The sequence below is a fragment of the Thermobia domestica genome, chromosome 6 (genome assembly GCF_964235325.1).
Source record: "Thermobia domestica chromosome 6, izTheDome1.hap1.1, whole genome shotgun sequence".
Lineage (NCBI taxonomy): Eukaryota > Metazoa > Arthropoda > Insecta > Zygentoma > Lepismatidae > Thermobia > Thermobia domestica.
The window spans coordinates 132,111,140-132,255,318 of NC_137459.1; positions in this window are offsets into that span (position 1 = coordinate 132,111,140).

A 144,179-nucleotide genomic window follows, 5' to 3' on the forward strand; every position below is an offset into this window, starting at 1 on the left:
CCCCCTACTAAATCCCGGATTTCTTTGCGTGTTTGTTGGTATCACCACACACACTCACACACAAAGAACTTGCAAAAACACCTACGAAAAACTGACAGTCATCAATAAAAGTGTGCAGTGTTGCCATGTATTTGATCTCGTCTCATTTCCCATATTGCTGTTCCGTCCCAAGACGCCTAAAGATTCACAAATACCAGAACTTACTCATCATAACACATAAAGCATTTGAAGGCTTCTTTCGAATCCAATAAGCAAAAACAAAAATCCAATAGTTGGTGCTTTTTTTTAAATCAAACTAGAACTGAGTGTAATAGGATTAGCAGTAAATACCATAGAAGATAGTATCTCATCCTAAATCTTGTTTTCAAAAAATCAGGGACGAGAAACATGCTTACGTGCTTTATTTTGACCACGAGTTTTTGATATAAGAGGAAATGGTTTTATTGTCATCATTTTGCCTAGTTGGACATTTAAAAAATCCGTAATGTGTAGTTGAATTTTATAATTATGGCATTTCAGTCAGCAAAATGGCTTCAGTGAATATTTGTTAATGAATAATATTAATACAAAATGATATAGATGTCATTTTATTACCTTACGGAAATGAACGAATGGAAGTTAGTGGTGTAGATGAATTTTTTCCCTGACTAACACCACTTTTCTGATAAACTAAACAGCTGTTTCGTGTATCACTAGAACTCTCACAGTCATCTTTTACAATGAAACTTCGGGGTACATTTTTTTTGTAACATTGATTTATCTCGACATGTTTTCTTTTCTGGACAACACTTTTTTTAATTGACTTATACCACTTTTAACTTTCATCCGTCCAAATATTACTCCAAGTGCTGATAGTTAATATTTTTATTGAGGTATAATTAGAACTTTAATGCGGTTCTCCTGTTACAAAGTTTAGTATAGGCAGTACAGAAGACAAAGAAATGAGCGGGGGTATATTTGTTGCTTCACTTCTTATTAGACACATTTCTCATTCTACGCTCACTTCAAATCAACTTAGGGGTTCACCCAGCTTTTGTAGAAGCAGTTCTTGGAGAAACATATGAGTAAAGGTGGCCAGAGAGTGGTGTCAAATATATCATCCTTTGTATTGCCAAAATCAAGAAAATGTGGAAATTTACCTCCACATCGTGGGCTACTTCGACCTATTCCAAATGGGAGCACTCTTTACCTTTACCTTATATGGATAAGTTACTGCTTTTAATTATGAATAGCTATTATAGAATAGGAACTCATGTGGTTCAAATCCCAGTTAAGCTGTAGGTCCACATCTCACATAGCCTTGGTGCTGAAATTTCAATTTAACCAACCATTAGCAATTCTTGCGAAAGCGCGCATTATTTTAATTTTATACTCATTTTCAGCTTTTAGGAAACTTGAGTCTATAGTTTTATATCTGCAAATGATTTTTCTTTGAATAGTCATTCCATATTTTAATCAAACATATAATGCCAAAAATATTCCGAAATTTTTATTTTCTAAGATCTGGCGGTATATATACTCTCTACAAAGTTCTGGAGTGCTGCCAAATTACGACTCTTCATAAGCCCGCTACAACACAACTTTATACAAAAAAGTCAGCAATTATCGTTTATATTATTAAGAGATATCAAACAAAACTCGCTTAATTTTCTCTTAAGATAAAGCAGCAAGCAAAATTAAAATTTAGAAACCATAGTGTTCTTAAACCTACAGCACATTGTGAAGTCGGTTGATAATTGTTTGAACACATTACTCCCAGCTTGATTTTGACTTGTTTTGATTTCAGTTTAGTGTCCCTTTTAATAGCGAGGTTATATAAGACGTGAACCTACAGCTTTAACATGGGATACGAATCACATGAGCCCCTACCAGAAATCGAACCCGGGTTTCGCACTCCAAAGACATGACGCTAACCGCTTAAACCTCCACAGATAAGTGAAACGTATTTCAGCCGCAAATAGCATATCAGAAAGTATTATCAAGCTATTTTTATAAAACTATTCGATGTTCTAGGATAGTATATCCTGTACAATTATATTTAGGTTATGTGTCCAGCAATTATTTTGAGAAAAAGGAAGAGTGGTAAATTATACTTTAAATGATTCTTAATTTTAAAATATAGATTTGTGGTTTGTGTTTTATGCTGATATACATTTATTTATTTCTCTCTTTCTTCTACAAAAGTTATCATCCCCAATTCAGGGAGTCCATACATAAAAATATATTATTTTATAAATAAGATAAAATATATAGGAAAGATTAAATTTTACGATGAGTGCAAAGAAAGAAGAAAAACAAGAAAAAACGTTGAAATGTATGCCGGAAAGATTATTTTAGTCAGTTAAAACATACCAAAATACATTTTAATTGTAATATGTGTACATATTTACCTTATTGTGTTTAGTCTAATACTGTGTTTAATATTTTTACATATTTTAGGAACTTCATATTAAATATGTCCAAATGCTGATGCTTCCATACAATTTTATTTTATGTTTCGCATATTCTAAGCAATGGCGAATTTTATCACCATACTGGTTTTGGGATGTTATTTATTAACGGATTTCCATATTTCAAATTATATGAAGCAGCACTGAAACACTTCTTTTCCAGAAAGTTGGATTATCAAAATTTGCAGCGACAATTTTGTTTAGTAAAATTAGCTGCAGTATTTTACGTCTACCTCAACACTACGTAGCGGAATTCTTTTAATATCATCAGAGAGAGAATAAGAGGAATATGACCTATTAATAAGGAAGTGAAATTCCAACCAGTAAGTTGTCAATTAGGCCTTGCATTCTCATTAAGGCTGCACCCTTTAACTGCCACAATATATTAGAAAAACCATATTCCTGGGGCCAAAACGTAATTTTTCTCATTTTATTTTTACCGATTCAGCGTACTGCATGTGTATAATCTTCGAAAAAAAAAAAGTGTGAGGCATCCGTAAGTGCCACGCGGCACAAATTTTTAAAAACAGTGAGGCATAGCGTTGATACCTTATGGCGGTTAAATGGTTAATTGGGATCATCCAAAACAGCTCAAGTTACGAAACTTTAAAAAGCCCATAAGTTCTAAAACCTAAATGTTCCTTATGAAAACTTACGTACCAGTTGTTCTACCAGCTTGTATATACTAACTAAAAGATAGTCATATGTAGACGTCATGACCATAGTCAGAGGATTCAATTGGGCCCACTGACGAGCAGAACTTAAGTTACATGGATGAATATTCTGGTCATTCATAAAGTACAAATATTGCACGATATCTGACAGCTACCCGCTTCTAGTTACTCACTACTTACCAAAATGACCTACCTTGCTCAATCATAGCATATAACATCAAGATGCTACTTTGAATGGCGGCCAAAGATTTTGTTCCTCTTCTTTTCTTTTAGAAAAATAATAGCTGAATATATTATTACAGTTAATTTTAATTAGGGATGCGCACGAGACAAGACTTGAGACTGTCTCGTCTCGAAAATGTGCTGTAAAAGTAGTGTCTCGACTCGAAAAATATATGATTCTCTATTGGAAGAGCTGTGTCTCGACTCGAATTTTGTCAGGAAAATTCTGTCTTGACTCGTCTCGTTCGCATCCCTAATTTTAATGTCAGTATGTTACGATAAAAAAATTATAATTAAATCTTAATAGTTGTGTAAAGGGAATATTCTTTCATTTTTATTTGTATTTTCTCAAATAAGTGATTCGATTGACTGTAGGTATTTACAATTCCTTGACATACTTTCCATAGACAGATCAAAAACTCTAAGGTCAAATACTACATCAACCGGAGAAATGTCATTGTTTTGCAAAAGCCTTGCAAGATAGGCTATTATCAACTATCACCCTATTTTAATATTCCGTGTAGAATGGCAGAACTATTGCAATCTCCTCTCAAACGTTCAAACCAAACCAAACCACTTGGTGTAACAACCCATTTTGTGAGCTTAAGCTTGCACCATCACCATCCGCTAGCGTCGAGCACGTGGTTAGCGCGCTGCGACGCCCTGTCCCTAAAGGCCCATCATGGACTTTCTAGATCTAGTGGTCTTCACGTCTTGTTTTCACGTGACTCCCTAGTTTGCGTCACGGCGCTGGGTGGACGCCGAAAATTGGGAAGCACCTGCCAGGAATTGAACCCACGACCAAGTGGACATGAATCCAACGCTCTAACCACTACACTTCGATATCCTCTCTCCTCTCAAACATGTTATGTGAAAATTAGGTTACACCCCAACACACACAAGAGAAAGATGTATAATGAAATGAACATTCTCAAGGCATCTTCTATACACGATACGATACAGCCGATATGAATGTACTAATAATTTAAGAAAAGTCACATTTACCGTGTAACAATTTACCTTCTTTGGATTGTATGGAAATATAATCACTTACGAGAGCTCCTTCGTGGCTAAGCGGTTACGTACGCGTCATTGGCGTGGGAGATCCGGGTTCGATTCCCGGCGGGAGCTCATGTGGTTCGGATTCCACGTTAATCAGTAGGTCCACGTCTCATATAACCTCGCTGATGAAAGGGACGTTAAACTCAAAATCAATTCAATTCAATAATCACTTACGCCAAAACAGATCAAATTGCTGTAGAAATGATTGTTAACATCACCGCATATGTACGATATACAAAAAGAAATAATGAATGATCACTTTTTTTTTTTTTTTTTTTTTTTACTTCCGAGCGACGATAAAAGAAAACATGCTGATGGTGAAGCAAAATCGAATTCGATATTTCAAACGGATTGACGGTTTCATAACCCCTTCATGCTGATAAAAAGAAAACGATTTTAAGATGTCTGTTCGTTCGTAAGTCCCTCCGCCCGTTCGTCCCGATGTAAGTGTGTTCACTCGCCCAGAGGCCGTGTCGTTCGTGGTAACTACACCAATACTAATCAAAGTTTTTTAAATAAGATTAACTAGGGGCTTTTTTTTAAAATTTTATTCCAACACGAAATTAACTGTAGTTTACTGGAAGGTGAAAATTGAAAATTGCTATTTTCTCAGAAATGGCTCTAACGATTTTGTTTAAATTTAACATCAATATTTCATTATCAATTTTTATCAATATTTCATTAACATCCTTATACTGTGCTGTAAATCATTTCTCTGGTAAAAATCCAGAAGGACTAGTTTACTCTTAAGGGTGAGTTCATTTTCAACAACTTCCTCAAAAACGACTGAGGTGATTTGTTCACATTTCATAAATATACATTTCGTTAGTAACCTTATAATAAGGCATAACTCATTTGTCCTGAAAATATTAACAAACAGTAGTTTACTAATGGAGTGAGTTTTTATCGGTTACTCTTTAAAACGACTAACACGATTTTGTTCATAATTCATAAGTAAATATAATTTTTAATTGATGGGTATCATTCATTTTTATTTTATTTGAACATAATATTACTAATCTGACAATGTGGCATAAATCATTTATCCTAAAAAATTACAAGCGGTAGTTTATTCTTGGAGGTGAGTTTCTTCCTGGCGATTTTCTCGAAAACAACTGGTGTGATTTCGTTTGTATTTCATAAAAAAATATTTCATTAATTATCTGACATTATGGTATGAATAATTTATCTTAAAAGATCCACAACGGATAGTTTACTCATGAAGATGAGTTTCTCTATAGTCATTTTCTCAGAGGCGAGTCAGGCGATTTTGTTTATATTTCACAAATAATTATTTCATTAATAACTTGACAATGTGACATAATTCATTTCTCCTGAAAAATTCCATATATGAGTAGCTTACTATGGGAGTGAGATTTTTCGGGCGATTGTTACAAAACTGGCAGAGAGAATTGTGTTCATATTTCATAAATATTTCATGTATAACCTAACAAAACAAGCTAAGTTATTTCTCATGAAACAATTACCAAGGGGTATTTTACACCTGGAGGTGAGTTTCTTTTTGAACGTTTCTTAGAAACAACTCAGACGATTTTCTTCATATATAATAAATAAATATTTTATTAATAACATATAATGTTGCGTAAATTACTTCTTATGAAATTATCCACAAGAATTAGTATACTTTTGGGTTTGGGTTTTCCTCAGACAAAATTTCACGAAAACGTCTTAAATATATTTTTTCCCTAATTCACTAATAATTGTTTCAGTTATAACTGCATCATAACGTTATTTAGTTTAATAAACTAGAGCGAGAAAATTTAGTGCGGTAGTCCGTACCTTTTAATAATTAATAATTTGGTAGATAAGTAATTTTCTAAATTGTTTAAGGTGGATAGTGTCTAAACTAAGCATCACTTCTGAATATTCTCCCAGTGTTACAACGTAGTGTGCGTGGATGTGTCTAGTACACTTTAATTCATGAGCTATAACACTAAAGTTTCATGTAAAAGTAGAGACATATCAAACAGAAATTATTCTTGTGGTCATAATAACGAGTTCTTGTCCTCACGGCTAACCAAAGTGACAGCTGATTGTCTGCTCAAGTGGAAACATCTTGTATAAAATTATGAAGAAAATTCCTCAAATGAGTGATCAATTTCTATTATATTTTCACTTTGAGGTAAACTGCATTTGCACTAATAAACACACACACACACACACACACACACACACACACACACATATATATATATATATATATATATATATATATACAATAGGTCTACTGTTACCTTTCTTAATTTTTTCGAGAACCTTCAGCAGCGTAACTAAGTTATTTATTGTTTGTTATTTTCAGATCCCCAAATTGATTCATTGAATGACAACAACCAAACTCTTGATGTTCTTGTTGCACATTAGAAAAGGTATTGCTACATAGATTACTATACAGTCTCCCCTATACGATTGTCTTTAGTATCGCTATGTCAAGATCAATAAATTCGTGACATACAACGTATGCAAATTGCTACGTATCGGAAAAAAGGAAAGTGAGAGAAGATCATCTTTTTTTCTGCAATAAAACAAGCAAAATTGCTGAGACCTTGAAGTATGGTTTGTTGGCAACATTGGCCGAAGATCGACAGACGTATCCAGAGACTACAACAGTTGTACACATTGAAACAAAACCTAGCAAAAGATTATATTTGTTAAAAACAAAGAACTTCCCTGACACATTATTTATCTCACGTGCCGGCGAGAAGCATGATTCAGAACAACTGGCAACAGTGCAAGGGTGAGTTGAGAGATAGAAGTGCAAACCGCCCTTCTGCACGCAACGTGGAACTGCGTGATGCCCTTACCCACAGCCCCTACAGGTAGGGAGTGAAAGAAACTTCAATGTTTTAGAGGCGAACATTCGTCATCTTCCACCCTCGCATTCAAACTGAGATTTCACAAAGATACAAGTTCAGAGTTCATTAGTATTGAGCGTGTTGCGCGCACGTGTTCTTCCTAAGCTGGCCGGTATGAGTTTTTTCTGTTTTAAATAAACTCATTTGTTCTTATTGAAGCCAAATTTACTAAGTAGTTTAAAGCTAAAGTCAAACTATCGTGACGCCAAAGCGAAAGTCGTGAATTTTAAATCTAAATTCACGAAAATCAATTTGAGTAAGGTGGTTTGAAAACTTTTAATTTGTTGATTGGTAATAGAACTACTTAATAATGGTCATTAGCATATTTCAGAAGTTTATCTTTAATGCTGATATGTGTTTATCGTTTAGGAATACTTAGAATAATGTATAGAACTAGTAGTATGCTTTCTGATAATGGAAAAAAGATGTTCTTCGTGGACTTTAACAAATCTTTCTTATAAGTAGTACACACCACATTTACTTAAAGGTTAACAGGTTAACATTCAAATTCAAATTAACGTCTAACATGTTTGTTCCATGTATTCTCTCTCAACTCTTCTTATAAATAGCAATTAGTGAACTTTTGCAAAACAATGACAAAATCCGAACCCAAAATTTAATGGCCAATAACTCAGAAGCCAACTTTTGCACTGCAAAACATTTCACATACATGTTAAACAAGATCTTCAATGATAAGTTTGGAAAAGATCGGATCGATTTTGTGAATATCTTACAATAAATTTTATACTGTCAATATTATTATTATTATTATTAGAAAAATCAAATGAATGGCGAAAATAGCAATAACCAAACTTTAACGTAGTCAACATAATGTCAATTATTTAACTCCTAAGTTTTCATATTAAAGATCTTAAGAGAGAATCTTAAATTTATAAGCCCTTCCAGGATATGGTAGCCGACTCCGGAAGCCGAATAACAGCCATTATGTTTTTTTTTTTTTTCTTACTTTGTCATACTATTATTTAAATATCTTTTCTCCATAACGTGTTTTAGATTTTTTTTAAATACATCTTTGTGACAATGATTTACATGACATACCGTAAAGTCTAGAAAATTGGAAAGTCAACATTATCAAACGTAAATTAATAGTCAATATTGTACTTCCACTGTAGTCTGACTTTTCTTAATTTTACTGCATTCTGATGTGTCATGAATATGGCAATCCAAAAGCATAAAAAGCATAACAGCAATTTACACATATGGTTGGTACCTTCAACATGGTTGTGGTTGTCTAAGGATCCAGAAGAAACTAATTTTAAAAGCATAATTTTGGAAAATAAAGCATAAAGCATAATTTTAAAAATATAGCATAATTCTTGGAAAATTCTATTGGAACATTTTTTTTTTTGGAAAATTCTATTGGAACATTTTTTTTTTTTTGGAAAATTCTGTTTAACTGCAAGTTTAACATACTGTATTAATATTTTTTAAAAACCAAGATTTACAGTGCAAAACCTTTGAGAATATAACAATGCAACAGTGAAAAGCTTATTTTTATTTCTGTAAACTTTTCGGTGTAATCCTTTGAAGTGGAGAAAAGAAAAAAAGGAAAAGAAGAAGAAAACTTTTCGCCAACAATGAATAAACACTATGTTTTATTCTAAGTGTAACTGCGCAGCAGTGTTCGTAGTTTGAGGGAAATTTCTCTAATCTAGGGAAATTTCATAGGAAAATTTAGCAAAAAGGGAAAAAGGGAATTTTGTATAAAACGTGAAAAATCCAGAGAAATTCTCAGGCTAACTGACTGACCAATATAAATGCTTAAATTTTTCTTTGTTCTTCAAAAATGAACCAAAACAATAGCAATATTTTGTGTATGTTTTGTATGTCTGCCTGTTCAAAGTATCATAATTTGCACCAGTTGTTAGCTGGGTGTATTTGTATGTATTTTTTGTTTAAAAAGAGTAAAGGTAAAGTAAAAGAAACTAGAAACAAAAAGCAAATAAATAAATAAAACAAATACAGTTGGCACTTCCTTCATTGTAGATAAATTAATCTTATCACATAAGTTCTGCCATATGAATTGGACTCTCAACAAACTAGGGAAAATTTGATAAGAAAAAGGAAATTTTTTGTCAGTGGGGGGAAATTTTTTTAAGAAAAGCTCCTTTTGAATTTGAGCACTTTTGGTGGCAACTTTTATTTTCCCTTTGTGTGTATATGCGCACAAGTGATAAAAAACTGACTCGAGTAAAGCATATCTCCTTACAAGCGCATTAAATAGAAAGTTCATTAAATATGAAAGAAACTGGTTGCATAAAATATTAATTAATATATTTGGTCTAGGAATTAATTCGTGCGGTTGGTACGCACACATTGAAGCTGTAGTACAAACACAAAATACATAAATACCTTAAGAAAAATATTGTCCATTGCTAGCCACCACTTTCGCCCATCTGTCAGGCAATGTACGGATTCCGTGGCGAAAGAAGTCCTCATCCTTGGAAGCGATCCAGTCAGAGACCCATGTTTCGATATCTTCTGAAGAAGTAAACCGCTGTCCAATCAAATCGTTGTTTATGCAATCGAACAAGTAGTAGTCCGAAGGAGCAACGTCTGGTGAATACGGCGGGTGGGGTAAAACTTCCCATCCGACATTTTCTAAATAGGTTTTGACCGGTTTTGCGACATGTGGGCGAGCGTTATCATGTTGAACAATAAGTTTATCATGTCTGTTCTCCCATTCTGGTCGTGTTCTGGCCAGAGCTTGCTTCAAACGCATTAATTGTCGTCGATAACGTTCTCCATTCATAGTTTCACCCGGTTGCAGCAGCTCATAGTACACCACACCTTTTATATCCCACCATATGCACAGCATAACCTTTGCACAGTGAATATCTCGTTTTGGTTGTGATGGACCTGGTTCACCTGGTTTCACCCAGGCCTTTTTTCGTTTAGGGTTTTCGTAATGGATCCACTTCTCATCACCCGTAATAATTCGATGCAGAAACCCCTTTCTGCTCTGTCGTTGAAGCAGCAATTCGCAAATGGTTTTTCGTCTTTCAACGTCTCTGTCTTTCAATTCATGTGGAACCCAATGTGACATCTTTTGAATCATTCCCATGGCTTTCAAGCGTTTGGAGACTGTTGTTTGATCAACGCCTAATGCTGCTGCAAGTTGTTCCTGCGTTTGACACGAATCCTGCTCGAGCAATGCTGTCAATTCTTCGTCTTGAAATTTTTTTGGCTGTCCAGCTCGCTCTTGGACTGCCAAGCCGAAATCACCACTTCTAAACCGTGCAAACCACTTCTGACACGTTCGCTCAGCTAGAGCATGGTCACCATACACTTCCACCAAAATACGATGACTTTCAGTCGCACTTTTCTGCATGTTAAAGTAATGCAGCAGGACACCCCGCAAAAACACTTTATCAGGCACAAATTGCGCCATGTTCACTTAACTACAAACCAGTGTTGCCAACAAGTTGATACAAAAAGTCGCTAAATAGGAGATGAAATGACTCCAATTTTATGTGAAAAATCGCTAAAAAAAATTTTCGTGGAGTTTTGCCTTATATATATATATATATATATATATATATATATATATATATATATATATATATATATATATATATATATATATATATATATATATATGTGTGTGTGTGTGTGTGTGTGTGTGTATAAAATACGTGATAAATTCAAGCCATAGTACTATAGCCTATACGCTAAAAGAACGTATATGAAAATCCCATATACAGAGCCGGATTTAGGGGTGTGGAAAGGTGCACGTGCACCCCCCTTCGTTGTAAATATATATACTAGGAAAAGTGAGAAAGTAGCAGGGAAAATAGCAACACTACAAGAATTTCTGCTGTCATGTTTCCGTTTGGGCTTAAAACAAATGGAAATTTTGCAAAATCGATAGTTTGTCAATTTTCTAAAAGTTGAAAGAAAAGGATTTACCGAGAACAGACACTTAGCATTTCCAGGGCATTTCCTCACTCACACTACAGATGCCTAAAGTCATTTAAAAAATTCCAACTGAATACAAATGTACTGGTAGTTATTGGTGCACTCCCCCTCAGAAAATCCTGGATCCGACCCTGCCCATATATAACTAACAATAATTTTACTTATATATATATATATATATATATATATATATATATATATATATATATATATATATATATATATATATATGATCAATTTTGCTTCAACGATATCAAAAATAAGTTTACAAAAACTAACAAAATTCAAGGTCAAGGAAAAATCTTACTTCTACTCATGCTTCTACAGATAATCTGTTTGCTACCGTTAATGAAATATTTGTGCTTCTAAACGAAAGCTCTGTAATATAGAGATAAATGTTATGTACTTCCCCAGCTCGTCAACATCTGCACTGATTCAAATAAGCAAAAGAAAAGAAACATATCTGAACTGATTTGAGCTAATAGTACTTATTTTATGATAATTTGTTCGCAGTACAAAAGTCACTAGATTTGTAAATAAGTCGCCAAATCGTCATTCCAAAATCACCAAAAAAGTCGCTAATCGGAAAAATTATTTTTCGTCGCTATCCTGGAATGAGAATCCCCTAGATTTAGCGACTTTTCCCCCAAATTGGCAACACTGCTACAAACTGGTGTTGTTGACGCTTTAATCCACTGCCCTATACTACGAACGATACGCGATGACAAGGGTTTGCAACACATGTGTGGATACACGGAACTGTGGGACGCTCCGTTCGTTGCGCCATCTCTTGTCCACCCGCACGAATTAATTCCTAGACCAAATATCAAGATATTTAAAATATTTAATGTATAGTAAATATTATACATTATACACCATTTATGTTAAACAATGATTGAAATAACAGTTAACTAAAAGGTAGCAATGAATAGCCTATGAATTATTAAATAGCCAAGATCCTAAAGTCTAAGAAAAATCATTCCGCCTTATGCAGAGTCGTTTTGACATATGATTAGCGTCATACTAAAGGTCTGACTACTGCAGGAGAGTTATGTTAGTCGAATTCTATAGTATGGCACTAATCACGCTTCAAAACGACTCTGCATAGGGCCCATTGTGTTGTTCCTAGTAATTAAGCTACATTTTAGTACGTATAGGGAAAGTTCTCTAGTTAGCCTCCCCCTTCCCACATAGGTTCTGGCTATACTACTGGTGCTGTCTACACATAGCCTACATAATATTCTGATTGGTCTGTCAGAGGCACTTCTCGGATCAGATGTTGAACTTAGATCAATTTAAATTAATTGTTTAAATTTTACCTTTTTGCGATTTGTATTTCCATGAAGTTGTAGTAGTCAGCAAAGTTAAGTATAATTTTATGAGCAAATTTTATTAAGTATAAAATATTCCACTTTGCATCGAGTATTGTATGGTCTGTACTCAGTTGCTATGTAATGCCGTTTAAGTTAATACGGTTTCTTTAAAAGTTTCATAAATGACTTGAGGTCAATGAATCAATAAGGCAATTCATTTTCAAGAGTTGGGATGACAAAAATTAAAATTCAGATTGTGAAAAAAAAAAAAACTTAAAATGGTAATTCAACGCGATTCTTTTGTATATTTCACAGGAGAAAAGCAAGTAGCTTGTCATTCTAAATTTGAGTTGTATTGATTTCGCTCATTGTTTATTGAAACGATTTCATATGTTCTATTTGCAACAGGAAGTAGATATCAGCTCTATTATACGTAGATATCAGATGCTATGAACACAAGCTTCGTAGTTTCTTAACGCGAATGTTTCACTTAGCGTAGTTTTATGACATTATCTGATCGTTTGGCCATGCATGATATTCTGAACTTACCGCAAACAGGTGCTTTTAATACAACAGCGGAAAGTAGAAGAGGTTAGTTATTAGGGATGAACTATTTGATTAATGACGCTTGCAAATGACTTCATACTCCAAGCCTTAGACGTTATAATTAGAGCACTAATTGTTGAATTTCCACCCCTGCTTCACAACACCTTCCTTCCTTTTACCGCATCTATTTGCTTTGGCGTGTAGAACGTCTCCTGTTACAAATGTCTCACGCGAACTTATCTCACATGCACGCCATGTAGTTCTAACATGTGAAAGCGATCCAAGGTAACGTGCCAGAGAAATCCATATCTATTATTTGTGATAATGACTGATTAATTGTTAAGGCAATTGTTTCGATTATCAAACAGCATGTTAAACAATAGGACCAATAGTATAATACAATGTTAAGTATTAGTTAATTTTCCCCTTCCATTAAGGATTGTTATCGGATTATTAATAACCAAAATGTCTGCTGTTCATTCTAAATTATACTGTTCATCCTATATTCTGGAAGATTAGAAAAACATTTTGTAACTCTGGAAGTCAAGTACTACGGAAACTTCTTGTGCATTAATAGGCTTTTAAATAATTTAGTAAGTAATCTGTATATCTCTACCTAGGTATATCTAAAAGAAGAAGTCCAGAATGCTGACTTACTAACCGATCAACATCCAGACCAAACAACTTAAGCTATAAGCCCAAATTTGAATAGTACATAGGATTTGTGAATTAGGGGATTTTTGGAAATTCGATGACGAAGGATGGAATAAGGGTGGCAATTTTTATATTAAAATGTATATATATATATACATATCGGAATCTGTTAAAGATATGAAGTGTGTTATTTGAAGTCATCATTTAAATTAATTAGACACGTGTTTCAGAGATTTAAAATATTTTATTAAGAAACGAGCAAAGAAAAATGGCGGGGATTACAATTTTTATGACAAGTTTTCTATATATAGGAATTCTTAAGGTTAAAAACATGAACTTTACTGTACTGTCTTCTCATTTAAAATAATTAGATACATGTTTCAGCATTTTTAATATATTTGCCATAAGAGGGAAGAAAAAGGTGTGAGAAGAAAAGGTTAAGTGATTACAATTATTAAAATCTGATGTCCATATCTCAGCGTCTCTTAAAGACATGGAATTCAGTATTTGGACTCGTGATTTAAATTAGTTAAGCACATGTTTAACGTTTTCTGATATTTGACCTACACTGGTGTTCAAAAGTTAACGCATAATGATATAATGAGAAAAGTTGCATCTAAGGACAGGGAAGAGTGGCGGACGGTAAGTATTGTTTGTAAGAAGCACTGAACTGGCCGTGGCAAGCTTCAGCCTACCCTAAATGGGAAGAAATCGAACACTAGTGCTTTGAGCCGAAATGCGCGCATTCTGTGTCTCTTGTAGTGAGCGAAGGGTACTGTCAAGTTGAATGTGACAATAGTAACAGGAATATGGCACAAATATGTCATTTGGACGTGTTTACGAAAGGTCACATCATCTAGCGCTTGGAACGAGGTTGCACACATACATAAGTAGCACAAGTCATCAATGCACCGCCAAGTGTTGTATCCAGGGAGGTTGTGAAATGAAATAAAATGAAATCTTTCAGTTTAACGTTCCAGGATTATGCCCTATAGTCTAAAGGATGACTAAGACTAGTGCAAGATGAAGAAAAATTTGGTAGAATGAGAATGTGGGACGAAACGGAAATGCCCCAAGGAAACCCAGGGACATGATACTATCCACCACAAACTTACTTGATCGGGATCGAACCAGAGACCCCACGCACCAGAGGTATAAAATTATTATTTTTACATTGTATGCACATACAAGAGCATGTTCCGGTTAAAGATATAATTATTTACCTATATTTACAATATTCTGGATGCAACCGTTGCGATGGAAGGAGATTCCGTCCATATATTTAGTTACTTGGTTAAATGAGCAAAAACTCTGAAGAAACATTAATAAGGATAATCAACCCCGGGTTTACAACCCAGGACTTTCCGATAAAGAAGCAAGAATGCTAGCCGTTAATCAATGCTGGACGGTTTACCTAATTTCTCTGAAGCATTTGGCAAAAACGATAATTAGTAACTGGTTAGAAACAGCTAGTTAGTAGTTAATACAAGAAAAAAGAAACATTCGATTTAAAGCAACATCCTGCAGAAGATTACAAAATAATCTTGGTAGAAATAATATAAAATTTTATTCACTTGTGCAGGAGCAAATTCCTGGTCCAGAGTATTAATCAAAATGCAAGCAATAAATACGATATTGAATGTTGACATGATTAATAGGGATAAAATAAGTTTTGTTGGACAGAAATAGCTTCTGTTGCTGGCTATTCAATGGGTGATTACTAGTAAGTGGAGTAATAGTGTGATAAGTATCATTAAACTCTTATTTTATGCCGTGAAGGGACTTGTATTCAGTTTGTAGAATTCATGTCTGGTTGATGCTTGCTCGCGTCAGTGTACATCAGCTTGGGATCAGTGTACACATTTTTCTGTTTCTTTTTAACTCTTCGAACATAGGTTCTAGGTTGGTTGTATTGAAGATAACCTATGACTTAACTGGGATTTGAAATACATGGACTTCTACTGCGAATCGAACTCAGGTTTTCTGAGACAAAGGCTCGTTTGCTAACCACTTTGCTCATATTGTTCATAAAAGGAGTTCATAAGCACTTGGTATGTGAACCTTGGTCATGTCATGTACTTTCATATGGCTCCCTCTCTTCCCTCTCCTAGTTTACAAATAATTTAACTATTACTAAGATTATATCAGGATGAAAGCACTGTGTCTTTCTAGCTTTTGCTCAGCAGTAATGTAGTACCAATTCTACTAGCATTATTTTTATTTTCTATTGTATTATTATTGTTATTGTTAATATTTTGTGTCTGTTGAGACATTTGTCCACATTGACTTGTGTTCTTGATTAATATGAATTAAATTTGAAGGATCATAACACAGTTTACCAGTTATCTTGATGGAAATGTTCGTGCAAATCGCAAAAGCCATCATTGGAAAATAAAACTTCACAAAAAAGCATAGACGGAGAAATTACATGACAGTTTTTGTTTGTTGAAATTTAGTGTCCCTTATGACACGTAAACTTAAAAATATATACATACATATATAAGTCTAGTAAGGTATAATCAAAATTACAGTAATGTGTTCAAACATCAATGGTCTCCTACCGAAAATAGAACCCAGTGTCCTGAAATTAAAATGCTCTTGGACCAAAAGACCAGCGGGGAAGACCAAAAGTCATGAAGGTAAAATATAGTGGCCTGCAGAAGAAACCACTAATAAAGCTTCCTCGAGGGCATTATTTCGAAATGTCATCCCATTCAAAACACTCTCTTAATTGTTATTGTCTTCAGCAAATGCTTCACATTTTAGTAAAAAGATATCAAACTTAGTCTCTTCGCCACTTGTTATCACTTTTGGAGTTTAATGTCCCTTTTCAGTACACAGGCTATTTGAGACAGCGGAATATTTATTCAGGCCTTTATTCGAGTGATAATGCCTCAACCTAGAATCGAACCTGGAATGAAACACATTGAAAGCACACTTGTTAGCTACTTGGCAACAAAGGAACATTATTTTAAAATTATTTTTGTAAATAATGAAATAACAATATGGTATTATTGAAGAGTAGAACACTCATTATTTATAAAATGTTATTAAACGAACCAATAATTATTTTCGAGACTTATTGTGCAGAAGCTTCAGGAACCAACAATTATTATGCCTTCAGCTGCTCTTCAAATATCTAGGCTACAAGAGAATACCTCACCCTAACTAGTAGTTAATTTAAAAACATTTTCTAGATATTTTATAGTTTTCTTCGAAAATTTTCTGGTATCCCTTGCCGTCTTGGTGTGATTTGCCATTTCTTTTTAAAGGCGAAAGTGGAATTAACGTATGGTGAAAAAAAATGCACAAAATTATAATCCGTTTGCCACACTGAACATCCTCAATTTTGTTGTGTTCTCTGATTGTTAAACAAGAATGACATCTGTACTTTAATGTACAAACATATTTACGCCATATCTGCTGGCCTTACGACAATTGCGGGAAACGTTTTGCATGGGTGACGCGAAACACAATGTATCAATTTCATTCAAGCATCAACGGATTCGTCGGATAAGACCTGCAACGGATGTTGGGTAATAATTATTGACATACAATTGTCTCTTTAAATTTGCCCCAAAGTCCTCAATAGGCCGAAGTTGAGGAACATTAGGAGGATTTTCATCTTTGGGTATGTAGCGTATGCCATGGCTACAATACTTGCTGTAGCGTAGTGCCAGCCTAAATCTGGCCAAAACACCACATTGTCTCCACGATGATACGTGTTGATAAACTGTTTAACTTTCGGCAGACAGAACTTCACATAACGTTCAGTGTTTAGCGTAACACCGGTAGTGAACAACTGCGGTTTAGAGAGTCCCTTTTCACTCATCGCAAGCAATAGCAACACCTTTTGTGGATATTTTGATTTTGGAGGAAAATGCACTAAATAAGGCATATCACCAGTTCCTAGATCGTTGTACGGTTTTGGCTGCCACTCGTGACCGTCTAATGTAAAATAGGTCTCATCGTCTATCATGCAGAGTACATCATTTTTAGCAGTGAACGTTTTGGTGACCAGAGTTTTCAAACGTTGTTTTTATATCACAATTTGTTGTTCCATAACCTTTGCAATAGTTTTCCGTTTACGTCTGGTAATTCCCATTTTCTGTAAAGCATCCTTCACTGTATTTTTTTTTTTATCATAGTGAGATTTCCTACCAAGTTCTCAGTACGATTTTGCCAGCTTACTGCAGTATCTCGTCGAAGTTGTCTCAACACATTGGGATCACTTAAAGTCGATTTCCGTTCACTGCCGACCATATTTTCCACGTTCATACCCTTCTCTACTTTCGACACAATATTATACACCGTTCGTCTTGAGTTTCCCACATTCTGGAAGCGTTTCACAAGGTCTGAATTTTTAACATTCGGATTGTCTTTCCAATATTGCACGATTATTTTACGACGCTGGTCCTCATTTAACGCCAAACTCATTTTGTTGTGTGTCATTCTTCTCCTGCACTTGCTAATACACAACAGATATACTAATCTTCCTGCATAGCCCATATCGTGTGCCACGGTCCACTGTTGCCAGGGTTTGCAGTGTTGCAAATTTTGTGCAAATTTTTTTCACCATACGCTATTTTCGTTTCTTACGTTATCTACCTTAAGAGTTAATACTCATTATCCACTTTATCAACAGTCCGCAAAATGTATACATACATAAATAAAGGAGACGAATGATGAAGGCATGTGAATAGTAATGGAGAAATTAGTGGGATGAAAAGGAAATTAGAAAACCTCAAGAAAACTTACTTTGTAAAGTTACTTACACAAACTCACATAGTCCGTCATCGTATCGTGCACCTTTTGCATAGAAATAAGTTCAACCGCTGTCATTGAACATAAATAATAATAATAATAATAATAATAATAATAATAATAATAATAATAATAATAATAATAATAATATGAAATCTCGAAATACGAAATTTGGACAAAGTTACGAATTTCGTATTACGAAACTTTACGAAGTTACGACAAATACCAAACTTATTTTCGAGAAAATAGTCCAAACCTCACCGCTACTAGTACACTGCCCTTTCCGTTTTCTTTTCGAGTGAAAACAGTAATGCCACTTTATAAAGTTATTAATAAAACATTTACCCATGAAAAATGAACAAAGCACTTATAGTAATTCTTCAGAAAAAGTCTCAGAAAAGATCGCTCACCCCAGTACTCTACCTTTTGTATATTTTCCTGAGGAAGAAAAAGACGCTTTACTATAGGGTTATTAACATGAAATTTGCTTATAAGTGGTATCGTTAGAGCCGTTTTAGAAATTGTCACTGTCTGCGTGTACAGTCAGCGTCAAAAGTTCTTTCCGTTTGATGAAATTAGTTTCGTAAATAACGTCAGAATGGAAGGACAATTTGAGTAAAGTTTTCAGTAAATTAAAAAGAAGGTAATTTTCTGTACGTTCCAGCCATACCACCGTTGAACATTCCAGCCATACCGTTATTCCCAAAGTAAATTTTACCAAACGGAAAGAACTTTTGAAGCAGACTTTCACTGGGAGGAATTGAAGAATTATATTATTATTATTATTATTATTATTATTATTATTATTATTATTATTATTATTATTATTATTATTATATTTATTGAGGATTTATAAATTAAATGTTTCATCTGAAACTGCAGAAGGATTCAGAGAAGAAACCATGTATAACCAACGTGCTGGAAGGAAGGGAGGCGCGTGAAGTATGCAGGGTTCACAAAGGAAGGCGCCAGGTAAACACAATTGGAAACACCCATATACTGTACATCTACTAAGCATCCATACACCTATACACTTTGGAACAGTGATTCCTATATACTTTGGAACCACTGTTCTAAAATATAAAGGTGACCAAGTAAGTTCTGTCGCTTTTTCACTCACCACTTTCGAACATCGATATGTCACCTAAGACATATCTAGAAGATCAAATATAGTTCCCATCAGCATCGACGACCTTCTGCCAACGTCCTGGAAGGCCATCGCGGTGGAACTTGGTGGACTTTGAAGCGAAGAAGGTATCAAGTGCATTTTGCACCTCTACTAGTGATTTGAACTGGCTAGGGATTTGAACTAAGGTGATTGTCCTATAAATGAAACAGGTAACAATCAGACGGTGCAATGTCCGGGAAATATGGCGGATACAGTAGTGTTTTCCATTCAAGGCGTAGATGGTGTTCCGGGTAGCCAAGTGGGGCTTAGCGTTGTCCTGTAACAGAAGGACCCCTTTGCGATTCAGAAGTGCTGGTTTCAGAGTTTTGAGTATTTCTTGAACACGGCTCAACAACTGACAGTAGACAGTTGCTTTGATGCTCTGACCAGCTGGTAGCAGTTCCTGATGCATGATACCGCGAGCAGTGCACCAAACACACAGAAGGATCTTCTTCTGGTGCAGTGCTGGTTTCGGCTGTTTTGGTACCGTTCCATGGGATACTATCCAACGTTGACGGCGACGTGAAGCTTCGTACATGACCTAATTCTCATCACATGTCAACATTCTGTCCAGAAATGACTGCTTCCTCAGATGAGACAGAAAAGAAACACAGGTGTCTGCTCGCGTTGCCTTCTGACCCGGAGTAAAACCATGTGAGACCCATCGACTCAACTTGTAGTGCTTCTTAAGTTGGAGGAGGTGCTGCCGAATGGTTTCTCCACTCATACTGAATTTTTGCTAGTTCCTCACATGTCTGGCCACTGTTCGCCTCAATTGCTGCCTGAAGATCTTCATTTTATATGTGTTGGTCTTCCGGTACGTGGTGCGTCTTCGATTGTTTCGTCACCGTCCTTGAACTTGCTAAACCACCACTGCACTGTCCGCTTAGTCACGACTCCCTCACTATTGGCCGGGCATATCTTCCGCCCCACTGCAGGGGCATTTGACTCCAGTTTGAACTCGTACAGCATACACGCCCATATGATGCTCTGTGGAGGTATCATGTTCACTCTGTTCTTACGCAAGTTCACGGTGTAACTGAATTGCCACAACGAGCTAGTATGTGGTATATACCCTCACCAACAACTGACCTTCTCATTATTTCCATTCGCATTCAACTCACGGTGTGAGGGCCAATTTAACACATACCTCCACAAAAAGCGACAGAACTTTCTTGGTTACCTTTATATATAGGTGTATGAAAGCTTAGTACAGGTACTTTCAGATATTACGTCCTTTGCTCAACAGAAAGCATTCTAATACATCATTGGGGGTAATTACAGAGTGTATTCGAGTAGTACTTTAGGACAAATTTTTGCCACTGTTAAGGAACTGAAACAAGAACGCTGGATATGGTACCTGTATTTGCCAGGATTAATATTTGAAATGTTTCTCGTGTAATGAATGTATCTGCATAACATGTAGAAGTATTTTCTACTCAGCATGTGAAATGAGAGCTATTCGATTCCAGTAAATTTGAATCAACACATTATATTATTGAACTTTCCAATTTATGAAGAGTTGGAATACACAAATTCTGCTAATGAAATGCATACGATCTCAGTTTGTAAGTCTGTGCGTAATGCCAATTTCTAATAATAAATAGTCACGCTAGAAGATGTCGTTACCTGCGCTATGATATAAATCAACACATTGTAGCGTATAATGAAGTGCTTGCCTATTTCCATAAGTATTGTATGAAGTTTGGGGTGGTTAATAGTCAAACTAAAAAAACTTAAATGTAAATAATTAGAACATTAATTAAACAGAACTTTAACCTATAGTGTACAGCGGACGGAAGGCTCGTGGGGAACAACTAGTCTAAAATAATAATTAAATTATATTTTTAAATATATAACCATATTTGTTCGTTTCTTCCATTCCCTCTTGCTTTCATCTTTTTAGACGACTGCTTTATTTCATTCTTCCGTGCTCAGCTGCCACGTAAAACCACCTTATCAATCATCTCAAACCTGATACAATCTTCATTATCAAAAGAGAAAATGTTAAGCACACTTGGCCGCTGCGCAAAGACACATTTAGCCATCAAATAAACCATGTGAAGAAAAATAATGTTGCAACATCTCTCGATTGATAAAGTCATATTTCGAGAAATTTTTATATTTATTTTTCACACGTCAACTTTAATTTTGAATAAAAAAAGATCATAGCATACTACATAGATGTTTATATTTCCTTCCTGTGAGAGTAAATATATTTAAAAAAATCAACGTAATCATTTGATCATTTCAGAAATTAATCACTACTTTAGCAAGAATTTTCTCGTACCTTACATAATAAAATTACTCTGATTTGCTTCTAAAGAAACAAACAAACAAATAGAAAATAAAAACACATTTATCCAGTCACTGAATAAGATAAATAAAGGGAATAAATTATGCAAGAACAGTGATTTCAAATTACTTATAATTGTACCAGTTAGCGACATAAAACAACTGACAGTGTGCTCTTTATTCTCTTGAGGATAGATTATTGACAATAATTGCTTTCTCTCATGCTTTTAAAATTTTGTGTATTCAATACCAGGTTAAGTCTTGACATAGTTATCAGAATTCGTTTGATACTGTTTCTAGTAACAGAGTAGTTTACCTTTATCCTGACGGGCCTTACCTTTATCCTGAAATCGGGTCATTTTTCTGAAACTTTCCAGCTAAATGATAGGATGTTAAAAATGTATGCCAATTATTAGCAGAATATTATAGCCTGAAAAATGAGCTACGAGAGCAAGGTTTAAAGTGGACCGAGATCCACCGTAACTTCATTCCGGCACATCAGTGTTCTTTCGAAAATCAGTTCCTGTGCGACATTTGTCTCTTATCAACATTAGGACATTTCTATTAATTTATTATTATTAATAGACTATATTTCGTGTTTATCTACCAAACCACTATTTATATGCGATAGTGGGGTAGGATAAATTACAATGCGGCAGGAACGGCAAAAATGAGAATTCATTTTTTTAAATTGAAATTTAGAAAATGATTGGCAACCTATAATTGACAATTTGAAATTGACAACCTATAATCAATCTTCGTTTTCCTTTCTGGTTCAAAGTTCTATGGTTTAACGAAAGTGAACGTTGATAGGATCGTCAGTAATTGGTGTTGCATATTGTTACTTCCGGCCCGTAAATCTCACTAATTCAGCTGGCGATTGTAGTTGAATGTAGTAAGTATTGAGAGGTAAATATGAAATCGTTGTTATTAAATATTAATGAGTTGAGTTCATTTCGAGTTTAACGTCTCTTTCAGCAGTGAAGCTATATGAAACGGAACCTTCTGATTAACGTGAGTCCGAAACATATGAGCTCCCGCCGGGAATCGAACCCGGTCTCCCATGACAAATTATTAAATATTAAATTTGTAGTTATTAGTATTAATTAAAGTTAAATAACGTAAGTAAGATAGTTTAGCATTCGATGGAGGATAAACTTTTGACTCGCTTTTACCCTCCAGCAAATGCAAAACTACCATTACTTAACGTTATTCAATTAAAATTTAATTTTTAATTAAGACATCATAATGTATTAATTTTATTTCACCCTAACTAGGAAACGGTAAAGTTTCATGGTAATAAACAATTACAAATTTTTGACATGTGTAACATTAATAATGATGATAATTTTAGATTAAACGAATTTGTGAAAGCGAAATACAGTTTCAGAAGAAACGGATGGGAAAATAGAAAAACAAAAATCGGAACCAGGGATACTTACCAAAGAACTCGAATCTCAAGATAATCGCTCACGCTCTGGTGACTCAGGAGAAGACGAAGCTGATCGAGCACCTATCGTTGACTTAAAAGGTGCGGATGAATGGCCGACTGCAATTAACAATAACCTCAAAATGCTACTTGTTCATCAAGACTCTAACGTAGTGCAACTTATGAATTGTGGTTTAGCTGATGTTGCTCGCCAGGGAGATTCATCCAAAGGCGAAACGAGAAAGTTGGTTCGGGATTAGATTTTCCGTACTCTGTCAAATGGAAGAAAGGTTCTACACTAATGGATGGTTTACTTACCTTCAAAAGAGGTTTCTGTTCTGCTTTTATTGCAAATCGTTACCACCTATGGATACCACGAAACCTGCTTTTAGCTCGGTAGATGGTTTCAGTAAGTGGTGGAAGTTAAATCCAAAGCAAAACAGGTTATTGCAACACAAGGCAAAAAGTAGAGAGTATTTGTGTCCTAGTACTCGAGTAATCAGGTTACTGACTAAAGAAAACTTAGTATTTCGAGGACATCGGTAAATAGTTGAAGAGGCTGTTAGTAGCGGAAAGGTTTGGCGATTTAATTTGATTTGATTTTCAGTTTAGCAACCCTTTCAGCAGCGCAACTGTATGAGAAGTAGACCTGCAACTTATCATGGGATCCAAACCACATGAGCTTCATTCGGAAATCGAACCCCGGTCTCCTATGCCAAAGTCGCGTAGGCTAACCGCTTAGGCACGAGGGAGCTCTGGCTAGTGAGTCTCTAGGGAAAATATAATCCGGTCATGCTTATTCATCTTATACTGATCAAGATGGAGATGTTTCCTATTTGTTACTGGACATTCAGATTGAATTTATTAGCGTTTTGTGGGAGCAAGTGCGGAGCAAAATTATTCAGCAAGTAAAGGAAGTAAAGTATTTTTTCATCATTTCTGACAGGACGCCTGACGTTTCCACAAGGACCAAATTTAATGGCTTGTGAAAACAGTTGGCGCGAAAGTGGAGATTGTGGAATCTTGCGCCTATTTTATTGAAGTGGAAAGGAAGAACGCAGTCTGTTTCTGAACAAGGTCAAAAAAGTTAATGGGACATTTAGTACTGCACAAGACAAGCACACGGCAATACTAGCGGGTGTACATACTGAAGTCCAACAAGGCATCAAAGAGCTGAACCCTAAAGCACAGTTCATAACATGGACTAATTATTCCCTAAATCTGACCAGTGTACCGCTGTCTTTGAATCGGTTCATTCTTCCACATTTTTTGGAACATTAGAGCTTGCTTTTGGCTTTTTCTACCCGTCAACCCACCAGTGGACCATTCTTACTAATGTTCAGTGGCGTATTTAAGGGGGCCTTCCGGGCTTAATCCCCGAAATTGTATATACTATATTAAAGTAATTGAAATATCTTTTAGAATTTTTACATTTCCAGGAAGAAAGTTAGCAAAGCCCCCCGAAACAAAATCGTAAATACGCCACTGCTAATGTTACAGGACAAGATTTGAAGTACTTAATTTAAACTCGCTGGAACGCACGACACGATGCAGTTAAGTTTATGAAGAATCACTCCTCCCAAATCCTTGAAGTGTTGGAGCAACTTTTAGCAAATGCAGCAGGAAACGTCGAAGCACGATCAGATGTATATCTATTGCTCATTGTAATACAGCCGTTACATTTAAGTACTTTTTTGGGCTCTGTAGTGTTGCGTTTGGGAAGATTAATGACAGCTGTATTTGCGAACAAAAGGCTAAAGTGCTCACAATTGTGCTACAAAAATCCAAACATAAGAACAAAGGTGACCTTGTGTCTAACGAATTTAACTATGTGAAGAACCTTTGCGAGGAGATGAACATCAAGCCTACAGAACGCCAAACAAGATAGAAGAAAATAATTCACAGTGATGGATCTGTAAATGTTGGATTCTCACATGAACAGGAACTGAGAAGATAGATATTTACGTCCTTTGATGAGATCACTCAAAAGATCTCTACACATTTTCAGCAACTTCATTATATATAGCCAATTTTACTTCTTGGTATCATCAAAACTTTTAGAATTTGATACGAATACAAACTAGGTAATGTATCTGATGACGTTAACAAGGAAGAGTTTGAATTGGAGAAGAAACGTTTGCGAAACCTTATTGCCGGGTCAGAATAACAAGGAAATATTATGGACAAGGGTCCACTTCAGCTTAAATATCTTATTCAATAGTTTAATCTTGGTATTTCTGTTTCAAATATTATCATGTTGTTACTTGTTTATTGGCGATTGGAATTATCATTCCCAGTTATGAGCGCAGCTTCTTTAAGTTAAAGCTAATCATGAATTACATAAGATTTATGATCGGAGTGGGGTTGACTTACTTGGCAATTTTATCGATCAAAAGAGATTGAGCAGATTGAATTGATTTTAATTATGTTATTTTAGAGCTTACTTCTCGGAAAGCGTGTAAAATTCGTTTGTAAATGTTGTCAACTTTACGTTTGTAAGTATAGTGTAAATGTGCTTTGGTTCGTCTAAAAGTAAATAAATGTATTTAGTTAGCTTATACGCCGACTTTTGCCTTAACTAATAATTCATTTAGCTGGGTGCATTAAACTTGTGAAGGGAACTGCGAAGCTAATATGTGATGTTATATAAAACTAATCTGGAACTCCCGCTCTTTATTTGACTTCCATCATCGACTGTGTTCCGCGTAATTAGTGTGGCTAGCGTCCAGCTATTTTCTGAAGTCACTTTCATCGGTGTGCAACAGGAAACAGTTTTTAGACTACTAGAATTCGAGATAGTTACAGCCATACTATGGCTGAGCTTTATGGTATATCTAGTTCTAGCAGTCAGTTAACTATTCCCATCTTGAAATGTAGATCTCACACTTGATTCATCAGTGCTTGAAAGAAGCATGCTACCTCTTACAGCTTTTATTCAACTCTTAGTTGTCAGAAGTACTGTCGTTGCATATAACTATACCTATGCAATAAATAATTCTTTCCAGTCTCCTTTGATTTTCTTCACCATCACCGCAGAGTAGTTATCATATTTCTGTGTAAATAAAATTAATGTTTCTAAATATAATACTTTTTGTTTAGAAGACTATTATTTTTTTCTTTGTGGTCCCATGTAAGGTTTACAAGGATCTGAGGGTCTTCGGAACGAGATCATGAATCTCCTCAATGGTTGACAGTGTTCATTATCACTTTTATATATGATCACCGGGGCTGGATTAACCCATCTGGAGGTCTGGGGCTATAACAAATATGTGGCCCCTGCTAACTTCACCTAATACATTTCTGTAAAAATACAGTAATATTAAGATGTTTCATATTTTTGGTTATATTTGATTTTATGATGATTGTATCTTTATGATTCTTTTTAGATAGCCAGTTGAGATTTTGATCAAAGTGGAGGCCCCTGTCCACCTGGAGGCCCGAGGCTATAGCCTACTTAATCTCCCCCCTAATCCAGCCCTGAAAATCACACATAACTCTGACAAAGGTGCACCGATTCTGATAAGTCTCTTTTTGCTTGTTTGTTTGAAAGACTATTTTTTTCCTTGTGGCCCATGTAAACTAAATAAGGATCTAACGATAGTCTTCGTAGTTACAGGGAGCGTCAGAACTTTTGAACCGTAAGTCCGAATGAAATGACTCCAACCCAGGGAAGGCTTGTCTTTGTAGATATTTTTTTTTTGAGATACAAACCGTGAGGTAAGAGTTAGATGTTTGTTATCACGAATGCCAGAACCTACAAAGATGATTTTTTTTAACAAAATGTAAAAAGTCAGGTATCAAAGGGAGTTTGACTTCTTTTGTGGGCAAATGAAACGTTAATGGGTAGGCTGAGTAGGAATGTATCGTTCTGAAACAACAACGTCACATTGAAACAAAGCGTAGACATCTCACGGTCTTGATAACGGCGTGCTGTATAAAACATAGCAATGTTTTCCTGCACTATGGTGTAATATGGCAAAATTGACGGTACCAGACATTGTCAACACATGTGGATGGATACCAACTACCCTACTAGTGAACTGTTACAAACTAACAAAAAACTTGCAAATCGCCGAGGAAACGTGATAATCGATCTACGCCTGTCCATGGCTTCCTGAATTCCCATATTAAGAGGGGCAAGGAGGCAAATCTATACATATGTATGTAACGATGTTTGTACATGAAGTTTTCCTAGAGAGCTTCACAGATTTTGACAATTTTTGCCACATGACTGGGCCATGGTGTAGTGTATTCATCATTAAAGAATGCATATATTAATTTTCATCTTTCTAAATCAACAAGGTCATGAGATATTCAAATTTATGCATAAATTTTGACCCCCTTTGTTTCCCTCTTAGAAAAAAATGGAATGAAATCTTTCAGTTTAACGATCCATGATTATACCCATTAGGGTAAGGGAAATAATAATTAAGGCTAATGAATGAGGATGTAAGTAGTGATGGAATGAGAAAGTGGGAGGAAACGAGAGTACCTTGAGAGAACCCACGGACATGATGTTGTCCACCACAAACTTATTTGGCAGGGGATCGAACCAGGGACCAGCGCACAAGAGGTACACACACTATCACTGAGCCACTTTACCCTATTTCCTCCTTAAGAAACGTATTTTAAGCACGTATTAACAGACATCTGCGTAGAATAGTCGAATCATTTGCCAAAAATCATAAAAATTAGTGTTGGAGCCTAGAAGGAATTCGCCGACGAATCCATTATACTTTATATACAATGTGTCAATGAACTATCCCTACAAACTGAAAGAGGTGATTTCCCACATCAAAATAATAATAATAATCGAAAATAATATGGACCTGTGAGGAAGAGTGCATAGTTGTTGTCCAAAATCATGGAAAAATTGCAGTTCACCTCGTGTTATTTCGAATTCGAGAAACCGTGGAGTGGCGATCTATATTAGCGTAAAGGAAGTCACAGATATGCCATTAAACGCATATTTTAGCAATGTTCAATGGGTGTGCAAAGGATTCCTAGAGGGCATTATTCACAGACGCGCTACCGACAAAATTTTCAGATATATTCTGATTTCAAGATGGATCTAAAGTTGAGAACGGTAAGCCTTGATAGCAGTGGACATGAAATGCCTTGGTGGGAAATCGGAAGTGCTAGGGACCGGAAGCTCCATAATTCCTCATGTTTGGAATAACGTGTGCTGTGATTTATTTTGTCACAGTATATTTCAAGCTCACCTCAGGTTGAGCAATTGATCTCAGGTCAAATTGTTTATATGCATTCTATACGTTATATGCATTAACTATAGGTGCATTCAGTAAGTTTTTCTTCTTCATAATCCATAAACAGACCGGCGATATGTTTCAGTTATGTGTTTCAATGCTAGCTGTCTCAAAGCACTTCTCAAACTTAGTATTTTTCAAGCAGTACTTTTGTCCCGGCTGATTGGAAAAATATGCACACTATGCCAAGGAGGGTTTTGGGAAAAGACATGTGAAGAGACACATTGCAGAGCTAATCGTATTTAATGGTAAGATCGATTAAATAAAAACAATTGTTCATTTATCATATGTTTCAAGACAAAATTAAAATTGAAGAAGTTACCAATTTGTAGTTAGAGTAAGCGTCTTCGGCATGGAAGACCCGTCTTCGATTCCCGGTGGGAGAGCAAGTGGTTTGGATCCGACGTTAATCTATAGATCCACGTCTCGTATAGACTCTGTGCTGAAAGAAACACTAAACCCGAATTCAATTAAATGAACATGAGGCTATAAAGAGTAGTAAAATGCCCAATTGAATTAACATTCCATAAAGTAGTATCACGCTTAGTTACGTTGATTTTACAGTTACAGACAATATCAAGCAAGTAATTTTCAAATTTCTGAAAGCAAGCATGGTATGACAGAAAAAAGCTTAATTCATAGCTTTTAAGTTCATGTTGAGCTTTCAAACTATAGAGAAAACCATTTGCTGATAGCAATGTTTAAACAATTACTACTCTACGAAGTCTTCCTGAGAAGCATCTTCATTTGTTTAGGAATTCCCGGCTCTTATTTTCATTTGTCACAACGTAATAAGTAAAGCGATTTAATATACACTGTCGCTATCACCTGTCTTGGTGAAATTAATCTATAGCAAAATGTACTAAGTGGGTTATTATGAATGCTATGTTGAAAATTACAGTAATTTGGAATCTGCTCTTTAGTGCTCAAAATTAATAGAAAGGCTGTTCACAGTTTTTTGGACGTTATTATTAAACTATTCTCTTCTCGAAGGATGAGAATGCAAACATAAATTTTGTTCTTTAAAAAGGTATCGGCATTTGTGACTGAATATGTGTAATTCACAGTCACAATAGAAAAGAAAAGCTATTTTAAAAAAGATCGAAACCCTTTCATTGTGTTTAACTTGTTTACGATTGAAAGAGGGTAGGAAACTCTATCGACTTATTGTTAGAGGCGCAGGGTATTGTCGAGACCTTTTGCGAAGCTATTTTGTTACAGATATTATTTTTATCCATTTTCTGTCTTATTTCCATTATTAAGCTTAATCTATTCCTCCTCCTCTCTTTCGACTCTATATTTTGATCCTTCCCCTTCACCAAATAATACTCTCTTTTACTTTCATCCCATTCTAACTAGAGTTGCCAGCTGTAACTTTATTACCTATCAAAATATCTGTAATCAGGATTGACATCTGTTAACTTTCTGTATATAACTCCAAAGCATACAAAAATAAGATCTTCATAATTCATTCTTTAACTGGAGGTGGCCAGTGATGAGTTTACTACGTGTTACTGCCAGCACACTGCTGGGTTGATTAAACACTCACGCACAAGATATTTACCTGGGTTAGTTTCTTGCTCCTATTCTTCTCCTTCAATAAAAAAATGCATTCTTTCAAAGAAATAAGTTATTAGGTCTGTATTGTGCCGTACTGAGGTTTTAAAAACGATTCAACTAATGAATTCAATTTAAATCATACCGCTCAATGCAATTTCAATTCGTGGAATGTGTGAATATTTTTGTTTACTTTAGATTATATTTCCCTTTTAGTTTTCAAATATTAGGAGATTTTGTTAGCAAATTAGAATAATGTTGTGGTAATGGTCTTCCGTTTACAGTACAGAAGTTCGTGAGTAATTAAATGATTAGTGTTTTCGCTCTCTATGAAAATAGTCCCAGATTTGGCACCAGATTAGAACTCACGTGGGATAGATGCGATTTTACTGTACGTTCCATCTCAAATGTTAAATTACTCAGAAATCCACCACCACCACCACCACCAACAACAACAACAAAATAATTAAAATCAGTCTTCGTAGTGCCCATAGAACACGAAGTGAATCAAATACATTTTAAAGAGTCAAACATACAAATATGAGTTCAAGTCTCGTTTAGGGCAACATTCACATTTCATTAGCATAATTGATTTTCCCTGTTACATTAGTTTATAAAATGCAATAAGATACATAACATTTAAATAAAACAAACAAAATACCAATCATTATTGCATGAATATATTTGACTGTAATGTTTATGTTATGTGTATTAACGTGCTAATAGTGCTGGAAATTATATATTCAAACATTAAGCATACACGGCAAGGTATTTTTTAAAATCCATAAATCTCCAATAAAGTATAGAATGCTACAGTGAGAAATTAAATAAATAAACGTAAACGAAATACCTCATGAAATCGCTGCTATACATTGATTGAATTGCTGTGCCATGTGTTCATTCTCTAATATCTCTACATGAATGTATTATATTGTCGGAGGGTCTCTCATTTCCTCTCAATTAATAACAGCACCAATTACTTACTCAGTTTTCGTTAATCATCATCATTGTATTTCTATTTTTTTTAACTTTAAATTAGGAATTTCATTTACCTATTCATGATATAAGTGTGGTGTTTATTAAACTATAAAATTAGAACTTATGAACAGTTTAGCTATTCATTGTCACCAACAAACTTTCTAATTAATGTAGCTAGAGACAATTTTGACAGAACAACACACAAAAACATACTGAGGTTTTTAAACGATCGCGTAATCATTTTGTATATGTTATGTGCGTATGTTACTTTCATGTTTATTGTAAATAAATTAATATAGATTTTTAAAATATAAATGCATTCTTCTTATCCTCTCAAATGTTACTACTTTAAATGTTACTACTATAAAATGTTTCAATAAATATAGTCGAGCACCTTTTCTTGTCTATACATTTTGGTAAGCTATTTTCGTAGCAAGAAGTTGGCAACCCTTGCAGTAACCCTTTCCTCATTGTCCTTTCAACTCTTTCCCCCGATGTGACTGTCCCCATTCATAGAAATCGAGAGAATCACCCTGATTCAATCATTTGGGGTGGAAATTCCCTACTGTTCTGTGATGAGAGGGTGGTGCGATGAAGAATTTTTGCTTCACTTCTTCTGTATTTGCGGTCAAATAACATTCATTGTATCTTACGTCACCAATATTGGACGTTTGGATAGGTCATTATTTAATTGGATTTATAATCCTTCAAACAATTTGAAAGTTGGTTGATATCCTTTACTATTTAAATGATCTTCGTAATCTTTGAACTACAAATTAGTATAATCTATTACATGTAATTGCAATGGTTTAAGAAGTTTTCACTTTCTTTGAATATGTTAGTATAGACATGTTCTAAGAAAACTTAAGCACTTATTTTCCTTTTACGATACTTCTTAAAATACTGAGCAAAATATATTGTCAGTTTCAGAGCCCGCGATGGCTCAGTGGTAGAGCGTTCACCTCTGCTGCTTGGGGTCCCAGGTTCGTCCCAGCCCCCGCCAAGTGACCTTTGTGGTGGACAAACACTCTGTGCGTGGGTTTCCTCGGGGTTCTCCCGTTTCATCTCACATTCTTCATTCCACCATTTCATTCATTTCTCATCATCACCGTCTCCTTTAGCCTAGCCGGCATAATCGTGGGAAGTAAAACTCAAAGATTTCATTTTATTTATATTGTCAGTTTCACTTACATTAAACAAAAAGATGATAGAAAATGTTCTTCCATGGTTTTCAATTTTATGTATTGATGAGAACAAATTGCCTTATATTAGGAGAGGGGATCGTGGGACGTTAAACTGATCGATTTCATTAGAAGATGGGTAAGCACATTTTCAATACGCTTAAAAGCAACAAAGGGTCGTGCCAGTAGTATAAAGTACCCAAGCATGGATACATTTCTAATTCAACTTTTTAATATTAAGTTAGGGATGCTAAACGCAACGAAGCTATCTAGAAACATATTTCGTCCATGGGATCACTCTCAAAATTATCTCAAATTGAGGTCTTTTAGGTTCTACTTATGCCAATAGTAAGAGTACCCATGCTTTGATTCATTTCTAATTTCATTTTTTATACTAATTTGAGGATCCTGAATCCAATGGGACTATTATCAAACATATTGGTTCATGGAGTCAAGAGAAAAAATATCTCAAAATTCCGATATTTATATTTATTTATATCCCAAATTTGAGACCACTTTCCTAGGCGTCCTTTGGACGCATAAATTTAAAAATAGTTTCGTCGAATTCATAGTCTTTTTATATTAGTATAGAAAGTGCAATTAGAAATGTATTCAAACACGGGTACTTTTTTTACTACTCGCATAAGCAGTTTTTAAAAATCCCAACTTTGAGGTAAGTTCTCTCATGACTCCATGAACGGATGTGTTTAAAAATCGTTGCACTGAATTTATCAACCTCAAATTAGTATAAAAAAGGCAAATAGAAGCGTAGAGAAGCGAGGTGCTTCTTACTAGCGGCATGATTATTACTTCTTTACACAGTTGTTCCACAGTATTTGAGAGTTTTGGTTCAGGATAGCGTCAATGGTAGGTGAAGACTGTTAGCAACTTTGGCTATTTGTTAATGCATGGATAGTGGAAGAAATGTCTGCACAAGGAAACTGGTAATGAGGTAGGAGGCAGATTGATTAGATTATACAGTTTGCAGGTAAATTGAAACTTGTTGCAAAATCTGGAAAGAAAATTAATACCATGTTAGAAAACTTGAGGAATAGTTTAGGAAGAATATGGGTTGAAAATGAATGTCAGAAAGACAAAAGCAATGGTGATTGGACAAATAAGTGAGTATTAAACATAAAAGTAGGAGGTGAGAAAGTAGAAATAGTGACTATTTTCTGTTTCAGTCAACCTGATAGGAAACTCCCCTCCATCCCACCACTTACAACTAAAGAAGGGGAAAGCAACTCGTTGACCTTCACAGGGGGGGAAGCTTTTCTATTAAACAGAATCGTGTAAACTCTAAATTCGTACGTCGATTCGCTCGTGCCTGATGTTGAAAAAGCACTGCTGTTTCTTTTGGCTATCAATCGCGATTAACAAACAATTACTGTTTTTAATTTTTGTCTTTAAGAAAAGTATTGCTAATTATTTAGGTACTAAAGTTTTGGCTTTTGTGGTATTCATTAAATTGCATTTCTAGAAATAAGAATTAATTCGATATAAAGTTAATTTCCATTATATTATTATATGTAGTGTCGTGTGTAATTAGTGCATATATTTATCCATAATATTTTGTAGAGTTTATATCATCTGAAACAATTTTTAGTAAATATTAAATTGTAGATAATTGCGTATTTAGTGCTTAGTGAAGCGACAATTCATGATGGCTTGCAGTAGTTCTGTGATAAAACATGAGCCCGGGAAAGCGTTACGAAGTGTTGAGAAGCGTTGCATTTTGAATGTCTTCCATTCTTTAAGTGAACAACACCCTAATTTAACTGTTGAAGAATTAACCGACATGACTGGGAGACAGACAGGTGTAGGAAAGGCAACTGCTTACAGAATTAGGCGGGAGACTAAATTTAACGAAAATAAATTTAAAAGCCCCAAAAACACGCGTACGAGTATTTCCCTCTCAGAAAAGTATGACGACTTTACGAAATCAGCAATTCGATCATAGGTACATCAGTTCTTTTTCCATAATGAATTGCCAACGTTAAATAAAATTCTGTCAGCTGTAAATACAGATGGTGAACTGCCCTCCTTTTCCCGAGCAACTCTTCATAGACTGTTGAAAATAATGCAATTTAAGTATGTATCGAGCCATGAGAAGTCTGTTGTAGTTGATAGGGATGACATAGTACTATGAAGGAGAAACTATTTCCGTTTAATTAAGAAGTACAGAACAGAGGGTAAAATAACTACTATCTTCATGAGACATGGATATATGCTTCTCATACGTGTCAAGGGTAATGGTAGATGAAACTGTGAATTCCAGTAAAAGAGCCTTATTATCAATTGTCCCCACATATCAGACTTCTCCATTGTACATTTTCAACACACGTAGCTCCAACAGTGTGCACCACTGTACCACTACACTTCACATTTACGTTTAGTGATAATAGTGCAAATTTAAATCTGTGCACACTTACATATGGTGCTATTTTAAACAAAATATTTTACGCTGAGTTGGCAACACTGCTTCACATATGGCAACATTGTTTGTGGTTTTGGATAGGACATTTTGTTCTTATTATATTGTGCAATTTTTGTTTTGATAGCTTTAACCGTTTTTAAGATATTTACTTTTTTTGGGATATTCAAATTTTGAAGCCCCGTAGCTCAAATCCTTCTAGCCCATAGTACCTTAAATATTGCTCATTTTCATTTCCCATGATGCTCTATCAGATGTGTTATGTGGCAAATGTGTATCAATATAGTAAATACCCATTCAATTTCCAACCCTGACATCCCTTGCCATTCCAACATTATGTCACAGCCCCGACTGCCAAAAGAAGGAGTTGAGTTGATTTTGAGTTTAACGTCCCGTTCAGCAGCAAGGCTATATGAGACGTGGACCTACTGATTAACGTGGAATCCGAACCACATGAGCTCCCGCCGGGAATCGAACCCGGGTCTCCCACGCCTGCCAAAAGAAGGAAAATAATACAACTGTTCAATAAAATTCCATTATAATAACATGTGTTACTTACCTCACTAATACAGGTAAATGTGATTAAGTGTTTTAAAATACGTAGTGTTATGAAAGTTGTAATTTATTATTTAGACGTATTAGATACACTCTATACCTCCGTGTGCGAGGACTGATGGGGAAAGACGGAACACCAACATTCACCTGTACTTGAGCGTGGTGGGGGAAAACTTCTTTTTCCTATCAGGTTATGTGAAACAGAGAATAGCACCATTAATGAAGACCAAAACGGCAAATGGGAAACAAGAGCTCCCTCATGACTAAGCGGTTACCGTACACACCTTTAGTGTGGGTGACCCGGGTTCGATTCCCGGCGGGAACTCACGTGATCCGGATTCCACGTTAAGCTGTACGTCGACGTCTCATATAGCCTCACTGCTGAAAGGGATGCTAAACTCACGCCACATCACACTAAATAGGATATAAAATCAAGGACAGGAATGACGAAATGAGCACCCAGAAAGAAGGAAAGTACATTTGTAAGGCTTGAATAAATAAAGGATTAAGAAGATTCATAAAAAGGTTCCTCTATGGAGAAAAAAATATGGACACTACGCAAAAGGAAAAAAAAAAGATTGGTTACTTTCTAAATGAAGGTGTGGAGAAGAATAGAGAAAGTTAGCTAGGTCTTACATAAAATCAAGAGGAATTGTTAGGAATAGGTGTGAAAAATCTTTGAGTTTTACGTCCCACGTTTATGCCGGTTAGGCTAAAGGAGACGGTGATAATGAGTAATGAATGTATTGGTGGAATGAAGAAAGTGGGAGGAAACGGGAGAACCCCGAGGAAACCCATGCACACGGCGTTTGTCCACCACGAAGTTCACTTGGCGGGAGCTTGGATCGAACCCGGGACCCCAAGCACCAGAGGTGAGCGCTCTACCACTGAGCCACCGCTGCCCCCGAATAGGTGTGAAAATTATAATATTCGACGCAATTAGAAAGAGGAAGAGAAATTTGTTGGAACATTGGCTATAAAGAAACTAGATGCTTAGGACGTGAAGAAACGAAAGATGATACAAGGAATGGACAGTATTAAAGGACAAAATGATCACTTCAAGATGATAAGGTAAACTGTAGCCCATGGTGAATGGAAACTTCTCTGTTTGAGGTAAGTCACCTATAAGTAATGGCGGAATACATGTGCTGATGATGGGATTTTGGCATGGGAAAACTGATAATAAGTGTTTTATTGATTGAAAGAAATACTATTCAAGAAGCATGGCTTGTAAACAACATGTTCGTTTCTATAAGACAATACATGATGATTGCCAGTGGGTGGGATAACGAAAATGAGTTCTACTACTAATCAAGTCTATGGAATTCTCTTATAGCAAATTAATCTCAGATTGTGTTGTAATCCTGAAGTGCGTAGTTTCTAACTGACTAACAAAGCAAGAATTACTTCACGTATGATTACTTCACTTCACTTACTATTATGCCATGTAATCAAAGTGAAACGAGTAATGAAAGTAAACGATGACCAAATAATTGATAGAAATATAATGTTCGAGAAACAGAGAGTAACTCGCGAAAAAGAAATATGGGTTAGAGGGAAGCAAACTGGGCCCCATATTTTTTCGATTGATTCTTGTAGTATGTGACGAGACAAACACGACGGTACCAAAATTATCGAAATTGCACCGGGGGAACATGGGTAATTTGGGTAATTTTGTAGCTTAGTTTGAAAAATGAAGGGGAGGGAGCAAACTGGGCCCCATCTCTTTTCGATTGATTCTTGTCGTATGTGACGAGACAAACACGACGGTACCAAAATTATCGAAATTGCACCGGGGGAACATGGGTAATTTGGGTAATTTTGTAGCTTAGTTTGAAAAATGAAGGGGAGGGAGCAAACTGGGCCCCATCTTTTTTCGATTGATTCTTGTCGTATGTGACGAGACAAACACGACGGTACCAAAATTATCGAAATTGCACCGGGGGAACATGGGTAATTTGGGTAATTTTGTAGCTTAGTTTGGAAAATGAAGGGGAGGGAGCAAACTGGGCCCCATCTTTATTCGATTGATTCTTGTAGTATGTGACGAGACAAACACGACGGTACCAAAATTATCGAAATTGCACCGGGGGAACATGGGTAATTTGGGTAATTTTGTAGCATGGTTTGGAAAATGAAGGGGAGGGAGCAAACTGGGCCCCATCTTTTTTCGCTTGATTCTTGTAGTATGTGACGAGACAAACACGACGGTACCAAAATTATCGAAATTGCACCGGGGGAACATGGGTAATTTGGGTAATTTTGTAGCTTAGGTTGGAAAATGAAGAGGAGGGAGCAAACTGGGCCCCATCTTTTTTCGATTGATTCTTGAGGTATGTGACGAGACAAACACGACGGTACCAAAATTATCGAAATTGCACCGGGGGAACATGGGTAATTTGGGTAATTTTGTAGCTAAGTATGAAAATGAAGGGGAGGGAGCAAACTGGGCCCCATCTTTTTTCGATTGATTCTTGTAGTATGTGACGAGACAAACACGACGGTACCAAAATTATCGAAATTGCACCGGGGGAACATGGGTAATTTGGGTAATTTTGTAGCTTAGTTTGGAAAATGAAGGGGAGGGAGCAAACTGGGCCCCATCATTTTTCGATTGATTCTTGTAGTATGTGACGAGACAAAAACGACGGTACCAAAATTATCGAAATTGCACCGGGGGAACATGGGTAATTTGGGTAATTTTGTAGCTTAGTTTGAAAAATGAAGGGGAGGGAGCAAACTGGGCCCCATCTTTTTTCGCTTGATTCTTGTAGTATGTGACGAGACAAACACGACGGTACCAAAATTATCGAAATTGCACCGAGGGAACATGGGTAATTTGGGTAATTTTGTAGCTTAGTTTGGAAAATGAAGGGGAGGGAGCAAACTGGGCCCCATCTTTTTTCGATTGATTCTTGTAGTATGTGACGAGACAAACACGACGGTACCAAAATTATCGAAATTGCACCGGGGGAACATGGGTAATTTGGGTAATTTTGTAGCTTAGGTTGGAAAATGAAGAGGAGGGAGCAAACTGGGCCCCATCTTTTTTCGATTGATTCTTGTAGTATGTGACGAGGCAAACACGACGGTACCAAAATTATCGAAATTGCGCCGGGGGAACATGGGTAATTTGGGTAATTTTGTAGCTTATTTTGGAAAATGAAGGGGAGGGAGCAAACTGGGCCCCATCTTTTTTCGATTGATTCTTTTAGTATGTGACGAGACAAACACGACGGTACCAAAATGATCGAAATTGCACCGGGGGAACATGGGTAATTTGGGTAATTTTGTAGCTTAGTTTGGAAAATGAACCCCATCTTTTTTCGATTGATTCTTGTAGTATGTGACGAGACAAACACGACGGTACCAAAATTATCGAAATTGCACCGGGGGAACATGGGTAATTTGGGTAATTTTGTAGCTTATTTTGGAAAATGAAGTTGAGGGAGCAAACTGGGCCCCATCTTTTTTCGATTGATTCTTGTAGTATGTGACGAGACAAACACGACGGTACCAAAATTATCGAAATTGCACCGGGGGAACATGGGTAATTTGGGTAATTTTGTAGCTTAGTTTGGAAAATGAAGGGGAGGGAGCAAACTGGGCCCCTTCTTTTTTCGATTGATTCTTGTAGTATGTGACGAGACAAACACGACGGTACCAAAATTATCGAAATTGCACCGGGGGAACATGGGTAATTTGGGTAATTTTCTAGCTTAGTATGAAAATGAAGGGGAGGGAGCAAACTGGGCCCCATCTTTTTTCGCTTGATTCTTGTCGTATGTGACGAGACAAACACGACGGTACAAAAATTATCGAAATTGCACGGCGGGAATATGGGTAATTTGGGTAATTTTTTAGCTTAGTTTGGAAAATGAGGTGGAGGGAGCAAACTGGGCCCCATCTTTTTTCGATTGATTCTTGTAGTATGTGACGAGACAAACACGACGGTACCAAAATTATCGAAATTGCACCGGGGGAACATGGGTAATTTGGGTAATTTTGTAGCTTAGTTTGGAAAATGAAGGGGAGGAAGCAAACTGGGCCCCATCTTTTTTCGCTTGATTCTTGTCGTATGTGACGAGACAAACACGACGGTACCAAAATTATCGAAATTGCACCGCGGGAACATGGGTAATTTGGGTAATTTTTTAGCTTAGCTTGGAAAATGAGGTGGAGGGTGCAAACTGGACCCTATCTTTTTTCGCACGATTCTTGTAGTATGTGACGAGACAAACACGACGGTACCAAAATTATCGAAATTGCACCGGGGGAACATGGGTAATTTGGGTAATTTTATAGCTTAGTTTGGAAAATGAAGGGGAGGGAGCAAACTGGGCCCCATCTTTTTTCGATTGATTCTTGTAGTATATGACAAACTGGGCACCATTTTTTTTACAGGTAGAGCGAGCGGTGAGGGGGTCGTGGCCGCAAGTGGAACTAACAGCAAAACATCCTTTGAAGCAAGGTTACCAAATACAGAATGTGCTGCAATAATCTGCGCGCCAAGTAAAATACCAGCAATGCATTGTTTGATCTAATGTCGTGTGAAATGTACGGGAATTTTGAAATACTATTCAATATATAATAATTTAATAATGTTGTGCAATGTTATTTAATAATGTGTTGAGAAGGGATTTGAAAAATTTAGTCGGATGAATGGTAATTGATCGACAATTAGATTTTTCGCCAATAAAATTGATATATAATTTTTAATTCGTGGAACAACAGTTCTTACTACAAATAGACGATCTTAGGATTTGATCCCTGGATTTCAGCGATTTTGAAACCAGAACACTAAATGCTAACTTTTACTTGTTCTCATTATGTTATAGGAAAGAAATTAAGATTTGATTTAGGGAGTCCACCATGTGAAAAATATTTAAATTCCTAATGAGAATAAGATATCTCAAACTTCACTAGCACTACACCCGTTCCGTTTAACCATTTGTTGTGTAATTTCACGGTCAGTCAGTATGACAGTTGTGCGGACCGTTTGATCGCACTACAATTTCGAATGTTCCCACGAAAACTTCGATAATTCGAAAACTTCGGGCAATTTCGATAACTTTGGAACCATTGTCGTGTTCCTTCTAAGTTACAGGTTCGGAAACAAGACGGTGTGCCCTCATAAGAAGTGTCTAATTGGATGTAGATAACGAATTTGATAGATATCGTAGACATTTACGCTAATCTAAATACCAATGAAAAAAAACTTGGATATTCAGAAATGAATGAATCTTACATCCAATGTATTTTCGTACAACTAATGTTACCTGTAGATTCCGGAGAATATTGGTTTACACATCCATCATTTTTCTTTAAACTTTCTGGCAATAAATCCCTTTTCACAAAATATAAAAAGCAGAAGAATAAATAATTGTAGTTTTATATCTTTAGATTATTTTGTGATTTAAAATTGCACAAAATTATTTTTCAAAATTATTTAATAGTTTTGTTTTAAGACAATACACTATATATCTTCACATATTTTCTTCTCTTTTTAAACTTAATTACAAAAACTTTTCAAAGATTATTTAAATCTCCCAGAAAATCAATTTATAGTATTCTATGTGCAGATAAAGAATACCATCGCATATCACGAGAGACGTAATAAACAAAATGGAATATGAATTTCATTGTACATAAGCACAAGATAATTAACAAAGACGTACAGATTGATATAATGTCGGCAAATAACAAATAAAATTAAATCAGCCAACATTGAAAAGCTGAAATAAAAATGAACATTAAGAAATTAATTCATGACATATTACTCTGTAAACGGATCGGTAGAGACGGTCCGTTACAGCTTGCGACGGGCTTAAGAAAAAAATTGTATTGAACAATTAGGAAACAATTTTTTTTTTACAGACACATTAAAATTCTTAACGAGACACTATTCTAAATGTGCAAATGAAATTGTAAAGTTGAACATACTGGTATGTACGGTATATAAGTATTTAACTACTATAAACAAGTTAGAAACTAAAACAGAAAGTTCCCAACAAAGCACAACTTTTAAATATACGTATGACCAGATAGGGTCCATGATATGCATTCAAATATTTAATTGTTACAAACAAACCAGAAATTAAAACAAAATTGGTATAACAATCAACAGGAAATCTCATTTTCTATATACATTATTTTTTCCATCTTTTCCTCTTCCAAACCATCTTTTCTTTCCTTGTTATATGTGTCCTTCTTCGAAACTTCCAACATGATTTTGAATTCCACCTGTCTTGTGTCTCATTACAGCTCTCTTCCTTTTCTATTTCACTTTTAGTTTTCTTTCTTTTCACTTTGCGATGAACAATTCGGTTTGACCATTTCAAATTCGGATTCACATTCTTCTTTTCTTCTGATCTAAGATCCATCCTTTTGACTACCGTTTTAAATTTTCTTTTCGTCTCCTTCCTGTGGTCAATCACTGTATTTTCACGTACTAGTTTCATTTGCAACTGAAGACAAGATTTTCTCTTTCTTTTCTTCCAACTCAAATGATGCTTCTTTCGCCTTTTCACAGTTTTTGCGTCATTTCCAACTGAATTATGTTTTCGCCTTTTCCTCTTGTAGTTTTTCACAGGTTTCTTTAAATAAATATTCTGTCCATATGCTTCTTCCCATTTTCTCAGCCTTCGACCTGTTTTTATAACTGTTTTCTCAAAAGATCTCTTACTGATTACATTACTTTCTTCAACAGACTTAAGTCCATTTACGTCCTTTCTCTCTTCAGGGAACTCAAACTTTCCTTCGTCATTCGTATCATTTTCTAATTTCAATTCCACGTAATTTAGGTTCAGTTCTGCATTTTCTTTCACATCACATTTTGTCACTTCATGGAAATTAGCTATTGCATTTCTGTTTTGCAGTGCTTCGACATTCTTCAGTATTCCTAAACACTGATTTACATCTTCTAAATCACATTCCTTCGACCGACTTATTTCTGTTTCTTGACTTTGTACTTTCGAACTAACGACCTCAAAATACTCTTCGATATAAACGGTTACTATCTTCAAATCTTTGTCCCTATCTTCACTAGTTGTTCTAAACTCGTCTTTCGTCTCTTCTGATTGTGGTAACAAATTAAAGTTGCTATTTCCATTTGCTTGTATTTCAGTTGACTCTTCTTCACTAAATAATTCCTTAGACTGACAACTTCTACATCTTCTGGTTGAAGTAATGTCAAGGGACTATCAGTTGACGATTCTTCCTTATCCATATATCTTGTCGCTTTTGTCTGTTGTTCTTGTCTTATAACATTCCCCATAGCTCGAACGTCTCGGCGCAAAGTTCGAAGTCCATCATGATACTCTTCTGCCTTTTCGACTACTTGACACAGCTTATTCAAAATCATTTGTAGTGTAATTTCCTCCCTTTGTTCTGATGACATACTATCAGTATGATTATTTTTCTCGACCACGTTTTGAGTAGCACCAATGCTCGTGCGCTTCTCAACATGGTTTGTTTCCGACCAAATTGTATAAGAGTTGATAGGGCCGTTCAAATTGTCCGATGCGTCACTCCAAGACAAACATAGTATGGACGCATTGTCTTCCACTCCGTCTCTGGGTGTACTATTTTTAGTTTCACACCGGAGACATAGCCATTCCACTTCACTATCTTCACTATGATTTAAAGAATCAAATTCCTCATGTGATATATGCATGCACTCAAAACGGTACCAAGACCCACAGCGATTACACATTATAGAGTTTATGGTTTCGTCACTCGATAATAAATTAGAATCGGACGCGCAACACGGATACTCATTGTCCTGCGTATTGGCACTAGAAAGTCTATTAAGTCTAACAGCCATTCCAACCTTCATACAATACTCCGGAATCCTAAGTAAACACTAGTGTAGTATTCAATTAGTTAGAACTTAAACACTTCTTCGACGACAATACAACTCCCGTCTTAGTTTCTTAATCACAAAGTTGTTGCCAAATCAACCTGAAAAGTATCCTGTTCACAGTCGCCATTTTGTCGTGTTCCTTCTAAGTTACAGGTTCGGAAACAAGACGGTGTGCCCTCATAAGAAGTGTCTAATTGGATGTAGATAACGAATTTGATAGATATCGCAGACATTTACGCTAATCTAAATACCAATGAAAAAAAACTGGGATATTCAGAAATGAATGAATCTTACATCCAATGTATTTTCGTACAACTAATGTTACCTGTAGATTCCGGAGAATATTGGTTTACAGATCCATCATTTTTCTTTAAACTTTCTGGTAATAAATCCCTTTTCACAAAATATAAAAAGCAGAAGAATAAATAATTGTAGTTTTATATCTTTAGATTATTTTGTGATTTAAAATTGCACAAAATTATTTTTCAAAATTATTTAATAATTTTGTTTTAAGACAATACACTATATATCTTCACATATTTTCTTCTCTTTTTAAACTTAATTACAAAAACTTTTCAAAGATTATTTAAATCTCCCAGAAAATCAATTTATAGTATTCTATGTGCAGATAAAGAATACCATCGCATATCACGAGAGACGTAATAAACAAAATGGAATATGAATTTCATTGTACATAAGCACAAGATAATTAACAAAGACGTACAGATTGATATTATGTCGGCAAATAACAAATAAAATTAAATCAGCCAACATTGAAAAGCTGAAATAAAAATGAACATTAAGAAATTAATTCATGACATATTACTCTGTAAACGGATCGGTAGAGACGGTCCGTTACACCATCGTCTTTGACTTCTCACATAGTAGTAGAACGAAACGAAAAAAGATCGACCCAGTTTGCTCTCTCCCCTTGATTTTACATACTCAACTACAAAATTACCCGAATTAAACAAGTTCCACCGGTACAGTTTCGATAATTTTGGTACCATCGTCTTTGTATTATCACATAGTAAAGAATCAAGCGAAAAAAAAAGTTAGAGCCCAGTTTCCTTCCTCCACTTCATTTTCCATATCAAGCTACAAAATTACCCAAATTACCCTTGTTCCCCCGGTGCAATTTCGATAATTTTTTACCATCGTGTTTGTCTCGTCACATAGTACAAAAATCAAGCGAAAAAAGATGGGGCCCAGTTTGCTCCCTCCCCTTCATTTTTCAAACTAAGCTACAAAATTACCCAAATTACCCATGTTCCCCCGGTGCAATTTCGATAATTTTGGTATTGTTGAGTTTGTCTCATCACATACTACAAGAATCAATCGAAAAAAGATGGGGCCCAGTTTGCTCCCTCCCCTTCATTTTCATACTTAGCTACAAAATTACCCAAATTACCCATGTTCCCCCGGTGCAATTTCGATAATTTTGGTACCGTCGTGTTTGTCTCGTCACATACTACAAGAATCAATCGAAAAAAGATGGGGCCCAGTTTGCTCCCTCCCCTTCATTTTCATACTAAGCTACAAAATTACCCAAATTACCCTTGTTCCCCCGGTGCAATTTCGATAATTTTCGTACCGTCGTGTTTGTCTCGTCACGTACTACAAGAATCAAGCGAAAAAAGAAGGGACCCAGTTTGCTCCCTCCCCTTCATTTTCCAAACTAAGCTACAAAATTACCCAAATTACCCTTGTTCCCCCGGTGCAATTTCGATAATTTTGGTACCGTCGTGTTTGTCTCGTCACGTACTACAAGAATCAAGCGAAAAAAGAAGGGGCCCAGTTTGCTCCCTCCCCTTCATTTTCCAAACTAAGCTACAAAATTACCCAAATTACCCTTCTTCCCCCGGTGCAATTTCGATAATTTTGGTACCGTCGTGTTTGTCTCGTCACATACTACAAGAATCAATCGAAAAAAGATGGGGCCCAGTTTGCTCCCTCCACCTCATTTTCCAAATTAAGCTAAAAAATTACCCAAATTACCCATGTTCCCCCGGTGCAATTTCGATAATTTTGGTACCGTCGTGTTTGTCTCGTCACATACTACAAGAATCAAGCGAAAAAAGATGGGGCCCAGTTTGCTCCCTCCCCTTCATTTTCATACTAAGCTACAAAATTACCCAAATTATCCTTGTTCCCCCGGTGCAATTTCGATAATTTTGGTACCGTCGTGTTTGTCTCGTCACGTACTACAAGAATCAAGCGATAAAAGAAGGGGCCCAGTTTGCTCCCTCCCCTTCATTTTCCAAAATAAGCTACAAAATTACCCAAATTACCCTTGTTCCCCCGGTGCAATTTCGATAATTTTGGTACCGTCGTGTTTGTCTCGTCACATACTACAAGAATCAATCGAAAAAAGATGGGGCCCAGTTTGCTCCCTCCACCTCATTTTCCAAACTAAATTACAAAATTACCCAAATTACCCATGTTCCCCCGGTGCAATTTCGATAATTTTGGTACCGTCGTGTTCGTCTCGTCACGTACTACAAGAATCAAGCGAAAAAAGAAGGGGCCCAGTTTGCTCCCTCCCCTTCATTTTCCAAACTAAGCTACAAAATTACCCAAATTACCCATGTTCCCCCGGTGCAATTTCGATAATTTTGGTACCGTCGTGTTTGTCTCGTCACATACTAGAAGAATCAATCGAAAAAAGATGGGGCCCAGTTTGCTCCCTCCACCTCATTTTCCAAACTAAGCTACAAAATTACCCAAATTACCCATGTTCCCCCGGTGCAATTTCGATAATTTTGGTACCGTCGTGTTTGTCTCGTCACGTACTACAAGAATTAAAGGGAAAAAAGAAGGGGCCCAGTTTGCTCCCTCCCCTTCATTTTCCAAACTAAGCTACAAAATTACCCAAATTACCCATGTTCCCCCGGTGCAATTTCGATAATTTTGGTACCGTCGTGTTTGTCTCGTCACATACTACAAGAATCAATCGAAAAAAGATGGGGCCCAGTTTGCTCCCTCCCCTTCATTTTCATACTAAGCTACAAAATTACCCAAATTATCCTTGTTCCCCCGGTGCAATTTCGATAATTTTGGTACCATCGTGTTTGTCTCGTCACGTACTACAAGAATCAAGCGATAAAAGAAGGGGCCCAGTTTGCTCCCTCCCCTTCATTTTCCAAAATAAGCTACAAAATTACCCAAATTACCCTTGTTCCCCCGGTGCAATTTCGATAATTTTGGTACCGTCGTGTTTGTCTCGTCACATACTACAAGAATCAATCGAAAAAAGATGGGGCCCAGTTTGCTCCCTCCACCTCATTTTCCAAACTAAATTACAAAATTACCCAAATTACCCATGTTCCCCCGGTGCAATTTCGATAATTTTGGTACCGTCGTGTTTGTCTCGTCACGTACTACAAGAATCAAGCGAAAAAAGAAGGGACCCAGTTTGCTCCCTCAACTTCATTTTCCAAACTAAGCTACAAAATTACCCAAATTACCCATGTTCCCCCGGTGCAATTTCGATAATTTTGGTACCGTCGTGTTTGTCTCGTCACATACTACAAGAATCAATCGAAAAAAGATGGGGCCCAGTTTGCTCCCTCCACCTCATTTTCCAAACTAAGCTACAAAATTACCCAAATTACCCATGTTCCCCCGGTGCAATTTCGATAATTTTGGTACCGTCGTGTTTGTCTCGTCACGTACTACAAGAATCAAGCGAAAAAAGATGGGGCCCAGTTTTCTCCCTCCCATTCATTTTCATACTAAGCTACAAAATTACCCAAATTACCCATGTTCCCCCGGTGCAATTTCGATAATTTTGGTACCGTCGTGTTTGTCTCGTCACGTACTACAAGAATCAAGGGAAAAAAGAAGGGGCCCAGTTTGCTCCCTCCCCTTCATTTTCCAAACTAAGCTACAAAATTACCCAAATTACCCATGTTCCCCCGGTGCAATTTCGATAATTTTGGTACCGTCGTGTTTGTCTCGTCACATACTACAAGAATCAAGCGAAAAAAGATGGGGCCCAGTTTGCTCCCTCCCCTTCATTTTCATACTAAGCTACAAAATTACCCAAATTATCCTTGTTCCCCCGGTGCAATTTCGATAATTTTGGTACCGTCGTGTTTGTCTCGTCACGTACTACAAGAATCAAGCGATAAAAGAAGGGGCCCAGTTTGCTCCCTCCCCTTCATTTTCCAAAATAAGCTACAAAATTACCCAAATTACCCTTGTTCCCCCGGTGCAATTTCGATAATTTTGGTACCGTCGTGTTTGTCTCGTCACATACGACAAGAATCAATCGAAAAAAGATGGGGCCCAGTTTGCTCCCTCCACTTCATTTTCCAAACTAAATTACAAAATTACCCAAATTACCCATGTTCCCCCGGTGCAATTTCGATAATTTTGGTACCGTCGTGTTTGTCTCGTCACGTACTACAAGAATCAAGCGAAAAAAGAAGGGGCCCAGTTTGCTCCCTCAACTTCATTTTCCAAACTAAGCTACAAAATTACCCAAATTACCCATGTTCCCCCGGTGCAATTTCGATAATTTTGGTACCGTCGTGTTTGTCTCGTCACATACGACAAGAATCAAGCGAAAAAAGATGGGGCCCAGTTTGCTCCCTCCCCTTCATTTTCCAAACTAAGCTACAAAATTACCCAAATTGCCCATGTTCCCCCGGTGCAATTTCGATAATTTTGGTACCGTCGTGTTTGTCTCGTCACATACGACAAGAATCAATCGAAAAAAGATGGGGCCCAGTTTGCTCCCTCCCCTTCATTTTTCAAACTAAGCTACAAAATTACCCAAATTACCCATGTTCCCCCGGTGCAATTTCGATAATTTTGGTACCGTCGTGTTTGTCTCGTCACATACGACAAGAATCAATCGAAAAAAGATGGGGCCCAGTTTGCTCCCTCCCCTTCATTTCTCAAACTAAGCTACAAAATTACCCAAATTACCCATGTTCCCCCGGTGCAATTTCGATAATTTTGGTACCGTCGTGTTTGTCTCGTCACATACTACAAGAATCAATCGAAAAAAGATGGGGCCCAGTTTGCTTCCCTCTAACCGAAATATGCATAACGTGTTTATCCACTACAAACCATATCTGAATCTGACTTGTGACCTTTGTTACAGAGACGAATGCTTTGCTATCGAGTCAAGTGGCACAACAGTAAATAGAAAGCATACAGATTAGTATACAGAAATTGTTCTGTTTAGAGTTTTATTTTCGAGCGCATCGTTATACTGTATTTTACTTATACTTGTTTATACGTGCTTATATGTTGCAAATCTATCATTTCTTTATACTTCGTTTTTTTCCTGTAATTCTTAACACAAAATGAATGCTAAGAGGAGAGGTACTATTATGTGTGCGATTATTCTGAACCTCATCATTTATTGACTTTTGGAGCAAAGGACAAACAAGTTCTGAAGTTGAATAAAATGTATAATTGTTATGCGTGTATTACCTGTATGATACTAATTTCTGAGAAGAAATCACGAAAAACGGATCAACCAAAATGGCTAATGTAAGAGTTCGAATCTAGTGCCTTTCAATTTCAAAACCAGTACGCTACCACAAACCCAACTCAACTCTGTTTACCTCAGTATGACAAATGCTATCCTCTTCACTTTCGTACTCATACTCTTCTCGTAATAGAATAATGAGATAGCACGAGCTAATCAGAAATACCTTCAGAGTTTGTCTATTAATATTGAAGGCCAAACATTGTGATCTAGGAATACGAATTTAGAATGATTTCAAATCGAAAATGTCATCAAGATGATTACCTCTGAGGAAAAAAATTCCGCTTCTTTTGTAATGAAATCTGAAGTGAATCCAGCGAGAGGAGGTTTCATTCTGGGTGATTTCAAATGGGAAACACTACAATAGACGATCTAGAGAAGGGAACAGAGAGAAGCTCATTGTATCCAGAGATGCTGGGAAAGAAAGAAACATGGAGAAAAGAAGAAAAGGAAATAAAAAGTTATCTGTTGGCGCTTTTTCCCTCGATTCGTGGCGAGTGGTCAATGTGGACGCCCTCGGTCTCATTCAACCTGTCAAATGAGACGCCTGACCGTCAGAACCAATCGATATCTGTAGTCCCCTTAGTGTAGCCTGTAAAGCCTAGCTCCCATTAGAGTTGTGTATGTAAACACACTCTGCTTGGTTCATATTTCTATGTGAGCTATGTTTTTAACAAAAATGTTCACAAAAGAAGCGTAGTTTTGGGTCTTTTATTTCTTCAACTTTAAATTGTTTATATATTAAATGCTAAATGTTATTTGCTAGTAGAAAAGATACTGAATTTACTTCACGGACGCTGAAGAACAATACTTGTTTTAAGATAGTTGTCTCTTATATCATGTCTCCTGTAGATCTAAGAGAAAAATCTGAACATCAGGTGACTTATACTTAGCGTTGCCCACGAGACGAGCCATGACTGAATATTCGTATAGAGATATGAAACGGGACATAGCTCTTCCAATAAAACAGATATACTTTATCGGACGATACTGCTCTTGCAGAACGCTTTTTCAAAACGAGGCAGCCCAAAATCCTGTCTCGTAGTTAACACTACTTATATTAATACACAGGGCTGGCTGGAACGCGCCCACTTTCAGTGAGTTTCCATTTAACTCAGTTTTGGAAAATGAGTGTGAGTTGATTCTAATTTACAAATAAAATACTTGAGTTTGGATCATAAAATCACGCTTTACTCATGTTTACTAGTAGGAGTATTGTTCCCTGAAATAGAAAGCTAATCTGGTCATTTGAAAGATTGTGTCTATTCCAATTGAATAGTTAGTTCGTTACAGTTTAATGCAGGCCGGTATCCATGGAGTATCTAGAGTGTTGGTTTCCCCTAAATTTTTACTGCCCCCTTACAATTTTCACGGTAGGCTTGCAAATGAACCATAATATGGTGATAAAATATAATATGGTTGGATCGCCCCCTAACTTCTACCGGCTTTCCCTACATTTTTGGGCTGGTTACGGGCCTAGTTTAATGTCCACTTTTAACATAAGTTTACGTGAGACGAGGCCTACCGTTAAGGTAGAAATCCGACTCAATACTCGTGTATTAACACAAAGCCAGCATCACCATCTGCGATCCAACCAGTGAATACACGCACCGAAAGCACGCGCCTTGTCCACTTGCTCACAAAGGAAAACCCTATTTGAATGTTATTCACTCAGACCTATTTATTGTCAGTATGCTATCAGGAGCTGAAAGAGAGTGTTTCCACAATTTTTAAAGATCCAACCAGACACCTATTTCGCTCGGGGCGGCTGTCAATCATTGTGAAGCCGAACTGAGACAGAAAAGGATTCTTGCATTTACTTCCTCTCCAATTCATCTAGATTCTCCCATGTATCCAAGAACGGATCATCTTCAGGTGACGGTATTGAGGGCAATACAAAAAAAAAAAAAAAAAAAAAAGTGGAAGTAAAAAGAAACTGTAAAATTATATTCTGCTGATCCAAGTGAATCATTCGAAACAACCGTGCATTCAGAAACTCAAAAACTATGAAATATATATGTTATCATAATTCTTATAGTTTGCGTGGTAAAGTGAATAATTTTTTCGTGGTGTATTATCAAATAATTATGAATTGATTGTAGTTACGGAAACTTGGATTAATAGATCACATTATGACTCTGGAGCAAGTATGCAGTTTCAAGGCAAGATCGTAACATTATCGCAACTGGCAAGTCCAATGATGAGTGGTTCTTATCTCTGCTTTGGCCAAGAATAATATATGTTTATTAGGAGTGATAACAAATATGATTTCTTGTTATTGAAAATATGCTAAGGGAGAAAAATAATATTTATTTGCGTATTGTATTTCTCACCTAATGGACTGTATAACACAAACACGGGTTCATTCTACAATAGTTTGGTTAATAATATTATGAATGTTTATTACAATTCCACAATTAAAGTAAAATGCACATCGACAACACTATAATGTTCTAGCTATAGGTGCGTGCACACTCACAGACTGCTATTTTACGCAGGTTCAACAAGTATCTACTTCACTTGCTTCCTCTTCTTCTACCGTTGACAAGTTACATTGAACTGCCTTAAAAAAAAAAAAAAAACTAAAGAATATAAATGAGTTAGGACTAAACACCACCTAAATTTAACATTGAGTGTTATGATGAATTGATTACCCGAATTCAAATTAAACTGTCATCAATAGAGCTCAATTCTTCTGATTGCTGATTTCGACTTGTCAAAGATTAGGGTTACCACATTTCATCTGGAGAAATCCAGGACATATCGAGAATTGTAGCCAAGTTAAAGGATAGACATGCAAAACATTACATAAATCGTGAACAAGATGCACCAATAGGCCTACTGCTGTTCGCTAAAAGACGTATACTTAATTAGAAGATCAAATTTCAACAGTAGTCTCACTGAAGCAAATTTACTATCAGGACACGCATTTGAAACAAACAACAGTTAAATACTAGTCTTCCAACCTTTGTTTAACACTTTCCACCTTGCTTTACGCAAACTCAGGAACACCCGAAAAAACTATACATCTCACTCGATCATCCTCACTACTATGCAAGTCACTTCAAACCAGGGTTGCCAACTTTCCTCAAGAAAAAATAGGGACGGGACAATCAGTGTTTGAGCCCCCTTCCTCCCCTTCCCCGGAGACGACTATACGCACGACGAGTTGTTGAAAACAATATAAATAATCAGCTTAATAAGCCGTACCTGAATGAATGCGGCACTTTATTTTTTTTTATTTTCCCCACCCACTGTTCATCACTAGGTGTATGCAATATATGTAACAAATTAAAATCAAAATAACTGCAATTTATTTAATATAACAACGTTTAGAGAGAAAACTACATAGATTTTTTAAAATCACGAATGAGTGTATAACATTGTTAAGGCATTACTGACATAAAGTGTTAATAAAATCAAGTCTTATCCTTTGGCTATCATACAAAGTCTTTGACCCAGTAAAATATTAATTAACTTTGAAAATCGATAAATCGGGACAATATGAGTCCCGACGCGTGTCCGGTCAGGGAAAGCTGACAAATGTCAGAAATCGGTACAGTCCCGACAGAATCAGGACGGTTGGCAACCCTGCTGCAAACGTTAATAAGTAACTATATTTTCTTACAATTACAGATTTATTTTAATAGCTTAAAATACTGCCGTTATTTCGTTTCAAAGGGATTCCGTGTTTAAAAAAATAATGACATAAATTTACCGCTTCATTTTTTCTGTCAATTACAATCCATAATGAAAATTAGGTTTCGCTGTGGCTCAAAATGGAAAGAAAAATAACCTATTTCGAGCTTGCGTGCCAACCACATAAACCTTTGAATAAAATACAAAACAGTTCAATAACTATAAAAAAAGAAGCTAGCGGTATTTAAAATTTCTGAAGCAGAAAATTAATGGGCAAGAACTATGGAAATATTTGGTAGTGCTTGTTTGAACCACTACGGCTTATCTATTATGATACAGATATAGAACGTAGATTTATGCTATAAATTTTCATATTCCCGGACATTTGGCGTCCGGAGTATATGTTGCTCCGAACTCCGGACGAATTATTTATTTCCCGGAATGTCCGGGTAAAACCTGGATGGGTGGTAACCCTACCAGAGATAAATTCCAGTTAGTTAAACTTTGAAGACAGTTCATTTAAGTGTAATATGTACATAATTTATGACTTATTATAATTTTAAATTATGAAATAATGTTCTTAATAAATTTAATCGAACCTTAGATTTAGTTCTGTCAAATTTCCAGAAGTGAAAATCAGTAGAGAATCATATGTTTTAGTTAACGAAGATATCTATCAGCCGGCCATTGTAATAAACACCAAACAATAGTGGACAGCAAAAGTGCAGCAGAAGAGTAACATTTCCGGGAACAATTTTTAGAAAGCTGATTTTTTAAAGGTGTATCAGGAATGTTCTTTAGTAGATCAGAATTACTTAAAAAATGTGACAATGTTAATGATTTGGAGAAAAATGTTTATGGTGTTATCTATAGCATATTTGATAAGAACATTCCGCTTAAAAGTTGCTCATGTTATAAGTGTTCTTGCTGGTGCATAGTAAGTGTAAACTTACCAGCTGAATTAACTTCTATGAAGAATTATCGAATTCCGTAAGAACATTAAGAAAAATATCAAGGAAGCATATAACTCATTTATCCAAAACTCGAAGAAAATGTTAAAGTGATCCTAAAGCACTTTGGAATACTTAAAAAATAGGACTAAACATCTTTCTGGGAGCATATTGATGTTTGAAGTGTAGAACCTCCATTATAATGACGAAATAACTAAAACCTTTGTTCAATACTTCGACTCCCTATTTGTGTCCTTTTTATCAGGCCCAAATGTGACTATGACAAACATCTTATCAAGTGACGAAAATGAACTCATTGGAACACTGTGTGTTAATGAGCGCCGACTACGTGGGTGCTCCGGGGCTCCAGCACTCACACAAATAATGGTTTGGGTGCGCCGCACCCATAAGATTTTTAATTTAATAGAAACAAAATAAAGTAAATATTTCTCACTTTCCATTATCAAAAAATAATAAGAAATTAAAACATTGAGATGGAAGTTAAAATTTATAACCTCTGAAACAATTGTTTGTTTCAAATGTGTTTGTGCAAAGGGAACCAAGCAACATACTTAAGTTAGTTAGTAGTTTATGTTCACAACTAAATCCTTGCAAGTTCTTTCTCCAATACCATTATTTTTTTTACTTTTATGGATATTTTTACATTTTAATTTGTATGAAAGTTGTATTTTGTTTTAGTAACGTGTTGATAGTATCATTGCCTCATGCAATCATTATGCATCATGTAAGTTGTTTAAGGTATACACTTAATGTTACGATTACATATGTTGAAAATATTCATTGCAGTAACTTAATCTTGGAACCGGGTTTGAATCCGTTTGTTTTTCGTTTAAGTCAGTCGTGTTACCGACTGAGCTAGGGTAGCCCCAACTTATCCATATAGTACCGGTATATTTTACTTTATCACAGCACAACTCTTTATGACAGTGTTCTAAAATATTTTAATAAAGGATATCCAGAAAGAAACATCGAGACTCCCCTGAAAACATATAACACGATCCGACATTGTTATGCACCCACACAAATTTTGGAAAGCCGGCGCCGTTGTAATCGAAGGCTGTATTGACATGTTTAAATGTATTGTACGGATTGTTATCAACCTTCCTGTTAAATAGATATCTCCATTCGTCTTCCCGGTACCTAAATCTAATAATACATATGGCATTAATAACATTAATAATGTTAAGCCTATATCAATTTTATATACTTTTGTGGAAGTATTTAATATACTTTTGCTTAAGTACTTGAACAAATCTTGTACAAATGGATTGTTGGTCACATTGAAAAAGAATTTCAATCTTTCAACATGGGTTTCTTACTCGTAAATCAACAGCAACTAATCTAGCAATACTCATCGAACATTATAGTTAGTTCATTACTTAAGAATAGCAAGTTGACGTAATATATATATTGTCTTTGAGAAGGCCTTTGACACAGTAAATCATAAAATACTGCTAAGCAAACTAAATCATTGTTATTTCCTTCAGCCCCCACCAAATTCTTTTTATCATGTCTCAGTGAAAGTAAGCGTACACTTATCTATAAAGAATTTAAATCAGACGAGTATTTTGCGTTATTAGGAGTTCCACAGTGCTCCAATCTAGGCCCTTTACTATTTCCATTATTTATCAACGATCTTCCAAATCACATAACCAACAGTGAAAAATCATTGTTCGCTGATGATTTCAAACTATAAAACAAGACAAAATCCGGGCATGATTGTCTTGTTTTACAACACGACTTGGAGAGTATTGTGAACTGGTGTTCAGTCAATAAAATTGGAGTAAACATAAACAAATGTAACGCAGCAGAAACAAAAGTACTCGTAAATATGATTATAAGTTTAATAATACTTCTATAAGCAGACACAATATAGTTAAGGATTTAGGAGTTACATTTGATCCGAAATTAATGTTCAATAATCACAACAAAAATATTAGGATTCATAAATAGAAATGGAAAAGACTTCAGCAATATTGAAATACATCACTCATATTGAAATGTATCACTCATATGTACGCTTTAAGTTAGAAAATGCTGTTGTAATTTAGAACCCCTCGCAACAAAAGTATCACCAACCATTCGAAAAGGTTCAATCAAAGTTTCTTAGGATTTGGTATACAAAGTAACTGGAATTTATCAATCACTTGAAAACTATAGCATGCTGATAAACAATTTTAATATTTACTCATTAGAAGAAAGGCGTAATATTGCTGATCTGGTATTCCTTAAAAAAATAGTTCAGACTGAATTCAATTGCTCAAACTTTATGTCAACATCAAACTTGGAACTAGAACTAATACATAATACATGTCGCTTCTGTTTCAAGAAAGCTAGGATCAATATCATGAACATCATGCTGAAGTCACTATTTGGGGCATATGATCTATCTATAGCAAATTATGTGGAAAACATGATAAAATTGATATATGTACAATGTTCTGTAAGGTACAATAGAAACTTGTAAAAATGTATTGAAATATTTCAGCACTGTAATTGGGCATCTTCTCGTTGTGTTTGTTAAGTAAATAAATAAGACACTCCAATTATCCGGACTAATGAGTTCTCGACGAACTCAGAATATGCTGAAATCCGGATAATTGGAGCTACCACAATGAAAGGTTATGTTGTGAAATAAATATTTCTTGAAAATCGCTCTCATTAAGAAAATGGTAGGTCTGTTGTATGTTGAAAATAAAATCACGTTTTCTACAAACAATTAAAGAAAATACAGCACAATAGTACCTACTTACATACATTTAGAGGTGCTAAATGAACATGTCTAATTAAAGTTAATTGTTTTGCTGTAGACACTTCTTTGCATGCTGGCAGGTCTCGCAAACGCTTGACGGAAAAAAGCTTTACGTAGTAGCATTCAGGCTGCTGTTTCATGCAGTTAAGGCAGCATCTAAACAAAGGAATACCTCACTCGTAGTAAGCTTCTTTTCGGGTTCAATTGAAGCCATGTCATCACCTTCATACACCTGCTGAGATTCGAACACAACGCTATGAATATTATCTTGATTCAAAAATTGAAATCCCGGGTCCGTTGAACTGCACTGTAACTGTTCCGTTATGTCATCTCCGTTGTTTTCTAATCGAGGAATTTTCGTGATGGTGTTCTGTATGTGTGAGGCTATACACTCACGAGCCAAAACACTGCCAAATCCTTTGACTCGCAGGACAGCAACAATGCGTTTGTATGCATGGAGCACCACATCTGGACACACAGGTCACTTAATATCCGTAAATTCTGCAAAGGGAAGCAATGAGCTTCGATCTGACGTTCAATGATATTCCAAAGGTGTTAAATCGGGTAACTTTGGGGGCCACTACAGCAATTGAAATTCACCACTGTACTCCTAGAATCATTGCAATATAACGTTGGTCTTGTGACAAAGAGCGTTGTCATGTTGAAAGATAATATTGCCACCTAGAAATATGGCCAAAATGAATGGGTACGTGATTAGGAATGGCCTGTCGATAGCTAGGAACCTTTATGGTGCCATCCATTCGCACTACTGGGTCCATGGATGGCCACGTAAAGGTTCCCCATATCAGAATGGAGTCACTAGTAACATGTCATCGTCCTACTGTGCACATCTGGAGCATCTGCTCCCTTGGACGTTGATGGATTCTGCCCAAGCATCGGTGTGGTAAAATAAGTATCGTGATTCATAGAGCCACACAACGTTGTGCCATTGCTAGTCGATCCAACGACGACGTGTACGTCCAAATTGCATTCATAATGAACAATGCCGCGGATAACATTGGTACACGTATAGGACGTCAGCTGCGAATGTCTATATCTAACAGTGGACGGTAAACTGTGTGTGCTCAAGCACACTTGTGCTTTGTAAACTGTTAAAGTCGGCAGTTAATTGTGTCGCAATTTGCGTCCCATTCTCTTGTATCAACATCAGTCTACGACGTCCAACGTCTTTAATGAAGTGTGTCCGCCCATATTTTGTGGTTTGGTACTGGTTTCTTTGTCCTTTATCCAACTTTGAAAGACACTAGCCATGGCATCAAACATCCGCCAAGTCGCACTGTTTCCCAAATCCTCGTTCCTAGCCATCACAATCTGACCCCAATCAAAGTCTGGTATGCTGCCTGCTTTTCTTACAATATACACAAGCACAGCATTGATAGATCGTGAGAGATCCCTATCAGTGTCTGGTGAGCGGTTCTGTTGTGCCCCGTGACTTTTACATCAACGCAGAGACTTCTTCAAAACACAGCGCGTGCTTGTAATGATTTTGGCAGTCAGTGTATTGCTAGAAACGAATGCACACAATTTGCATTGCAATATTTCAAAGAATCCAATTTGTTATTTCTGATATTTCTCGATCCGCCTATTTGGCGACCCGGATGTCTGAGATTAGGATAATTGGAGTTGAACTGAACAAAGTACGTAACAATTTAGTGAAAAGAGAAACCTGCTAAATTCTCGAGGCCCACAGTGACTCCGTCTAGAGCGCTCATTTCAGGTGAGTGGTATACTTGGCTCAATCTCTCTAATAGCCAAGCTGGCTTGTGGCGGACAAATGTCGTGTTCGTGGGTTTTTGTAAGGGTTCTTTTGTCTTCTTCCACTTTTTTCAATCTACTAGTTTGTTCATTATCTTCATCACCGTCTCCCTTAGCCTTGGAGCATAATCATGGGACGTTAAACTAGAACTTTCATTTCATTTGATTGAATTCTTAGTTTAGTATACATACCATTTAATTCTCTACAAATTGGAAGGCAAAAACACCATTTCATCACAATTGTGAAGACCAAAAAAATAAGTGGAAAAACATTGCAAGTCTTTCTGTAATTGAACTTATTTCAGTCATTTTTTAAGATTAGTTTCATACTCATTGTTTTCGGAAGTGGCATTTATTAACAAATTACATGCATTATATAGGGTAAATGTGGTTGAGAGTACATTTAACACTCTATGCTCTCTGAGTGAGGCACAATCATTAATTGAAAAGTGAAAATCTGGCAAAACATTCTTTGATCTCTGTGCTTAAAGTGAGCTGCAAATCAGTGAAGAAAAGAAAAAAAGAAATGCCATGCCATAGAAAAAAGTTTAAAAAAACTATTTTTTATGTAAATAACCCAAAAACTCCTGAACGCCTAGAAGGATAAGAGTACTACAAAGGTCTTGTAAAAATAGCCATTAACAATAATTGTCGCACATGAGCACATAATGCCTATAATCTTTGTAGTTTGAACACTGTTTAAAACACCATTCTTGACATACCATACACTGGATCCAACAAAAGGAATCTCTACAACCGGCACAGAAAGTTTTACTACTTTCCTTCCTTCACTTGTTCTTTTAAGATGGAAGGAGGAGAAAATTCTAAAGAATATCACCACGTATAATGATCATTTTCCTTTGACAGGTCTTGTGTGTGTGTTGTTTGGGATTCTTATTCTTATTTTTTTTTTTTTTAAATATTTTCATTACTCTTTCAAATTCCTCTAATATGGTGTTTCAATAAGAATTTGTGATGTTTTCATGCCCCAAGATCTTGAAGGTTTAGTAGAGTTAACTGAAAGTTTATGTGGCAGCAGGAACTTAGTAGATTTATACTTTTGTTGAAAATTCAATCTCAATGCTTAGCAATAATAAACAATACTTTTTCATCTGTAGCCAAGGATTGGCTAGCGCACATGATATGCACGTACTCTTGAACTACATATTTATATTTCAAACTTTTCCGCCGATACAAGGAAATAGATGATAGTACCTCTAGCACATCCATATGTATATGTTGCCTAATGAGTACTGTTATTGGTGGTATTCAGTATTACTTACATGGGAGTTAGCGCAAGTTGCGATTGCAATTGCAACAATGTTTTGGTTTGCATGTAAGAGGGTTACATGTACATTACAAATATGTGCACAATATTTGCCATCGACAATTATACTACACATTACAATCATGCGCATGTTCAGTCACCGAGTTGAAAAAATGGGTTGTTGGTAGCTCTGCGCAAAATATTAAGAGGATGAACATGATCACAGAGTATGAAGTGCCGGAAACAAAGTTGCTTATCACAGTAGAAGTACTTCATGATTGCCTGTATTAATCTGTCTTCGAGCCACACTGCGTTTGAACATCAAAAATACGTTCGGGCGGTGTTTGAACCCTCTCTGGTCGGAAGTCATCATATCAAGTTACTGTCCAGGAGTACCGACCAAAGTCTGCGGACACTGGAGAACAGAACTGATTATGTAGAATACACATGAGCGACAAAATTGAATCCCTCGACGATGGTGTGACCTGATAGTCGTGAAAGATAATATGATCTTCAATCCGCTTCAGCACCGCCTTAAACTTGCGGAAGAATAGCACATCAAGTGGCTGAATGTGTACACCATGTTTTGTGGTCGAATAGCATCGATATGAGTCCTGTCACGATATGTCCCGTGTGAATCAACCAGAAGAAGAGAATCCTCCCTCACATATGGGAAGTAGACATCTTGAAAGAATTGAATCAGGATTTGTTTCGTAATTAGGCCGGATTGCGAGGCAACTTAAACCAGATTCTGCGGTTTCAGCATGTGTTGCACTACTCATACTCCAAACTGACGTAGAGGTTCCTGATAAATTATCAGCATCTTTGGAAACACGTATCCACTTGCCGACGTAACAGGTTAGATTTTGTAAGAATGAGTTGTCGCGTGATCACTCCGCACCGAACTTCTTACTGATTTCTCTCCCTTGAAATGCATAGTTCGCGATGAATGAAGTTCCTTCCACTTTGATCGGTATTACAAATTTGTATACGTTCCATGGTGTTCATTGAGGACATTACCTCCTTGCGAAACGTTTCACATCTTTCATGCACGTCACCATCTGTATTCCAGGCTTTAGTGGTTACACATTTATTGGCCTTGAGCCAAAATGGTGTCTCCGTTTAAACCTTGCAAGCCAGACATGGATGGATCCAGTGAATCGTGTCAGCCCTATTTCTTGGGCGTTTTTCAAATCCCACGCACGAATATCGATGTCATGAACATTAGCGCCTGGAACAGTTCTCGCTAACCTGAATTTTTCTGCTACATAATCGTCAAGTACGTGCAATTTTGAGGGCCGGCCTGCCTCCCCTCTCTCTACCACGTGACGTAAGTATCGTAGATGATGTATGTCTTGCACCATGCGATATCGTTTCTGTACTGTATTGAAGCTTAATCATTTAGTTTTCCCAGAATCCTGGAATGCAATTATCTCATTTGCTTTTTCAAAAGATATATAAGACCACTTCTTCCTTTTCGAGGGGATTGGCTTCCATCACTTCGTAACAACCCTTCGTCACTATCAGGTTCTGGATCATCAATACGTTCTTCATAATCAGACAAGTCTTCTGCGTATTCATATTCTTCAATCTAGTCTACTGTATTTTCCTTATGTATATTATTACCATTAGTTGGCACCATTTTATCTATCACATTGATTCTTAATGCAGCTGCATTTCTCGCCTTTACTGTAATTTCTGTGGATCTTCTCTTGTGTTTATAATGGCTAACAATAATGCCCATTATATTTGCGGGATTCATTATCACACGATTGCGTTAACAGTGAGAGTAACGTGACGCACTACGAAACCGGTAACATCACACCCGGACAGATTAACAGCCGACGTTGATGCAACACAGACGGGGGTCACTATTATACTGGGTTCCTTGCTCATATGCGTTCATTTCAGTCTAGTCCCCCTAGATGTCGCCTCGGACGCATCGTCAGGTGACCTTTGGTACAGCGCGGTGAATGTCCACCATAGCATACACTGCTACCTACCTACATTAGCTAGAGAAACACTGCTTACGATGAATACAGTTACTAATGTCACGATATCATGTTCGGTATGGTCCACCGTGAGCGTAATATTGCATTTTCGTAGCTTACAGTGTAATTGACGATGGCACTTAATTTATACATGTTTGTAATCAGCACCCCAAACATATTCATACCAACCAAAACTCCACTGCAATTGCGATCGCAACTTGCACTAACTCCCTTGTTAGTCGCAATTACGTACTTTGTGATAATGCGTAAGTTATACGAAATAAAATACGAGAAAACAGAAAATCCTTTACTAGCTACAGTAACTGTAAGAAATCCGGATGTATTATATAGTTGCTCTCCAAGATATCGTAGATTTCAGTCGTGCTGGTGTGATCAGTGTGCTCAGTGCTGTTAACTACTGGAAACTGGACATAATACCGTTAGCTTCCTTTACTCTATCAACTTACAAGTGATTTTGTAGGTATTAGGCATAGGCAGCGCAAGAAAATTTGGGGGAGACATTTATATTACACTTCTTTTAATTTTCACAACATTATATTACGAGTAACTTTAATTCAAAATTTCACGTAACTAACGTTGTGGAGAGCAGAGTTGCCAAAAATAGATGAGCGTGAATTAAATTTAGTATATTTTTCTACTTTTGAACCCTAGCGTGGACTTCACAGAGGTTGATTCACTTATATTGAGCCGAATTTGAATGTGCCACTTACCTAGGAAATGCCCTGTTTCCACCACCGGTTGTGTTTGATCTGTAGGCCACCTCTACTGACTAATGCGTGGCATCGGAGTTTCCATTGCAGGAGACTGCGTTGCAGTTGGACCATGGGTATTACTTACCACTCCTCTTTACAGGCTTTCCACAGGCCGGTGATGGTAAGCACTCGACGATTGGACAGACGACGCTTGGGGAGTTCGTAAGCACGATATTTCATTTGGCTGGCATCTGGACTCTTGATAGGGATGTCAGAAAAGGGTATTGACGAAATACCAGTTTCCTGTTCTACACAGATATAGAATTCCAACTGTTTCACCTTGTGCGTGTGTGTGTGTGTGTGTGTGTGTGTGTGTGTGTTTGTGTGTGTATTAGCGCTGTTGAACCTGGTTTATGTCTTGTTCGTACAATGCTATGATTTCATGCTGATATGTTTCAGTCAGGGAATGAGTGTGGTAGTACGCAGCATTCATTTTGACCTTTCGCTCCACCTTTCTGAGAGGCACTTTGTTTCTGTACGAGAAACCGACCACAATAATTAACTATTTAAATAAACGGTCCTAGCTGCTCGCATCAGTCTGGTGGATCAACACTCTGTACCGCATATTTCCGTATAATATGATTCGACGAAACTCGTACACATGACACAGTTTTAGGACGTGTGTCGTTTTTTGCGTCGGAAGCTGCTACAACGAACCCTTCCCAAAAATCTGTTCAGTTTTGGCGGCATCAAACTATTCTGTACCACACTGCCCTACTACATGACTAACGAGATACTGCTGCTTACCTCGTGGCAATCGCACGGCGATGGGTTGTGCATGCCTGGCACAGTTGCACATTGATTTCGGCTCAATATAATAGAATCAACCTCTGTATTTTTCTTAACTTTTAGAGTTGAGATTATTTTATTTATTTTTTTAAATAGACTTATTCAACTGTGTTGATATTCTTTGTGTATGAAAACATATATCACTTTAATTTTGGACAAAAAGAAACTTGTATAATTACAAGTGAGCGGTTTTCGTTAAAAATAAAGGTCACCGTTTGTGCAAGGAATACTCGTACATACTATATTTTCCTTGAGATGGCGTTGTGAGTTGTCACAGAAATTAGTGAATATCTTGATTACGTTATGACATCAACTTTTTCTTTGAACTAATCTCAATACTGAAGGCAGTTCAAGTAACCATCATTCTAGATCTGGGTATCAATAGTTCCATGAAGCCAAAGATAAGTTTTCATGTCCTTTATCTTTAGACCCTTTTGTTCTCGAGAAAGAATACGACTTCAGGAATTTTCTTATTTATACATTTATACTAATATAATACAACCCTAATCGTTGGGGTATGCATATAAGTTCAACGGTTAATGAATCCAAAATAACGAATCAATTTAAATGAAACTTTTACTTGATGTATTCAGTGAAATTTCAGGATGTTAATGGAATACGTATCATCATGCTTTGACTGAATGAAACTTGTGGTCGCCCAGCCATAGTAAATATCTCGCAAAGAATGTTCGGCTATAAAGCAATAGTCTTCCCATTAAAGAGAAAGATACTTATTTTACTTTTTAAAGTAAAGCAATTGAAGAGCACTGTTTTTTGATTATTGAACATTAAATTTGTAACTAGAACTATGCTTTTTATTTTTTTTAATTGCGAGAATGATATTGTATATATTCGGATATAGTTATATGAAATTTGTCCACAAACACTGAACATTTGTATTGCCTTGAGCGTTTCTTACAAGAATCTGGACTCTCCGCATCTTTTCTTTGCTTTCAAAGTGTGTTTGATTTGCCGAAAATCGATAAAATCCTGCAATTGGTGAAAATTCGCGAGTGCGCAATTGTCTGGGCGCGGGTGTATAACAGACGCTGTGGTTAAAAGATTGTAGTGTGAGGCGCTCGATCGAGATACAGAGGGAGAGAAACAGAGAAGGACAGAAATGTGAAGGAAGAAATAAGGGTGATGATGACCACGAGAGAGGAAATGTTATGGGAAATGGAACGAAATTAACAAAAATTTACTTATTTCGTGTTTCATTCCTGGATAGATTTCCTAACAAGTCTATGAATAAACTTGGTTACATATTGAGAAATCTCATGCTGTAAACCACTTTACAAGTCGAACAAATAACGTGCACGTTATTTATATTCTTTGCTACAGGTAGAATCGTGCATGAAAAAAAAAACTATGTGTTCTGACCAGTAAACGGATGTTTTGATATCGTAATAAATGTTTCGAAGTGATGCCGAATACACGTTCTTGTTTATTTTTTGTCTTTACGATGGTAGGCACTATACAATATAAGGAACATGATCATTAAAAAATATATATTATAGGAAAAAATCAATACACTGAGAAAAATCCTTGTCCGGACAGCGATATACTGTAGAAATATATGGTGTCCTTATGTTTACTACATAAATCCGTACGGAACATACGTTATCCATATGCTACATACTTTTCCCGCTTAGTTACATGATACCGTTGCAGGATGTCTGACATCTAACAGTGTTCCTTATACTATATACGTATACGTATGTTACATACGTCAGCTACTGTATATGTTACATCCGTCTATCTGTATGAAGGATCCTGACAACCTATACACAGTTCTTTCGTTCGTACGGAAAGTACGTTTATTCTGAGCACTTGTACGGAAATACGTATAAAATATACGTTTTCAGTTATAAGTTTGCCGTACGTTAAATCTAAAAAACACAGGATTTCCACATGTAGCCTACGTTTTTACACACGCGACATACGTTTTTCTTTCAGTACAAAAATAGACAGGCGGATCAGACATTGTGTATACTATTTTGTGGATCTTGTACAAAACACAAAATAAGTTTCCAAATCCTCAAAAGTATAATGTTCAAAGACTGAAATACTGAAGAACAGTTACTTTAATTTGATATACAATTCTCAAATAAGGAAAGTGGTAAATATTTCATTGTAAGAAAATTGCATTTTCACTCTTTTAACTCTTCGCTCCAAATTTCCACATGCAAACACTGCACATCAGAACACCGTTGAGTAAAATGTATCTTGTCGTTGTTAAAGTAGCAAAGTCTAGTAACTCGAAAGATCATGAATTTGTGTTATGACCATCACACTTCATATTTAACCTAATCTATCAACCATAAAAAAGTCATAGCTGAATTTGTTATGTTAAGGGAGATATGAACTTTCTTAAAATGGGTATTTGGAATTAAGTGTATAAAACAATCTTCGAAGAGGTATAACTAAGATATATATAGTTATTCGCCCCTTTATTAGTTATTTTGTGATTTAGATTTTTCAACTTTTATTTTTGATTGAGTTGAGACCTGGCGTTCATTTCAGCAACGAAGTGGACCTACACCTTAATGTGGGAATCGAACTCGTGTCTCCTACGCCGGAAACGCCTAATTAGCGATGACTTACGTAAAATTTGCCTGACGTTTAAATAAACATGTCATGTGACGTTTTATTGCTTTCCGAATAAGTCCACTTTGGGGACTGAAATCAGTGAAGAATAAAAAGTAAAAGTGGATTGATTCAACTTTGGCATGTAGCTTCTTTAAGGGTTTCTAAACAGGAATTGAAATTAGTTAAGAACAAGAGAAGCGAAAGAGGGTAAATTACTTGACATCAACTTCTCCTATTGCTTGATACGCCTATTTACCCCTACGCTTTATAAAACATAATTAGCTTTAACTTTCCATAAAATTACTCAATTTAATAAAATATATGTAATTTATTTAAAGTTTCTCTTGCTTGAATTGAATTCAAAGATAAGGAATTAGGCCACCTCAGTATTAACAAAACATTTAAGAATAACTTCTGTATTGTTTTCTTATTTTCATAAAATATTGAATGTGTTTCCCTTGGGGCATGGATTGAAATCAGTGAAAGTTAAGGACTTGAATTTCCCCTTCCCACAACTAAAACAAAAACAATCTTCACCTGCTTCTACAATTCTCGACATCACCACTCATTACCATAATAGTACAGATTCAAAGTACAGATTTTAACGCTGCTCAGTAATTAAGGAAGACGTTTGCAGGAAGTGGCCAGGCTTTAATTAAAGACGTGCACATACAGGAGCAATATGTCAAACACTGAAGTAGAATTGAATTTACGTAGGTAATATACTATCTGCAGTAAGGCGTATATACCAATCTATGAAGTGGTCCCGCGTAGCGTAGTCGCTAACGCTCTCGCCTCCGGTGAAAGCGGTCCCGGGTTTGATTCCCGGTGGGGGCACTCGGTCGAAAAAGTGTAAAAATGTTTTTCAGGCCTGTCGCTCTGAATGAGGTTTCCTGAGTTTTCCTCAGTCACCTTAGGTAAGTGCCGTGATGGTACCTAACTTATAGGTTCCAGGCCGCTTCCTTCTTCCAATCACGATAGTGCGCTCGCCGTGGGACGTCATCCCTCAGACGTGACGGGCTAAGTGGCCATAGATGCCGAAAGCCCAGAAATTTCAAATCCTAAATCCTAATCAATCTATGAAATCTATCAACATTTCATAGATTTTTCTTGATCATAAGCAGAGTACCTAAGAGTAACAAACGCTTCCAACTCTGTGTAACTCTGAGTAGGAGTTGCAATATATTTTTAGGGTTGTTTGAAAACTGTAGGAGGAGTGCAAAGTTATCGGAACATGCCATTACAGAAAATGCAATGTAAATATACCATTAATAATGTCCATTTACATAGTATTAGACAGTCTATGTACTGTCGAATTATTAATTTATTCGTGAGGTTCAAAAAGAGTTACATCTATAATAAACTTTGGCGACGAAAAAGGAACACCTTTCATTCTATTATTCATCATTAGTAACGTTATTTAGGAAACTCAAAATGAAGGAAAAGAAAGGCACAGTACACTTTTCAGGTGTCCACGTTTGCGACAGTGCTCCTATTTTCATTGTTTATGTTGCAAAAATGAAAGCACTCTTCTGTGTTTACTAAAATATTCACTTCTACCTTATGCAACAGACTATACAGATCCGAGTCCCTCCTCTTTTTATCTTACCTTAGGGTAACTTTTTGAATGGGAGGTACTTCCCAGGTAATAGTTGCTGAGTAATTAGATATACCTATTACTCCATATACAATCAAGGGAGTGAGCTCCATCATGACTATAATGTTAACGTGTATTCGGCGCGGGAGATCCGAGTTAGATTTCCGGTCGGAGGTCATGTGGTTCGAATCTTGCTCTAAGTTGTAGGTTCACGTCTCACATAGCCTCGTTGCTAAAAGGGACGCAAAACTCTACCTCAACCAACCAAATCACAACTAAGATAGTCTGAAAAACCAGCTATCGGCAGCTGCATAAAACAATTGTAGAGTTATGTGACCCTGGGTGACAGCTATGCAAAGAATGACTAACAACTGTGCTAAGTTGCATGATATTAGTCCATATTCAGTATACCAAGGGAGTCTCCAAGATGTACTCCCGTTTTACTCTAACTACAATATTGGGGCATGGGGGCTCAGTGGTAGAGCGTTCATCTCTAGTGTGTGGGGTCCCTGGTTCGATTCCCAATTACACCAAGTGAACTTTGTGGTGGACAAACACCATGTGCGTGGGTTTTCTCGGGGTTCTCCCGTTTCCTCCCACTTTCTTCATTTCATTCATTTCTCATCATCACCGACTCCTTTAACCTACGCGGCATAGCCGTGAGACGTACAACTGAAAGGTTTCATTTTATTTTCTGACTACAATACTTTACGAAATTGTTCTATCATCGGAATGAGTTTCCTATCATCTTCATTAGCCTTAAGAACAAAAGATAATTGAGGGGTAGGAAGGAAAACAATAGTAACTCTATTTTTTTTAAAAAAAAGAATGAGTTGAGTACAGAAGAACAATGATAATATTCATGCGAGCCGGCTTGTTATCATTGTTTTTCTGTAGTCAATCCAGTCGTTTTTAAAAGCGGGTTTGCATTATTTTTTTCCCATATCCTTCGTTTATTTATTTACTTAATACATATTATTGACACATAGTTGTTACACTTAATTTTGAAATTTACAAGTCACCAATCTTAGGTTTTTAACTCTAACTTTTGTCGATTTTAATACGACATAATCGCTATTTCAATATTCAAAACTCTTCCTTCAATTACGTAAAATCGGAAAGTCGTAAATGACTAAAGAAATTATTACTAACAGCCTTTATGTTCAGAAATCATGTTGCTGGTTGAAATTACGGATCATATCAGTTTGAATGATTCTAAATAACATTTGACAAGCAAGAATTGAATGTAATTCAACAGAATTGCCTAAACGAGGAAGATAAAAGCTACTTTTCTTCCCTATCCCTATATTTGTAGAATTTTATAAATGAATACAACTCAATCAAATTGTTATAGAAGTAATAAGAACATGATTTGATGAAATGATATAGATTTTCTGTCAAAATACACATTATTAATATTCATATATTACCTAACTTACAAAGCAAAATAATCATTCTACATTGCAGTGGATATAAACTACAACAAAGAAGATAGATTGACAAATATAACTTCACATAATGGTTATAAAGTTAGAAAAAATATTATAGTTTACACAACAAGAGCTGTTGGCAAAATTTCACTTGCCTCTTCCAAAACACGAAAATTGAAACATTTTTATAAGAATATTTCTTTTGATTATACGTGGATCATTGATTACTGTGTAATTTGCTGCAAAAGATTCAACAAATATATTTGACTTGGTGATGCATCAACTATTCTATTAAATACACACTCAGTTTCACTCATTAGCTGTATCATGAAAAAACAAGCAAAATGAATAAACTACGCGAATTGCCTTTGCTTTTAACAGTAATGCTTTATAACAAACATTGGTACGTAAAAAGTATTTTAAAAAACAACAAAGCATAAATACAAAAATTTAAAAGTATAGAGTGTCCCAAAAGTCACTGTGACCTCATCTCACTGTAAAGTGAGTATTATAGAATATCGAGTGCAGCAAATATTTATGTATCGTCATACATAAGGGGTGCGAGTTCTAGAATACATCTTGGAAATGATGGCTATTGATATGTAAGCAAGTCTACTGAAAATATTGTTGCGTTTCCGGGGTGATGTGCTGCTTTGCGATGGAATTGCATGTAGCAACTTATCAAATAACTTTGGATTATGCTCATAAACACGTAACTTGAGATAACCTCATAAATAAAAGTCTGATGGAGTGGAATCAGGGAATCGTACAAGGCGAAATGATACGAAAGAAAATGCTATTTTCAATAATGTTCTTAAGTAATAAATGCCTTGGTTGTGAGCACTGTGCCGATATACTACTGGAATCAAGCAACTATGATTTAAGCCTTAGTAAGATGAGCAATAAACGGTTTTAATACGTCGCGGTAATTGCGTTCCATATTTATGTGTGAGGAAACGGTTCCACAATTCACTCACGAGCCATAACCTTATGATCACGAACATGTTTGTGAAGTGTATGTGAACTATGTGTACTCCATTACTCTCTGTTCTGACTGGTCACATAGCTAGAGATATGCCTCACAGTAAAAAAAAAATATCGTACCCAGAATACTCTCTCCTTCTGTAACAAAATAATTTTAAAACCAGTGCTAATATTGTATGGCCGATTCACAGTCTCCTTCTCACAATTCATGAAAAACGAACACCTTGTATGGATGAATACGCATTGCTTCCAGAAAATCCTATGCAATATAAACTTTGGCATGTCAGTTTATTGTGACAAAAGTCAAATAGATTTGCAGAGTATCTGTTCTCAAGAATGTAACCCATATTTTCGTCTCATGTTGACGCCTCCTTCTCCATTTTATCAAACACACTGCCTGCTTCACAGAACTTGGTAAGATAGGACTTGTATAGAGTTGCGGTATGACACTTGACGTCAAGAGAAGATTGTTCTAAATGTGTATCTCTCTTGCACTGTGTAATTACCGCTAGAACTACAGAAATCCTGGACCAGAAACACTCTTTATGTTGTAGTCAGAAGCATCACGGAAATGTACCAACGAATTCCTCATTATTCCTCTAGCACTGTTGTCGTAATTAAAAAAAAATAGAAATTTATGTTAGATGACTGTTACAGTATTAGATTTCTGTCACAGCTACACTACACATACATTTTGCTGCATTTTAATCTAGTACTAACTGTATTATCAATCTGTGTGATAGTCCGAACTGCACATATACTTTTGGGACACTGTATATTTTATCCAACAATGGCACATAAAGTAGACTGCACTAATTAAAAATGTAAACAAAATTAAAACACAGTTATATGTATCTTTGAAAACAAAATTGCTTGTGATTTTTTTGAGTAACTGTTAATCTTATGTGTAAAGTAGTATAATGTTAGTTAATAAAAATAAAAAGAAAAAAAACACAAAACTTGATAGCAAATCGCATATTTTGTTCTGTAAGTTGTTCTTCTGTCTGCAAAATATAATTTCAGATTCCCAAGTGCTTTTAATAGGGTCGGGATTTATTTAAATAAAACTAATAAACTAAATTAGTCTAGTTAATTGAAGTACTTTCATTGCACATTAAAAAACAAAATAAATTGTTCAAAATCTAACAAACCATACACATACAAACATAATATAAAAGTATATGTATATTTAAATGTTATTTCTAAGATTTATATACACTTACGTTAAATTTCAAAACATTATTACTTGTAAATGGGACATTTGTTTTCAATAATCTGGTCACTGACTAGGGAAATTAATGAAGTGGTACGCGGGGATCTGCAAGTGTTATATATCATTGGAAAGGCCACACTGAGTATACCTCACATGTGAAATATCTCGCTTGAATGGGACCTGCAGAGGGCTTGGCGATCATTTGAAAATCAGAAAAAGGCACTCTCCGAAACACCAGAAAACATGGACAAAATAGGAAGCTATGATGTAATTGTTTTGAGATAATTGCTATGATATAATTGCAATATATAACACTTGCAGATCTCCGCGTACCACTTCATGTACTTCCCTATTGAGTAAATGGATCAATCGATGTCCGATAAGCTAAGACGAAACACTAGAAAATGATAACGTGAAGATTTATGAGCAGTGATTGTTATTGTACCGCAAATTGTATTTGTAATACATGTTGCATAAAAATAGTTTAAAGAAGTGAGAAATCTAACAATTCTTCATTTCTGGAAAATGCATATTTAGAAAAATTTAATGTATTTGTTTTCTTAGAATTCACCTTTCATTGCTGACAATCATACTGTGGATGTTTCATCAGCTTCATACGCGTAACACAATGTTTTCTCATAGACATTCTATTTTTCTACATTTGCATAGTTCTACTACATAAAAATAAGTAGGACTAATAAGACATAAGCTAATTACAATTTTTGATTGACTGGATTGCAAAGTTAACTGAAGAAAATAATCATTTATTCGCATTCATTCAGAAAAGAAACTAAATTGAACTTAATATACACGTTGATTTGTGCAGTTGTTCTTCCAATTATATATATGGAAAATAGAAAGAAAACGAGAGAACCCTGAGAAAACTCACGTATACGGTGTTTACCAACAACAAAAGAGAGTGAGAGTTAAGATCAAATCAAGGACCACACCCACCAGAAATGAGAGTTATACCATCCCTGCACTTTACATATAGGAATACCATATAAATTTTTCATTACTAAATACGAAATAATATTTGAAAATTTTCCAGTTATAAAGCTTTGTTATTGGAAATGCTATTGTTTAATATTTTTGGATATAGAATCAATCATTTTTATAGCTTAATGTAAAGTCAATACTGACTTCAGATACTTCTTTAGAAAGAAATATTTTCCATAAAAATATACTAGAAAATTGTCCACCTCACATCACTATTTGCGATTTAATTTATTGAGTTCCAATCATAACGGTTCACTACATCTGTCAGCAGATGAGAATCAAATGAATTGCAACATATAATCCATTGAGCATCGGTTTGTGGTTTGTCACCTTTTTTCGTTAAATGTATCAATTAAAAGAGAAAAACAAACTACGGCTTACTCTATGTAAAGTATATTAACAATATCCGAAAAACACATGAAATCATGCATTGTTTCGTTTCCAGGTTTTATAATGTAATTTAATTCTCGTATCTTAGGTGCTTTTATCTACTATTTTCAACTGTAATGAATCTTTAAGAATAGAAATTACAGTTTGTGGCCATATTATTAGACGCATGTTAATTTTGTTGGAAACTTTGTGCAGAATTTGAGGATATGTTTTTATCTAGCTTTTATATTTTTATTATTAAATGAAATATTACACTGAATAAATGGAAATATTAATAACAATTACAATGATTAATAAATTAAACTACTGTGTTTTTTACTAGATACAACTTGGATATTTCTTTAATATTTGGTGGAGCTGCCTTTGGCCTCTAGCAGTTCTTCGATTCGTCTCGGTATACTATCAGTGCATGCTTTGTATTGTGTCCTCCGTATGGTACTACATTTAAATTACTTTTCATTTAGGCTAATTTTTGTTGTAACTTTCTGCTTTGCCACTTCTCTTTTCAATAGTTTCCAAACATTTTCTATGGGATTTACAACATTTCGGAAAATTTACCCGAACAGGGCAAAAGAGGGATATTTCCACTCTGTAGAAATCGTTTAAGTGATTTTGCGGTATGGCATAATGCTCCATCCTGCGTGAAAAGGAATGGTTCTCCATTTGCGACCATTCTTTTACATAAGGCAGCAACCTACCTCTAAACACTTCCCTGTACTGTTCTTTTCTTATTGCTCCTTGAACAACATAGTTCCTAGATGTCTCCCAGTCATACAAAGTACGTCCCGACTTGAGTCAAAATTCGCGCATTTGGGATTTGGTTTGTAGCCTTTTCTAAATCCATACCTATGTGTTTTACGCTATTCCGCTTATTACGTTTACCGTCATTCAATTAAATTTCTACGCTTTGTCTATGATATAGTAGAATTACCAATTAAAAGAATCGTTGAAAAGATGGGAACTCTACCAACCTATCACTTTTTCATAGCTGTTTTCTACATTTCTTTATCACATATTTTCTTTAAGGAAATAAAATGAATTTAAGATAATAAAACATTTCTTAGAAATGTCTAAATTGTACTCTTTTATATTAGTGCAACACATAATGACGCATTGTGGTCTGGAGGGCCATGGAAAATTTAGTGGTGGTCAGTTAGGGAAATGAGAGTAACAAAGTAGATTATTCATTTCAGTTCTTTTAATTACTACTTTAACACGTTAACCAGGTTCAAATTCAAAAAAAAATATTTTTGTTACATATTTTATTATAATGAAGCTTTATTTGATGTAAAAATTGAATAAGTTTAACAAACACATAAGAGACAAACTCCGTTTCCGGGTTGGGGGAGTAACAAATCGCTTATGAGTTCGAGCCCTTATTTGCTGCCCGTAGCAACACCCTTTTATTTAGATAAAAAAAAAGTCTCTCACATTCTTACATTTGGATACTTTATTAGCCTGTTGTAAACTTTTCATTGTATATATTTATTGTACAGTCATTTCGTAAAAATTATTTCGAAAGTTGAACGTATCATTTTTTAAACTCCCATTTACATTTACATAAAACAGAATGAATTATTTTGAAGTTATTTGACAACACTGACAACAATATTTTGATTCCTTTTAGATTTTTTTCCCCTTAAGAAGCAGAAAGTGTCTTGATTAATGTGATATATTATTTCTTTGTCAACTAACACCAGCTTAGCAGGTTGGAATTAACGAGCATTCTAAGGCATCAGGCCAGTGGTCACAAAGCCTGTCGTGAGCTTGTATTTCGTTCCGGGTATGTATGTTTTGTGTTGTTCTTCAAACACTCACTTGATCATTTCTTTATTGTCTTTCTAGCCTAAAAAAAAGTATAATTGAAGACCTGAATTGCAGAACATCCCAAGTCCACCGGAGCACTTTTGCAATTTTAGAAGAAAGGAAAAGATTATACTTGGCTTGCTATTCTATTTAGCTGAAATTATTTTGTATATTTCTACAAAAAGGTTTTGATTTGGATTTATGTATTATGTAAGTGAATAGCCCTTCAAACATAGATGCTAACATAAAAAAAAAAACAAGAAACGCAAAATACGAAGAAAAACAGTGGACTTGGGGTGTTATGCAATTCAGGTCTTCAATTGTGGGATGGAGCACTAAAAATAATAATTATACTTCCACTGCCAATATTAAAAAATGTATGTGTGTAAAAAAAAATCTCGAACAATTGTATAGCAATGGAATTATATTCCAATATCAATTTCTCAACAACTTTTTCTTCATTAGGAAGCATTTTTATGAACTACAATTATTTACTATTCTCATGTGTTCTTAAATGAAGATCTAGCTGCACAGTCGAATTTATTCATGCGTATTGGTTGATGATTTGGAACAAGGTTTCTACTTTGCTTTAAACGTAGTTTAGTGTCTGTTATTGTTCCTTTTCCTATAAGTTCAAATTTCACCAGTATAAAAATTAGTGGGAAATTAAGGATTGAAATGAGCTTTTTCTTAAAAATAATGCGTATATAGCTCATAGAAAAGAAAAAAGAAATCATTTAAGGATCAACTGCTATTGAAAGAGCTATGTGGGAATGTTATTTAGTCTTTATTTATCAACAAAAATCTAAGACCCATCGTGGGAAAGAAAACATGATCATTCTTAACATAAGCATAAACAAGAAACAAGAAGTATTCATAATACTAAAAATAACGTGGGAAACGTTGTACGTGAGAAGCGAAGCTCGTTGTCACTGAATACACTCTTTGTTTCCAATGGAATATAACGCACAAATCTAAAGTAGCTCACTGAAAACAGCATTCGACGTCATAGCAAAGGTTATGTCATTATGAATGTGCTGGATGAATGTTTACTACCTCGTCATTTTCTTGTTTCTTGTCACTTTGTCATTCCACCAAATGTTTCATCTTAAATCATTTACTTTTCTCAGCCGTTTTCTTTAACATAATAACAGTGCAATGGAAATTTAGAGTTTTTTTTTTTCATTTCACTTGTAAGTAAATAACAGCACAGTAAAAGAAAACACTGTTTCATTTTGTGAGTTCGTTTATAATATTGTGAAATGTCGGCAAAGTGCCTGAATTCAGACTTCCCAGCTTGCATTATGTCGAATTTGGTTGCATAACATACAGGCGACGAAGGAGACTGCCTCCATCTCGAGGAGCAAATAGAGAAGTGCAATGAAGAAAATAAGCAAAAAAGCTCAACATTGTAGAATGTTTCACATCCTAAAAAGCTATTAAAGTAGAAGATAAGCTATTTAAAGAGTACGAACAGAAATAGTACTTTCCATTAGAGGCTGGTAGAAACAGCAGCATACTTGTATTGTCTTACGCCAAATTAATTTATTTGATCAATATTTTCTACCTTTAATATTTTAACCAGTTGTATGCTAATAAATACCGCAAACTACTAGTGAGAACATAAATATTTTCATTAAGTACTTAAAACTAGCCAAATATTCTACTTCCTCTCCGTCTACTTGTATAGTTCATGCAGCTACTTTTCTTATAGTCGCTAACCTCTTAAACATGTTTTTCATATCATATTTTTCACAGACTTTCCGTGAGTTTTCTAATGTAATGTTAAATTTCGATAAAAGGTTACTTAGTAAGACCCATATCATGAACACATTACGCACAATAAATTCTTCTATCTGCTGTCGATATACAACCTTCCCTCTCGAACCTTTCTTTATAACGTCACCTAAAATCGTATTGAGAAAAGTTGGTGGTAAAAAGGCAAGACCTCGTGCTGAGCACCCCTTCCAATTTTACTTCCTTCTGTAATTTCCTGTTCTATTCTCAACCTTTACTTGTTGGTTTATACATAAGTTCGTTATGGATACTTCTGCTCCATTTCAATCTTTTTTTTTTTTTTTTTTACAACTTCCATTATAACTTCCTTGTTCATTCAGTTTAAACTCTCCCGTAATCAATAAACAATATCAATATCATTATTGTGTCTAAAGCCTTGTACAGTGTTTGTAGTATCTCTATTGTGACTTAATCTCCTAAATCCAAAGTTATCCTGGTAAATTAATTCTTTCTTCAGCCACATAATTTATCTTTAAAACTCTTCGATAAACTCACCTTTTTTTTTCTTAATTTTGATGAGTAATTATAAACAATAAAGAATATCAAAGAAGTAGAAAGTTAGTCGAGTAGTATCTGCAAATTGCTATTAAATAAACTAGATACCGTTTCGAAACCTTTTCTTACAAACCAGAAATTCGGATACACAGTTTATGACGTCAGAATTGTCTGGCATACAAATTTATATACAATACGAAGGGTCTTGAAAGGGTCAATTATTATTTAATATAATAACGTTTTGTAAATACTGTCTCGCTTACTTTCTACATTTTTGATATATTTCATTGTTCTTAAGTTACTCACATTCAAACAAACGAGTTTTTTTCACAGTGTGAAACTAAGACTTCAAAACTATGCGAATTCAATACTCAAACTTGAAATATACATTTAGAACTACTGATAGCAATCTATTAATAAGATCAAAGATAAAGCATGTTCCTCGGATGCTGAATCCATATCAAAGAGCCATTACTCGCTATGCTTTACTGTTTTTGTTCTATGGTGATAAAGTTTGAAACCGGAAATCGTTAATTTGAACTATTTACGAATTGAGTACATGCTAAGGGAAGAGATATAATCTACTCTGGGGAAGTTAATCGACTGCAAAAACTGCATCTCATTATCTCTTACTGCTTTTGCTCTATGGTAATCACAGTATTGAAACCGTAAGTAGCAGTAAATTTTAACCACTTCCGATTTTGGTAGAGCTTTGCGGGTTGTGATATGTACTCTTCAGACTCTGAATCAATTGCAGAAACCGCTTGTCGCTGTAAGTTACCATTTTTGTTTTATGGCGATAAAAGTTGACACCAGAAATCGTTAATTTGAATCACTTCCAGTTTGAATAGAGGATTAACGGAGAAGACAGAACCTGTTCTTGAAAAGCTGAATCCATTGCAAAAAATCACTTCTTGATATCTCTTACCATTTTTGCTCTATGAAATCAGTATTGAAACCGAAAGTAGTAATAAATTTAAACCATTACCGGTTTTGGTATAATGTTGCCGGTTATGATGTTATGTTCTCATGAGACTCTGAATCGTTTGCAGGAAACAACTTGTTGCTATCTAATACCATTTTTGTTCTATGGCGATAAATGTTGAAACCGGAAATGGCTATTTTCAACTACTTCCGATTTAAATAGAGGATTAATGAAGAATATGGAATCTATTCTTGGTACATTGAATCGATTGCAGGAAACTACATCTCAATATCTCTTACCGATTTTATCTGTGAAAATCAGTATTGAAACCTGAAGTAATAGTAAAAAAAAAAAAGTTCATCTGTGGTTTTGGTAGAGTGTTCGGGATAGTCATGGTACTTTGCTCTGAGACGCTGAATCGTTCTCAGAAAGCTTTTCTCGCTATCTGTTACCGTTTTCGTTCTGTGGCGATAAAAGTTGAAACCAGAAAGGACTAATTTTATCCACTTTGGTTTGAATAGAAAGTTAATGTAGAACAGTTATTGCAGAAAGTTAATGTAGAAATTTAATGTGAAACCTATTTTTGAGACGCAAAATAGATTACAGGAAACCTCACCTCAGTATCCTTTACGTTTTCGCTCTGATATCTGTCAACAGACGGACTGATGGACGAACAAAGACGTTTTATAAAAATTCTGACATTCATGCGTAGCATAGTTTGAAAGTGTAAAAGGTGGGGATGAGCTTAGGGAATAGGCTTAATGTTCGAAGCAACTTTTTGTACATGCTATTTGAAACTAATATTTGCACAGTCGTTATATCCTTTGAAATTCGATTTTTCTAAGTTTAAGGTAAAACAGCAAATGGAAAACAATGTTCAATAATTTTGAGAGCAAGGCATTACACTTATAACAAACTTTCTCCACATAAATTATGAAATATATATGTTTTCTGACTACTCAAACTAAGAAGAATAATTCACAAAAAAGTAAGAACTGAAATTCATATCCACCAATAACGAATGCAAGGAAAAAGAGATGAGAATGAGGTACTCTATACTTTCAATTCTTCTCAGGAAAAAAAATGACGCACTTGCTTTTCGTTCTCTAACAAAAAGAAGCATATACATGTTAATAAATATTTTACAAAATTGGCATTGAGTGTAAACTTGTTTTGTCACAAGCAGAAAATAAAATAGAGTACAATTTTAAACAATAATATACTTGAAGTGTCTGCGTGAAATCTATTATAGTCCGTTCCAAGTTGATATTGATACGTTTTCACCAACTGTTAGACATCACGAAGAAAAAATAATATTCTGGTATAATATGCCAAAACTTCTACCAACAGAAAGTGTGTTAACCTTTGAGATGATTTAGTGGGCCTAAATGAAATCTTTAATTGTGCTCTGTATTCACATAAACCGACAATACATACATACAATTAACAAAACTAAGATAGGGAGCATAAAAGGAAATTCTACGAGAAAATTTCCTTACTTGTGATCATGTCTATGACATTTTGCAACAGAGTTGCAAAGCAATATGTATATAAATAAGTACATTGAAATAGAACTAAGAATAAAAATAGTGAAATCATTTAAACCAGGAAGAATCCCTTGAGGCAAAGTGGTTAACGTTCCTTTCTTTGCTGTGGGAGATCCTTATTTTATTCCTAGTTGGGGTTCATGTAATTGTGTCTCTGAGCTCCAAAGAAACAAAAATCCTTAAATCAAGAAGGTAGACAAGAAGTTGGTTGTTTTGGAGTTTAGCATCCCATTCAACTCCGAGGTTATATGAGACATAGTGATACAGCTTAACGAGCGATCCAAACCACGTGAACTCCTACCGGGGTCTTCCACACCAAAGGCACGTACGCTATACATACAGCCGCGGGGGAGATTTGAGAGACATAAAGAAATAAGACAATGATCTCAATTATGCAGCATATTGTTACAAATAGATTACGATCATTTCACTCTAAGCTCACACTAAGCAATAAGCTACTCCTTTTAAATATTCTAATTGACGTTTGTAAGCGACATTATAAGAATAACAATGAAATATTTATTTATAAAATACAACCAAAATAATCTGAGTCGTTTTCCAGAAAATAGTCTAAGACACTCATCCTCAGGAGTGAACTACCCTTTGTGGATTTTTCCGTAAGGAATAATTTACTCAATATTATAGAGTTACTAATGAAATATTTATTTATGAAATATGAACAAAATGGTTTGAGTCGTTTTTGAGAAAATCATCCGTAAAAAAACATTTACTCCCAAGAGGTAATTACTTACTCTAATTACCTCTTGTAGATATTAAAGAATAAAAAAGTTATGAAATATATCCAAGATGTTAATGAAATATTTATTTATGAGCTATGAAGAAAACCTCCTCAATTGTTTTTGAGAAAATCGTCCAGTAAAAACTAACACCCAAGAATAAATTACCCCTCGTAGATTCTTTTCAGGTCAAATGAGTTATGTCATATTGTCATGCTATTAATGAACTATTTATTTAGGAAGTATGAACAAAATGGCGTGACTCGTTTTTAAGATAATCGTAAGAAAAAAACTTGATCCCAAAAGTAAACTACTTCTCGTAGAGTTTTTCAACATAAATGAGCCCCGCCAGGTTATTAATAAAATTTTTATTTATGAAATATGAACAAAATCGCCGGAGTCGTTTTTGAGAATAACGTCCAAAAAAACTCACCTCAAGAGTAAACTACCCTTTCTCGATTTTTCGCAGAGAAACGATTTATACCACATATTTGTTTTTGGGAGATTGATTTATGAAATATAAACAAAATCGTTAGAGCCGTTTTTGAGAAAATCGAATTTTTTTAAAAAAATATTTACTTTAAGTAAACTTCACTAATTTTTTGAGGTAGGAAGAAAATTCGAAAAAAAAAAACTGGAAGATCATTTAAAATCCTTAAGTTCAAAATTTGGTTAAGATACGTTGAACGGTATTGCCTCTAGTTAAGTGTACATCAGGATCAACACGAACGGAAGAACGGACAAACAGACGGACAGATGACGAAAAATCATTTTTCTGGTGTGTATGGACTATGAAACGTGTAAACCAGTTCAAATCTCTAATTCGATTTTTTAAATAACCACCATATTTTTTTCTCTCCTTTCGTCACTCGAAAGTAATAAAATGGATCATAAGGAATCGTTGTCGATAATCAAAACACCACTAAATTAATCAAATCATCTAAGTGTGAAAAATGAGTCTTTATGGGATTTACTCCTCATGACTTACTCGAGCACAAAATTATACATTTACGCAAGCAATTCTTTGTATATAATTAACGACACTAAATTATCTTGCAATGAAGCAGCCACTTCGAAGAAATATTTTGCCACAAGTAACTAAGCAAATACAGAAAGAAGTTCTTTTTTTTTCTTTCTGTACATGATAAATTGATCTTCAATCTTTCTCTCTAGGAAGATTTTAACTCGAGTTAGATGGCATTACTATCGCCATCTACTCTGGACTTGATGAACTATAAATCAGCCGTTTCCTCTGTGATGGCGAATAAAAGGAGACGAGAGTTAGGGTGAATGATCTGAACGAAGCTGGTTATGATTCCAGTTATGACCTCACCGTCTCACTACAATGTTTACATATGTAGAGGTGTTCGTTCTTTTGTGAAAAATTCCATATGGGTCTCTAGGGATCTATCATTACCACAGTCTGCTGATATAAATCGCAGAGACAAATAGAGGGAACGCAAAAACATTTGTTTTCTTACGTGTACAAAACTTCCAACCAAGCTTCTCGTGTTATCTCGCGATATTACACTGCTGATAATAGACAATCTAGACGCCAAATGAAAATCGTTTTATTTTTAACAGCCATGAAAGGATTTCTGCCGTGCTATGATGATTATAGTACACACTTTTAAACCTATTTGTGCCTCGTTAGTAAAATTTCTAAAATTGCTTGTTACATTAAATTTAAGAGACACCATTGTTCAGATGAAGCTTTCACTGAAATACAAAAACGTCATGTAAATTTAATATATTCAGATAACTTTATATATTGATTGGAATTTTACCAGAGCTGGTTAGTTGAGAATATCACACACACACATACATTTATATCTATATATACATAACGGGTGATTCACGAAATTTCGTAACAAACCTTTAACTCAGCTCCTAGTGCACAAAAATCTTTTTTTAAAAAAAACAACAAAGTGGTTGTGTCGAATCACGTGGTGTTGCTTCTAAAATCAGGGGCGTCTCAGGAATACCTCTAGGGGAGCAACTTCAAAATTTTAAACAAAAAGATGAATTTGTTTTGCCCCCCCATTGAAACAATAGCTAAATTTTCAGAGGAAACATTTTGCCGTATATCTTACCGTTTGGAAGCTACACGAGCTCATTAATACGTCAATGCGAGGATTTCCGCATGCTGCAACTCAAAAGGAAAAGCAAATAATTGTTTGAAACTAAAGCGAAGTACGAAAGTGCACATGAGTAAACAAACGGTGTAGTTTTCAAAAACAGTGGCGTCTCGAAAATACCTCTTGGGGGCGGACAATTGCAAAATGTCTTTCTGAAATTGCTCTACTGCAAATAACCAGGTTCATGCCCCCATATTTTGCTCAACTCTTTGATAACAGCAAATTCGTTACTTTGGTTTCCTATTTCGTTTTGTTCTAGGATCGTGAATTGTATCTCATCTTTTTCTTCCCCAGCATCTCAGTTTCTGTATCAGTCATACGATATCAATTGTCATGAACATAAAACAGCTCTCCCAAGGGAGAGAAAAGTTTTAAGATTTCCATGTTGTCCACCAACCTATGGTTGAGGTGAGAAAGAAGATTATCTATGAAAGTGGTCCAATATTTATCGCATCTTTCAACTTAGGCAAAATCGACTCATGTTTCTGTTTGACAATTTGAAGTTGTTCTCCCCCAATAGAAGCATTCCCGAAACGAGAAACGGTGAGAGATATGGCAAAGTGTTTCCTCTCACAGTTGTTCAAAATTTAACGGTTGTTTCAATGAGGATGAAATAAATCCATGTTTCCATTTAAAATTTTGAAGTTGACCACCCGTAGAGGTATTCCTGAGTCACCCCTGATTTCAGAAGCATCACCATGTGATTTGGCGCATCCACTTTGGTAACATTTTTTTCTTTTGTTTCAAAGATTTCCGTACATTAGGAACTGAGTTAAGTCCCTGTTACGGATTTCGTGAATCACCCGGTATAATCTATTTTCCTTAAGTATTGACTATTACTTTACTGAAAAGTACGTACTGATCATGGGCGGAATTATGGAGGGCATGGGGGCATTACCCCCTACTTTTTGGCAAAAAAATAAAAATGCCACTTATAAGATCCTTCAATTCCCATTTATGTTTACCGTGCCCCCCAGCAGACAAAAGGTCTGCCCCCAGCAGACAATTCCTAACTCCACCCATGGTACTGATCATACATACGCTATTATTATTTAAAATCCTGGTTGTTTATTTAATTTAAAACTTTGCTACTCGCATCGTACATAAGGAGCAGTGAAGCAAAAATTACGTTTCGAAGGAAGCTGACAATTTACATCCACCGAAATTTAGTTTAGTAAGTGTGAGGCGTACAATGTGGTCTGTTAAGCTTCAATGGCCCCTTGACTACACCGTTATAAATTCATTTTCGTATTATTTAAATGGTTCGTTTACCAAACATGCTAACTGCATCAGAAACAACATTCTAGAAGCCAGGAAAAATATGTCTGCGATTATTTCACAAAATTCGCTTTTTTTAAAAAAATAGAAATCCATTTTGCATCTTCAAGCTGTGACCATGTTATGAAAGGATTCTTGAACATATTTGTATTTAATTTTTACCTAACAGAATTTGGAATATCGTAACACTGTAGATAGGTCTTTCAAGAGCATAATATTAACAAGATTGGGAACCACGTGATGAAAAACCATTGGAATTTTTTAAGTTTTACGTTTCATGATTATGCTCTTTAGGCTAAAGTATATGGATGTTCAATGAAAATGAAAGATGATGAAAGAACTGGTATAATGAAACTGTGGAAGGAAACGGGAGAACAACGAGGAAACGCATGGACAAGATGTTCTCCACCACAAACTCACTTGATCTGAGATAGGACCCGGGTCAGTAACACTAAATGTAAAAACTCTACCAATGAGCATTTGTGTTCACCTTAAAACAACGCGATGAACTTCATAACAATATGATTATAGTATGAAATTAAGAATTCAAGTTATACAAAACTATCAGTAATATTTTAGCTAATAAATTACTCAAATTAATTTAATACGAAGTTTATGCACACACACACACACACATAGTTCAGATTCATCGTTTTCTCGCTAAGGCGCGTTATATACAGAGTCTATCCAGATAGTAATGAGACTGGCCCTCGCACGGTGCTCCAGTCGCCAGCCGCGCGCTTCCCGGCAAGGGAATTTGTAGTGGGGGGTCTAAGCTAACATAAGCAACGCACTGAACGCATCAGTCTCGTCCGAGCTCCGATGCAGTAAGAATCACGCGTGGTGCGAAAGCTGTTTTTGACTTTCTGTCATGGTAGATTTTCAGAAATAATGTTGTGAACAGTTGTTTTGCACATGTTGAGGTCTTCGGCGATTAACCTTACACTCAAACGACGGTCGGAGTGCAGGAGATTTTTCACTTTGGCCACATTTTTGCCCAAACCACTCGTTGGAGGGCGTCCAGATCGCTCCATGTCTTCAATAGTCTCGCGTAAGTTCTTGAACTTACTGAAGCACCAGAAAACCTGGGTCCTTGACAGAGCGTTTATTTGTAAGACTTCTTGACCAATGCAAGCGTCTCGGAAGCATTTTTGCCCAGGTGAAAGCAAACTTGAATGCGAATGTTCCATTTGTGACGTTTTCTGTCGTGACAAAAACTCAACAACAGCTTTTGACCTCATGTGATCCTTGCGCACCTCAGAGTTTGGACGCGACTGATGTCCAGTGCGTTGCTTAGGTTAGACCCCCCCCCCACTACAAATTCCCTTGCCGGGAGCGCGCTTCTGGTGACTGGAGCGCCGCTCAAGGGCCAGTCTCATTACTTTCTGAGCAGTCCCTGTATATTGTTCAAAAATGCTTAACATTAATTCTCTTTATATTATTAGTTCTTCTTTGATTTTTTTCTCAATAACAAACCAATAATATGCTAGTTTACACTATATTGATGCCCATTCCCTTGTAGTTAAAAACACACAAAACAATCGCTTTTCATGTGAGTTTCTAACTTATTGAGGTAAAGATTTTGTAAGGAAAGAAATAAAACCATTGATTTGGTCAAATGTGGTCTTACTTTTGGTGGTGATACGACAACGCTTTTTTATTAAGTAGAAAAACCGGTGCATATTTTCCAAAAGTATTAAAAATAAATACAGGTAACATTATCGATGTTTAAGCTTAACAGAGGATGTAGCATTTAGGACTTCTTTTTTGGTTTTGTAGAAGACCCCTAAGAATATGGTTGATTTGGAGTTTAGCTTCGAGGTTGTTCAAGACGTACACATACAGCTTAAAGTAAATCCGAACCACATGAACTCGGAAATCGAACTCGGATCTCTCGTGCCGAAGGCGCATACGTTGAGCATATAGCCACGAGGAAGTTCTCCTAAGGGTATGATGTCCTATCTGTCTATAGTTTAACATTTATTATGAACATTAACAAATTTGCAATAGTAAATCTTAAAAATTCTGCAGGAAAAAGTTAAACTTCAGAATCAGTTAATAATATTTTAGTTTATATACTTCCTACACCAATGGTAACAACCTGGCTTGGAAGCACTTAAAATATTCTTATATATCATAGATTAGAGCAGTGTTTCTCAATCTGAGGATCGCGATCTCTACGGGGGTCGCGAGAGGATTTCATGGGGGTCGTGAAGATAAGCGGAAGAGATCAATATAATTAGAATTAAATACCAGAAAATATTTTGAATTAACTTCTGATCTAGGCATATTTTTATTTTTATACGTACTATTAAGAACAACAACAAAAAATAGATCTACTAAACATTTTCAACAGTTGCAGAGTTGTTTAAAAATCAATTTCAATTAAAGAGGTACGATATGAAACTAACGTGAACTGCATATTGAAATACCAGAAAAATATAAATACAAGAAAACCTGTATATTGGAATACAATTAAGATTGAAAGCTAATGAGATACCTAAGCATGGTGTGATTTCTTATGTGCGGCAATGTCCGGTTCAATATTCGTGACGCACATTGTCAAGTCATCTTCAATTGATAAGCGATTTATTGTCTTTGTTTTAATGCTTACCATGGAAGTAAAACCACTTTCCACAAGTACGATGTAGCAAATGGAATTATTACTTTTAAAGCAGCAGATACCTGACCAAGATATCCTTCTCTCCTCTTCAGCCAGAACGTTTCCAAGTCTTCGTTACAGAAAACCAGGACTTGCAAGGACTTGCCGGTTTTAATCCATTCGCTTTTAGGAAAGTTCCTATATCTACTATATACAAAAAATCAATTCTACTATTATAGAAATAGATGGATATCGTTTGATCTCCGCAAATAGGTATATTACAAAACCCCAAACAAGCTTATTACAAACCAGAAATTATAAGGAGATCGCTGGCAAGAGGATGTGATAAAATGGGGTTTGTGATAGGAATTAGGTTGAGAACCACTGGGTTAGAGCATAATTGTGTGTATGTTTCCTAATGTAATTATTTGACAATGTTATTAGCATAATAGTTCCAGTGTATCAGGTAGCAGGGTTTTCATAAATAACGCATAGGCTGACCAATAAAGATAAAATATTTTGCAACCGTAACCAATCAGCAGTTAACAGGTTTTGCAATTGTATGGACCAATCTTTGGGAATTTTAGTATCTTTGTTTTTATTAGACAAACCAATACATTTACTGTAAAGCTATTGAATATATAAATTGAAACAATATTTTTTTCTTTTAAAGAAATAGCAAGTTTTGCTGGTGAACTGTTAAACAACACCAACACTTTTTCAACAGAATTAAAATGAATTGCTAGCATACCTAGTATAATAATACAATTGTGAAATTACAATGAAGTGTATCATGAGAAATGCAGTTAATATTAAACTAACCGTGAATAACAAGAGCGGCAATAAATCGTTATTATTGATCAATCTGTTCCTCCTCCTACACTTAATTATATCATCTAACGGGGAAATCATGACCGCATTGTAACTTAATTGAAAATTTGCCAGTGAGCCTGGAACTGTATAAAATGTTTGTTTTGTATAGTTCTATCCAGTGATCGAAGTGAGACGGTATGCGGTGGTATGCCATACCGTCTCTGGGTTTTCAGTGATGAAGTCATACCGCCTTTGGTTTTTAGTGATCAAGGCATACCGTCACGGGAGAGTAGGTGCTAAATACCTTTAATAAATTCACTTTATACGCAGCAATTGACGAATAGCTTTGCACGTAAAAGGATTTTATTTCTTATGTAGAAATAATTTCTAAGTTAACAACACCGACATTTTTGTTATGTTTTTTCCTACCTCTTGTTTTTAAAAGGAGGTGTCTTCAAAGAAGTTCATCTCATTTACATTTTGATATGCCATATTGAATTGTATTTTTTTTCGTATATATGTATGTGGTCTTCTTGTCTTAATTCATACAAATGTCGTGTTCCGAGCATGGGAGGATATAGGAATTGCCTGCTGTTAGAGCAATTCTTCCGGGAGTTTGGAATACCTCTCAGTCGAGTGAGGTTCCGGTTACTTCCCCCGCAGGAAGTTGTTAATATAAAAACTCGGTTTTTGAGCATTTGAGCATTTTCGTGTACAATTCTCTATAATACAACTAAGAGAATATTTTTTCCCCAAAAAGTCGTTGGTAAGAGATCAAAGTCTCTCTCCCCCCCCCGTATCTAAAGAGAAGCTCTCCAGTGGTTTTCAGTCATTATGTAAGTAGAAATGCAATATTTTAGGCAACATACCCTCTCTGTATTTCAACATTTAGATAGACGGTATGTCGAGTCAAAATCGTAATAAAACATACCGTCTCTGCTTTTTATCCACTTCGAACACTGGTTCTATCGACAAATGACAGCGTATTGAATGAAGAAAGAGTCCAATTTAAGTGGCCATCCCTGCACAGGCCCAAATCAAAGCCTATGCTAAGTACTCTGGTGTCTAGAGTGATGTGCAACCTATAGACGGAATACCTGTATTTGTCTTTCTCTTCCAAGTCTTAATATATATTACATAGTAAATTAATTGTTTGTATTGGAAATTTCCTATATGGGTGTTTCTGCGTTACTGATTCTGGTATGTTTTTTTTTTTTCCTTTTCGAAATGAAAATATAGGCCGACCAAAGTATATAATTTTCTTCATATATTAAATCAGAATGGACAATACCAACGTCAGCACTTCCAAATTATGTAATTAGAAATGCATAATTATATTACTTTGCATTGGAGAGAAGCGGTTTCGGAAGTATAGCCTAGGATCTTTTATTTTGGTCCTGCCTCTGCCCCTATGCATAAACAACTTGAGTAGTTAAAAGTATTGCGAATATTAGAGTCATTTTCAGCACTGGTTATTCAAACTGAAATTTTTCACCAGGTGCAGGCAAATTAGCTCCTCACTATCACACAAGAAGAAATCGTAGAATAGTCATGTACTTTCAGAGAAGTAGTGATTTCACTTGTGCTTACATTCACTCCAGTTCTATCTTGCTACCTACTCACCATTGGATGACCTCGTTATATACACAAATACTATATTCTTATAGACCACACTTTCTCAACCTATTTCATATCGCGGACCCCCTTTTATGTATCACATTCTCTTGCCAGCGACTCCCATAACTAACTTCCCGTTTGTAATAAGCTTCCTGATTATCACTGCTTATCGCTTTACTTCTATATGTGTGCAAGCCATATAAAAGAATAGGAATAAATGTTTGACAATAAATATGAAAATAACAATATGATTATAAAAATAAGAAATTAAAAAAAAATAAAAATGTACTTTTCAGCTACTAGTGCTAATTTTCTGCATCTCATTTCATTTTCCCCATTGATCTCAGTGGTAGAGCGTGGTGGCTCAGTGGTGCCCTCCCCGCTGGTCTAGTGGCTAGCACGTGTACCTTTGGTGCACGGGGTCCCGGGTTCGATTCCCGGTGGGAGAGCCTTTGTGATTTTAACTGTCCTAGATGTTTCTGTGTTCGTGTCCCTGTCGTTCTAGGTAATTGGAAAGAAGTCAAGTTAACAAGTAAAGCAAGAAAAATTAAGTATTAAGTAGTTCAAGTAAGTTACTGAGACACGTTCGGTGAGTCAGTTAACTTTATTAATATAAAAAAAAGTGGTAGAGCATTTACTTGCGGTGCTTGGGGTCCCTGGTTCGATCCCAGCTCGCGCCGTATGAACTTTGTGGTGGACAAACACCGTGATCGTGGGTTTTCTCGGGGTTCTTCCGTTTCCTACCACTTTCTTCATTTCACCATTTCACTCATTTCTCATAATCACCGTCTCCTTTAGCCTAACCGGCATAACCGTGGAACGTAAAACCCAAAGATTTCTTGTGAGGAAAATAATAATAAAACTACTACTCTCCCACAATTTGTCACTCTTCTCAGATTTTTACTTCTCTTTATTGCCAATACACGGTCCGAGGAAAAAGTCGTCTCCTACTGGTAAAGTCTGAAAATTACCCCGCGAGAATGAGAATTTGTGTTGAATGAGAATTTGTTCATTTTCAGATTTATTTCGACAGTCCGATATTTACAATAGTTAGTGTGTGATATTTGCAACTATATACTACTACATGGGGCAGGAAGTTCTTACATTTTTGCACATTATTACTATTGTAACTCAAATTACGTGTATATTTTATCTATATTTTGTCATTACACACTTCTAATCACAATATCACATATAGAACATTCAATTGAACAAACAGTATCAAGAAACCAAATTACAGTGCAATAATGTACTATTCCACTTTTTATTTACCTTTTGCAATTTATATGGTTCTAGTTGACGGGGCATGCCATCAACTAACAAGGTATATGTTTTACGATCAATTTCTCTATACCAGTTGTTAACTAGTGGCTCAATGAGCTCTTGGAGATTACGTAAGTTCTTGTTCATGAGACGCATTTTGATTTTGTGCCACAGATATTCTATGGGGTTCATGTCAGGTAAATTTTAAGGCCTAATCTGTTTGAAGCATTTAGCTGTATGGCATGTTACGTTGTCCTGAAAGATCCAATAATCTAGATCCACTTGAGAAAAAATATCTGCTCCTGAGTCCCTTAGTTCCTTGTTCAAAATCGAAATGTAACCATCTCCTTTCTACTCCTTTTGCAGAAAGGGGCCGCAGTGGCTCAGTGGTAGAGCGTTCACCTCTGGTGCTTGGGGTCCCGAGTTCGATTCCAGCCCCCGCCAAGTGAACTTGTGGTGGACAAACACCGTGTGCGTGGGTTTCCTCGGGGTTCTCCCGTTTCCTCCCACTTTCTTCATTCCACCATTTCATTCATTACTCATCATAACCGTCTCCTTTAGCCTAACTGGCATAACCGTGGGGCGTAATACTCAAATATTTCATTTCATTTTTTTTTTTCCTTTTTGCAGAAAAAAAAACAGATCATCACCTATTCGTAGTTCTTCACTATTCTCTATCCATATCTTCACACCACCGTCGTTCTCGTATATACAAAATTTCTTTTCGTCTCTGAAAGTGACATACTTTCACTCAATTTTCCGTACATTTCAAAGAACTTCCGGCGAGCGCACTTTTGTTGCGGAGGGGGGGTTACATGTGGTTTCTTCTTTGTCGTTTTCTTCTTCAGTTTCATCTCTGCACACTTCTTGTCGTTCTTCGTTCCGATAACTCTTTTCTGATTTGATTACTCCAAACGTTAGCTAATCTACGCGTAGACAATCTTCGCGAATCGTTGTCATGTTTTGCTATATGCCTCAATTTTCGATCATCCCTAGATATTGTAACCTGTTTCTTTTCGCTGCTTCTTTTACGGTCTAAATCTTCAGTATCTGTTTAAATATTTGTGATAGTTTTAGGATGAATCTTCTTTCTTGTATACATGATCCTCGAACATTTAAAGTACCTTTCCTTGCTTTCTTGCAATGAGATCTGTTACTCCCTGTTCTCTAACTATTTCGGTCAACTTCTTGTGAGAATAACTTCTCTAGACTAAAATAAAAGATGACTGCTGTAGAATGAATATTTACAGTGAGGTTATGAAACCAATGCGTAAACAAGTGTAGAAATTGACTTTCAGAATAAACGAAAAGAAAAATAGTGGCAGGTGATAACGCAGTTTCACCGCTTTCTTTCGCTGTTGTTAGCGTCTTTGCTAGAGTCAGCGTAAGATCATAAACTGTTAAAATTCCGTACAAAACACAATGTATAATCAACAAATAATTCCAATAAATGAATACATATTTCTTCAAAGGCAATTTTTATGCTTTACTATCACAGGACTTTTTTTTTTCCTGTAGTGTGTATCTGAGCAAAGAAAGGCGTTACCTTATACGTTCCCCGTTTCGTTGCGTGAAAATGCTTTTTTTCAAAAGTTGAGAAAACATTTGTGTCCAATCACTAATTTAATTGCAAAGGGTATGCATATTTATTTGTAACAGTGCTGGAACTATAAAAGTCAGCAGAATCACAGTGTTAGTCAAAGCTCACTTGTAAAATATAGAACGCATAAAGTGAAGCAAAGATATGTGACACTTGTGCATACTTTGTACTATGTTTTTTTTTTTTTTTTTTTTTTTTTTTTTGTGCAAGTGAACACGCTACTATAGTCACAAGTGTTCCCTAAAGAAATTATTAAATTGGAAAAATGTATGTTGGAGCTACAGTGACTCACCGATAAAGAACCCCTTCCGGAAAGCAGGGCTGGGAGTTAGATGTTAGATTTAATCCGTTTCGTAGCCATTCTCCAATTACATTCGTTTCCTCTTCTTCATCGTGCCAACAATTTGTTTATTATTTGATATACAACGTAGATTGTATTTCATTTCAATGGTATGTTATCTAAATAAGTAAATCATCAGCTTGTAAAGCAAACAGTTCTTGGTTATATGTTATTTGGAGGCCTAAATTGTTTGATGCATTTCGTGTGTGACATGTTCCGTTGTTCTGAAAGCTCCAATAATACAGATTAACTTGAGAAAAATTATCTGCTGCCGAGTCCCTTAATTACTTGTTCAAAATGGAAATATAGCCATCCTGGTTCAAGCTACATTTCCATAATACTTCTTCAGCAATAATTGTAAATGCCATCTTAAAAATTGGGCCTAACGACACTCAGGAAACAGGCTGAAGCTACAGTTTTATAGGATGAGAAAGAGATTTAGTTCGGGCGTGACGTCGTAAACATTTATTTAAGGCAGGATTTCTCAACCTGATGGTAGCGATGGGAGATAAAAAGGATAAATGTAATTAAGATCTAGTAGCGGAAAGATTATTTTGGATTTCTTATTTTGATAGACACATTTTGTTTCCATACTTATTGTCTAACTGTTGTTCCTATTCTTGTATAAGGCTTACACACATACAACGTAACTGTGAGCGACCATCAGGAATAATTAAAAAGCTTATTACATACCGGAAATTACGAATAGAGGTTGCTGACAAGAGGATGTGATAAAAGGGAGTCGTGATATGAAATAGGCTTAGAAAGCCTGATTTAAAGGATTAAATTTTTTTTTAGGTGAGACTTTGGGGAAAACTCATTTATCAGGGATTTTGTTTTAAGATAATATGCGAATCTACCGGTTTCAGGCGCGAGATTTTGTCTACAGCAAGTGCACTAATCATCACAATTATCACCTTGAGATATCACTGGAATGAAGCGGGATAATACATAAACTTCCTTAAATATGTATTATCGCTCTCTCAATGGAAAAGAATTTTCAATAATAATAAGGCAGTAAGAATCTATAATGTCTTAGACAATAAGACGTGGAATTTTTTATTACATCCTAATACTTGCGAAATTCAGAGTAGTTAGTACTATTAATAATTGTAATTCATAGTGGCACTTACTTTATGAAAAGTTTCTCTCGGGTTCGTTATTCATGTTATCGATTATATAAAAGTGAAAAGGACCTTATTTCTGATCGCACCACGGTAAAACGGGTGAACCGTTTGAAATAAACTTTTAGATATAGGTAGTTATCAGTTACCTCAAACTGAGTTTTTGTTACGTTAGTTTGATTAAAATACGTATCCTAAGGGAACGGAGAGGAGATTAAATTTTGTGAGTAAAATTGAGTTTCTCGCGATCCTTTGAAGTTAGGAAGATGAAACTTGGTATATAACTTTCTCATTAAATCTAAGCAGACCCATATCCCAGAAAACTTGATAATCCTGTTTTAAGGAGAGGGGAGTATTTTCTATAATTTCTTTCTTCACAAATAAACAATTTGTACTTCGTAACTTGAGAGAGTTGGTGCATGCCATATGTCCGCTGTAAATGCTGTCAGCATTTGAATCGAAAAATAACACAAGTGTGACTCAAGGTACCTTGCAAAATATCAAAATAATTCTCTAATTAATCTATATTATAATGTGGAATTGTAATAACTGACACAAGTATGTAGGGTATGTGTGTATGTATGATCGTTTGGATCAAAATAGTTGGGCCGATTTAAATTACGTCTTTACTGGAATCTAAGAATTATTACAAGGTATGTATAATGTCACGAACACTCTAGAATTCTGAATAAGTGCAGCAAGGAATATGAAAACATCCATGTTGGAGTTATATTGGCAGCATTGATATTATATTGTCATTATTCGTCACGATTATATCTTTCCTCTGTATCGCTGAGTACAAAACTTAATATGTAAGAAACTGTTCCACCTCTAAGGAAAAGGAGAGAGTGAACTCAATATGGCAGAACACAGGAGGAGCAATGGAAACTTTTTGAGTGACTACATGATCAAGATGGAAATTTCGCATGTGGTGGTTCCGATGTGCAAAATTATCAATACATCCACATACTTTGGACATTTCACTTCAGAGGGGTAACGCGAGTAGACACTTTACTATCCGTACTATTACATGTTTCATCTGAACTGTTGGATATAAAATGCCACAATCATACAGATGTTTTGTTTTCCGTAAACACCATTAGAAACTTGTATAAATTTTGGAAATTGCTTCTCTAAGAGGTTGATGAAGAAACTAATCTTACTCTTACCAGATGTTCCTTTTTAACTCTTAGACATAGTAATGCAACTTATGTATATGGAGGTTTTTCACTTTAAAAATACGAACATCTAATTTATTTGAATATTATTGGAAATTCCAAGGTAGAGGTGCGTAAAGGGGTCACAATTTAATGTTGCTATTCATGAGGAGAGGAAAATTGTTTGAATCGCTAAATAAGAGGAAACGTTTGAATGAGGTAATTTCAATGAATGCGAAGTTGCACCAATCATTTTTTCATCGATTCTCCCTAATACATACCACAAGTTTGTATGTTGCAATTGTTTTCTATTAACATTTTCTGTTACTGGACGAAAAACAGGAACCTTGGCTAGTTATATAATATAATCCATCAGTATCAGATTAGAAATAAATTTCTGAATAAAAGATTCATTTGAGGGGAGAGGATTCAAAAATGTTCACTTGTCATCTCCTACTCTTGACTTTAACTTGATAATATAAATTTGTAATTAAAGTAATTCCTTATTTTATTTCCTGTCTTCACGAATATGGCACTACAGATAATTACCATTATTGTCAATTTCAGTTTAATAACAAAGAATTGAAATATTAAATATATATATATATATGTAAAAATAGTGTCTTATTTTCCATTATTTATCGAAATGTACATATTTCAAATATTCACTTATCTGAAAGAAAAGAGCGTGATGAAGGAAGACCTACGAGAGATTGAAAATGGGAAGATGGAAGCCGCAAAACTGTTTGGTTATAGCAGCCGAATCAAGCAGTGAATTTAAAATGGACTCAATGTCGCAATATCGACAATGGAATCATAATGGCGAAGAGACCATAAAAGAGTTGTATGTCTAACAACGGTTCGTACACGATGGTAATTTGCCAACAGCGACGAGGAAATGACACAGTAAATTATAAATCTCTATTAAATGCGGAACATGGCCGGTTTTTATCACCATTTCCACGAAGAATCATATTGGGTTTTATTCTGCTACAAAGAGATATATATATAGAAAAAATCGTAGCGGTCGGTATACACTGAACGATATGAGAATGCTCTTCTACGCGACACAAAAAAATGTGCACACAGTAATTACGGTGAATTGTGATTGATGAGATTGATACAGGATCATTTCCATCCGTATTAAACCCTTTGAATAAAAAATGGACTGCATTTTCTGTTCAAACGCATTTGCATTTCATGACTGAAACTTAGGTCTTGCATTATTCTGTAAATATTTCTATTTCATTTTCAACGCTATGCAATAAAGTCCACACACAGAACGACAGGTTAATAATAAAAATACGCAGATGAAATATGGAATGAAAGAAATCTACAAAAATACGACCTGTTCGCAAATCATTTGTTTTTGGATTCGAGCCTTGCTGTAAAAAAATAATCTATGGCTGGAAATTGTTTTTCCTCATCTTTCATGTACCTTTTGCAGTATCTCACAAACAAATTAAGATGAACGACAATGGTTGTTAGTTGTTTCTGTATATGGACAAATCAAATAAACAAAGATTTGCAACTTTGTCATTTAAATGAAAACACTTTTTTCTTTCTTTAAATAAAAAGAAATAACGACCATCTTACGGACAAAATGTCGTTCCTTTCGTACAGCCTAAGGTTTATTTACAAGTACAAAATTTGCAGTCAATAAATATAAGTCTGAACATAATTTTAATAACGGAATAAAGTATTTCTCTGTTCCATACAGTTTCCAACTCAAAATCGAATACTAGGCTAAGTAAAATCTGTGTGAAGTATCTTCCTCAAAACAAAACAAGAAACATGAGTGTAATATTGTATATGAAGACTTAAATATTCTGCACAGTCTTGCGTTTTCCTCTTTTTTTCCGAGCTTACATCTAAAACTACTCAGCCAAGTCGGACAATCTTTTCACCATTGAAAAGCATGTACCTTCCCGATGGTTATAGATAGGACTGTAGTCAAGGATATACGGAGGTATATGCCGTACAACCTCTGCTTAATCTTAGTCATTAGAGTATACATTCTGATTCAAGGCGTCCAGTAATTTTGTTTCGTTTATATTTATTTAATAATTCATTTAGTAGGTTCATAACTCCAGTTATGACTATATCACATTCTTTTCTATTCTGTTCTTAGCCGCTCTTTAAGTATAGCGATCATGCGACAAAATACGTTTCTCCTGACTACTCTACGACCAAGAAAGAAAGGAGAGAAAATTTAAATATTACGTCAGTTCTGTCCAAATTTGTGCTATTTTAATCAGTGAATATCAGTACAAAAGCTTTCTTTAGCTGTGATATTCGCATTTCCATCCCATTTCTCATCACTGAAGTTTTTTTTTTTTTTCGTAACAATAAAACTCAATGAACCAACAGTTTGAATCTTTGATAAAATAAAATGCGATTTGAAATCTTGAATAAGCCTCTTCATGGTACACTAGTGTACAGAAAACTGTTGTTGGAAACAGTCGTAAATATTGAGTTTGAAGAGTCCTTGACTGTTTTCCACACGTGATTCCTGATGTACCGCTTGATAGGACTGCATAGACCAATTGATTTAGGATACATAGACTGTGATCACAGGTGTGATGATCGATGTTTCAACACTCCAATAGTTGTGTTTTAGTGTACACACTATCATATTGTTGGCCTTATTGCATGTACACGCGTAGGAGAATGACACAAATATACAATATCAATGATCTCATGTATGAAAGATTCCTTGAACAACTAGAAAGGGGCCAGACCCAGTTAGAAATGTTGCATGAACTCGGTGTCCCACAGAGTGTTTCTCAAGGGTATGACGACGATTCGAACAACGTAAAAACGTTTTTCGAATGTTTTGCTGAGGGCAGTCAAGGAGTACTGCTGCCAAGAGGACCGCTTATTACTCCTAGTAGCCAGTAATAAGGCTACTCCTCCTAATAGGCACATTACCGTTTCATACCTTGGTAGTGATTTTTACAGCTACTACGGACCACCATGTCAAGATTTACGGTGGACAGACGGTTAGCAGAGGAACGCATGTATGTGAGATGACTAGCAAGGTGTTTTCCATTGAAATAACTGCAAAGGATACCCTGGTTTGAATTGGTGCAGAGAACGTCACGTATGAGATCAGGAGGAATGTAGTCATGTCCTGTCCACAGATGAATTCCGATTTTGTCTCCCCATGATTCTCGAAGTGTATTCATCGGTAGAGAGCCTAGAAAACTTTTCTTTTCAGCTAATGTTACTGAACTGGACCATTATAACGTTGGAGGAATAATGGTGTGCTGTATGATCATCATGGAGTCTCACACACTCTTACATGTTATGCAATTATCACATGTGTGGTATCAGAATTACATTCTTAATCAGTATGTTTGTCTGTTTCGGGCTGCAGTGTATCCTGATTTCATTCTAATGATATTAATGACATCACATAGAGTGGATGAGTATCTTCAGACAAGGAATATTGGAGGATTTGGTTGGCCTAGTCAACCTCCAGATTTGAAACCCATTAGGACATATGCTAGACATGCTTGGTAGGTGAATTACAGCCGACACATGGTTTCAAGGTCCAATCTCGAGCTAAAAGATACAGTGACCAAAGAATAGCAAGCCGTGCCCTAGTCACTTTTGATAACTGCATTCTCAGCATCCAGTTTCGTTGTGCAGCAAGTTTGCAAATTTTTGAGGTTCAAGGAGTTCACACGCATTACTGATGTAACTCTACGTAACTCTTTTTTGTGAAACACTACATGAACACATTTCCTAATTTTCACTTCCCTGTGTATCTTGTTCATGTTGTCTATTGTATGCCTTTTCACAAGCTTTAGTGGTCTGTTACAGTCAGGAATTCCACCACCTACCAATATATTACTGGTTACCAAGGTATGCACGTGATATTTACCGCAAACCACATTATTCTTAACTTTGTATATGAGTGTATCAATTTAATGAAACATCTTTTTAAAAAGTGCAACATACCAGATTAATATGACGTTGGATCATTCTCCTCTTAGAACAGCTCTTACGCAACGTGGAATGAAGACATAGAGGTCGTAAACAGTGACAAGTGGAATATAACACTATTCTGCGTGCAATGCATCACTCAGTTCTGTGAGAGAGCATGTGGGCGAAAATTTGCTCTGAATTTGTTTTCCAAAACGAAGTACAGATGTTTAGTTATGTTCAAGTTCGGGAATTGCACGGGCCAGGGATGGTGTTCAACGTCATCCTGATATTCCTCAAACTTTACAGCTGTGAATAAGTAAAATACATGGCGTTATTGCTCGAAAAACTATATTTAGACCATAGGATGTGCATGGTCTTCTAAAATGAAGACATAATCATGGGCAGGGGGCGACCGGTAAGCGTCATTACAGGACCATTGAAAATTAGGATATTACGGACCATAGCATCCCAGAACTGCCACCATATTTTAAAGTTGAATAGAGACTCTACGGATCACATGCTTTTCTGAACGTCCACTACACATAAGAACAATACACATTGGTCCAGAATCAAATTCTAGGTGGCCAAAATTCATTTCAAATAGCTGGTGGCTAAAAATTGCTACAGAGGGGTTTTCAGGGTTGCTGATTTCAAATCTGGTAAAGTTTTGTTAAAAAATCAAGATGTCGGATTCAAGATGGCGGATCCAAGATGGCGGACAATTGAAACATTTCCTTCTATCGCTCAAGAGTGTGTGTCGGGGGGTTTCGGGGTCGCTGATTGCAAATCTGATAACAGTTTTTTGTTTAAAATTCAAAATGGCGGATCCAAGATGGCGGACTATTCGTAAAATTAACTATATGGCTCCTTGAATATGAGTTAAGGTTATTGAAAATAAATAAATGTTACTGGAAACTGCAACAATAAGTTTTAGAAAGTAAAACAATTTGATGTATGTAATTTATTCTAAAATGAAATAATAAAGATCACTAAAGAATTCTAACTAAGAAAATATATATCACATAAATCATCGTCTATTCAGCTGTCCAAAGTATTTTCTTCGTCCTCGGATTGTTCATAGTTCTTCACCCTCACTGCTATCTCCTTCTGTTCTCGTGTCTGACTCTTTCGGGAGCAATAGTAGAGCTTTTACCTCCTCCGGTAGAGTTGTACGCTTATTTCTTGTTGCTCTCCTAAGAGTGGTTATTACTGGATCTGAATCCACGAGTAACTGATGAACTAAATCTGTCGTGGTATGCATGCATGAATCTTTTCGAGTATGATGCATACGAAACTGTTTGTATTTTTTATTGCAAGACTCCTGAGCTTCTTCCGATAACATACCTATTGGAAAGATGGCACTTTTAATAACTTCTGCTCCGTGCATTAAAATCTTGTGAACGCTAACAGGCATTCTGTACCACCCGTATAGATTGACAAATCTCCTTGCCGTTTCCTCTGTATATTTAGCGAAGGCTTCTCCATTGATAACCTCTCCACTTGAAATTGCAATCATTATGTTTCCAAATCTTCGAATCAAGTCTTCATCAAATCCTGTTATATCTGAAGACTGTTGAGCATTATGAAAAAAACGTCGGACAACGTTGCCGGTATTAGAAGTCCCGACTTTTCCTGCTAGCACCTTATCTATGTGTAGGCCTGTTTCATTCCGGAATCGGGTCTGAATTTCTTTTTTGATCATCTTCATTTCCTGTCGCTGAGCTTCAGTAGCTCCTCTTATTGTCGGAGCTTTTAAGTATTTTTATACGAAACTTTTAACACTAAATCTAAAACTTTAATCCAACTGTGAAGAGGAGATAAACCATACTCTAAGGTTTCAGGATTAATATTATTTTTTTTTAAATTTTGTAAATCATTCATCTCTTTCGGTGTGCATTTACAAATATAACATATTTGACTTCCAGTGTTTGTCAATGCATTTATAATTTTTCCGTCTATCATAGTAAAAAGGACCTTATATTCAACTAAAATAGGATTATTTGGGAATTCTACATACACTTGAAAAGGAACCAAATCATTTACTTCTGCTTTCATTTGATTCACTTGGTTTTTAATCACTTCGGCAGTTTCTTTAACATATATAAATTTTATAGGACGGCACAATTTTGTTGACGATGGCCTATCATTGATCCAGATGACCTGCTGTTCTTCATTACTTAAAGTACCCTCAAGTTTTAAAGGGACCATAGAAAATAAAAACAGATTTCCACTTTGCAGACTTGAAGTTTGAGAGTCACCTTCTTCATGTTCATCGTCGATATCCAGTGCTTCATCTTGGTCTTGTGCTGCATCCGAAGTTTCTTCTGGTGCATGTGGTCGTTTTCTCCCCCTTTTCCTTTCTCCTTTTGTCCCATCGTGTCGGCTGCCAGAGGTTTGCCTTTATCGTCTGGCGGGAGTTCATTAGAATGTACATTTTTTGGAGGTACATACATGTATTCGCTGTGTCCTGAGCTACCGTCGCAGCCATATTTTACAGTTAAAACCACTTTCTTTAATTCTAAATGTGGGAGCGCTTCCACTGTTGTCCAGTCTGCTATTTTTATAAGCCTTACGGCAGTGTGATCTAATAACTTTTGAAGAGGAATTCTGGCTCCTTCTAGACTCACTTCAATCCCTTCAGGATAGCAGCGATTTTTTGCTTCCACTATGTTGTTGTACGGAGGGTAAAAGTTTTTCAAATTATGTTCTATGGCCCCTTTTCGTAATGTGATGTAGCTATGCTTTGACAACTTACCATCCATCACCAATGCCAGGGCTTGGTCATCTGTGTATTGAGTCACTTCCGTTGACTTATCCATGCTTTGTTTGTATGCTCTTCTGATTTTTATAGGTCTCGTAGGCGAACCTTGCAACACATCTTTTAACAAATCGGCGGCTGCTCGCTTTCCCTCGTCTCGTAGATAAGACACTGACAAAGTAGTCGCCTCTTCCACTGACACATCACCTTTCAATTTTTGTATTTTTCGCCTTTTCGAACGCTCACTACTTTCCTCGAAACTCTTTGAAGGTCTTCCAGGACACGCTGCAACGTTCGGTTTTATCTCGAATTTTGTTTCTAGCCACTCCGAATGTTTCACTAAAAATTTGTTTCTGCTGTGATCTGCTGCTTTCCAATATTTGTGTAGTGTTGCACAAAAGTTAGCTACTTTTGATGTTAAAAGTTCTTCGTCGATTACACCTGTGTTCAAATTTTGTATATAGGCGACAAGATAATCCCTTGTGGCTCTCGCAGCAGGCCCCTGTGGGTTAATTTGGTTCCTCCACTGCTCAAAAAGAGTCTTAAAAGTAATAGCTTCTTCCATGATCAAATAAAAAAAAATATTTATGTCCCACAGTTTTAAACAATAATCATACAAAGTCGATTACATATAATTTTCCTCAACGGTTTTCACTTATAGCTGCATTATGTCCATTTATCTGACACCGGCGGCGCACGGCGGCAACGAAACCCACTTCACTGCACTTAATATTGACAAAACAATATGAAAATGTCGAAATCTTTTGGCAGTAATGGGCACTTTTTTTTCTCAGTCTAATAATTACGAAATGTAAACAAAAACACTATATGTTTACATCACTCGTCCATCCTTTAAAGCAACTTGACAAAAAAGCAAACTGATTACACAAATTATAAGCTTTAGGAACTTATTAACTAAAGAAAATCGCAAAAGGCTTACATTCGACTAGTAAACGACAAGTCACAGTCACAACAACTATGAAAATCATGACTAAGCGAACGCGTCATCCGTTGCTCTTTCTTTCAGCGACAGTGGCGCCATGCGGCGAAGAGAAGAAAACTTAAAAATGTACAGAATTATTCAGGTATATAATAAAGAAACACCGTAGCACAAATTGCGCCTAAGAAATGCATTTCTATTTTTTCGTTTTTGGCCACCTAGAATTTGATTCTGGACCAGTGTGCAATATTTGGTTTGCAATAAGGTGAACGATGACTCATGATGACAATATAATACTTTCCCAATCATCAGCGGTTCATGTTGCGTGCTCGCACTAAAACGTTATAGTCCCTTATCGTGATTTCATTATTGCAACTCGAACCTGATATGCATGTCATGTAACTCATGGTGAACTTCGATTGTCGACATAGACTGTCGGATATGCTGCTTGATTCCTTGGTCAATTGTACAACAGTCATATGACTGTGCTGAGTGACAATCCACTTTAATGCTCGGCGAGATCCGTCACTGAGGATTTTCTTTCGACCACTGTTCCCCTTCGCAGATGTGGTTCTGCCTTGAGCTTTGTAGCTTATCACTTCGGACATTGTTTCTCATGACACACCCAACACACTTATCACTTTCGTCATGTAACTAATTTGCTCTCTTTGAAAATCAGAGAAGTCGTCCATGTTGCACAATGACCGTCTGCTTAGTTTACTTAACACTACTGTTCTAATGCTCCTCACGTAGTGAGAAGTTTGGCCTATCACATCATCATCAACCAGGGTTGATATGTTTAAAACAAAATGTTTAAAACAAGTGTTTAAAACATGTTTAAAACGAGGGCTGTTGTTTTATTCAGTTTTTTTTAAACGTTTTAAACAAATTGTTTTAAACGTGTTTTTTTTTCGATGCTGGTTGGACATGTTTAAAACAACTAAAATATCAGATTGAAGAAGCTAATTTAATTTTCTAACAAACAACCCATCCTCCGCAGGGTTTGTGCATGGAGTAAATTACAAGCAGAGTTATATTCTTATTATAACAGCAATTACTGAACGAAATTCTGCACATCAGTGTGCTTATAACTAAACCAACAGAAGTTCAAGTGAAGTATTTGAACATTTCATGAGATATACACCATTGAAAAGCTTATAGACCACAACTTCCAACGAGATAATATGCGTCAAATTCCCGCCGTATTCGTAGAAAAAGAACAGACATAAAAAATCATTAAAAATATGAAAATATTGACTTTGCGGGGCCCTGGCAACCCTTGCAGTTACCTGCGCTGACAAAATGATGCTAATGTGTAGGCCACATATTTGTGACAATAATATAAGAAATGGTAGCCATTGCTGCCATTGCGTAATGAATTCGTTTTATGTAGGAAATATTTTTTTAAAAAATATGCGCAGAAAAACATTCATTGAATTAGACATTCTCTCCCCTCCCCCACTATAGTACCACGTCCATATGCAAATCATTTTTGCTGCACACATCATGTATACGAACAAGAATTATGCTTCTAGACCACTTCAGTGAAATATATCTTGTGTTATACGGGACCGTCCCGAAAATAAATGTAAATTAACCAAATTTGACCCCCTCTTCCTCTATAAACAACAAGTACACATACAGGTTACTATCATGTAGGGGACTACTTCATTGCTTCACATACCAATTTTTATGGATGTACCACACAGAGGGGAAGAATACCCGCCAAAACCTGATGAAAAAAAAATTGATGGAAAAAAAATTCATCCTCCCTCTCTCGGCCGTACATACGTACCCCGTATATACATAAAATGCAAGTGACGGAAAGCTTTATCTCTCAAAAATACTTTGGTACCAAATCACCTTTCTAGCTTAATTAAGGACTGAGCTATTGATGTTTGTTGTAAAAATAAATGTAATTTACGTCAAAAAACTGAAACTCCAAAAATTGGCTTTGTCCCCTCCCTGCTCCCCATAATAAGCAAGAAGTACAAATCAGGGTTGGCAAAAACCATGGTTTTTATTGAAAAAAAAACAAAAAAAAACGTTTTTTTGGTTTAAACCAGGTTCTTTTGGTTTAAATAATTTGCTGTATATATTCATATCATATATGGACAGAAATAAGTTTGTTTCGCCTTGATGTTATTATGCAACTACCGGGTTATGCTGGAAGGGATCACATAAGCTTAAAGCGGAATAAAAATCGTTTCTCGAGTTACATCCGAGAGAAATTGTCCTCCATTTGAACTCGGAACCAGGACTAATTGGCCACAAATGCGATACGTCTGCCGACTCACTCACGAAGGAATCCTGATAAAAATACGTTGTACTGATCTTTACATGCTTCTTAATATAACTGTCAAGAGTCATTTCAGAAGGACAAAAAGATAAACAGTTGCACAAGTGAAAGCATTATACAGAATTACATATGGACAATTTCAAAGTACTACGGAGTACAGAAGAACTAATTTAGTTCGAGTTAGTTAACAGCAACTTTTATTGGTCCAAATTAAAGAAATACAACGACTTAATTTGCATATTAGTAAGAAAAGTGAATAAAGATACGAATTATTTGAGTCCACTTTGGCTCAGACTCATTTATACATAAATAAATACCAAAGAGACTTCTCATTTCACTAAATGTCTCTCGTGGGGTCTGACCCCCCTCCCCCCACACAAAAAGTACGGCATTTCGATGTATTTTATCAATAGTAAACATTAAAACGAAACAATATTTAGAATTTTTCTTTGATTGCAATTAAATAAAAACAATAATAACTACAAAAAAAATCACAAAACAAACATTTATAAACTTATATATATATATATAAAGTTGCTTATGCAGTATAATCTTTTTGAGTAATGAATGGGGAATTTAGGTCTGAATATAATACGAATAATATACGGGAGTGAAACGTGATAACCCACAAACGTGTGTTCATCAAGATTTTACAAACACTTACACTTTTAGGAACATTTTTCGTTTTTTGGTTTAAACCAGCCAACCCTGGTACAAAAACACGATATTACCATGTAGTAACCTACTTCATTGCTTCATGTAACAATTTTTATGAATCTATCCCCCAAGAGGGGGAACGGCCCCCAAAAAACTGTTCAAAACAAAAAAAAACACGATATTTACCCTCCTCCCACATACATAAAATGCACACCAGGAAAGTTGCATCTTTGAGGAATAAATTAGTACCAAAACCATCTTCCAGCCTTAATTTGAGGTTTAAGACTGAGCCATTGAGGTTTAAAGCCCTGACACAGCAGTTGCGTCAATGGGAGTTTAAAGATGAAGAATGCAGCCGACCAGTAGAACGTAACACAAAGAAACTAAACTACATATTCTGTGAACGGAGATCGGGAAAATCCCGATTTTTTCTCCGGAATTGAACATTTGGGCGGATCGAGATTAGGGAAGTTCCCGAAATTTGATATAGCGGTTGAATATAGATGGCAGGCAGTACCTAAGAGTGTAAAAATGTAATATATATGCTTATGTAGATTATTGTTTTAAACAAAATAAACGTTTTAAACATGTTTTTTTCTTGTTTAAAACAAAGTACTTTGTTTTAAACGTTAAAAACGTTTTAAACAAAAAAAACATGTTTTAAACATAAAAAACGTTTTTTATGATTTTTTTTAAAAAAACATGTTTTTTTTCAACCCTGTCATCAACAACTCAGCGCTATGATCGCCACCTACCGGTTGCCAAACCAGACATCTGACATGTTTCCAACTGGTGTTTCTAATATTTTGATAACTATCTGTATTTCTTATATGAAAACCATAGATATTTATAAACCAGCGTATACCCCGTGAAAGTTTTAGGACTACGGCACTGCGTATAGGTTATTCAAGTTACACTTTGACTCCCTGAATTGTTATAAAACCATTACGTGGACAATTTATTACTGCATGAAAAGTTTTACTCCTATTCAGTCATGTTGTGAATTGTTGAAGCGAGTGATCCTTCCTCATCTGTTTCACTAATTTCAACCCCCCCCCCACGCTCTGATCCCTAACAAACATACACATTATGTTCTAAAAAATCTGAGCGTGTTTAATAAACTTTCACTGAATGTCTTCCATATATTATAAAAATTGATTTATATGTATGTGTATATGCGTGTATATGTACGTATGTTCCAGCATAACTCTGGGATGCATGGAGAAATATTAATCAAACTCAGTATACATATTATTTACTATCTGGAAAAGAATACTTTGAGAATAAGACCTTTAGCACACCTGGAGAGGAGTGAGGAAGTGAGCTATAAAATAATCAAGAACAACCTATATAAGTGCCGAATCAATAATTTTCAGGGTCTCTGAGTTATTTGATGAAATCCCGATTCTATTTAAGTCCAAATCTAGATCTTAATGTGAATAAATATCCTTGACAACCCTATTGGATGTGAAGATGTAGAACGTGTAAAACTGATCAAAAATGATCGAAAGTGAGCGATATTAGTGTCGAATCTATAGTTTTCGGCATCCCTAAGTTGATTGGTGGCAGTCTTCATGCTACATAAGTCCAAGCCATTTTTTGTTCATATCAGTATGATTAAAGAAGTATTCCGTGGGATAGGGTACTTCAATATTTATACTAAAAGTAGAGTATCTTCTGTAATTTTGTCATTACACTTTTATTGAATTAAATATTGTAAGGAGGAAGTGGATCCGAATATTTCCCATAAATATATTCTCCCTGTGCAAAGAACGAGCATTTCATCTAGTATATATGCGTCGACCAGTTCCAAAACGGTTCTTGTCCATTTTCAGCAAATCCTAGAAAACTTAGAACAAATGTAGGACCTGCATGTTTTGTAGAACTGTGAATGCTTCAGTGTGTTCATGTAAAAAATTTAAATATTCTCAAATATTTCCAGTTCTACAAAACGCATCGATCCTAGAGTTTTTCTCGGTTTTCTGGGATTTTATATAAGTAGACAAGAGTCGATTTGGAACTGGATGTCTCATATATAAAAGAATAGAAGTGGGTGACCAATCATCACCCAGGACATACTACTATAGGTATTAACATAGAATTCGGAAAGAATAATCCTTTTGTCATGAAAGTAAGGGATAAGAAAAGATTATTCAGGAGGTTGTGAAGAAGGGAGAGGTTGGGGAGAATAAGCTTTTGTTAAAGGATATATCAACTACAAAATATAATGCAAATGTATGTTGTAAAAGAGGTGTAAGTAAAGTGTAAGTAAGGATAGGGTACTCGATACAGTAGAGGCTGAGACGAATGCTGATACGACTACAGAGATTAACACTGTTGAACCTATTAGTACTACGTTGGTTAATAATCAATATAGTATGATTTTTACCCAAGAGATGGAAAAGGTAGTGAACGAAGTACTTCAATCTGAGGTCGAGATACAAGTTTGAGTTAATGGTAGGGGATAAATGGTGGTTGATATTGTTGAATATTGCAGTTCAAAGTTATTAAGAAATATGAATGAACAGTATTAAAGAATTGAATCTTTTGATTGGGGTTATATTGCAGCAAAAAGAGAAGAATCTGATGAAATTGATGTGTGCTATAGTAATTTTCTAAAACTGCTAGGTGCCAAAGAAAGTAAGATGACTTTTGATGAAGCACGGAATAAGAATGTTAAAATTAGAAGTTGTGTTAGTATTAAAAAGAGATACCGAATATACAGCATATGTTTAATACTAACTCTGAGAGGCTGGCTAAGCTCCTCTTTGAGGATAAAATGATAGATATTAAATAAGGAAACGGAAATGTTATGTTCTCCGTTTCTTTAGTCCAACAAGATTTATCGTTACTATAATGATTTGTGGAAAGTTGAAGGGATTTGTATAAAACATTGTTTGAACAAAATCTGGACGATGATTTTGCTGTGTTCTATAACGTTTCAAGAAGTGATGAAAAATTAAGAAAATTTCAGGTGGTTTGAGAAAACATCATATTAATAAAATAGAGTGAATGCTGGTTGTCCCACTCATAAGGAGGATCGAGAAAAGTGTTACAGAAAACTTAATAAAAGAGGATATGAAATCAAATTTGTACATGACATACCTTTATGGTTGAGAAATGAAGGTATATTACAAGAGGTAAAAATGATTCCATCGCAGTAAAACTTGCTTTAGACATGTGACATGTCTCATTTTCCTCTACTAGTTGTTGATCAGAACATACATATAAAGAGACTAGAAATGTTTTTGTAATCAATGTCTCGAAACTATATTTTGTTTCAGAACAAAAAGGCTATTTTTCCAAATTTATTTATTTTGATCCCATGTTATTTTCTACGGAATACAACTAATTAACTTATTTTCATTCAGAAACACGAATCCAACTACTTCAGATAGCTCTGTTCTCAAACATGTAGAAATCGTGGAAATTAATGATGAATTCGTATTCACCTCATATCGTAGCTGAAGCCGTATTTCTTTCTCCCGTAAGATATTGTACTAACAAGCCGGGGTGAATCAAATTCAGAAGCTCCCGACGTCCAAAGCTGTGGAACACACACTTTTTTGTCGAGCCAAGCCTGTCCCTAGCCAAGCTCGTCCACCATATATAGCGATCTTTATTTCTTAGACGATTTGCTTCTTGTTCATCGAATTTCGTTCAGATTCGGCCAATAGTTACCGATAAATAATGTACACTCGTGTTCAAAATTATTTTCGCATGTTTATACATGTGTAATTGTAGGAATATAATTTGATAACGAATTAGTCCAGAATTTCTTATAATGTTAGTATGTGTATAATCAGCAAAGGCATATATGCGGAAAATTTCATGTCAAAAGAGCAGTAAATAAGAATAATAAAACGAAAACAAAACTTTCGTGTTCATTTAGCAACATTTTGTTTTACTCTTTCTAATTTTCGTATTTATAATTCTTTTCCTATGAAATTTACCACAAATATACATTTCCTGATTATACACATAGTATCAGTATTAAAAGTACCCTGCAAAATCATTATAAAATTACATTCTTATAAGAAGACAGTTATAGATATGCGACAATCATTTTTGACATGAGTGTACGTGTTGCAAGGCAAGTCTCGTCGAGCCGAGCCTGTAACTGGCCGATCCGGCTACCACATATAGCATGTTTTCTCAATTGTCTATGGGATATTTGCCCACTAAATTTGATTCAGATCCGGCCAATAGTTGCCGAGAAAAAGTTACATACACGCATATACATACATACACATAGAGTGAAATTATAAGCTCCCGTAATCTCACACTGAGAGCTAATCTCTATATATAAAACAAAAGGTCCTGAATAACTAAATGACTGAGTAATTGATCCTAGATACTTGGAATTTAGATAGGGTATAGGATTTGTGATGCAAAATTCTACTGAGAAAGGATTTTATGAATTTCGACGGAGAAGGGAAGGAAAGAAGGGTGACAATTATTTTCGTAAAATGTGTAAATCTCGGACTTTGAATGTTAGAGGCATGCAATTTGGTATATGATCCTCTCGTTTAAAATAATTGTACGCGTCTTTCGCATGTTCTTTGATGTTTGACCTAGAAGGGAAGGCAAGGGGGTGAGAAGGAAAAGGCGGGGAAATTATACTTATTATAAAAAGACGTCCATAGCAGAGATGGCATGGGTGAATGAAAGCTTGAACTATGACCCACTGACACACCGCCCATCGTGACCCACTCTGACCCACCACCCACCGTGACCCACTTTGACCCCCACCCACCATAAACCACTCCGACTCACCACCCACCATGAACCACTCTCATCCACTGTGACACTCTCTGATCCACCATGTGTCAGAGGTCTCTTTTCTACTGACTAAAGAGTTTACACTTGTGATAAAACCAGGTTGTGAGCTTCTATCTAATCGGAGTTTGAATTTCTACGGTCAATTGCTCAAGCACCCCTCTGTTACAATAACGGTGGATCTGATCTTTACGGTATAAAATGGTAAAGTGTTTGTCATAGGCCAAATTACGATGAATTTCAATTAAATTATCATAGTATAATTATTTCCATGTTGAACTATCGATACTTTTCAGTAAAAAAATAAAGGATGAAATTTGAAAGTCTCAAATCAAGGTAAGTAGACCAACGTAAAGGGAAAAAGTGTAAAATTTTTCATATAGCTAATTATGCGTATAGTCCAAACTTAAAATTTCCGTGTAATTAAACTTACAGTACAAATTTTATGTCTATTTTCCTCATAACATTATTGGTTTATTGTTCTGTGCCCTAAGCGCTCCATATAATAAACATAAGCTTCAGCAGTTGTTATAGTAGAAAGCAATGTATATATGAAGCGAAGCACTGTATTTTTTTGTTTCTCAATTAATAATTGTTTCTGAATTCGTTTCTCAACTAATATCGATCGTTCTCGATTATTTTTACAAACCAACCCACTACTAATTTTCTATATATAGAAAGTGATGGCCCCTCATAATGGAGATTTAGATAAAGATGCTCGGATACGCTCTGTTTATTTTCAATAAAGAGTTAATATACTGAATATCAGCTCCGTAAGTTTAACGGCTTGCGAGAAACTCATTTTTTCCGCAAAAATTCGGATCCAAACTACCCCTTTAGGATATGTATTATAATGAAAGCGACAAAATAACATTCCCGTTTGGATTAAGGCCTAACAAAATACCAAAAGTCATTTCATTTGACTTTGCAATTTGGCAGTGATGATCAGGCACACATAGTTACATTCTATTTTTTATATAATAATTTATATATTACAGTGATTCAAAAATGTATTTTTTCCCAGTAGTTAGCTCCTCTAAAAACTCACAGGCTGTGTGCCTCGAAAGCCAAGTAGTAGTATAAGTCCTATTGCTATTATTATACTTACAAATATCAATATTCAAAAGTGCCTGAAGTTCTTTTTTCACTTAGATATACTCATCTCAGGTAAGTAAACAGAAACAAATGAAAAAGAAAGGGAAATGGAGGCCTTGAAAGCAAAAGGTAGGCAAATTCACTAGTGTTCTGAAGATGCTGTGTACAATACAGTAAGCAGAGAGGGTCGGTAAATCAGAGTAAGTCGGTGGGTCAGAGTGGGTCATGGTGGGTTGTGGGTCGCAGTTGGTCACGGTGGGTGGTGGGTCAGAGTGGTCATGGTGGATGGTGGGTCGCAGTAGGTCATATGTTGTTGGCCGACTGACCCGCTCAGAAAACTTGACCCACTTGAATAATTGAAGGGCCATATCTAGAAATTTGTTAAGATTAGAGACATAAAGTTTGGTATTTAGATTTTTAATTTAAGGTTTTTCTTTCTTTCTTTCTTTTCTTTCCTTTTCTTTCTTTCTTTTCTTGATATTTTGAGTAGAAGGGAATAAAATACGTTGATAGAAGAAAGAAAGGAGGCTGTATTTGTTAAAATAAGATGGCTATATCTCGAAATCCGTTAAGGTTTGAGACATGAAAATTGAGATTTAGACTTTTCATTTAAAATAATTAAAGATATTTTTACGCATTTTATATTTCCTTTACAATTCAAGGAGAAGGTGGGAAGAAAAAGTGGGGGTTGCAATTCTTAAAATAAGATGGCCATATCTCAAAATTCCATAAGGTTAGAATGAAAATTGGTGTTTATGCTTTTAATTTATTAATAAAATAATTGAATCGTTGAGTTCGAAAACCGATCATCTCCATCGAAGCTAATTTGAGAGGAGTGACAAACAAAACTAAATTAGTCAATATGCATCTGACATATAGGGTAGTTTTCATTTTCGGACCATAGAACTGACATTTTTCTATTTCTCAAAATTGGAAATAACCCGATATGTCAGATATATATTGATTAATTTAGTTTTGTTTGTCACTCCTCTCAAATTAGCTTCGATGGAGATGACCGGTTTTCGAACTCAACGATTCAATTAAAGACGTATGTTTGAGCATTTTTTGAAAGTGTCCCTTAGACAGGAAGGAAAAGGGTGGAGGTGGTAATTGTTAAAATAACATGACCATATATTGAAACACCTTAACATTAGAGATATGGTAGAAATATTAAAAGTGCGAGGCTATAGGCCGAACAATAATGTATGTTTGATAGGTGTGCATGTAACATTCTGATTAAAACGTTCTTCTATTTTCTGTTCTGTGCATTTTCCATACGAAATCCATGCAAGTGAATGGCATATTACGTTATCTGAAAAAAATAGAAGCCCCACATATCAAATTTCGTACCGTTATATCCATCAACTCAATATTGATCCTGTCTTGTATTTGCTCTCAATTGCATCTTTACTCATTAGAATTCGTAAAAAGTGAATTACATATTATTGTTTACGGAAACCAAACCAATATGTATATTTTGCCATCATTTTTCTACCTTAAAACTTATATCAGATTACTCGAAAGCTTCTTAATGGTTTGGTCGACTTTTTGAAGAATCTCTTGCCAGGAATAACAACTTAGTGATTAAGCCGATTTCGACGAAATTTGGCAAGCCGATACTAGACATGAAATAAGTAAATACAGGTTTGGCCTTTTCTGCGGGAAAATGGTTCTTGGAGGCAATAGCCCTAAACTCAGTTACTTGAAAGAGGGCGCCAAACCTGTAGAAAGAAGATAACCCAAGCAAATGAAATCGTGCACAGATATAGTAGACGTAAAATAAGGGGTATGCATTTCGTATTATCCTTGACAAAACAAGCACTGGGCAGTAAGGTTGGATAACCAGGATATCCCTGATATGTGAACGACCCCAAAAATCGTTCTCCTAGTTAATCATTGGTCAAACCGATTCCAATGATTTCTCTACTAAGGCTCAGTTGCAGATCTCAAACCAAGGACGGTCGCTTAACACCCAGATTACAGCAGGGTAGCGGGATACCCCTATTGCACGATAGATCAAACCTTATCTCCCATTTATATCTACTGGTAGCGGAAGCCCCTCTAGCGAGTAAGAACGTACTGGTATCTCAGTATTGGCGCCAAAACATTAAGACAAATTCACATCCCTCTTTTGACCTTAGAAGGCAGCGCAAAATGCAGAATCCCACGGTATGACCACAACCCGACAGAGTTCAATCTATTTTTGTGAGCTCCTGAAAAACAGGTAGGTTTGCACTTTCTAGCCCTGCCTGCCTTAATTTTACATGTTGAGGTACCACGCGCACTACAGAACCCAACAGTACGTGCTATTCGCTCATTTGGGAGATGGATCATTTAAGAATGAAACATAGGAAGAAACTTTGAAAGAAGTTGTCGAGGCTATGTTAAAGATACCGCCCCAGCATCTCTCCGGTGAAACTGGGGAAAACCCAAGAAAATATCAGCTAGAAGAACTTGGTTCAGGACTTGAATTCGAGTCTTTGATTGCAAAACAAAGACTCCAACACTTACAAACACATAGTTTTCCATTAGGAGAACATTGATTTATTTGTTCTTATTTCGAAAATTCAAAAGAAAATTGTCGAATAAAAAATCTTAAAGAAAAACTCTCCGTGAATGATTAACCACATTTTTTTTTTCAAAATTTCCACCTATAAAGCAATAGGTTGTCAGACAATATGGTACAGTGTTTCAATGCTTTTATTAATGTTCTTGGAAACGTGCATTATAGTTACTTTTGTGTCTGAAATTAAAGTTCATTTTATTTTACTTCAAACTTCCACTAGTTAACAATTCAGTACATACGTGTATATATATATATATATATATATATATATATATATATATATATGTGTGTGTGTGTGTGTGTGTGTGTGTGTGTGTGTGTCGTTCTTTTAACAAGAAAAATAGTTAGGTTTGAATTCACTGAAAGCCACTTTTTCACATTTCCAGTATGTAGTAATACAAAAAAAATGAAGTTTCTACCCTCCTAATCCTGATTTATGCGGAGAAATTAAAATTATATAATATCTAGCTCTAAAACCCTCAATCATTACTTTATTTATCATTTTTGAGTGCTCCTGAAAATGCAATTAAAGCTGAGATTTTAAAATCTAATAAGTTTTACTTCTTGCTGGATAGCACTGGAAGTAAAATTATTTTTTCTTCGAATCTTTAACCTCTTTGAAAGTAATAAAAACTGTGGATCGTGCAAAGCAAAAAGAATTGATTCTAGGCCAATAGAAAACGTAGATCGTTTCACGAGTAACCAATTGATGAAGACGTTATAGAAAAAAAATAATAAAAATAAGCCAGCGACTTTAGCGATCAAAGTCCTTGAAAGGGTGTGATGGGGGGAGCCTTTTCGTATTGTGAGCAAACCAGTATGGAGCTAATGAACGCTGGAAAAGAAAATTAGTTGAAAAGGCTGAATTTACGATCATAAACGTAGACTTCTGTTAATTAATGTGGTTTTATCGTTGGAGTAACGACGTGGCTCGTGATGAAGTTGGGTTGTAAGTTGGCTTCGGACACGATATTTCAATTTCATAACGCATCATGGTGACGCTATATAGTAAGCTGCCTGCAAAAAACAAGTGAAATGGCACTGGACGTTATGAACAAGCGTGTTGATGTCCAGCTGTGACCTGATTGGTTTCAAACTGACGCTAACATTCAACCAACGTGGCTATTGTTAGGAAAGGCTCCTCATGAACTTTAATTGAATCGTAGGAAACGGTTTTATATGGGTTAATCGACTTTGAGATGACCAGGCGAATAGCGTAAAACTTCTCCAAGAGGTTACACTTTCCCTAACTACTTCACAAGTTGAAAAGTTCTTGTTTCTCATGGGTGTATAAGGGAAAAGACTAGAAAAGCACTCAAAGCAGAACAAGCTGATATTAATTTGTATTCCCATCTCAATTTCGTTTATGTAAATGCAACTCAAAACAATGTCGATATCCTCTGATAACATCGTGCGTAATATTGATTGATATGAGGACAAACACTTACTTTTATCTTTAGATTGTATTAACAAGCGAGAAATGTATGTTATAATTTGGTCACGTTTATGACAAAAAATAAAATTTAACTGTTACACATACAAAAGTTAAGCATTTGAAGTTTTCAATGCAATATGAATGAAAAAAAGTAACACCTTCGAAACTTTCATGTTGCATAGTTTAGTGGTAAACTTATAGCTTGTATGATATAGTGCCTGACATTGCAATCTGCGAAACAGAAATTCGGTGTTGGTATAGGTACGAGTCCTTCTCAGGAAGATTTCTAAGGTTTTCCTCAGTTATGCCAAGTAAATGCAGGAGAGGAATTTCAATAGAGGACCTCATCCTTTTCTTCTTACTTTTTCAAAATGTTTGAGTTCGGTGAGAGAAGAAATTCTTTAAGCATGATACAGGTTGCAGTTTTAAACTTAGATATCTTCATCTATAATTGAAATTTAATTGATTTGAGGGTATAAAAGATGTCGATTGCTTTCTGCTATTTTAATATTTGCATTACTCAAATCTCAAATATGAAGTTACCCAACCAAAGTGTTAGGCGACAATGGGAACATATATATATATATATATATATATATATATATATATATATATATATATATATATATATATATATATATATATATAGGTTAGCAAAAATCACGTTTATCATGATTCGTAATAAATATTAAATTCTTAATTGAAAATCAAACATTTAGAGTTTGGCGATATAATTGGATAGTTTATTTAGATTTCTGTACTCAACTACAGTTTTGCATAGCTTTAAAAGAAACATTTGCAAAGTATGAAAGAAATATGTATATTTTTATATCAACTGGTAGAAATTTGAACATTTGTAACTCTTTACCAAAATAATGAAGTTATAATGGGAAAATAAATGCAATCTATAGTGGAAAAATTATAAGGTTCTTGGGAGCACGGTGGCTCAGTGGTAGGTAGAGGTCCCTGGTTTGATCCCAAGCCATGCGTGTGATGGCCAACATCGTATAAGTGAAATTTCTCGGGGTTCTCCCGTTTCCTCCTACATTCTCACTCTACAAATTCTTACACAATCTTTCACTTCCATAAATAATCTGTCTCCTTTAGCTCAAAGAGCATAAAACCTGCGACGTAAAACCAAATAAGATATATCTGTTTCTAATTTCAGGAGCCCCTTCTCCAAATTTACTGATCACACGTGGCGAATCTACATTTCTTTCACTCACCCGCTTATGACTGTCTCGAAGTAACTTTCCACACTTACGTTTGCAAACTATTGCAGATTTGATTTGGCTTTTATTTTAACGTCCCTCTCAGCAGCGAGGCTACATGAGACGTGGACGTACAGCTTAACGTTGGATCCGACCCACATGTGCTCCGCCGAGAATCGCACCCGTGTCTCCCACGGGAAAGGCGGGTACGCTAGCCGCTTAGCCACCAGGGAACCCATAAATTATTGTAGACTGAGCTCCTAGCATGGATAAAACCCGAAGTCATACATACAATATACAAGCGCACAGCCTACAATTGAGGAGTTATAATGAGTTGCGATTAATTTTGATCATGTGGTACCGACATAACTAAGCATCTTAGAACATTACAAGAGCTTATGTAATCTTAATAGTTTGTCGCTAAAAGACAAATAAATTAAAATAAAATAAAAAGAACATAATAATAGTAAATCTAATTCTTGTTCGTATGTGAATATTATAAATGGCGCAAGGCAAAATCCATTAAGGCACTTATCACTTATATAAAGAAACCAGGGTTATAGATACGCATAAGAACCACATATAAAAGAAGTATACACCCAAGAACTTAATACAAAGCGTAACACATCATGCTATAATGTTGGTTTTATATTTGTTTGACCTGGGTATCAGTGTTTTTATCGAAAATGTTACAAAAACACGTTACTGTTTCTTTATACAAATAACTGTAAGTCTCTAATGCCCTATTTGCGTGACTACAAACACGAATTAGATTGCCGAACATATGTGTTTGTCCAGACTACTGGTTTTACCTATTGAAAAACCTAAACAATAAAATGTAATAAATCGATTCAAGGAAGTATACGCACAATTCGTACTAAAATTCTCATACGAATTCAAAAATAATACTTTTTTTCTTAAATAAGAAAAAAACTAGAGTAATCGTTAGGCTAAGGTCTTACCAAAAGGAGTGTCACTCTTTGAAATTGTCAATCAAGTACCATTTGATTAAATACCCTTATTTCGTTACTGTGTTAACTTTGATCTTTGGCATTATATATATATATATATATATATATATATATATATATATATATATATATATATAGATATATATATATATATATATATATATATATATATATATATATATATATAGTGCCCTGACTGTCCTACTCTGTATGTATCGTTATCCAGATATTTTTTTCTTTATCTATTATAGCAAAGTGAGACGGCTCAATAATAGAAATCTACTGATTTTCCTGGTTCCTATATCAAGCAAGACCAACAGTGCAAACAGTAAGACAAGGCAAATCCTGTATTCAAGCAAAAATAGAACGACTGAGCTTGTATTGACGTATTTACGTCGCTGAACTAATTAGCTTAGTTGTTGCAAAACATTACGTAATACTGGATTGAAAAACCACAAAAAATATAGATAAACAATTAGAAGAAAATAGTATAAAATAAATGGGTGGACCTGCATCAAAGACATCATCCCTACATTTCCCTATGAGGCAAATATATCAACACGCTTGACTGAATGCAAGTATTTTGCTCTCGTTATACTTGCATTTGCGTAGCAAGAAGAACTGTATATAAACAATGTTGACCGAGAAAAATATGACATGAGTCCCATATTGTTCGTCGATACATACCTGACCTTGGCTACAACAAGCTGTTTATGCTTTTGCATGCAGCTCTTTTAGGACGTTTCATTGACTGATATAGCCTACCGTTACATTTTTATTACGTTCAGCGTATTTGCACTTATTTTTGTTAATCATGGATTAATTTAATTTAACTTTCAATTTAAAATGTTGATTTTTAAAAATAGATATAATTTCTTGTTTCTTCAAAGCAAAATACTGTACATACAAACAGTGGCGGCGGTTGGACGTTAAAAGTGGGGGGGGGGGGCAAGACATGATTTTAACAATTGTATATCAATGTTAGATTTCCTGATTGTTTCTAACACTGTTTGATGAAAGGTTGCATAACTAACAGGATATTATCTTTTTTTACTTAAAATGCCGTATATCGTATTTCTATTTTATAAAGTAAATTCGTAAGAGCAATAGACATACCAACCCTTTATACTCTTAAACAACGAAAGTGTAAGAAAATTTTTGAGTTCTTGCTCATGAACATCTTAAAATTCTGTCTGGAAAATTGTGTGATCAGATTATTTAATAAATTTGCAAAACAAATAAATAGAAGGGATAATATTAATCATAGTAATGAATAATGACGCTTGTTTTGCAGAAATTATATTGAAACTGGGAATTAATGAATAACATACTTTTAATTCCACACATGCCATTAAATGAATGTTTTTACTCTTAGAAAATGAAATACAGTAAGTACTGCAAGCATATGCTATGACATTTTAGGAAATATGCAATTGCAATATTAATTGCTTTGAATTGCAATTAAAACGCAATTCCTGTGGCTTTCTTAACTCCACGGGAAGACAAATACCCAATACGTACTCACGCAACGACAAATATCATATGGCACCATTTTTTCTATGAAACAGTAATACATACAAAACCTTTACAAGGGTGTCCACATTCTGGAAAATAAGTGAAAGTCAGGGAAAGGTCAGGGAAGTAAAAATGTATCAGGTGAAGTCAGGGAAATGACATATTGGTCAGGGAAAGTCAGGGAAAAATCGATTTTGGTCCATTGTTCAATTACTGAATTTATGAAATAGGGTTGATTTCTTTACTGGTACTGGATGCAAAATGTAGTGTTCTCAATGATGATATTGAGGGAGGCAGTGTTTTCTGATATAGTTTTTGAAACTAATTTTCTGCGAAAAACACATATCTAACTGCACAATGGCATATTTGCTCAAAAGGGTAGAAGCTGTTCTAGAAGAATTGCATGGTGCCAAGAGGATAGCTGGACAAATGGCTGAGAATGCGAAGAAATAGTATCTCCAGCTCACAGTGAAAGCTCAGACTGAAGAATTTAAAGAACACTCGAATGAATTCATAGCCAATGATAGAGATGGTATTGGACTTGATGAGTTTTTTACTTAGTTTTAGGAAATAGGAAGAACTTCTTTCGCTTATGGTCAGTTATGAAATTGTCTTTTATCTTCTTTCACGGAAACGCATTTTTTGAAAGTGGTTTCACAATAAATAAAATTCTCATTGTTGACAACTTACAAGAAGAATCTCTGGTGACTCAAAGGATCATATATGACTCTGTGATGAGAATAGGTGGATCATCAGGATTAATAATTACAAGAGGTATGATAAATTCAGTGAGAAGTTCAATGAGACAATATCAGGTGTATTTGGAAAAGAAAAGAGAAATAAATGCTGGAGACGAGGAGAGAAGAGAGAAACGGAAGATTCAGCAACAACTAAAGGAGCTGGGGGAAGAAGAAAAGAAAATTAAACTGCGGAGACAACAAGAAGGATATTCAGATCAACGAGAAGAAAACTATGCGAGAAAGGATGAAAACACATTTCTAAACTGGTTGCATTTAACAACTGCACCAGCAAAAGTATGTGTTACATAATGTGTGTGTGTGTGTTATTTTTTATTTTTATATTTTTTTAATAATCAGTAAAATCATGTATGAACTGTTTATTACTATAGGCAATATTATAATGCTGTGCAATTGGTATTATAATGTTGATTTTTTTTTTTCATATCTTACGTACTCTGTATATTGCATGCACACTTTCGTTTGTAACTTTACATTTTGTGTAATATGTAGGCCTAATTAATATCGGCCTAATGCATATGTTTGTAAATTTACATTCCTTTGGAAAGAAAATTGAAAAAGAAAGAAACAGAAGCGGAAGAGAACAAGGCCAACTAATGTGAGTGTGGAGGCTGGAGTTTCTTTCTTTTTTCTATATTTTTAAGTTATTCAGGGGTCAGGGAAATATGGAACTTTCGTCATGGAAAATCAGGGAAAAGTCAGAGATCTTTTTTCCAAATTGTGTGGACACCCTGTTTACATTTCTAAATGAAATTATATAAGTTAAGGCGTCACTTCAAAAAAGTGGGGGGGCAACTGCCCCCCCTTGCCCCCCCTAATCGCCGCCCATGCATACAAACGAACATGGTGGTGTCATTGCACAATAAATGTATAATAGAATGATATGGGAACAAGTGAGAAGGAACTTTTCCAATGATTAAAATATCTGATAATCTAAATCTGTGAATTATAATATGTTTAAAGTGCAAGTACTACTGAGGAACAGAGCTCTTTTACTACGTTTTATAAGCCTTTCAATATATTTATATGGCATTGGACATTTGTTAATTAATTTTTATCATTCAGTAATAACTTTCAGTTAGAAACGATTTTTAGCAATAGACTAGCTTAAATGCATGAGAAGAACAGGTTTAAGGAAGCTATTTGAACTCCTTCCACTTAGGATGTGTGTTTCAATGAAATATTGTAATGATAAAAATACATAAGATCTCCATTTCTGGCACACATTTTAAGCCCATCTCCCCCATTTAAGATACAGATGTCATTTTCACAATACTTTTCGTTCGACCTCACCTGCAGCAACGCTCAACCATTATTACTTTCTTAGTAATCTTGTAGCTTTGTATTTAAAGGAGAATCATAATTGCAGTCCTTTATAATATAATCAGTGGCGTTAAATTCCTAGAAATAATGTTGAAATGTGTTTACAAAGGAAAAGAAAAAAATGGTTGCTATGGAATTCAAATAAACTAAAAGAACATATTGTCGTTAAATTTTACCCCGTATGTTAGAAATGAAACAAACTCTTTTAGTTTAACGTCTCAGAGATTAAATGAAATGGAATCTTTAAGTTTTACGTCCGACGGTTATGCCGGTTAGGCTAAAGGAGATGTGAAATGAATAAAATGGTGAAATGAAGAAAGTGGAGGGAAACGGGAGAACCCCGAGAAAACCCACGAGCACAGTGTTTGTTCACCACAAAGTCCACACAGCGCGAGCTGGGATCGAACCCGGGACCCCAAGCACCGGAGGTGAACGCTCTACCACTTTTTTTTTTTAAGTTCGTCCCAACCGGGATACTGTTCGCCATTGGCAATTCGCGCAATTTCTGCGTAATCCAAACACGACAGGGACACAAACACAGAAAGATCCAGGACAGTTAAAATTCCGACCTTGCTCTTCAGGGGAATTCGAACCCCCAGTGATTTGCGCCTCATGATCCGAAGCCGAACGCCCGAGACCACTCGGCTATTGCCACCGGCATCACTGAGCCACCGCGCCCACTTTAACGTCTAAGGTTAGGCCTTTTAGGCTAAAGAAGCGATGATTAAAGCACGTGAATGATGATGGAAGAGTTGAGTTGATTTTAGTTTAGCGTCCCTTTCAGCAGCGAGGCTATATGAGACGTGGACCTACTGATTAACGTGGAATCCGAACCACATGAGCTCCCGCCGGGAATCGAACCCGGGTCTCCCACGCCAAAATCGCGTACGCTAACCGCTTAGCCACGAAGGAGCTCCTGATGATGGAAGATTTGGTGGAATGAGAAAGTGGACGAAATGTGAGTACCCAGAGAAAATCTACGGACACAATGTTGTCCACCACAAACTTACTTGACCAGGGATCAAACTAGGGATCCCACACACCGGAGGTAAGCGCTCTACCACTAAGAAATGGTGCCACCCATATTTTAGCATTGGAAGGGCGTTTCCAGGGATATTTTCTCCCTTCTAGGGAACTCTTTCGGGAAGACTCGTGTGATAGAAACTTATGTTAGATCATGTTCCACTCAAGTGCCAAAAACTATCGAAATTGGTGCCGTGATCTAAGAGGAGAAGGCAGTCAAACAATGTTACATTCATTTTATTTACATAGAGCTAAAGATAAATTCACTTTCTTGTTTCCACTGAGCAAAGTACGTACGAATGTGCGTGGTGGTATCATTGCATAATGAATGTGTAATAGAGTAAATAAGAAGATTTTTTCAATGATAATTAAAAAAAATGATAATCTGAATCTGTGGGTGATAATATCTTTACATGATAGAGCTACTGAGGAACAAAGTACAAATTTGAAACAATTAGAAACTACAGATGATTCAATAAATTTGTTCTCGAAATTGAGAAAATAAATATGTAATATCATCAGCGTGTAACGGAACGAGATAATGTCTAATTAAAAATGAGACCTACACAAATTGACAGAACTTTAGTAATCTGAATAAAATGATAGAGATAAATGTAAATTCTCATGTGTAGTTCTTGAGAAAACTAAGAGAAAAACATTTTTGTAAATCTAAAAGTTGATTGTCACCTAATTTCAATGTAGTGATAATTGATATATACCCTCTTCAAGCTTTTTATTATGATACTCGTAAGATAACAGTGATGTAACCACTGGTGTAATTCAAATCATTAAAAACAGGTTCTGTGATTAGTATAGTAAACTGACTTACTATTAATATCATTATTATATGATTAAATTTTGTGTTTTAAAATAAAATACTAAGTACTGCCTTCACAAGGTTTAAGTTGCAAATTTGCATATGCTATTGGTGGAACTACTACAGGTGTATTTCTTACTTGCGTTTTCTTATGTTTACACTGTTAATTGAATGTTTATTATTATTTTTTCATTTTTAGCTTTCTCCCTTTAATTTTGTTTTGTGTCTTAATATTTATAAAGCTTGTAATTATTTAACCTTGTTCTAAATAGGAATGTTCTTTTTCTGTAACAGGTGACCAATAAAAAATAAATAAGTAATATTAATGGGGACACATATTACTTCAGCCTAACCAGTAAGTTGTTCTAGAGGAGCATGAGGGATGGGCTTGTTACTGAGATCAAAGGAAGTACCTTCTCTCAGAATATGAAAGGATTAATAACTCAACATATATAGTACATACGTTCTTCACACATATATATATTATTGTTACCGTTGAATAGTATTTTTGGTATCCTACGTTATGGAAGCATGGTTCTTGACAGTGCATGAACTGTAGAATCACAGGTAGTAGAAAATGTACCGATAAACTACTCATGAGGAAACAAAAGTTGTTTGTGGAAGTTCATTTGTTTGACTTTGTATTTATATAGGTATAAGTGTTTTTTTTTTTTTTAAAAAAAAAAGAACAATAATAAATAAGATTGAATTGCTATGCAATAATATAGCAATATATTCGCTACTGTCCGCATCCAGTTGGCAAATGATATAAAACAAAGTTGATGATTAATTTGTTTGAATTGGCGATATTATATTTTGAAAGCTTTTCTTACATTTTCTGATACGCATTCTTCATTTACTGTACTTATTTAACTTGTTTAACACATTACAGGAAAACTTCATTTGGAAGGTCAAGAATTCGTTTGGAGAGGCCAGCGCCATATTTTCCTCGTACATGCAACCCCCCTGTACTAGTTGTAAATAAAGTCAAAGGTTCACTCCAAGTTTGAACATTTTACAGATGTTTTAATATGCATCCACAGTTCTCACAGTGAATAATAATTCTACAATGTTATTAGCATTTAACAAAAAAAATGTAAAAAAGATGACACATATGAATCAATAGATCCCATTGACTTAAACAAAATGAATGCGTCAATGTGAAAGGTCATGTATACTTGTTGAGAAAATTGAGAAAAAACTATTTTTTTTTTTTGTAAATCTAAATATTGATGCTGTATAATTACTATGTGCCTTATTAGGACGAAACTGATACTGAAGTATATCGTCATAAAGTTCTTTATTATGACACTAGTAAGATGACGACACATATTAGTCGATAGACCACATCGAGTTGAACAAAATAACATCCTTAAATTCTCATGCGTAATTTCTGATAAAATTAAAGAAAACGAAGTTTTGTATGGTTAAAATTATGTTGTTCGTTATCTATAATAATTGTTAGCTTTTATTGTGATGGAAAAAATGTTATTTATTTATGTTATTACTGCATATGTAGCAAACTTCACTATTAGCTAACTGATTGTATAGTCCTTTCCTAACGGTCATATATACTTCTTCATGCACACACTACTTGTAATTAGTTCTTTAAAATTGCTAATTTTCCTGATATTTTGTATTTAAATAAGATGTTTCAAATGTGATTTTATATTCAAACTAGTCTTTAGCTTTTCAAAGTGAATGAAAGAAATGCGTAACAAAGGATTCATTTCCCGCCAACCTATCAACATCATTAAACAATCCGAGGTGAACCGAATTCAGAAGCTTTCGCAGTGCAAAGATCTGAAACATAGGATCTGCTGTCAAGTCGAGCCTGTTCTTGGCCAAGCCTCATTACCAAACATAGCAATCTTTATTTCTTGGACGATGGGCTACTTGCCCCCTGAATTTCGTTCTACCGAGAAATAAAGTACAACATACAAGGCGAGTCGAAGAGAACCGTTTTTTCTTGGCTATGGAATATTTACCCATTCCATAGATTTGGTTTGGTTTAGATCTGGTCAATAGTTACTGAGAAATAAAGCACCACCACACACGCAGACACAGACCTGGAGTGAAACTATACCTTCCTATATGTTTACACAGAGAGCTAAAAAGAAGCACTAAAGGAAAAAGGACTCATTCACCTTTTTATACTTTAATATGTATCCCTAGTGAAAAACATAAAAACATAGATTGCAAAAGCTATAGAAATGATGACTTGCCTTTAACATACCGCCAAAGAGGGAAAAATGGAAGGAAAGCGAGGAGTAGGAAGAAGAATAACACAACTGATCAATGATTTGAAACATAGAGGAAAATAGTGGGAGTTAAAAGAGGAAACTGAAGATCGAGAAATTTTAGTATTAAAAATATTTTAAGTAATCATTACAATCATTTACTAATCACTAATCAAAAAAAAATATTTCCTGAACCGTTATAATTTTTAGTGTGGGAACAATTCACAATTTGAAGCACGTTTTTAGAATGTCAAATTCTCTAAAACGTCATTACAAATGGAGGAGAAAATTTTTTACTGTTATCCTGTATTTCCTTTCAACTGCTAGAGATACAGGAACAAAATTTGATATCTAGTTGCTGTTTGTTACAGAGAATAAGAATTTCTCATTCAGTTGCAGGAGTTCTGAAAATTTTACCGCCAACACGAGAAAAGGGAGGAAAATTTTGCGGAAAAGATATAAACCCTTTTAAACAATATTTTTAACTGTGTTGGAAATGGACATACGAACACTATTCAAGAGTCTTGAAGCTAATTAAATCACTTGGAAAAGAAGAAATTAAAATTATATCTTTAAAAAACCAGTTCTGGTGTTGCTGTACACTGTAATATGAAATTACTATCACAACTACAAACTTTGTAGTACTCGGTAGTGCAAAGTAATGTAAACATTATAAAACAGGTTACATAATCAGGTAATATATTTTTTCTGCTTACTTGACTTCGTGCCAGAAATGGGAAGATAGAATTTTCAGCAAAGACTTCATAAAATTTATGTAGAAAACTCAGTTGCGCTAATTATCCAGAGTTACATGTACTTTTTGTTACTACACTCACTTCAGTATGTCCAATTTATTATTACATTAACCTCTCTTCCTAATGTCATTATATTCACTTCACTTCACACTAATAAAGTACGACACAATTGATAAGGAATAATTCAAATTTATATTGAATTTTAAGTGCTAGTTTGCATTATAAAGAATTGGTTATATAACGCTTAACATTTTCACTTACTTGATTCTAGATATATTTCTTTAAAAAAAAATGACCAAAAGTGGCTTTCCTTTTGCTTCTCTCTGTGTAAATTCTCTTACAATGATGTTTAAATCTAACTCTGAAGCCTGGTCGTTATGCACATACAACAACAGCAGATAAGACATTCTTTTCTGCATCATGGACCTCCTCAAATATATCTTTAGACGACGCAAAGAGCTGAATGATCTTTTGCAAGATGTTAAAGAAGCTCGCACAGTGAGAACGAGAGTCCGTAGACGAACGACTTGGTCGAGAAGCTGCGAACAGTTGGGGTTTCAGCACTAATAGTTGCTAATATGCTGGTGGTCATCAAAGTAGCTGAGAGATAATCTATCCAGGTTAAAATCCGACGCAAGAACTCCCAATTCTTGCTTCAAATAATCTCTTGAGAGAAACTCACCACCACATACAGCTCTTTCACAAAGTATCTTCTCGAGTTTTATGAGTTGTTTGAGGCCTGGCTGATTGAAACGACGCTGCACTTCATTCAGTAAGTAGTCAATGATTTCGAAGTAATTTTATCGAAGATCTAATGCAGCTTCTAGGGTAGCTGGATTATCAGTCTGTTCCAACCTAACTGGTGTTTTCTTTGTTCTTGATGAAGTGGGCAATTTTAAGTGCAGTCTATCTACATTTTCTTTTGCTATCTTATAGATGTTTTCAAATGCACTGTCTGTTCATAGGCTTCTCAGAGTATCCTCTAGAATCACTGCTGCTCTTTTAGCTCCAGAAGCAGAAGCTTCAGAATTTTGAAGCACTTTTATCAGTTGTTTGCAAGGTGCAAAGCATGTATACTGACTATCAGAGAAAACATCATTTTGAATTTGTTCATTCTTGTTAAATACCTTTTCTGTACTACTTTTCGATTGTCATTTAAACCAGTGCCACTTCTATTACTGATGATTTCTTCAAACGTGATTTGAATTCGTTTGTAGTTAGATTGGAATCTGATTAGAGATTTTTCCCCTAACACACCCAACAAGAAATATATTTTTCCTTCTCACTACAAAACTTACTGCACTATGCATATTGTTCGTATGATCACTAATTTAAATTTATAGAAAATATATCTAAATGTCCTGTTGCGCATTTAAACTATTATCTTTTTTTCAACTTGAAAATCTCATTCGACGACTCGTTTCATATTCAGACCTATGATTACTTAAACAACAATTCTTAAATAATTTAAAGCGTTTTGAGAATGTACCCCAATGGAAATAAAGAGAATCTTCGATTTTTTCCCTAAGTCTTTCTAACATGGAGTCAGAGAAAGCGCTCTGTCCCATGTCTCAAAGAGAAAGATGAATCTGGAACAGATAATTTTTCACATTGCCATAAAAAAAATAATAATTCATATAATCACTGTTGTGTGACGTTTTTACATTCTGAAAGTGAGGGGGCGAAAGGGGTATCTTGCCCACGCATGAAAATTTCAGGGGGAGCAACTGCCCTCTTGCCCCCCGGTTCCGACGCCCCTGCATATTAGAATCAGTGAAACAAAATCTCAATATTTAATTGGAAGTTCGTTCAATACAATGGTTAGCTAATTGTGGTTGAAAAGGAAAATAATTTGACGCCTTTAGAGTTTAAAAATAATTTTGTAATTCATGGTATTTCAGTAATCTGTGCCGTCTTTATTTTCTTTCATGCGTCTTAGGTGTAGCCTTCCCAGTTTGGAAACCAGTGGAGTATTGAATCTGTTAAAAGATTAGGAAATGTTGTGATTTATCTTATAAGTAATGAAGCGTGGGGACCCATTGAAAAAAAAAATTAAGGTCATCGCCTATGTTGTACATTATCATCGTACTTACACAAAGGTAAACAATATTACTATACATTTAGAAACATGCATTGTATTTCCGCTACTATTGGCGCGTTGTAGAATTTATTATCCCTTATATCCAGAATAAAATTTACCTATGAAAAGCATAAGATTTTTTAAATGCAAGACTTGCAAGACTCTTGCAAACAAGACCAAGACCAAGACCAATAGTTTCAGTGCAAGACCACGACCAAGACCACCCGTGTCTTGGTCTTGGTCTTGATTTTGCTTATCACTATTTATAACATTTGCCATTGTACCTATTAGTTAAGTTCAACACTTTCCCACACGAGAACTTAATTGATTGGTTAAGTTTAATGGGGCTATTAGTAGAGGGAAACGTTCATAAGTTCCATACAGAGTAGGTCCTAAAAATATGGACAAAAGTCTTAAATTTTAGGTATTCTGCAGTTAAGAACTTGTGTCATCAGTTGAGTTTTAGTACTTCTACCGTTTAGAACTAATGCATATGAGCTTTAATGTAGTTTAGAACTTGTTTAGGAATAGTGCAGTGTCCGGTCAGCAACAAGGCTATTTGTTCCAATCACAAACACAAGACAACTTGTTCGACAATCTATTTGTGCTATCCTTCCACGGAATTAAAAACATGCATAGACCGACACTTCTTATTAAATACTCTTGTCTTGTTGTTAAAGACCAAAATCAATTTCAAACCGTTATTTTCTGTTTCTTAGTTTATATTTACTTTTTATATAAAGTAAATAATGTTCTCATAAACTGTATTTAATGGAAATTATTGCTTTAAGAAAGTTATATTCAATGAAGCAAGAGTTAATATTCATCGTACAATCGAATGTATCGCCAACAGGTCAGAAAGTAGGAAAGTTTATGAAAAAGATCTGTGAGAACACAGCTTAGTATAAAGTGATCTTTTCGTATCGTTAAAAATAGTTACCTTGTTTAGGTGCAGATATTAATAATTGAAGAATGGTGGTCAGTGCTCTTTTCGATACGCTTACGTTTGGCTAATTGTAATTTGCGTATTGTCCGCATGTTGCTGGTAAGCTCGTTCAGCTGAATTTTGCATGTCAGAAAATGACATTACCTAATGCAATGAATTTGATTGTCGTCAAATTAACTTATTTTATTTGGAAGAACAAGTGTTACCAGCTTGAAACATTTCGCCAAACAGAAATGGGCTTTGAGTAAAAAACAATCCGAGTTGAGTTTTGTACTCTAACATTCAGTTAAATTTTGAAATATGAATTTCAATTCAAAATTACTGGAACTTGAGATTTTAAATTAGTAAGTTTCCCTGTAGCAGAAAAATCTTTACTCAATGACTGTTATAAATACTCACTGCATTTGTTTAGCATTTAACAGGCTTGTTTAATCAAAATTCTGACTTGGAAAGCGTATAACTCGAAAACAAAAGGTCTTAACTTGACCATATTTAAAAGGGTGTTAGATCCTAATAAGCTTAGTAGATGTGAATTAGTATTATGTATACAGTTTTGATTTCCAAGTTATTGTGAGTCAAATTTAGAATTTGAACTTACTTTTAAAAAGTCCAAAACCCCATCTTTGATAACTAACAACTAAAGAATCAAAACTCTTCACGCAATAATACTTCATATATGTAGTAAACTTGTCAGCATCAACGACCATGTCAAATTTGGTAAAGATCGGATAGGTTCCCATTTTTCGCTTCAAAATAGCAATTAGTGATTTTTGAAACGAAAATTGAACTGATTTTTGGGATGAAAATTGAACTAAGTAAAATCTACAATTTTGATGGATAATAACTAGAGAACCAAAAGGTTTCAGTCAACCACATTTGAAATGGTAATAGATATTAATTACCTCAGTAGCTATGTGCAATATTGTGACGTGCAGGTTTTCGATTCACAATTTATTGACCATTGAATTTGGTATTTAGGCATACAAAGCCCAAAATAAGCCAAGTCAATGTATCAAAAATAAATCTAAATTTCAACTTCAATGGCCACTCGGGAACCAAAAGTCTCCATGTCATAATATTTCATAAACTTGGTGGACTTGTAAATGACTACCACTATTCCAAGTTTGGTGAAGATCGAGTGAGTGCCATCGATCGCGTACTATAAATATCCTTGTCACTAATTAAAAAAATCAAATTAAGGATGGAAAGCACAAACACGAAGAATAAAGGATAATTACAAAATTAAGAAAGACAATCAGAAGAGTTTTTCTTTTGGTAGTTATACAATTTGATATGTCGTTGATAGTTGATATAAACTTAAAACATATTTTATCAAGGAAAATGGCTAAAATCATTGTTTTATTTCTGTAGTATGCACACGATTACTGCAAATGCCAATTCTCTATGCAATCACATTACCGTTTGTCCAAATAAGTCCTAGCATATTCAAATGTAATGTTGTTCTCAAACAATACAAAACACCGAATTTAATTGTTCTTTTGATGCTAAAAAGATAATAATAATATTATTTTTAATATATTCTTTCAATGTTCAAATTACGAGACTGACTCAAAGAATACTGTACATCTTTTTAAGAAGACCTTTATTTCTATCCGTAGACAGGATTAAACCAAACCAAGATGAAACGCCAGCTAAATATGTTTATGTCAAGTCAAAATATTAAAATATTGTACGTACGATTGCGAGAATATTGTTTTTAAATTAAGTGGCCAACATTTATTTGACCAAGATTGTGTGGGGCTCTGTGAAATGACTTTTCATAAGTTTGACATAAATAAACCATTGCTTTAAAAAAAAATGAATGGAATTTGCAATTTAATATGGGATCTAAATCACTACTCAGGCTTGTATCCGAAGGGAGTACCCCTGCAAATTGTGCCCAGAAACACGTCCACACAAAGTACACACTCACTTTTGTCATCCTGCTACGAAGAGATACATATGCTTATATGCATGTATATCTTATATGTAGAAATGAGAAAAAATCAAATCACAAAGTTGTTTATACACTGTTTACTCCCTCACTTCAACTACTGTTGTTTATTTATTTATTTATTTATTTATTTGTTGAAGCTTAGCGTCTCTTTTCAACACTTAGGTCATATGAAACGTAGAAATATAGTTTAAGGTAGAATTCTACGCACCGTAATGTGTTCAATGCTTTCCCACCGAGAATCAAATCCAGACCTATGTGTATCAAAGGCGTGCGCATTAGCTATTCGATCAACAAGGAGTTCTAAATAATGCCCCTTTAACCACTACATTCAAAACATCATATACGAAATATTTGGACATGCTTGTCTTAGAATAACCGAAGACTAAACGTTATAAAGCAATGGCGTACGGCATGACCCTGTATTCCATATCTTTTGGAGACTAGACAATGTAGGAGAATGACGTATAGCGTGAGGGTTGTTCTTACATGATCTTTTCTGCACCCGCCAGGTGAACCGGGTTCATGCCCTGGTCGTACTTCAGAGTCCATGTTATTAGTAGGTCCTGTTATTTATAAACTGGGTATTGCATAAAGACGTAAACCACAAAAACTCAAACTCAAAACTGAATGTTTTAAGTATACTAGCAAAAGACAATATAAGTTTTCAGAAAAGACACTACTTTTCCACATTGGTATATAAGTTATGCTGAAGACAGAAAAATCTGAATCATGGACGAACATTTTTGAACTTTTCATCACCTATCTCTTGCATTGAAGGAAAAAGATGAGCTTCTGAGTAGCTAAAGACCAAAGCACTTGCTTCAGAAAAACTTTCCACCAAACTCTAGGCAACCAATTCCGCTGACACCAATTTCTCCGAAATTTCCGGACTTGGGAGCAAAAGCTATAGAAGTTTAAAAAAAATAATGAAAGAAAAAAAATAAAACGAGAACTCACACACAAAAAAGCCTAACTCTGCGGCAAAATATGACTGACTGAAAAGTGCAAGGAAGGCACTATTTTCAATTTATGGGAAAGCGAACTCCGTTTAGAAAGAAAATGAAACTTGGGTAAGAGAAGACGAAGAAAAGAAAAATTGAGGCCATAAAACCAGGAAGACTAGCTTCTGATATTGTCATGAACATAGAAGTTGTCGCTTTTCTAAAGGTGAAGTTACTTTCGTCGTATAGTTACTCATAAAATTAATGTTCATATCTTCAAAATTGCCCGTTTATATGGATTTGTTGGGAAACTTAACTAATCTCTTCCTACAAATAAAAACACACACATAGCTTTTTCTCCAGTCTCAGATTTCTTCTTACAATCACCTACATCGAAAGTTACCGCACATGTCTCCCAATTCATTTTGTGTTTTATATTTTTCTTTGATTTTATGGTTCTTCCAAGAAAAAAAAACTTTTACTTCTATTATTGTTACAGATGAATCTATATATTAATTGTGGATACTGACTAAGAGAGTGTTTAGTAATTAACGCAAGAAGGTAGTCATTATAAAGAATTATATATTAGTTAACTGTAATTATATGTATTCAAGCAGATTTGGAAAATGTGCTAAAATAAGTGGTCATAACACTTCGTCATAAGTAAGTCTCATTTTACATCAGATTGGCATGTTACATTTTGAATGACGATTAAATGAAATTAATAGCAAGCTCAATAATTGATACTAATTGCACCACACTTACTCTGATTAGTTGTCCCCTTAATTTCACAGTTTTTAACTACTTGCTATGTATTTATCCTGTACTCATTGTCTAGCATGATTTATTTCTGTTTCCACGTTTTCTTGCTTTCAATTATAAGTACAATTCAAATGACTTTTTCCATCGTAATCTTATTCCAGTATTTTTTTTTATATATTAAGGAAATCTGAAATAAGATTTTATTATACAAAAGATAATTGAATTGAAAACTAGATAAAACACACTTTCAAAACGATATGGCAAAATAACTTAGTCTAGTGTAAAATTATCGTAACTTACTTATTATTATTAGAATTCCAAAGTATGCTATGCACAAGTGTCGGAAGTCTTATAGAGCAACAATGTCTCTCCACCCGTCCGTTCGTCGACAGCTATCGGAGCAAAAAAGGTTAGATATATACAAAAGTGTTCTTTTGTAATCGATTCAGCGTCTTAAGTATAGATTTCGTTTCCTACGTTAATCCTCTATTAGTATCTGAAGTGGTAGAACTTAGTCATTTCCGGTTTCAACAGTTATCGCCATAGGAAAAAACGGTAACAGACAAGCGGTATCCTGCTATCGATTCGTCTCAAGAAACAGATATTATTATAAGCCGCACGACTCTACCAAAAGAAAAATGTTCGAATTTACTAGTACTTTCGGTTTCACTACTGATAGAAATTAAATGAAATATTTCAGTTTGACGTCCCACGCTCATGATGTTAGGCTAAGGGAGACGGATGACTAAGGCAAGTGAATGAAGATGGTAGAAGTGGTGGAATGAGGGTGTAGAAGGAAATGGGAATACTCCGAGAAAACTTACAGTCACTTGTCGTTCACCACAAGTTACTTGGCCGGGGATCGAACCAGGGATCCATGCATCAGATATAAGCACTCTACCACTGACCTACCGCACTCCCTGATTTTCATAGAGCGAAACCGGTAAAAAACATATCCAGAAGAGTTTCCTCAAGTTAATTCAGCGTCCCAAGAATATGTTCCATCTCCTCCGTAAACCTTCTATTTAAATCGGAAATATTAAAAATAAACTATACTATATCCGGTTTCATTGTTGATTTCAATAAATCAGAAATTATAACATATAGCGAAAAGCTATTTTTGAAATCGACTTAGTGTCTCAAGAGAATCTACAATCAGCACCAGCAACACTCTACGGAAAATGGAAATAGTTAAGATTTACTAGTACCTCCGGCTTCAATATTGATTCTCCATTCCATAAAGTAAATCGGTAACAGATATCAAGAACCTGTTTTTTGAAATCGATTCAGTGTCCCGAGAGAACATACCATCACCATCCAGAACACTATCAAAACCTGAAGTGGTTGAAGTTTATTACTACTTCCAGTTTCAACTTTTCAGAAATAGTACACAGAGAAAAATCCGTTCTCCGGACAGCGGTATATTGTACAAATATACGGTATCCTCTCGCTTACTATAGAAATCAGTACGGAGCATACGTAATCCGTATGCTACATAGGCACTTCCCTTAGATGTTACATCATGCCGTTGCAGGATGTCTGACATCTAACAGTTTTCCGTATATCACATGCATATACTTATGTTACCTTCGTCAGCTATATGTTATATACGTCCATTTGTATGCGAGATCCTGACCGCCTACATTGTTTCATACGGAAAGTACGTATAGATAGAACACTTATACAGAAAGTATTATAAAACATGCGTTTTCAGTTATACGTCTGCTGTAAGTTAAGTCCAAAAACTACAGGAATTACGCATGTAACCTATCTTTTTAAGTACGCCACCTACATTTTTTTCTCTCAGTATAAGACATAGCAAGTAATGACTTTTGGTATGGATTCAGCATCCGAGGAACAGGTTCTATCTTTGATCTTTTTTACTTTATTGCAACCAGTAGTTATAGATGTACTACTTCATGTGCGAGTATTGAATTCCCATAGTTTGTAAGTCAACTGTAGTTTTACAGTTTGAACGAAACTCACTTATTATTATTATTATTATTATTATTATTATTATTATTATTATTATTATTATTATTATTATTATTATTATTATTATTATTAATAATAATAATAATAATAATAATAATAATAATAATAATAATGTAAACTCCGCATTATTATTTTACAGTAATCTAACTCAAAGTATCAATAAATGTGAAAACTTCAGCCACAAAGTTTATTCTAATTTATGAACAAGCATAATTCTAATTAAAACAAGTGATGGAATATCGGGTGAAATTATCCTGTTAGACGTTTTACGTCCCCTAATTATTTCCTGTATAATTATAAAACGTAATTTCTCAACAGAAATTGTGTCACAAACATGAAGTACAAGTGTTGAAATTTAACTACACCACAATTCCTAAGCGGGGCACGATTGATCAGTGGTAGTGAACTCACCTATGGTGCTAAAAGGTTCCTGACTCGATCCCAGTCCATGAAAGCTTGTGATGAGCAACATCATATCCATGGAGTTTCTGGGGTTCTCCCGTTTCCTCCCACATTATCATTCCACCAATAATTTCATAATTTTTCACTCTCATTAATCATCCGTGTCCTTTATCCTAAAGCGCATAATCGTGGTATGTTAAATTAAACATTTCATCACGAGAACTCTTGAGAACAAAAGTTACACTTTTAGAAATCATAACATGTTTGTGCAACCAGACTAAATTTCATAACATAAAATTCACTCTCCTATTATAAGAAAACCTCTATGCACTATTTTAATATAATTATCCTACCTACATTTTATACAAAAGTGGGAATGAGCTTTGCAACAGAACGTATCTTAACATGATTCTCATATGTTGTAAATTTAATAAGTATACTAAATCCAACTGTAATAACTTGAACCCGGCGGGAGCTCATGTGGTTCGGATTCCACGTTAATCAGTAAGTCCACGTCTCACATAGCCTCGCTGCTGAAAAGGGACGTTAAACTCAAAATCAAGTCAAGTCATGTAATATCTTGATATCTGCAACGCTGACATTATTGCAATTTATAACCTTATTACAAGCAGGTTCAATACTGCAATGACAACTACTTACAACAAGAAGAAATCATTTCAGGTTAGTATATTTTGCATATGACTATATAACAGCTTATTTTGGAAGTTTTAGTTATTGCAGTTGGACTATAGAAAAAAAATGGTTGATTATTATATGATTCTTTCGGAAACAATTTTAAAACCATCCCTGGTTATTCAATGGCGTTTGCTATTTCCATATACATTACATTTGATCAACTCATATTCAATTCGTTGAATTTGATAGTTATTGCTAAAGCGTAGCTTTAATATTAATGTGCTCGTAAATCAAGAAAAACGGATAGTTGTACAAACAAGTTGCCTTTTCATACATGTGCATAAATTACGTGAGAAAAATTAAATGGGCTTTTTTTGACGTCTGATGTCGAAATACACTCCACTCTATCCCCACATTATACCAATACACACTTACACCCACCACCCACACCTACATCCACACACACACACACACACACATATATATATATATATATATACGTGTATTCGTTGGCAAATTCATAATTAGTGCCTAAGAGTTCAGAAGACTTAAAAAATACTTTCTGGCTATACAGGAAAATTAATGTTACTTTCTTACCAATTGAATACAGAAATGAACAATAATATTTGTTTGAGCGTTTCTTTAATCTCTTGTGGTAACAACTCATTTGTCGCTGGAGAACTACTTCACAATAACTTCAAAAAAAGATAAATAAATAAACTTGTCAGAAAGCATGTTGATAAAAACACTGCCTCTATGCAATGATGTGAGCTTTCTTCTGCTGGAGAAGAACATAGTGTGCTGGTTTATATCTTGTTCTTAGGATAGTGCACATAATTGAATCATTCTCCTCAGCTATCACTGTTTCCTTTCCTTCTTTTCAGCTTTACGCTTTTCAAATTAACCACTGTATCAGCGATGCTACCTCGGAGTGTGCATTTGAGTTTTTATGGTGGCAAAATCGATGTGTTTAGTTCACACTCCTTCATTGCATCGTGAAAGAGATTTCCAGATATCTCTCCGTCTTGCAACGAAGGTCTGAGCTGTTCCGTAACAATGTGTATTAACTTCACAGCAGCGTTTATGTTTAAATCTCTTCTGTCCAATAATATATTTGCCAGTTTCAAATATATAAGCACCCTAAACATGGGTTTCGCAAAAATACAGAAAGTCTTAGTAGAAATCTGATGCAGTTATCTGATAAGTTGAACATTCAACAAGTCATATTTTTCTCGGGAATCTTGGATTTCCATCAGCGTATTTACTATGTGAAGCTTGTCATCATGAATCACCTTACTTTTACTGTGTTTAGATGTCCTGTCCAACGTTGCTCCAGCAATCGGTTAAAACTCTTTCCTACTCCCTTTTTTGTAGCGTGTTCTTTTCTGAAAATGCTTCAAATTGTAGACAAATACTGAAGAACTCTTTAGTTTAGAAAGTGACGCGATCGCTCTACCAACAAGTAAGTAGCTGGTGATTGGAATAGTAAACATGTTCCTCTTCAAATTCCTGGACAACAAGATTTCAACTCATTTCTTCCGTTCGCTCATGGCCAATACTCCATCGTAGCACTCCACTATTATCTTGTCGGGTTTGAATTCCATTTTGTTTAAACATTCTTAAACTAGAAGTTTAGAAACGATAAAAAACGGATAAACATTGCGATCTTAGCCAATAATCAGTTTTTGAATCAGGGGCCACAAAATTTTTGGACGGCCCTAAATCGAGAGTTTACGTATTTTCTACGCAACAAGCACATCATACTGAGTTAATTGATAGTTTGAGTTTGGCTACACTATATGTAGTTCTTCAGATATAAGGCCTACAAGAAAATTTTGATTGAAATATATTGGATCTTTTGATCCAAAAATATACATTTAATTTGATCATAATCTTATTATTCCATTTTTTATTATAATAATGTCGGTACCTTTGCGAAGCACTTTGTTTCCTATTAATCATTAAAAGTCAAATACTTGTTCCTTAATGAGTTTGAACATTATTATATTATAGCAACTGTTGGTGATACGATCACATAAAAAAATCTGCATTTTATTCACCGCTTACATTAAACTTGCGATCTCCGAAAATAAACGAGACTCTATATTTTATTAGACTTCCAAACTATGCTATGCATAAATATCGTAAATCATATAGAACAACTATGTCCACCCGTCTGTCTGTCTGTCTGTTGGTAAGTCTCACAGCAAAACCGGTAAGAGACATCGAGAAGTAACTTTTTTGCAATCGATTCACCGTCCAAAGAAAAATAGGTTTCATCTCTGTTAATCTACCATTCAAACCAAAAGTAGTTGAAATTAGCCATTTCCAGTTTCAAAACTTTTCGCTGTGGAGCAAAAACGGTAACAGATAGAGATAAGCTTTCTTTGGTAACGATTTAGCGTCTCAAGAGACTACCTACAGTACTATACCAAAACCTGACGCGTTTCGAATTTACTATTACTTCTGGCTTTAATGCTGATTTCCCATAGAGCAAAAATGGCAGAAAATATTGAGAAGTAGTTTTTTTTTTTTTTTGTAATTGATTCAGTATCCTTAGAGTAAGCTCCATATCCTCGTTAATCCTCTATTTTGACCAGAACTGGCAGAAACCATCCATTTTCGTATTCAATGTTTTTCGCCATAGGAAAAAAGGTAACAGAGAAAAGCGCATTTTTGCAAACGTTCAACGTCTCAAGACAACATATCATAGCTACCAGCAACACTCTACCAAAACCAGAAGTGGTTTAAATTTACTGTTACTTCCGCTTTCAATACTGGTGTTTGTAGGGCGATGACGGTAGCAAATACCGAGAACCTTTTTTGCAGTCGATTCTATATTTAAAAAGTAGGCTCCATCTTTTCCTTTAACCCTTATATCGGAAATGGTACAAATTACCAAATCCGATTTCAACGTTTACAGCGTACAGCAAAAACGGAAACATATCGAGGAGCTGTTTTGGCAATCGATTCAGTATCTCAAAAGTCAGCTTGACCTTCTTCTCCGTTGACCATTTATTCAGACTGGAAGCAGTAGAAATCAGCCATTTCCGGTTACAACGTTCATAGCAATAGAAAGAAAATTGTAACAAATATCGACAATCAGTCTTTCGCAAACGATTCAGCGTCTCAAGGCAACATAACATGACTACCCACAACTCTCAACCAAAAAAGAAAATGGTTTGAATTTAATATTAATTCCAGTTTCAATACTGACGTTCATAGAGCTAAAACGGTAGAAGATATAGAAAAGCTATTTTATTTCAATCGAGTCTGCATTTCAAGAACAGGCTCTATGTTGTATGTTAACCTATTATTCAAACCGGAAGTGCCAGAAATTAACCATTTGAGGTTTCAACGTTTATTGCCATAGAACAAAAACTGTAACAAACAGCGAGAAGTACTTTTCTTTCAATCGATTCAAAGTCTCGAGAAAACATGTCATTACCACCTCCAACACTCTACCAAAACCTGAAGTGATTGAAATTTAATAGTGCGTCCGCTTTCAGTACTGATTTCTAATGAGCAAAACAGAAAAAAAAATATCGGGAAGCGATCTTAGCAATTGTTTCAGCATCCCAAGAATAGATTTCATATCTTTCATTAACCCTCTATTCAAACCGAGTGTGGTAGAAATCAACCATTTCCGGTTTCAATGTTGGTCCTTCTAGAAGAGAAACGGTAGTGGAAATGATTGGAATTTACTGTACTTCTGGTTTCAATACCTATTTTCACAAAGCAAAAGCAGTAAGAGATACCAAGTAATGAGTTTTCAGATATGGATTCAGCGTCCGAGGAACAGTTTCTATCTTTGATCTTATTTATCTATTGCAACCAGTAGTTATGCACGCACTACTTCAAATTTGAGTGTTGATTATACATAGTTCGGAAATCTACCCTAATTTCAACAAAACCGTGCCATGTGAAACAAAACGAACGTATTTACGTTCGAAGTTAACGTTGTGAAGCTAGACGCAACTAGCTATTTTTTAACAGTGAACCTACTTGGATGGATATTTGTCACGGGACAAGGGTACTTTGTTAAGAAATTCTCGAAACAGGAAAAGGTATTTGGGGGCTGCGTGGTGCATCTAACAGGAAATATATAATTTTACATAGAAATGAGTAAAATGCGCTAAATCATTACATGCAATAAATATTCAAAAATATGTTCTTCTTCAATGATAAATTCTTGCCTACGCACACAGTATGAACTACCGATACAGCAAGCAAAGTTATCTAAACTATGCACTTGTAATGTTTCAAAATCGTTGGTAACTTTTGATTATAAAACCAATATGAAATCACTTTAATATATGTACATGAATCCGAAACAGTAACTTATATGTTCTAATGTATTAATGTATTACATTTAAAAATCTTTTTTTTTTTTTTTTTTTTTTGTATCGTTTTCAACCTACACGAATAAATCAGTAGGGCCAATATTTAACGTTGGTTTCATGTTACAAAATATAGCTCTGTGGTTCTGTGTTCTGTATAAGTTTATTTGAAATCATATTAGAGGAATATCTATTGATTATATGGATTGCAGGATGCAGTAGGGTAAATCCTTTATAACACCATATATAACCTGAGCTAAGTAACTGTTTCTAGTAAAACAATATTGATACAAGTTATGATAGTCTGACCTAGACAAGCAAATGAAATCAGCCTATAGAGTGAAGGACTACCAGATAAAGGTAGTCGTAATACATAAATCAGTAACTTGAAGATTTTAATATATTTTCATTCTTTTAATTGTTCATAAACTTTTCCTACAGTAATACATTGATCTCCAATTAGGATTTGGTTCAATTTAGTTAAGTAAAATCTGTCATTGCAGAAAGTGGTAATATACTTAGTGGAATATCCATCAAAGTCGTATAATTTGTTTACTTTCTACTGTGTAATTATGTGCTACAACTCTGGAGTACTGAGCTGAGAAATTTAAGATTTTTGTATGTTTTACCACTTTACCACAACTGACTAACATTAACAATGTTTATTGAACCGGAACGTAGTTCGTTCAGCTCTTTAATGAAGATAAGCCATAACAAGGTTTACTGAAATCATGTCCTGCGAGTAGGCGTAGTTATATAAGTACTACACCATACGTATATTGAATGCTGTCATTTTAGGTTTATTTTCAGTCATAAATATATTCTCTAGAGGAGATCACTCAAAACTATATAACATACAATGTGTAACTATGATATGGAAGAAGTGTGCACGTAAGTAAACACATGCATATACTGAAATACATGCACGAATATATTCACGTATATGTGTACGTAGTTAATACACATGTGTATGTGTGTGTGTGAATAAGAGAGAGGGACAGAGTACTTTTTCTTCTCTTAGCGAAAAAGTTGAAGGGTAGAAGGGGGAAAACGACAGATTAAAGCTGAGCTTACATGACTGTTTTACATTTTCATGTTGTTTAACTTCTCATGTCCCACTTTTCGGCGTCAGATTGTATTGATAAGGAAACGGTTCGTAGAATCGTCACAATTTTTTTACGATTATATACTTGTAAGTTTTGTGCTCAGTTCAGACTGCAATCTGTCGATAATGCTACTTCGAAATCTCCCTGAAGTTTGCGTGCATTTCTGTGTGTTGTTTTTTACTGTAATTTCTTAGTTATTTGTCTTGCTTTTAGACAAGACTATTTTTGTTTCCTTTCAGCCTTTAGTACGTCAATTTCAAGCAAGGTCATTAAGAATTCTACAAATAATTATATATATATATATATATATATATATATATATATATATATATATATATATATATATATATATATATATATATATATATATATTGTATTACATGTACAAACAGGAAAAATAACTGGTATAAAATCAATGGTAGACAATAGTTATATTTGCATTGTGAAAAGCTTTTGTTATCTAGATATTACATGTATACCTTAAATTTCAATCCATATATCGAAGTTATTTTCTACGTACTTTTATTATTACAGTAAATACACATAACCTACAGTGGAAATGCCCTATTTAATTACAAGTGTAATTACTAGAACAAGAACATAAACTGAAATAGGTAAAAGCATAATCTTGATCAAGAGTAAAGCTGATTCATAGCACTTTCTATGATTTGATAAGTTAACTCTCTAAGCGCCATGCGCATACATTTTGTGCAAACTTTGTCTATTGCTGGGGGCCATGTGCATTTATGTTATCAGATTTCACATATTATTTATTGGAATGCTGTTTGTCCTAAAATAAAATATCTGATTATGGAGATTGGTACTTAAAATGTTAAATTATGACTATAAATTGTTGCAAGAGGCGTGTCCAAATTAGAGGGAATATTTAATAATAAAAATACATCCCAAATTATTAATGAAATTAAAGCTACTTTAAAGTCGCTAATATGGGATGCTCAATGTATAAAGGATTCAAGTTCATGTTTGTTTCTTTTGGATATATTTCTTATTTAAGATCTCTACCTGAAGCTCCTTTCAGTGCTTAAAATATTCATGTCCAGATATTGTAAATAACTCTTATAATGTAATCAGAACAGTGTTCACTTTTCCATGCATTTAAACGAAGCACACAAACTCTATGTCTCTTTTTCTCACTACTTTGGTAATCGAACTTGTATCCCTTTTGCTTTGAACGCCACAAATGTTGTACCTCCTAACATATTACTAATTCTTCAACACAAAAACTCATGCAAATATAGTACAGTGAAACCTCGCAATAACAGACGCCAGTGACACAAGGTTATTTGTTAGTAAATGGTTAGTTATCCATTACAGAGAAGTTGCACAAATTTTGATTACTCAAATCTCATTCAGTAATTTATTGTACACAGTAAATCTACTAATTAAAAATGAAGAGGTACCAACCAAAGTGAGACACGTCTTTAAAAATTACAAATTGCGATTTGAATTGAATATTATTTTTTGTTTGCATCTCTATAGAGTATATTTTCCAACAAGAAAAATACGTCTTTCTATATTTTACCACCTGAAAAATTGTAATGAAATGAAATGAAATTTTTAAGTTTTACGTCCCACGCCTATGCTAAAGGATATGGTGATGAGAAATAAATGAAATGGTGGAATGAAGGAAGAGAACCCCGAGAAAACACACGAGCACAGTGTTTGTCCACCACAAGGTTCACACGGCGCGAGCAGGAATCGAACCAGGGACCCCAAATATCGGAGGTGAACGCTCTACCACTGAGTCACTGAGCCACACACACCTCACGTCGGCCCCTCGTATCTATCAGTGCTTGCTTCACTGGTCGCACACAGTGGCGGCCTCTACCGGTAGCGCTCACTACCGTGAGCTGTGTAACTTTGTTGTGCAAGAATCGGTTGAAGTGGAAGCACTGTTACGGAGATATATTTATTGTTTCTATTCCAAAATGGAGGCAATCGAAGCAGCCGAAGAATGACAGAAGCGGAAGGGTCGCAAGAGAAATAAAAATTGTGAACTTTGGCAAAGGATTGTTTGAAGGGCCCTCACCTTGAGGGCCCTAAATTGGTGGAAATACTGTGCGAAAAACACGTTTATTTTCCGTTTTATTTCGTTTTAACAGTGTTGCCATCACTTACAGGCCCCGAGAAAATGTATGTTGTACCTAAGGATATAACAATTTTTTTTAACCAAAAATCAGCGACGTGTCCCCAACCAATTTTTTTCTACAATTTTTTTTTTTTGGGAAATTTTCAACACGCAAAAAAGTAAAGAAAATACGCATCGATGGTTTTGAAAAAAAAAATGCACATTTACATCTAGAAAGTTTCACAAATTGTAGATACTATCTAGATGTAAATGTGCATTTTTTTTTGGCATGTATGAACGATAATTCGGAAAGGGGAGGAGGTAGGAGATCAAAAATTGTTTTGAGGTAGTTTTAGGTCAAGGGTAACCTTCTGGGTCAATAGCGACCCAATTTGGATCAAGGGCCGATTTCACTATCTTACTAGGAAAGACCCTTTACAAGAGATATTTTCCTTTAGGGGTGAATTTTCTCAAGGAAAAATTTTCCCAAAACGCCTTATAATTTTGTTTGCATTTCAGAAGAAAATGATTCATTAATAGCTACAGCGTAACATCATTATTGGACTGACGAATGACGAATGTAGCTTCGCTGCAGCAATATATACTCAACCGATCGATCTTAAATTTAGGAAACGTATGCGGTTATTACATTGTTTGCACAAAAGGGGACACTACCACAACGAATAGTGTATACAATTTTCATCCTTTCTGCGTCACTTGCAAGAAACCGCATTAAAATTGGTCAATTTTTACAGATGTTATGACCGAATTAAATCGACTCGTTATAAAAAAAAAATGAAATGAAATCTTTCAATTTTACGTCCCACGTATATTCCGGTTAGATTAAAGGAGACAGTGATGATGAGAAATGAATGAAATGGTGGAATGAAGAAAGTGGGAGGAACGGGAGAAACCCGATTAAACCCACGCACACGGTCTTTGTCCACACAAAGTTAGCTTGGCGCGAACTGGGATCGATCCAGGGACCTCATGCACCAGAGGTGAAATCTCTACGACTTAGCCACATCGATCACCCGTTCTAAAAAATATATCACCCTGTATAATATAAATAATAAATTTTGATTTTGTTGTTTAATTGCTTCCAAGTTGTTTTTCTGGTTTTCTGAAGTTAGCATTCCACTTCCCTATCACTATGCTCACTAACTATGTAATTAAATGGCGCGTTACGAATGTAATGACAAAGGTTTGTGTCATGAAAATGCAATCAAATCTTAGCCGATGGAACACGTCCCAATCAGATGTACCTCGATACTAATTTAAAGCGAGAGATAATCTGGTCCTTCGAGATAATGTTTAACGAGCAGCTTCTGACATCCACTCTTTTATGTTTATCCCTTATTTTGAAAAATGCAAATAATAGTAATAATATTAATAATAATTATTTAACTGGCTTAACTTCAATTATGTGGCTTGTTTAAGCAAATCCAAACTAATGGAACTCAATTCTCAACTTTGAAACTACAGCCGAAGGTCTTCTTTCGTAACCAAATTACTAGTAAAGGTCTTTAAATAAATCAAACTTTCGAAATTGTTCTTCTCTGCTAACAGGAACGAATTACGCAAAATCTATTTTGGAACTGTGCAATAGTATCTAAACATGAACAAAGATAACCGAATCAACATTAGAACGTAATATTAGCTTCGTGATTATACGCAACCGACATCAAAATGCGTGTTAATCCATCCATCCTTCATCCTTCATCTTAATGCGGAAAGGGAATGTCACTAACAGCAACCTCTGACTCTCTCAATTACTTAGTAGCAGATAACGTTACTAGGCAGAAGTTTACTTCAATTCGCATGATTCGAGAATACGCTATAATACAATGTGTTACATCTAACTACATAATTAGCAATTCTTCACGCATACAGACCGACTTTTTCTATACATAGAAAATAAAGGTAGCGTTCTAATGGGTTTTTATAGTCTAGACGAAATACAAACAAAAGATTATGTTTGACATTCTTAATAGATGCCAAGAATATATTATCATTATTATTTCTATTTAATAATAATAATAATAATAATAATAATAATAATAATAATAATAATAATAATAAATTTTGGATAAACATAATTAATTAAGTAATTTACGATAGCACCACCACCAATAATATTTTCTACTACTAGTATTACAATAATAATTGCTTTTGAGCTTTTCGCAATTATGCTGCATGAGTACCATAATCTTTATCGTAAGATAGAATAAGGGATGTAATTTCCTTACGTAGTTAAAGTATGATCACAACATTCGTGCCCCGCAACAAAAAATAAAGGTGCATTGCTTTGTTTGTGAAATGTAAACATCATGAAAGACTCATTCGACTCCACAGAAACTTCCTCTTTAGACAATATGAAGTAGATTAGTCTGTAACTGTGTAATAAGAGAGATCCTCCAGCCTTCACTACTTCGGCTAGAATGAAGGTGTCGCTCAGTGATTTCTTACTGTTCAGTTTTTTAATACGTGTTTCTATCTCTCAAAACAAATAACCCAAGGAAGGACTCGAAGGTTTGCACCCCATTTCACTGTTCTTAACTTTGCCTGTATGTATTCAGGAGTCCACTAGAAAGACTCTTTCCTCCTGTTAGAAACATTGCTGAGATGTGGCAGGAGATTGAGCTAACAGAGTTAATATTCCTTTATAAATCTGTTTATCTCTCTAAATCTCACACATATGCTGTTTCCATATCGTCCTT